This window comes from Chelonia mydas, chromosome 15 (assembly GCF_015237465.2).
Source record: "Chelonia mydas isolate rCheMyd1 chromosome 15, rCheMyd1.pri.v2, whole genome shotgun sequence".
NCBI classification, from domain to species: domain Eukaryota; kingdom Metazoa; phylum Chordata; order Testudines; family Cheloniidae; genus Chelonia; species Chelonia mydas.
This window is the reverse complement of record NC_057856.1, coordinates 1,999,532-2,134,232: the sequence shown is the minus strand read 5'-3', so window position 1 is coordinate 2,134,232 and position 134,701 is coordinate 1,999,532. Positions and strand designations below refer to the sequence as shown.

At 49.5% G+C, this 134,701-nt stretch overlaps 2 protein-coding genes and 1 non-coding gene across 15 annotated transcripts; all 3 read right to left on the bottom strand.

Annotated features, from left to right (window-relative positions):
• Positions 1-2,791: 2,791 nt before the first annotated feature.
• On the bottom strand, positions 2,792-22,912 carry LOC102933839. The gene is given in 4 exon segments (XM_027833005.3): positions 2,792-4,097; positions 5,897-5,948; positions 5,951-6,020; positions 21,628-22,912. Coding segments are annotated over 4 exon segments (1,245 nt in total). The 5' UTR covers positions 22,480-22,912; the 3' UTR covers positions 2,792-3,826.
• Positions 22,913-55,523: 32,611 nt separating this feature from the next.
• On the bottom strand, positions 55,524-134,110 carry AP1B1 (adaptor related protein complex 1 subunit beta 1). 13 transcript variants are annotated; one of them, XM_037879067.2, is made up of 24 exons: positions 133,990-134,110; positions 113,170-113,232; positions 109,571-109,676; positions 98,881-99,016; positions 97,440-97,685; positions 97,023-97,213; positions 89,903-90,124; positions 86,376-86,496; positions 85,168-85,263; positions 81,147-81,262; positions 77,813-77,978; positions 76,323-76,421; positions 73,586-73,845; positions 72,764-72,965; positions 71,639-71,659; positions 70,936-70,965; positions 70,685-70,825; positions 69,638-69,783; positions 67,580-67,709; positions 66,651-66,735; positions 65,456-65,542; positions 58,999-59,153; positions 57,402-57,410; positions 55,524-56,071 (listed from the first exon to the last, which is right to left on the bottom strand). In XM_037879067.2, the coding sequence occupies exons 2-24, from the start codon at positions 113,204-113,206 to the stop codon at positions 55,997-55,999; spliced, it is 2,877 nt and encodes a 958-aa protein (XP_037734995.1). In that variant the 5' UTR covers positions 113,207-113,232; positions 133,990-134,110; the 3' UTR covers positions 55,524-55,996. The 13 variants fall into 13 exon arrangements, with proteins under 13 accessions (XP_037734995.1, XP_037734989.1, XP_037734992.1 ...); XM_037879061.2 differs by lacking the exon at positions 133,990-134,110 and adding an exon at positions 132,526-132,595; XM_037879064.2 differs by lacking the exon at positions 133,990-134,110 and adding an exon at positions 112,716-112,821 and having other exon boundaries at positions 113,170-113,201.
• On the bottom strand, positions 68,475-68,574 carry LOC114022145. The gene has a single exon (XR_003566364.1). It is a non-coding gene; the product is annotated as a small nucleolar RNA SNORD125 (small nucleolar RNA).
• Positions 134,111-134,701: the final 591 nt, after the last annotated feature.

The window sequence follows — 134,701 nt, the reverse complement described above, 5'->3', positions numbered from 1 at the left end:
AGGGACTGAGCTGCACAGCAGAGTCTCCGAGGGGAAGGCAGTGGAGTTGGACTTTATTTGAGTTAGGGTTGGTTTTTATTGCCTCTGGGTTTGGGGCGGGCAGGGTGGAGGGAGGGTTAGTGAACTGTATTGCACATCTTTTCGGAAGCACCTACTGGGCCTCCCAGCATTAACTGACCCTGACGTACTGTATGTTTGTTAATAACATCTGTATTTATAGATAATATATTGAGTGTCTGTGTACATATAACTACTCTGCATAGGCTGCTGCTTCCCTCGATGTCATCAGACCTAGGAACATAGAGCTGGAACTGACCATAGAAGGACTAAGGCAAATAAAAATAATGACCCAAACCCCCCTGTCCTGTCTGTCCTGGTTTGTATATTGCCAGGGTGGGGGCAGGGCACTGGAAGAACTGGCCCTAGGACAACCCTAAAGGTGTAATCTAGGCAAGCTTTGGCCATGTCCCAAATCTACCGCCCCTCCCGCCCACGAAATTGTTCTGCCATCCGTGTTGTGGGGGGAGGGGACATACTCCATCCCGAGGGAGCTGGAAGCTTTGGGGATAATCCCCCATGTCATTCCTCCATCCTCTCCAGGTGCTGTTCCAACTTCTCCTCCTCACCGGGGCTCTGTCCCTGCCAGGGGGAAGCAGCACTAGGGCTGGCTGCTTCCAGGGCTCAGAACAATGGTCTCTGCTGGCCAGAGGTGAGAACTACAACAAAAAATAAAGCGATGGAGTGGGGGGGGGTGGGATTTACTTGCTGGGATAGAGGCCAGCATCTCAGGAGGGTCCTGCCTGATGCAGGCCAATTGCCCAGCGTGTCCTATGCTGCTGCTCCTGACCCACCCCAGATTTCTGCCTCCCTGAGTCCTGCCTTGGCAGTCCTAGGTCGAGAGGAGATTTTTAAAACGTAAACTGGCAAGGGGCTGGGGGCAGTGGGCGCTGGTCAGGGGGTAGAGGTCCTTCCACCATGCTCCTGTGCTCGGAAAGGCGAGTTGTGGATGCTACTATTAAGCCCGTGATCCAACTGCTGCTCCGAGAGCTAGAGCGTGGAACAAGTCCCCTGGGGGTGGGAGGGAGACGGGGGCCAGCTAAGGTGACCCTTCTTACGTGGCCATTGGAACACAAGTTCCATGGGTCAGGTCCCCTGCTGTGCCCTCCCAGAGAGGGAAGAACAGCTGGGCCTGACTATCAGACTAGCTGCCCTCATCTTCAACAAGGTGAGGGGGAGACCTCAAGAGCCCAGCCCCAGCTGCCTGGCCCCTTCTGTAGCTGACACCCCAGGCTGGGTTTGGAACCCCCAGTTCTCCCCCCCCATTGTAAAACAAGCGCTGTTGTGTCCCAGCAGGTAGCTCACGGAGGCGTAGTTTGGGCTATTAGGAAAGCTTTCCTGGCGCTGTGCCTTGGGGGCGTGCACACCTCGAGCAGCAGTGCCGGGGTCACGGGGCAGGGTGAGCAGTGCTTGCTGCCCTGGCTGTTTTGACCATGAGAAGCTCGTTCTGCCTGTGCTAATGTTTGAAAGGGCAAGAGGCGCGAGGGAATCCTTGTACCTAACATCCTGGCTTTTGTAATGACTCCCAAACACCATGCCTCTTGCCCCTGCCTTTTCTCCCAAGGACGGGGCTTCAGCCTGTGCCCTCCCCTCCCCCCAGCCAAGCCATCCCATTTTAGGGGCATTTTCCTGATAAGCCAACTAAATTTTCCACCAGCTGGTTGTGCTATCTCCTCACCCCCTATTTTGAACCAGAGTAATCCTTAAACAGGAGTGATTAACAAACAAAAACTACAGCCACCCCCACTTCCCCCCCCCGCAATCTAATGGGGCTTCCACCTTACTCAAGTCCCAGTCTTGTCTCCTTTGTTAACCAGGGTGCACATGGGCTGTGTCCGGCACACAGCTAGTGGCTGAAGAGTATATTGCAAACCGACATCTCATTACATCCCGCAAAGCAAGGTGGGGTGCCCCGGCCCTCATTTCTGGTTTTGGAAGCCAGGCCCTGGAAATTGCGGGGAGTCAATGCCCAAGCCCCATTTGGCTCAGTGCCAGGTGTGCTACAGCAGTGAGGGAACCAGCGGGCCCCAGAACAACAGCCCTCCCCCCAACATACACCACAAGTCAAGGCGGACAAACACACCCGACTCCGGTAGCAGTTTTCCTGGGTTTGATGCTCCCCCTCTTCCCCCGAAAGTGCAGCAGTTTGGCTCCCGGGCGAGGAGCAGAGCATGAGACTAGCCCTTAGGAGGAGTGAGGGCCTGACCACAGGGGCTGGATGTCCAGCCTGGTGGAGGGAGGGGCCTGCAATGGGAATATTGGGGAGGGGGGCTGAACTCGCGAGAGTGGAGGATCTGGACCAGTTGCCCAGAATCGGGCTGGGGAGCATGATCAGGCCAAGGCTGGGAGCAGCTACTCCTAGTGAGAATGAGAGATGCTTTCCCCCGCCCCGGTCTCAGTATCTCCTGCCTATCTATGACATGCTGCCTCGCCCCAAGGCCCCATGACCCTGCACCCCCCATCCCCCGGCCAGGGTCCCCCTGGGGACCGTGTTCAGTGCAGTGTGCAGTACATTTGGTTTCACACCCCTCCCCTCCCCAACCCCTTCAGTCACCTCTGCCCTCAGCACCACCCCAAACTGAGCCGCAGGCAGCTGGAAGGCGAGTCCAGCCCCCGGCCAAAGGGAGGGTCAGTCTGCCCCGCTGTGGAAACCACTCTAGAGGCCTGTCCCCATACCCGCATCTGACATCGGGGCTGTTGTTAGCCCCTTAAAAACTACCCAGCTAGGCTGTGGGGGTGTAAACAACCAGGGTATTTATTAAAACCACCAACCGTTGGCAACGCGGGGAAGCCGAGGTGAACCAAAGGACTCGGAACCGGTGCTATACGGTGAGTAAAGGCCCGGCAGGGTGCGGTGACGGCGGGTACGTTCCCTCCCCTAGGATGGGGCCCAGGGACGAGGATGGAGGCTCCATGGACCGCGTCCCCGCCCTGCAGCTCTGGGGCCCCTCGCGATGCCAGGACAGCTCCGGCCTCGGCCAGGAAGGTGGCACCCCCAGGTGAGGAGGGACCTCGGGGTCCGGCGCTGATGGCTCTGCCTAGCAATGACTCGGGGGGGGCGAACAAGTGCGGTGCTCAGCGTACTCCTCTGAGGTGCCCGCTGTGCTCGCCCATGGCTGCAGCAGCCGGCCCACACCGCCAGACTCTGCCACTCCAAAGGGCAGCCCCTTCCCTCCGCTGTGCTGGCTGGAGGGGGGAGAAGGGCAGACGAGATGGATTCCCAGTTCTTTGGGCGTTTCAAGATGGCACACCGAAGATTTCCCCTACGCCGCCACCCTCCCCCACGCCCTGGGCCTGAACCGCTCTCTGTCAGGCCATCACCTTCGCAACCGCTCGTGCACCTGACCTGAGCTCCTTTCGGTGCTACAGCTTTAGGGTAGGGGGGTGAGCAGATCACATCCCCCCCCACTCTCTGTCCCCATCATATCTGCAACCTCAGCACCCCCCTGCACTGCCCCGCATCAGCACCATAAGCCAGCTCTGGGATTCACATTTAAATAAGGAGGACCGCAACCACGCTCAGGTCATCTCCGTTCTCATCTGCTCCGGAGCCTGCAGCATGTGCTCAGTCCCTGAGAAGCTGGGGCACAGGTGCCCAGAACGATGACACAGTGGAACCCCTGGCGCCAGGAGAGGCGAGGTGGTGGTGGGAGGGTCCCCTCTGCACACAGAGCCCATTTCAGGTGGCGATGGGTAACCAGTTCCCAACCCGCCCCACTCTACGCCCAGAGCAGAGGGAGCACCCCCTGGAGGTGGCTGGCAGCATGTCTCACATGAGGCTGCATCTGGTTGTGCGCAGCGCCCCCTGGAGGCGCACAGTGGAGTGGTGGTGTTTGCAGCCCCGGGCCAGCACGCTGCTCAGCATCTCCTTGAAGAGCAGGACAACGTGCCACTTGTACTTGGCAGAGCACTCCATGTAGCCGCACTTCCAGCTCTTCTTCACCAGCACCGAGACCGTCCGACGCGGCATGAAGCGCTGCTTCTGCTGGTCCCGCTTGTTCCCCACCACGATGATGGGGGCCTCCCGGGTGCCACCTGCCCTGTGGGAGAAAGGACCCATAGATCAGGGAGTGCTGCCTGGGGCAGGAGCAGTCTGAGAGACGCCTCATGGGGAGTGACTGACTGCCCCAAGCAAAAGCTGTGGCCAGCCCTGGCGAGGGGGAGGCGAGGACTTCCAGTAGCCAGTGTAAACTGTGCTAGGGGCCTGCCCACTCCCATCCCTAGCTGGCCTCAGCACCAGCCGTGATGTGCTGTTATTTACAGGTCTTTACACAACCGCCCTCATCTGACTCTAGCTTGTTGTCCAAACAGAGCCACCTCCCCTCCTGGAGCCAGAGTTTCTCTCCTCTTCCCTCCAGCCAGGATGGTGAACTAGGAGTATCTGCACCCCCCATAAATTGCGGGACCCACCTGTGATCCCCCAGCACCCAAAGTGAATGAGCTAATTCTGACGTCTGAGTCTCGGCCCACGGCCAGCCTGACCAAGGAGATGGATCTGCCCTGGAGCTAGATGCAGACAAGGGAGGTTTGGCCAGGTCTCCGGATGCAGAGATCAGAAGCCTCTGAGTTTAGGGCTGGTGGCGTCACCCCAGGAAGAGGATCCCCGGTGCTTATTTTGTGCCAGGGCTTCCCAGCACTTTTAATCTTAGCAGTTCATAGCCACGGCACCGCGGGGCTCCCGGCCAGCAACTGCTGTTCTCCAGCCACCCAGCTCTGAAGGCAGCAGAGCCAGGAGCACTGGCCAGTGGCAAGCGAGTGCCTTGAGGAACATCTCCTGGCAGCCAGGCTCTGCAGGCAGGGGCCGGCTCCAGAGGGCATTGCTGGCCAGTACCAGGCTCCTTTGGGAGTGCGCTGGGGCAGAGCTCAGAGCTGTGTTGCCACCTGGCCTGGGGAGCGCCCAGCTGTGCAGAGGCAGCTGGCTTGGGGAGCAGGTGTCGGCTTCCTCTGGGCTCCGGGGGTGCTCAATCCCCTGCTCTGCCCCCGTCCTTCCGGAAGCTCCCCACCCCCCCGCCTCTTCCTGCCCCTTCCCGCCCAGTTCCACCCACTCCCCCAGGTGCGCCCCATCCCTGCTCCTCTCCTCTCCAGCATGCCACAAAACAGCTGATCACAGCAGGTGCTGGGGGGGGTGGGGGCTGCCGGTGGGGGAGTTGGGCAGGGAGGGCAGCCAGGCTGCACCCCAGCTCCCGCAGTGCAGAGAACCAGGGACCAGAGCAGCTCCCACCAGCTTCCCACTGGTTTCTGGCAGGAGCCGACAGTTTGAAACGGAGGGGAGGCTTGTGGGGGGCATGCAGAATGACATGCCTCCCCCGATTGCTTGGGCACATGGGGTGGCTGGGCCCCTTCCCTGCGGGGCAGCTGAGCTGGCGAGCTGCGCCAGGCAGGGAGAGGCAGAGGACGGAGGAACAGCTGGAAGCTGTAGGGAGGGGCCGCTGCTTTCTGGGAGGGAGGGGCTGCCCGCGGGAGGCATGACTTGAGCAGTTCCAGGGTTGTGCCCCCCCAGGCAGCATGCACAGGTCATCTCTGGTTTGAATCCTCTGTGCTAAATGGAAGGCAGAAAGCTGGGAGGGGGGGGCGAGATGGGGGGGGGTGACAGATGACACGTGACTCTGCATGTCCCCCCCCATTACCTCTAGGGGTGCAGATATGCTTGCTCGCCCCGGGCGCTAAAATGAGCCCCGGTATATTTTTCATTTCAAATTAAGCACTGAGGAACTCCCGGGATCTGTGGCCCTTCCCTTTCCCCCACTCCCTCTGGGAGCTCAAATGGAGCCATGGGGGGCACCCAGCTTCCCCAGCCCCTGGCTGGCAGCTGCCTCCCCCCTTCCCACCCCACCCTCACCTGTTCTCCATGACCTGCTGCTGGATCATCTTCACGTACTCGAAGCTCTTGGGGTGCAGGTATCATACACCAGCACGTAGGCGCTGGTGTTCCTCAGCCCATGGCACTTCAGGTCCGACCACTCCTGGGGGAGGGAGAGTGCAGGCTGCTCGGGGGAGGGGGGCAGGAGAGCCATCCCATCAGCCTCCACCCCACCACTGGAGGTCCTGCCTGCAAGGCAACTGTGGGGCAGGGAGGCTTCAACAAGCGAAGGGGAGGAGACCAAGATCTCCTCAGCTCTCAGAAAGGACGGCTGAGGGTTGTGGGCAGCGTGGGAGCCCAGGATTGCTTAGACCCTCTCACCCATCAGTGTCGGGGGCTGTTGGGAAGGGGGTGGGTGTTGTTTGGAGACTGAATTGCCCAGGCCAGGGGGACGGTCCCAGGCTGAGATTCATGGGGGTGGGGCGGGGGAACCATTAGCCACTCCCTTATTGACTCATGAGAGTGGCCCAGCCCCTGCCCTGGGCTCCCCTCCCTACCCTGTCACAGCGGCACGTGCGTGCAAACCCCACACCTACCTGCATGTTTGGGACACCTGCCCAACCACTGAGCTGCTCTCAGGAGTTGCTATCAGAGCTGGCTGGAAAGGGGAAGTCCCGTTTTCTGGGAAATCCTGGGGTGTTGATGTTTCATTTCCTATTGGAACAACATGTCAACATCCCAGAAATTCCAGTGGCCACTATGCTCGGGAGCTGGGCAGCAGGGCTGGCGACCAGGCCATCCATGGAGCTGGTCAGGCCGTCCACCTATCAGCCAGCCAGCCAGGACACCTGATCAACCGACCTGCCTGCCTGGCTTCCCAAAGTTTCGATGGAATCAACACATTCCCATGGAACGTTTGTCACATCAGCTGTTTCCAGCAAACACTGTTCGGTCTGAAAAACATCACCCTGCTTTATTGTTAGATAAGAGTTTTCTGCCCTCAGGGATGTGTTCAGCCAATGAAAGTTTGTTCTGATGATGTAATGATTTTGGCTCCAGGCCTCAACTGGTATAAATCAGCATTGAATCACACCAGTTGGGGACCTGTGCACTGATTTACACCTGCTGAGTTTGCCAGAGGGGGTTGCGTCAGGGGCGCGTGGCAGGAGTTAGGATGTTCCTTTTCAGTTTGCTCATGTTGTTGGCTTTAGCTGTTAATAAAAAACCTCACTTTGTGAATCTAACTCTGCCCCCTTGAACAGGGCGGCTCCAAATGCAATCAGCAGCAGCTGAGTTCAATTGGTTTTTTTCTTGCCCAGAAACACGCCCATGTGCTTAGAGGTGGCCATGTGCAGCCACGCAAACCCCAGCCCCAGGAGCAGCAGATGGTCTAAGCTGCTCCAGTAAGAGGCACTACCAACTGTGACGTATCAGGTTCTTCAGAGAGAATATTCTCCCTGATGGTGGCGTAGAAGGTAGGAAATCAACTCAAACTCAATTAGAGGCTCCTTGAAGATCAGGGGAAGAGATGAGAAATGCACATCTACTTTCAAACCAGTGCTTTTAATCAGAAATTTCATTGGATGGATGAAGACTCAGCATGATGTTGCCTTTAATTCTTTCAACGATCATGACTAGGGCTGTCCGTGCTGCCCAGGAAAGTGTGTTATGGGGCACAGACTGCTTGGAACTCACTTGGCCTAGCTTGCCTGTCCTTCTTGACTTTGGGAAACAATTCAAGGGGCATTGCAACCATAGAAATGGATTCAGCTGGGCCCTGGAGAACATCTCCCTAAGCATGGCCCAGCCTATCACCACGGACAAAGGACGGGAAACCAGAATGCAGAACAAAACTCAGCTTCCCAAAAGAGCAGTGGGATGAGCCATGGAAAGTAGAAGTTGGGAAGTGTCATATGGGTTATCAAGTCTAACCTCCTGCACTCAGTGATGCTTCTCCTCTCTGCAGGCATTCTCAGCCTGCGGGGCATGACCCACAGAGGGTTGCAAAAGGTTGAGAGACATTGCCCTGGTGGCATTATCCTGTCTCTTCAAGAGCATTTCCCATGATGGGGTAAGGAGGAGGCTACTAAATGGGTGACCTCATGAGGAAGAGATTGACCCTTTAAATAAACCTAGAGCGAGGAAGGGAGCAAAGGACCAGCATCAAGCCAGGCAGGGTCTAGTCACTGACTGGGAAGCTGTATGCCTTGGCTCTCCAGCCCCTGCTGCCAAATGAGCCACATAGGCCTGAAGCCTGTCCCGTCGTGGTGGGAGCCCTTTCCACTTACCTCCAAGGTGAAGGGCCCTGGGACTAGCAGAGAGTAGAAGGCCCAAGTGGGGATCTCAGGCATCACTCCTGTGTAAGGGGCCTTCCACCTCTGGGTCGGTGTGGTGAGGGGTTTTGGGGGCAGCAGAATCATGGGGGGGCTCCTGCCCCTCTCCAAGCTCCCTTCATCACAAGGGGCAGCTGGCCACTGCTTACCAACATTGCTGCCCCCATGGCCCCTTGCCAAGCCAAGTTAAGCTCAGATGCCTGGACACCCGGTTTCCATCCATTCTTGATGGTCAGGCCAGTCTCTGCCTTCTAAGGAAATACGCAAGAGTGGGGGCATACAGGCCCTATTCTCCCAGCTGTCAAATGGCCCCCAATGCCTGAAAACGGTGACAATGACAGTGACAATGAAAGGAAACGTGAGTCCTCATTTGAGTTCGGCGTGTGCGACGAAGCCTGCAGGGAGAGGCCTGAGCCCCTTCCGAGTCCGACCCTCCTCTTCCCAGACAGCTCCCCGCAGAAGGCACAGAGCAGATGGCTGATACATACACATCTCTGGTTTGCAGCTAATTCAGGCTTTTGCTTCCCACAGGTGCCTAATGCCAGGGTAACCGTCTGTTCCCTGAAACCCGGTAATAACTTTCTCTGGGCATAGCTGGAATTGTGAGGCTGCATCTAGAAGTGACCTGAAGTCAAGTGACCTGCCCCAGCTCCCATTTCATCAGCCTGCTCTCTTCTTGCTGCCCCGGCAAGCAGCCCAACCCCGGTCCCTTCAGCACCTCCCCTGGCTTCTGTGGAAGGACAATGCTGCCTGTTGCATTTTCTTAACCCAAGAGTCTCTGAATACGTTACAGACTAGGCCCAGGAATCACAACAGCCACTACTGAAATGCAGCTGCTTGGTGGGTGGATCATGACAGCTGGTTAATTAACACAGCACTATCACAACCAGTTTAGGACAGGAAGTGTAGAAGAATCCTGTATCCAATGAAACTGCAGGTGGCTTTCAGAGAGGCAGAGTGTAGACAGCCCAGGACGTCAGGATTAACAGGCCAGCTCCTAGAGAAAGAACTAGGGGATCTGTAGTGACCACAAGCAGCCAGGGGCTCAGTTTTACATCTCATCCATCTGTAGCTTCCACAGCAGCCCCTGTGCCCAGCTGGTTCCAGACCAGCTCAGAGGTGAAAGCGCCATCTACTGACGCACCAGCACCACTGTGAGGTCTCCCATTCAGGTACTGAACAGACACAGCTTGGCTTTGGAGTTCAGACAGGTATATGCTGGCCCTTGCACCCAGCTGGGCATAACCCACCTCCCATCCTGCACCCTCAGAGGAAGCTATGCAAGGCAAACTCCAGCTTGCTTTTGTGCATTGACATTCACTGCAGCAAATACCTGGAGAAAACACGTATATATTTTAATAAACTTGGTGGTAAAGCAAATCCCTCTACCATACGCCATGGTGTTTCTATTTGTGGAGAAGCCTTTTTAGTGAAGGATCAGACAAGGACTCAAATTTTGCTGAAAGGAGTTATAATAATAAAGCAGCTCCTCAGGGAATGGGGAAAGCCTCCTGTTAATCAGAGCCATGAAACATGCTCCAGCCCCGGTGGGAGCAGGAAAATACCCTCCTATGCCCCAGATGCAAAGAAGAGAGTTATTTTCCCTGCATGTCCATAATGAAGCAATAATCCTGCTGAGGGGGGCTAGCAATGAGAATGGAGCTGGAATGGTTTGTTCATCTCACAGGCACCTGGAAGACAGAATGATAGCCCCATGCAGACCATTTTAGTGCATTGTTTTTCCCCACCAGGGCCTGGTAATAAGTAAGGCCTTTATGTCTATTAACGTGGTGGCTCCCCTTCCCTCATTCCTGCTGACCAGCCCTTCATTCCCCCCCAACTCTGCTCTGGCTCTGCGGCTGGTGCCCAGCAGTGGGTTTTTCTAGCCTACTTACTCACTAGGCATGATGGATTCTCACACTGATTTCCAATTTTAAAACAAACAACACCACCACTAAAACTCACAGCCAAAGGGGAGGTCCCCTCTCCCTACCACTGGTTTGGGAGGGGTCAAAGCAGCTGCCGAGCCAGGGAAGCCTGACTGAGATGTACAGTCAGTCGAGACTCTGGGTCAGTTAAGGGGTTTCTTATGATCATAGAATCATGGAATATCAGGGTTGGAAGGGACCTTAGGAGGTCAGCTAGTCCAACCCCCTGCTCAAAGCAGGACCAATCCTCAACTAAATCATCCCAGCCAGGGCTTTGTCAAACTTGATCTTAAAAACCTCTAAGGAAGGAGATTCCACCACCTCCCTAGGTAACGCATTCCAGTGTTTCACCACCCTCCTAGTGAAAAAGTTTTTCCTAATATCCAACCTAAACCTCCCCTACTACAACTTGAGACCATTACTCCTTGCTCTGTCATCTGCTACCACAGAAAAGTCCAGATCCATCCTCTTTGGAACCCCCTTTCAGGTAGTTGAAAGCAGCTATCAAATCCCCCCTCATTCTTCTCTTCTGCAGACTAAACAATCCCAGTTCCCTCAGCCTCTCCTCATAACTCATGTGTTCCAGACCCCTAATCATTTTTGTTGCTCTCCGCTGGACGCTTTCCAATTTTTCCACATCCTTCTTGTAGTGTGGGGCCCAAAACTGGACACAGGACTCCAGATGAGGCCTCACCAATGTCGAATAGAGGGGAACGATCACGTCCCTCGATCTGCTGGCAATGCTCCTTCTTATACAGCCCAAAATGCCATTGGCCTTCTTGGCAACAAGGGCACACTGTTGACTCATATCCAGTTTCTCGTCCACTGTAACCCCTAGGTCCTTTTCTGCACAACTGCTGCCTAGCCACCCAGTCCCTAGTCTGTAGCGGTGCATGGGATTCTTCCGTCCTAAGTGCAGGACTCTGCACTTGTCCTTGTTGAACCTCATCAGATTTCTTTTGGCCCAATCCTCCAATTTCTCTAGGTCCCTCTGTATCCTATCCCTACCCTCCAGCATATCTACCACTCCTCCCAGTTTAGTGTCATCTGCAAACTTGCTGAGGGTGCAATTCACACCATCCTCCAGATCGTTTATGAAGATATTGAACAAAACCAGTCTCAAGACCAACCCTTGGGGCACTCCGCTTGACACCGGCTGCCAACTAGACATGGAGCCATTGATCACTACCTGTTGAGCCCGATGATCTAGCCAGTTTCTATCCACCTTATAATCCATTCATCGAGCCCATACTTTAACTTGCTGGCAAGAATACTGTGGGAGACCGTATCAAAAGCTTTGCTAAAGTCAAGGAATAACACGTCCACTGCTTTCCCCTCATCCACAGAGCCAGTTATCTCATCATAGAAGGCAATTAGGTTAGTCAGGCATGACTTGCCCTTGGTGAATCCATGCTGATTGTTCCTGATCACTTTCCTCTCCTCTAAGTGCTTCAAAATTGATTCCTTGAGGACCTGCTCCATGATTTTTCCGGGGACTGCGGTGAGGCTGACTGGCCTGTAGTTCAGCAGATCCTCCTCCTTCCCTTTTTTAAAGATGGGCACTACATTAGCCTTTTTCCAGTCATCCGGGACCTTCCCCGATCGCCATGAGTTTTCAAAGATAATGGCCAATGGCTCTGCAATCACATCCGCCAACTCCTTTAGCACCTTTGGATGCAGCGCATCCGGCCCCATGGACTTGTGCTCGTCCAGCTTTTCTAAATAGTCCCGAACCACTTCTTTCTCCACAGAGGGCTGGTCACCTCCTCCCCAGGCTGTGCTGCCCAATGCAGTGGTCTGGGAGCTGACTTTGTTCATGAAGACAGAGGCAAAAAAAGGGTTGAGTATGTTATACCAATAAAATAAAAACCAGCAGGATCTTATTAAAGGGAAAAAGGCAAAATACCACATTTATTGTGAATACAGAAAGAATCATAGTAAGCAGTTAGTTATAGCTATAACATTCCATTCAATCTCATATTTATTCACACATTCATTCATACAAACACACACACACAGGTTCTGCAAAGTTGTTATCATAGTTACCAGCCTTAGAGTTGCTCATGCCAAGCCACTGGCCAGGTGGCCTGGACATGAGGAGGGAGCAGGGCCTTGTCAGATGCTCATCTGATGCTCCTGGAAGTTGGTTTGCAGAATCAGACCCCCAAAGTTCTCACTTTTTAGAGTCTATTTTTATAGGAATTTCTTCCTATGCCAGTCTATGGGAATTGCTTCATCATGCTGTTGCTGAATCAATCAGCAGATGGCACATTCCTGACGGCTCCAAGATGTTATCTTGTTCTTTGGTTCTCCCATTCTTGAGGCTGTTGGGTGGATTCCAGTCTGCCCTCCGGGGGTCCTCTGGTTATTTCCACTTGACGCCTTCTTCAGCCGATGGACACTGGATTCTTAGGCTGGCACCTCCCTGATCATTCAGTTATTATCCACACCAAGCATCCATCCACATACATCCTCTATCTCTATTTTAATCACAATTGTTAATACAACAAAATGGCGGGGAGTCTCTGGGTGCTGTTTCTGTTGTTAGAGTATTGCTTTGAGTCTCTGTGAATTGCTTTGAGAACAGACTCTGTCTTAGAATGTACTAACACAATTAGCAGCTTGCAAGTTTCACACACAGAGGGAGAGAAACAGTACCAAAAACCAAGAGACCTCTTAATTAGTAATACCCTGGAATTTAAACTATGGGAAATCAAACTCATTTGTGATTTTAATACAGAACTTCTTTAATATGATCCAACAAGTACATTAGCTTTTTCCACATCCTCTATCACTGGGTTGTCTCCCTCATTCAGTAAGGGGCCCACATTTTCCTTGACTTTCTTCTTGTTGCTAACATATCTGTAGAAACCCTTCTTGTTACTCTTAACATCTCTTGCTAGCTGCAACTCCAAGTGTGATTTGGCCTTCCTGATTTCACTCCTGCATCCCCGAGCAATATTTTTATCCTCCTCCCTGGTCATTTGTGCAATCTTCCACTTCTTGTAAGCTTCTTTTTTGTGTTTAAGATCAGCAAGGATTTCACTGTTGAGCCAAGCTGGTCTCCTGCCATATTTACTATTCTTTCTACACATCAGGATGGTTTGTCCCTGTAACCTCAATAGGATTCTTTAAAATACAGCCAGCTCTCCTGGACTCCTTTCCCGCTCATGTTATTCTCCCAGGGGATCCTGCCCATCAGTTCCCTGAGGGAGTCAAAGTCTGCTTTTCTGAAGTCCAGGGTCCGTATTCTGCTGCTCTCCTTTCCTTCCTGTGTCAGGATCCTGAATTCGACCATCTCATGGTCACTGCCTCCCAGGTTCCCATCCACTTTTGCTTCCCCTACTAATTCTTCCTGGTTTGTGAGCAGCAGGTCAAGAAGAGCTCTGCCCCTAGTTGGTTCCTCCAGCACTTGCACCAGGAAATTGTCTCCTACCCTTTCCAAAAACTTCCTGGATTGTCTGTGCACCACTGTATTGCTCTCCCAGCAGATATCAGGGTGATTGAAGTCCCCCATGTGAACCAGGACCGTGATCTAGTAACTTCTGTTAGTTGCCTAAAGAAAGCCTCGTCCACCTCATCCCCTTGGTCTGGTGGTCTGTAGCAGACTCCCACCACGACATCACCCTTGTTGCTCATACTTCTAAACTTAATCCAGAGACTCTCAGGTTTTTCTGCAGTTTCATACCAGAGCTCTGAGCAGTCATACTGCTCCCTTACATACAATGCAACTTCCCCACCTTTTCTGCCCTGCCTGTCCTTCCTGAACAGTTTGTATCCATCCATGACAGTACTCCAGTCATGTGAGTTATCCCACCAAGTCTCTGTTACTCCAATCACATCATAATTCCTTGACTGTGCCAGGACTTCCAGTTCTCCCTGTTTTTTTCCCAGGCTTCTTGCATTTATGTATAGGCACTTAATATAACTCGCTGATCATCCTGCTTTCTCAGTATGAGGCAGGAGTCCTCCCCTCTTGAGCTCTCCTGCTCATGCTTCCTCCTGGTATCCCACTTCCCCACTTACCTCAGGGCTTTGGTCTCCTTCCCCCGGTGAACCTAGTTTAAAGCCCTCCTCACTAGGTTAGCCAGCCTGCTTGCGAAGATGCTCTTCCCTCTCTTTGTTAGGTGGAGACCGTCTCAGCCTAGCAATCCTTCTTCTTGGAACACCATCCCATGGTCAAAGAATCCAAAGCCTTCTCTCCGACACCACCTGCGTAGCCATTCGTTGACTTCCACGATTCGACGGTCTCTACCTGGGCCTTTTCCTTCCACAGGGAGGATGGACGAGACCACCACTTGTGCTTCAAACTCCTTTATCTTTCTTCCCAGAGCCACGTAGTCTGCAGGGATCCATCAAGGTCATTCTTGACAGGATCACTGGTGCCCACATGAAGAAGCAGGAAGGGGTAGCGATCCGAGGGCTTGATGAGTCTTGGCAGTCTCTCCACCACATCGTGAATCCTAGCTCCTGGCAAGCAGTACACTTCTTGGCTTTCCCAGTCAGGATGGCAGATGCTGACTCAGTCCCCCTGAGGAGGGAGTCCCTGACCACCACTACCCTCCTCCTTCTCCTGGGAGTGGTGGTCGTGGAACCCCATCCCTAGGACAGTGCATCTCATGCCTTCCAATCGGTGGAGTCTTCTTCTGCTCCTTTCCCTCAGATGTATCATCTAGTCCACTCTCTGCATTAGTACCTGATCATTTCCATTAGAAGGATTTATGTGCTGGTGAAATTCACCCTTGGAGGCTGGCGGCCTGTGTGCAAGTACACCGTGGGTGCAGCACCCGTGCAGGTACACAGGGCCTGAGCCAAAGTCAGCTGACATCAACAGGAAGACTCGCCTGGACTTCAGTGGGCTTTATTTGAGACTCATGCTTCCATCAATATTCCTCAACCTTGACCCAGTAGGTCCCCAGTACCTTCAAGGCTAGCTCAGGGACTTCGGCCTCCAAGGGTTGAGAACAAGCAGAAGAAATATTAGCCTCAAAGGCAAGGTAGTCTCAGAAGGTGACAAGCCACTGAAAGCAGGGCCTTAGGTTAAGTCTGCCCTGCAGCTGGGGATGTGATTAGCAGCTTGTGTCTGACATACGCATGCTAGCTGTACTCGAGCTTGCTAGAAAGAGAAGTGAGGAGAGCACGATGCAGGCTTCAGTATGGGTGGCACAAGCCAATACACAGCAGGGGTCAGGCAGCCTTGTGCAGCTGTGCTAGCATCCTTACCTCTCTTTTAGTGAACTAACTAGATGGAAGCCAGGGTGGGACCATCTACATAAGCTGCAAAGCAGATTTTTTATTATTATTATTTTAGAAATGCTCATAGAATTTCCAGCACTTATGTTCATGCCCAGGCAGAGCTGTTTGAATGTTTGCCCATTGTTCTGTTTGGATAAAGTAGCAGATCTGGGGATGAGTAAAACGCCCCACTGAAGTCTGATGACTGAAATGGTTTGAAAACATTTAGAATGATGTGGGACATAGTGATGTATGACATTGTCTTCGGTAACGATCTATTGCCTTGTTAAAGCTGGTAAGCACGCACTATAAAATCCTGTCCTCGGTAAGACTCTTTCTGGGACCCACATATCAGAAGCCTACAGGTTTCTGCAGAAATCAAGAAGTATTTACATTTGCAGCACCAGGGTGCAGGGGCATATTTATGTGTACGTATGCGAATGCACACAAGTTTGTCTGTAAAAACAACGAGGAGTCCTTGTGGCACCTTAGAGACTAACAAATTTATCTGGGCATAAGCTTTCGTGGGCTAAAACCCACTTCATCAGATGCATGGAGTGGAAAATACAGTAGAGAGGTATAAATACACCGCACATGAAAAGATGGGAGTTGCCTTACCAAGTGGGGGGTCAGCGCTAACGAGCCAATTCAATTAAAGTGGAAGTGGGCTATTCTCAACAGTTGACAAGAAGGGTGAATACCAAGGAAGGAAAAATCACTTTTGTAGTGCTAATAAGGCCAGTGTAATCAAGGTGGCCCATTTCAAACAGCTGACAAGCAGGTGTGATTATCAGCAGAGGGAAATTAGTTTTTGTAGTGACCCATCCACTTCCAGTCTTTATTCAGGCCTAATTTGACAGTGTCCAGTTGTGTGTGCCTTTGCATGTGTAGAGGTGTGTTGTTTGTGTGCACAGGTGTATTCTCTGGAGATTTTCAAAAGCACAAATGGGAACTGAACACATAGCTGACCTTTGTGCTTTTGAAAAATCTGTTCTTGTGTGTGTGTGTTGTGCAGTTGTGTTTTCACCTCTACCCAAGTGCTTACTTCACAGGGCTGTTGATTTAAAACATTCTTTATGATTCAAAACTTAACAACAAACTCTGCAGTGGACCCAGGAGAGGAGATAAATCTGCCAGAACCCATACTCCCTGAAAAAAGAAAAGGAGTACTTGTGGCACCTTAGAGACTAACCAGTTTATTTGAGCATGAGCTTTCGTGAGCTACAGCTCACTTCATCGGAAACTGGTTAGTCTCTAAGGTGCCACAAGTACTCCTTTTCTTTTTACGAATACAGACTAACACGGCTGTTACTCTGAAACCTGTCATACTCCCTGAAAGCCCTTTGGTCTGGAGTTTGTTTTCTCTCCCTGGATCCCATTCTCTAAAAGACCTCAAGGTTTGACCCCTCGGTGCTGCAGAGTCATCCATGAGCAGATCAAAGGGCTGCAGTCAGAGAGTCAGAAACAATACTGCATCTATGAGGAAATGAATTTCCCCCGCACCTCTCTGACGAAAACATTAACACCAAGGCCTAGATTGGGCCAAATAAACCATTACATTATTGAACCATCAGTCAAGACATAAGACTTGGTGGACTAAAATCAAGCATGTGGCATAGAATCACAGAAATGTCGGGCTGGAAGGGACCTCAAGAAGTCATCAAGTGCAGCCCCTGTAAACCGAGCCCATCCCTGACAGGTGTTTGTCCAGCCTGTTCTTAAACCTTCCATGTTGGGGATTCCACACCCTCCCTTGGAAGCCCATTCCAGAGCTTAGCTACCCTTAGGCTTAGAAAGTTTTCCTGATAGTGTCCTAATATCTAATCTAAATCTCCCTTGCTGCATATTAAGCCCGTTACTTCTTGTGCTATCTTCAGTGGACATGGAGAATGATTGATCACCCTCCTCTTTGTAACAGCCCTTCCATGTCTGAGGACTTATCAGGTCCCCCTCAGTCGTCTGTTCTCAAGACTAAACAGGCCCAGGGTTTTAACCTTTCCTCACAGCTCAGGTTTTCTAAACCTTTTGTCATTTTTGTTGCTCTCCTCTGGACTCTCTCCAATTTGTCCATGTCTTTCCTAAAGTGTGATGCCCAGAACTGGACATAGTACTCCAGCTGAGGCCTCACCAGTGCCAAGGAGAGCAGGACAATTACTTCCTGGGTTTTACATATGACATTCCTGTAAATACAGCCCAGAATGATATTAGCGTTTTTCCCAACTGCATCACACTGGGGACTTATATTCATTTTCTGATCCAGTCGAACCCCCAGATCCTTCTCAGCAGTACTGCTGCGTAGCCAGTTTTTCCCCATTTTGTCATTGTGCATGTGATTCTTCCTTCCTAAGTGAAGCAGTTTGCACTTGTCTTTATTGAACTTCGTCTTGTTGATTTCAGACCGGTACTCTAATTTGTCAAGGTCGTTTTGAATTCTAATCCTGACCTCCAAAGTGCTCGCAACCCCTCCCAGTTTAGTGTCATCCACAAATTTTATAAGCTTCCTCTCCACTGTCCAAGTCATTAATGAAGATATTGAATCATACCAGACCCAGGACTGCCCCTCTGGGACCCCACCAGATACACCCTCCCAGTTCGACAGTGAACCATTGATAACTACTCTAAGATCTTTCAACCAGTTTTGCACTCTCCTTATAGTAATTTCATCTAGATCACATTTCCCTCATTTGCTTATGAGAAAGTTATGTGGGACTGTGTCAGAAGCATTACTAAAATCATGATCTAGCACGTCTACTGCTTTCCCTCTTTCCACCAGGCCAGTAACCCTGCCAAGAAGGGAATTAGGTTGGTTTGGTATGATTGTTCTTGACAAATCCATGCTGGCTATTCTTTATAACCTGTTATCCTCTAGGTGCTTAAATTGATTGTTTCATAATCTGTTCCAGTGGTTTTCCAGGTATTGAAGTTAGGCTGACTGGTCTATAATTTCCCAGGTTTTCTTTGTTCCCCTTTTTAAAGATAGGTGCTAGGTTTGTCCTTCTCCCCTCCCCTGGTACCGCACCCGTCCTCCATGAGCTCTCTTCCATAATTGCTAAAGGTTCTGTGAATGCTCCAGCTAGTTCCTTAAGCAGCCCAGGATGAATCATGTTGTTAGCCTGCAAAGCAGAGCACGCTGGCTTTTGGGAGTGGATCTTTTAAAGCAGCTGTAAAGAGCGCCTGTAATCTACCATTATTTCAGGCACCAGTCACTGGCCCTTTGAATATTTCAACACGTCGAGGTCATTCTTACAAAGGGATGATGTACCTGGCTAGTACTTTTCTGCATTCTCTTGGCTCTCCCTGCAATTAGGCAGGCGGGGCACCGACTTGATGGCTTAGGGACTAGAGACAGGCTTTTTATGATTAAATGGTTTTGTCCCTTGGAAAATGCTGATCTGTTAAAAAGTGTAACTTTCCACAGGAACGTATCAGTTTTGATGAAACATTCATCTGGAAGGTTTTTCAGGTCCAGGATGGAATGTCTGGTCAAAACCAGAGACAGATCCACTCCAGACGAGCCAGTTGGTTAGACACTCACGTGTTCCTCCTCCAAGCCAGGCTGTAGAGTCTGTCTCTTTCTTTCTTTCAGGCCCAATGAATATTTACGTATTTTACCAAGTGGAACAGCTCCAACAGCAGACACTGAGAGATACCCACTCCACAACAGCCAAACCCCCAGTGGTTCTGGCATTTATGTGGGATGCAAGAGACCCAGGTTCAAGTCGTCTCAGGACCCATATGTAAATCAGTGGTAGAGATCACCCTGGAATCGAGGGATTGCCAATCGATCATCATTAAGAGACCCAGGTTCAAGTCCATGCTCTGATGTGAAATGGACATTTTTGAAATCTCAAAAAAATGTCATGGGCTAGGAAAACTGTCCTCTATTAGTAAGTGGAGCAGACAGAGAGAAAGAGCACACCCCTTAGCATGGCAGATTGTCTTCCTGGCTGTGTCTGGAAGCCCTTCATCTTTGAAAGAGAGAACAAGAGTGCCAGAAGCTTATCACAGGGGCTGTTTTGGACTTTAAGACCAGAAGGTTAGTTTTGCTCTGCTTGTGTGTTTATGAGCTCAAGACACTTTGCTTAAAAGAAAAGTGGTTTGCCCCAGAAAATCTCCCTGCTTTGGCACCATTACTGCCTGTCACCCCAGGGGTGGCTGCTTTTCAGTGAGTGCTGTTTGTAAAACAGAGATGAAACCTGATGTCTAATCTCTAAAGGGCTGATACTGCAACCCTCCCTGTTGAGCAGTGCCTTCCTCCATGAGTAAACCCATCCATTTGGATCAACTGCTTGTGATGCAGGTACTGCTTAATATGAGGAAGGGCAACATAGCTGATCCCTGAAGTACATTATTACCTACACGTGGCCAGCTAACTAGTGAGATGGTTAGTCAGTCAATTTGTTGAGTGTTTCAGGAGGATAACTTTGTCTGAATGGGCAGGCAAGGCAAGGGGAAGGATTTTCAAGCCGGCCTGAAGGTAGTGATGAATGTGGGGCCAATTACACGTACTTATTGCCATAGTCTTGGAGGCCTACAAGATCATGCCTACTGGGATGGGCAGTTACACAAGCAGCTGTGACTAGTTATTCTGGAAACCTTCAGAGCTTTTTAATGGGCAGCTCCGTCCTATAATCTCTATGGCTCCTGGATTGATATGAAGGTGGTTATGGAGCCATGCAGTAGTTGCTCTGGTAGCTGTGCACCAAAAGGATGATTATTCAGGTGTGACTGCCTCTCCATGAAACACTTGTCATCATGTTCAGAAAGCTTGTCAAGGTGAGGAGTGCAGTGACCTTTTGATACTTGAGTAGGGGTTGGTTCCTATGTGTTTTGACCTCCCTGTTTCATATCTATTCACTGAGATCCAAATGGTCCTTAGGTTGCAGAGTAATTTGCCTTCTTTTTTCTGCAAGATCAGACATGGTGTGGCCAATATAGTTCTACAGATCAATAGACTAGCCAATGTTATCCTATAGATCAATTTGTCCAGGGGGATTTTGACACCTGAACCCTGTGCGGTTCTTTACTCTGCTAATTCTGTCTTCAAAACCATTTTAGCCGTGAATCTGAATGAATGCAGTCAACAAAGTTGTGTTTTATGATTTCACTCATCTAGTTTTTCTCATCCAGAATGGGCCTTGAACACATTTGTATTTGAAAATTGGATCAAGGTGTCTGGTTGCTTGTTCTGTGCACTCAGATTGCTGATATGAGCCTCACTGTCCTCTTAAAAGGTGTGCTGGACTGTGGAGTGTGTGTGTAGGGGCAAATGACTTTACATGCTGCCCAGAATGTGTGCTGAACCCTTAGGATGTGATTTTTCAAAGCAAGATGAGTTGTAAAGTGAGTAAATTTAGCAAAGGGTTAATGATAGGAACAGTAATACATGTGACTTTGCAGCTTGTATGCATGTGTGTGTGTGTAGGTGAATGCTTGCATGTGTGTACACACCATTTGGTACAGGAATTTGATATGGCAAACATTCAGCACATCCCTGTTTGGCATGCGAATTTAGGATTTGTTCATTCATACCCAAAACAACCACCTTTCCCTACTGTTTGGAACCAAACACATAGTGAACTTCATATTAAAACAGTAATGTCAATAATCTCCATGGATGACAGCATTTCCCATGAACCCACATGGACTGCAGTTCTCCTTTAGTCTCTGAAGCTGAAGTAGGGTGGAACAAAGTACTGTCCAGGACCACTCCACTTAAGGATTGATTACAAGGTCATCAGGACAAATAGGAAGTGTAAGGGAGAAAGAATTTGGTTGAATGGTATGAATTACACGGAGAAGAGTGACTTTAAATAGATGAAAAGAAAGGTGATGTGAGAGGCTGTGGTCCCTGGCTTAGTGTGCTAGTGTCCAGCCTGAGAAGAACATTTACTTACAATGTGTGTGCCGCAGAACATACACGGGTGGGTCTAGATGGAGAGGGCAAAGGGCATCCCCAATTCCACCAGCCTCCCTTGCTCTCCGGGCCACCCCCAACCTACTCTTCCCTTTTAGCTACACAAGAAGTGATGGAAACCCTGTTGCTCCAGACACTTGAAACTAGACTGGACAAAGCACTTGAAACATGCTTCAGGAAACCCGTGCACCAGACCATGGGAGGGATGGGCCAGATGGGACCTAGCAGAGCGAGTCCATCTCTAATATCTGCCTATGGCTCCAACAACGCCCGCCGCGGGCCTGGGCAGAGCTCAGCCGCGCGGAGTCCCAGTCCCAGCCGCGCACGCCGCCTGGCTGGGCGGGAGAGGGCCCCTACCTGAGAGCTGTCTGCTGGGAAGGCAGCGAAGCAGGGGACGTCCATGATCTTCATGTCCTACATGTCTCCGTTGTAGATGAGCGACGGTCTGTAGATGTCCCGGGGCCCCGCGGGGCGGCATGTGTCTGTGAAGTCGTTGTACACGAACTGGCGGATGATGGCGGTTTCCCCACCCTTGGGGCTCCAAGAACAGCCACTTTCAAGTCTCCACCATGATCGAGGTGCAGTACCTCGGGCAGCGCCCTCGCCCCGACCAGGGAGCCAGGTGAGGCTGCCGGGGGTAGGGGTTAGATCCGGCCCAGGGACACTTTCCCGCAGGCTGCCGCCGGAGTTCGAGCCCAGCGCCCGAGCCCAGCGCCCGAGCCCAGCCGGCCGCTCCTCCGACGTGTCTCCGCAGAGTTCAGTGCCCAGGGCGGATCCGCCAGGCCCCTCCCGGCCGAGGGGCTCACCAGGGCCGGGCTGGAACGGCCGGCGGCGCTGCTCGGCCCGCCACGAAGGGCGAATCTGGGTAACTCTCGCCCCTCGCCGGCTGCAGCGAGTGGCCCAGAGGGTCCCGACACAGAGCCAGGAGGGGACGGGGAACCTCCGCTCAGTGTCACCGCAGATCCCACGGCGGGAGCAGTGATCTCCACCTCTCCCGGCAGCTCCCCACCGCGCCCGCGGGGGCCCTGCTCGCCGCAGGCTGGCAGACCGGAATCCCCCCCAGGAAAACAGCAACCCCCCGTAAAATGGTCCCACGACGCCCGGGAGCCGCTGGGGCATGCGTCCGGCGCGGGAGGCCCCCAGCCCTCGGGCCGGCAGTTTTGCAGTTCCTGCCCCAACGGTGCAAGGCGATCCTGGCGCTCTCTGCATGGCCCTGCCGCTCCTGCTGGTCGGAAGTTTGCTCAGGGCATGTGCCCACCGGCTCCCCCCTTTAGAGGAGCATCAGCTCAGCCAGGGAAGGCCCAGCTCGCCCAAGGCCGGGCCGACCCCCGGAGACGCGGACGCCGGACAAGGATGTCACCAAACCAAGCGCGTTACACCCGCGTCCTCCTGAGCGCTCGGCCCCTCCAGCGCCGCGGGCTCCTCCGCTCCCCGGAGCGCCCCGGCAGCGAGCTCCGACCCCTCCGCCTGCAGCCCCCTGGCCAAAGCAGCCCCGCTCAGCCCGCCTCCTTCCTGGGCTCGGCAGCGCAGCTCCGCGGGCCCGCGGCTCGCTCCCTCCCAGCGCTGCTGCCCGGATCGGGGCATGCTGCGGAACACGGCCGCCTGCTGCTCGCCAGCCCGAGTCCAAACGCGCAAGGGGCTGGGGCCGGGAGCACGTTCCCGGCGAGGGGGAAGGGATCCGGCTGGGAAAGCTGGGGGCTGGCACAGCGGGGGGAAGCACCAGGTGAATGGTGATGCAAAACTCTGCTGGAGCGACTCCAAACCCAGCCCCACTGGCGCCTTCTCCGCCCCACAGCGCCTTTGCCCCGAGATCCAAGCAGACTGATGGAGAGAGGGAAACTTGCAAAAAGCCCAGGCTGGGTTGATAAGCCCGGGGGACTGGGACAGCAATATGACACCCCCGCCCCCCCAGCAATTGTAGACCCTCGCAGCGTGGGCAGGGCAGGGACCTGGCAACAGGGCGCTTGGCAAAGCAATAGGCCAGGAGGAGGAAGCTGATAAAATTATGTTACTAGCATCACTGGTCTCCCCTTCTCTCTCAATCACCATGGCAGAGAAACCCCTTACATACCCAGGTGAACCCAGCCCCTGTGTCTTGTCAGAGCGGAGAAGACAAGGTTACATTTTTCAGAGAGGGCTACCTACCCGTTGGAGCCCCCATCCTGCCACCACCCATGCTTACCTGGGTGCACCTGAGTAGACCCCTTAGGCTCAAGGTGAGGCTGCGGGCAGGCCAGCTGCTAGCTCATGCCGAAGCCCCTAGGCCTCACTGAGAATGCAGAGCTGGCAGGCTACCCTGGGTGCTGGCATTGTTAAAAGAGATGGTAAGTTGGCAAGAATGTATTTACACTTGATGAAAAGCTTGGCGTGATCTCACTTTATACCATGGGCTACAGCCCTTCTAAGACATAGAATAGAATCTCAGGGTTGGTCATCTAGTCCAACCCCCTGCTCAAAGCAGGACCAATCCCCCATTTCCCCCCCCATCCCTAAATGGCCCCCTCAACGATTGAACTCACAACCCTGGGTGTAACAGGCCAATGCTCAAACCACTGAGCTACCCCTCCCCCTCTGGGGAGTGTTTGCATCAGAAACAGCTGCAGTTGTGTAACTCACCAACCACGAAAGCAGCATTAATTAATGTAAAGTACTCAGCCAGCGCACAGGAGGCCCATTGAAACCAAATGAGCCCTTGTGAAACCTCAAAGGACAAAGCCCCACACTCATGAAGAGGAGGCTGGGGGAACAAGTGTTGCACCCGGGGGAACTCTGGGGGAAGGGAATAGAAAGGCTTGATAGGAAAGAACTTGACTTGGGGTAAGTGATAGCGAGTAACCCGACTTGTGATTTTTGGTGCAAGGCGCCATCTATCAGCAAGGCAGGCTCGTCTGGGTGGCAAGGCTGCCCACAGTACCCCGGGGGACTGTCTGTGTCTCCATAGCGAGGCTGGTGGTGCTTAAGGAGGTCATACTGGATACTTGGCTGGTGAAATCTAAGGGCTCGTCTACACTTGCAGCGGTAGAGCGCTTGGGGTTAAACCAGCCTTCGGAGAGCACGCTCGGGAAAGTGCTCCAGTCTGTCCACACAGAGCTGAAAGGGCCCTAGTGTGGCCACAGTTACAGCTGCATTGGGAGCGGTGTATTATGGGCAGCTATCCCAGCATTCAAGTGGCTGTAACATGCTTTTCAAATGGGAGGTGGGGTGGGGGTGGAGTGTGTTGTGCAGTGGTTTCCCCAGGAATTGAAATGGGGGGGGGGGGGTGTCCAAATAGTAAAAACTGAAAAATGTTTTATGACTTTTATTAGATTTAACTCATGTTTTAAAATCATCACATAAATTAAAGTTGGCTACTCAAGCCTTCTATGAAGCACTACGTCAACATCCTTCTTGGTTTCTTGTTATAATTTTGTTAATGAACTCTGTTAATGAACTTCTTGAATGCAATGCATTCATCTTCGGTGGCTTCTCATGTGTCCAGCACTTCCATTCCTTCAACTGATATGCTCATTAGTTCATTCCCATGATCAGGCAGAAGGCGACTTCTTTCAGAACACAACATTCTAGTCAATGATGAAACAGAACGCTCGACTGTAGCCGTTGTGACTGGGAGGAGCAAGAGATGAATTCCTACTTCTTTCATCCCAGGAAACAGAACACAAAGATCAGGTCGAGCCACTAGTGATGATAAAAAAAGTTGAAGTCAAATCTTCATTCATTCGTCGTGTGATATTCCACTCTGTGTTCAAATTCTCTATTCGGTCCTGAGCACATGGCAGCCCCATTGCTGGTCGTGCCTCACTCCACTCCACTGTCAGCGTTTTACAGGACAGGGATCTGTAAAAGCTGCGTAGAGGTTGAGTAGAATCTAGAAGTCGCTGTTGTAGATTTTTAAGAGTCAAGTCTGTGTACTTTTTCAGTTGTCTTAAACATTTCTTGTCCTCTTCACTTAAGGATTCAATATAAATGCCTTCATTAGTCAACTTCTGGACTGAAGTCTTTGCTTCTTCCAGTACTTTTCCAATGGATAGCTCTCTGATCCAAATGTAGCTTCTATTGCTGGACAAAGATCTACTACTGTTGTAGCAGACGCCTGGATGGCATTGTTTAATGACCCAAGTGGTTTCAACAGTAGACTTAAGAGAGAGAGAATGGCAATAGTCTTCTCTGAACGTAGTAGCAAAAATAATCCACCAGCCTCACTACTTAGATCCATCCCATCTTGGTAAAAAGAAAAGGAGGACTTGTGGCACCTTAGAGACTAACCAATTTATTTGAGCATGAGCTTTCGTGAGCTTTTTGCGAATACAGACTAACACGGCTGTTACTCTGAAACCCATCTTGGTAGATACTTTCCAAAGCCAGTAATAACAGCTGGAGTAAGTTTAAGACAACAGCCAAGGATCGCTCATGAGAAAGCCAGTGGGTTTTCCCAGGTTGGACTCATTTGAACTTCAGTCCCAGTGTATCTTCTATATTTTCCAAGATATTCAGTCTTTTTGGACTCTTGCTGAAAAAAGAATATAATGAAGACATTCAATTTATAGCTTTTTAAATGTCTTTTGAAGATTCTGCAACTCATACTAGTGCTAGTTGGAATAGATGGCCTCTGCAGTGTGTATAGGAGAGATTAGGGTTACACTTTTCTCTGAGCAAAGCTTGTACTCCACCATGTCTTCCAGAGAAGTCTGCCGCTCCATCAAATGCATAAGCAGCCACCTGTTTGGGGTCCAATTAACAAGCATTTAACTCCTGTAAGATGTGGGTTGTCATTTTGCAGCCAATGCGTCTTCTATAACTTGAACATCTAGAAATGCATCTACTGGCCTACCCCTGTGTGAGGATGTGATGCAGCAGGGAGAGGGGAATGTTGACCTGGGAATGTGCCCTGGGGATGGGAGACCTGAGAGCCTGTAACCTGAGCCAGGAGGGGGCGGGGGAGGTGACACCTCTGCTCAGGAATGTGAACAGAGGCTGCAGGAGAGAGCCTGCTGGGGGTGGGGGGGGTGGGTTAATTTTGAGTTTGGGGCTGGGTGGAACCCCAAGGGCTGGGGTCTAAGCTCCCTGCTCCCCCAGAAGGATTGGCTGAGGGGTCCTGGTTGTACCCACAAGCTCTGTTTTGGACTGTGTTCCTGTTGTCCAATAAACCTTCTGTTTTACTGGCTGGCTGAGAGTCTCAGTGAATCCCAGGAAGAGGGGTGCAGGGCCTGGACTTCCCCACACTCCGTGACACCCTGACGTCAAAGTACACAATGATGTAATACTTGATGCCCATTTGCATCGGTGCATTCATCAGCCATGTATGCAAATTTTTTGAATGTGGTGAGGGAGTTCTTCACTTTTTCAACTGTTGAGTTTTTCACTGTTACACCACATGTGTCTAGCCAGTCAGTTGAGTTTCTTGCAGAAAGAAAGATCGTGAGCATTTGCTGGTCTTGTTCGGAACCAGTGTTCAACTTCAGGATGAACAAGTGACCATGCACTTAACATTGGCCTCCAGTTTGCAGTGTGCGGTATCTCTTGCCTAAATAGAAAGTAGGATGCCACAGCCATGTTTGTTCACATGAACTGTGTTGTGTCTCCAGCATTCTTAACAGCCTCATTAAGTACTTCTAAAATTGGCTTTGAAAGGGGGCTTATGAGGCTTTCTGCATGTTGATGCAGTCCAGAGGCCTGGTGTTTTGCTGCCTTTTCACGTAGTTTGTCAGCATTGGCTTTGCTGATCGGTCTGACAAGCCCAGCTCCTCCACTTTTACCAATTATAGCACTGGGAAGCTTTCCTTCTTTGTAAGCTTTTTTGCAAGAGGTGCACCAGTAGCCATCTTTTGTAACTTCAATAAATGGGAACACTTTGACCAACAAACATTGGGAACTGCCTTTAGGTTTTGGAGACACTGTTTCTTCAGTAGGTAGCTGTATTTGTGCTTCAGGCTGGTTGGATGTAGATACGCCACTTGACCCGTCAGATGACATGTTGATATGTTCTTGGTTCTTGACGTGTTCTTCACCTTGGTTAGTTTTTGAGGCCTTTGAGTGGAAAAATTGTTGTATTGTTTTTTGTCTTTTCATTTTCACTTTGACCTGCAACATATAAGAGAGATATGAATAAACTAAATGTTTTGTTACGATAATGCAAATTTAACATAAGGATAACGCAAGTTACACCAAAACACATAACAGGTCTAGATTTCTAAAAAAAAAATATAAATAAAAAAATGTATTTAATTTAAATTGACTTTTGAAAAGTAAGCCATCATGGGATAAGAGGGAAGGTTCTCTCATGGATCAGTAACTGGTTAAAAGATGGGAAACAAAGGGTAGGAATAAATCATCAGTTTTCAGAATGGAGAGAGGTAAATAGTGGTATCCCTGAGTGGTCGGTACTGGGCCCAGTCTTATTCAACATATTCATAAATGATCTGGAAAAAGGGGTAAATAGTGAGGTGGAAAAATTTGCAGATGATACAAAACTATTCAAGATAGTTAAGTCCCAGGCCGACTGCAAAGAGCTACAAAAGGATCTCACAAAACTGGGTGACTGGGCAACAAAATGGCAGATGAAATTCAATGTTGATAAATGTGAAGTAATGGATATTGGAAAACATAATCCCAACTATACATACAAAATGATGGAGTCTGAATTAGCTGTTACCACTCAAGAAAGATCTTGGAGTCATTGTGGATAGTTCTCTGAAATCATTCACTCAATGTGCAGCGGCAGTCAAAAAAGCCAACAGAATGTTGGGAATCATTAAGACAGGGATAGATAATAAGACAGAAAATATCATATTGCCTCTGTGTAAATCCATGGGACGGTCACATCTTGAATACTGCATGCAGATCTGCTCACCCCATCCCAAAAAAGATATACTGGAATTGGAAAAGGTTCAGAAAAGGGCAAAAAATTGGTTAGGGGTATGAAACAGGAGGAGAGAGCAAAATGACTGGGAATTTTCATCTTAGAATCATAGAATATCAGGGTTGGAAGGGACCTCAGGAGGTCATCTAGTCTAACCCCCTGCTCAAAGCAGGACCAATCCCCAATTAAATCATCCCAGCCAGGGCTTTGTCAAGCTTGACCTTAAAAACTTCTAAGGAAGGAGATTCTACCACCTCCCTAGGTAACGCATTCCAGTGTTTCACCACCCTCCTAGTGAAAAAGTTTTTCCTAATATCCAACCTAAACCTCCCCCACTGCAACTTGAGACCATTACTCCTTGTCCTGTCCTCTTCTACCACTGAGAATAGTCTAGAACCATCCTCTCTGGAACCACCTCTCAGGTAGTTGAAAGCAGCTATCAAATCCCCCCTCATTCTTCTCTTCTGCAGACTAAACAATCCCAGTTCCCTCAGCCTCTCCTCATAAGTCATGTGTTCCAGTCCCCTAATCATTTTTGTTGCCCTTCGCTGGACTCTCTCCAATTTCTCCACATCCTTCTTGTAGTGTGGGGCCCAAAACTGGACACAGTACTCCAGATGAGGCCACACCAATGTCGAATAGAGGGGAATGACCACGTCCCTCGATCTGCTCGTTTAGAAAAGAGATGACTAAGGGGGGATATGATAGAGGTCTATAAAATCATGACTGGTGTGAAGAAAGTGAATAAGGACATGTTATTTAATCCTTCACATAACACAAGAACTAGCAGTCACCCAATGAAATTAATCGGCAGCAGATTTTAAAAAACAAAAGGAAGTCTTTCTTCACACAACACAAAGTCAACCTGTGGAACTCTTTGCCAGGGGATGCTGTGAAGACCAAAACTATAACAGGATTAAAAAAACGAGATAAATTCCTGGAGAATAGGTCCATCAGTGGCTATTAGCCAGGATGGGGAGGGATGCAACACCATGCTCTGAGTGTTCCTAACCTGTTTGCCAGAAGCTGGGAATGGGCAACAGGGGATGGATCACTTGATTCCCTGTTCTGTTCATTTCTTCTGGGGCATCTGGCCTTGACCACTGTCGGAAGACAGGATACTGGGCTGGATGGACCATTGGTCTGACCCAGTATGGCCATTCTTATATAAAAATTAATTATAATAAAAATGTTTAGTACAGAAACTCCCCAACATAATGACCTCTCGAGATAGCAACGATGTGAGATAACCTTGGCAAATAATGCATTTTAAAAATCTTGGCCTATTAGGAAACATTTATGTAAGTTTCTATTCCCAGTCACAAATCTAGCATTCTGGAGCAAAGTCACTAAAATATAGTCCAACAAACAAATGTTTATTTAACATGCCCCTCACTTTTCCCTCCACTGCACCCCACTCACCAGTGTTGTCCTTGGTCAGTGGAGATTCAGAGTTCAGAGGTGCTTTCACATGAGTTCAGGTCCCAGGTGAGGGCAAGAAGGCACCTTGCCTCGTTCCTCCAGCTGCTCACTGTTCGCTCTGGCCACTGTTCGTTGTGCCACCGTTCACTCCACCACTCTGTTGTCAATGGCCCTGTGCCGTCACCTTCTGCTGCCACCGTGACCTCTGCGAGTTGGTCTCTTGAGGTTCCACCAGCTCTCAGTGATTTCAGCCGAGCTCTCAGTGGGGGAACCTCACAGCTAGGGCAGGCTGGGCTGTGTCTTCCACAGAAACACTGTCCCACAGCAGGACTAAGCCCTTAGACCTGATCATCAGTGATTTCAGCTGCAGTGGTCACTTAACAGAACAAAAGACTATCTATGGAGCCTGATCAGCTCTGTCGTTAAACAGTGGAGAGGGGCAGGTCCCCACCCTCTCTCGATGCCCTCAATCAGCACAGGCTACGTACAGTTCTCCTGCCCTTTACTCAAACAACAAACAACAACATTTCATTCCGCCCCCCCCCCCCCCATTCAAGTGATTTGCAACCCAACCCCAGCTAAAAATCTGTCACTTGGGCAACACAGCTCTGATTGCTGGTTACCTAGATAATTAGGTGTGAATGTAAACACAATCTGGTCCTGAAGCCTTTCCCCCCAGCCCCAGCTCATCACTAGCTGTCAGGGAGAGCTCATTTAGACTTTGCTTACAAATCATCATTTGAAAGCATTAGGTTGGCCAACATCAGCGAAATGAAGGCACTGACATGGTCATAAACAACGGCTGTACAAGGAAGCTAGTCCATGTTCGTACTTTTCAAATCTATGATACTTTTTCAGATACACACTTTAAAAGCATATACAGTGTATTTAAATTTCAATTCAAAATGTCCAAACAGTCACTGAATTAGCATGTAACTAGTTCACAAAACTGGGGGGGGGGGGGGTGTTGGAGAAATTTGGTAGGGAAATCACTGGCGTTGTGTGTATGTGGGGGGAGACAGAGTGGGTTGTCTTGTAAGTCTTGTCTTGTAAGTTCAGACCCTACCCGCCCCCCCGCTCACTCAAAGCAAACATTTGCAGTTTGTTTTCTTCTCGGACCAGATAAGCAGCTGGCACTCCAAAACGGAGCTTCGAAAGGGCCACGTCCGCGTCAGTTAATGGGATTATGGGACATTTCTGGAGGTCAATCAGAGTGCAGTAACTCTAGGAGGCTCTATTGTGGTATAAAGTGCAAGTGTAGCCAAGCCCTTAGTTCACACAGCTGGTTTGGGCTCTGGTTCTTAACAGTCTGCCCTAAGGTGACAAGTTTCAGAGTAGCAGCCGTGTTAGTCTGTATCCGCAAAAAGAACAGGAGTACTTGTGGCACCTTAGAGACTAACCAATTTATCTGAGCATAAGCTTTTGCAGGCTACAGCTCACTTCATCGGATTGTTAGTCTCTAGGTGCCACAAGTACTCCTTTTCTTTTTGCCCTAAGGTGGTGAGCCTCTCCAGACCGCGTGACAGTGAGCTGAGCAGGGGGGTGGGGGGGGGAGTGGTGGCAGAGTCAAGTTCTAGTTAGGCACCTCCCTACACAGGACAGGCCTGATCAGCCGAAGTGCTGAGCACCCAGCAGTGCCCAAGGCCTTCAGGTGCGGGCTGTTTAGGACCTTTGAAAATCAGGCCATTTATTTAGGGGCTTAACTAGAGATTGAGGAATGTGACTTTAAGCTCCCCGGTCTGAAATTTTTGAGTAGGGCCCCTATCCACACGCGCTCACAAACTATAGGCCTGGTGTTGCAAACACTTGCTTAACTTCATGCAGCTGAAGTAGTCAATGGACATTAGTGAGGCTATTGCTGTGTGGAAACCGCAGCAGGCTCACAGCCTAGAGAGGACAAACTGCACGGAGACACCTACAACAAGGCCCAGGCATTAAAAAACTAGATCAGACCTCAGTGGAAACAGTGGCTTTTGAAGCTATAGTTGAAAGAAGAGCCCTGTTTAAGAAACATCCATGTTTGAGAAAACTGAACTGTTTAGATTATTTTGAGAGCTTCATTAGAATGATCAGCTAATATTCTGCAGTTTGCAACAGCTGTTCCATTAAAACACGACAGATCCCAACACAGCGTACGCTTAAGTGGTGTAAATGCAATTTGTTAAGAGTGCTCATTAGCTTCAGACTCCGCCGTATGAAGTGATTATGGGGGCTATAAGAAGAAATGACAGTCTTTCAGTGAAAATCCCACCCTCCGCATCAAGCCCGCACAGGAGCCTAGGTAGTGGTTTAAGATAATCCCATTTTAACTAAATGAATAAAAAACGGTTCCTCACCTTCTCGTAACTGTTGTTCTTCGAGATGTGTTGCTCACGTCCATTCCAATTGGGCGCGTCCACGCCGTGTCCGCAGCCATCAGAAAGTTTTCCCCTAGTAGCACCCGTCAGGTCGGCTGTGAAGTCCCCTGCAGTGGCGCCTTCATGGCGCTCAACCCTGCCGACCCGGCACCTCCTCCGTTCCTTCTCAGTCTGGCGGGCCGGGTCGCATAAGTGCGGGCAGCCATGTGACCAAGGAAACTCAGGCATCCCCTTGCTGCAGTGGTCAGGTATTGCTGGAGGCCGTGAAGGACGTCTGTGATGGCTTGGAAGCGGGGCTCTGGCAAGAGTGCTCTTGCCCGTACCGAGTCTAACACCGCCCTGATGAATTCTATTCTTTGGGTTGGTTCCAAAGTCGACTTCCCCAAGTTGAGGAGGAGACCCAGTCACTCGAATGTGGATCTGACTCATCGGATTTGAGACTCCACCTGCCCCCTGGTGTGGCCCCTGAGGTAGGGGTATATCTGCACATGCCTCCGACGCAGGAAAGCGACCACAACCGACATGCACTTGGTGAACGCTCGGGAGGCTGCTGAGAGGCCGAATGGAAGCACAGTGAATCGGTAACGCTTGTGGTGGACCACGAAGTGTAGGTATTGCCAGGGTGCAGGTGCAATTGCCATATGGAAGTACACATCTCAAGTCGAGGGTGGCGTACCAGTCTCCCGAATTCAGGGAGGGAATAATGGTGCCCAGGGAGACCATGAGGAACTTCAACTTTAGCATGAACTTGTTTGAGTCCTTGCAGATCTAATATGTGTCTGAGACCCCCCACCCCCTTGGACTTGGGGATTAGGAAGTATTGGGAGTAGAATCCCTTGCCCCTGAGGAACCTCCTCCACTGCTCTCATGGCGAGGCGTGCCTGCACCTCCTGGATAAGGAGTTGCTTGTGAGAAGGGTCCCTGAAGGAGGAGGGGGAAATGGGCGTGGGAGGGAGGGTTGAAGGAGAACTGGAGAGAATATCCCACTTCCACTGTACAGAGAACCCAGCGGTCTGAAGTTATTTGGGACCAAGCACGGTAGAAGTGGGACTGACTATTCAAAAAACATGGGGAAGGATTCGGAAATGAGGATGGTGAGCCGTCCTCAGGCGCCCCTTCAAAAGGCTTCCTTGGAAAACTGACAATGGTTTAGTTGGGCCCTGGCCCTGCCTGGCACGGGGTTTGAAGGCTTTCGTCTGCCGTTCCTGCCCCTTCTCCTATAAAAGTCCAGCCTCGGCCGAGGAGGATAGGCGCCCTACTGCTGCAGCTTGAAATGTTTGCGTTGGGTTGCCAGGGAGCACGTTCCCAAGGGTTTCATGAGAGTCCTGGAGTCCTTTAGGCTGTGCAGCCGGGAGTCAGTCTGCTCTGCAAACAGGCCTGCCCCATCAAAAGGCAGATCCTGCATGGTCTGTTGAACCTTGGGCAGGAGTCCCGAGACCTGCAGCCATGAGCTATGCCTCATGGCGATACCAGGTGCACGCCGCCAAGTCCGCAGCGTCCAGTGAGGCCTGTAAAGAGGTCTGTGCCACCTCCTTGCCCTCCTCCACTATAGCTCCAAACTCCTCCCTGGACTCAGTTGGCACCAGCTCCTTAAACTTGAGCATCGAGTTCCAGGAGTTGAAGCTATATCTACTCAGAATTGCTTGCTGGTTGGCAATCCTGAGTTGCAACCCCACTATAGAATATACTTTGCACCCAAATAAATCCAGGCACTTGGCGTCTCTGGACTTAGGTGCTGGGTCTTGTTCTCCCTGTCTCTCCTTCTCATTTACTGTAGCCACCACCACCGAGCAAGGCTGAGGGTGTGTGAAGAGATATTTGTACCCCTTAGATGGGACAAAATACTTCCTCTCCATACCCTTTGCAGTGGGAGGGATGGAGGCTGGGGTCTGCCAAATGGTCTTAGCATTGGCCTGTATGGTCTCGAGGGGTAGAGCCACCCTCAGTGGATCTTCCAGGGCCAGGATGTCAACCACTGGGTCCTCCAACTCCACCACCTCAGCCTGAAAGCCCGTATTCGCGCCAACCTGCGAAGGAGGTCCTGGGGGGCATGGCTGTCAATGAGGGTAGTCCCGAGATGGAGGTGCCTGCATCTGCCTTATCCAGGGAGGAATATGAGGAAGCTAATGGGGGAACAGGGTCCTCCTGTCCCACCTCACCGACTGGGCCAGCCACACTTGGATCAGGCTCAGGAACTAGGGCTGGTTCCAGGGGCGGTAGTGCGACCGGTACCTCCTCCACACCCTAGTGGTGGGGTGACTGGCAGAAGCCTCCAGCACCCGCGGTTCAGAGGTCACTGACTAGGAACCTTTAGATTGGGTGCCCTGGGCCTGGTGGTAAGTCCACGGGGTCGAAAATGGCCACTGAACAGGCCAAGGCCCTGCCCCCGCCTCAGGCCTTCTATGGCCCGACCGGTGCCGGCCCCGCTCCGAGTATCTAGACCCAGTCCCCGAGTCCGAAGACAGGGACCGAGACCACGATGGCCAGGGCAGTGCCGAGCAGAGCTGGACCGCTGAGCAGCGTCGTGATGCTGGGGAGCGGTGCTGCGATCTGGTGCGGTGCCAGGTCACTGACTGGTGCCAGGAGCAGGACCTGCATCGCGAGTGGGAGCGCTGGCGCGGCCTGGAGCGTGCCACGAGTTCCACTGGTGCCAGGGCTCCACCAGCGGTGCCAAGGAACAGCATCACCAGTGGCCTCGAGACAGTGCCGCACGGCTTGGCGCGAAGGGGGCTGACCTTGGCGCTGTCATGGCAGTGAGGTCCCTCGCGGTCTCAAAAGTGTCCGGGGTGGATGGCAATTCCATCTCCTCGCTGACCTGGCCTGGGAAGTCCAACGGCACCGGACTCGGCGGTCCCCCTTGCGGGGCTGAAGTCGACAATGCCATCTCCGAAGCCTTCGACACTGGGTGTTGTTCCCTGGGATGCACCCCGTTGACTGGCTCCGAAGGGGTGGGTCTCTGAGCCGGAGATCCACTCCTCCCCTGCTTCTGGTCCTGCTTTTGCGCCGGGGACTAGGACCGGTGCCGGGTCGATTCTGCCGGTTTTGGTCCCAGGGAGCGGTGGTGCCGTGGGTCTCTCCCAGAGTGTCTTTCAGCGGGGCCACTTCTACCACGGCCGCCGGGGCGCTGCCACCCGGGAACTCAGTGCCGGGTCTTGCCGTGCCGATGTAGGCTGCGGTCTGAGTGCCGCCTCCATAAGGAGGTGCTTGAGGTGAAAGTCTCACTCCTGTTTTGTTTTGGGGTTAACCCCTTTACAAATCCTGCACTTGTCTGCTAGGTGTGCTTCCCCCAGACACTTTAAACAAGCATCGTGGGGGTTGCCCATTGGCATGGGCTTGTTGCAGATTTGAACCCCTGGGACTTGCGCATGTAAGCCCCCCAAGGAGAATGTAGTCGGGGTGGAGGGTGTGATGAAGTGGGACTGTTCTTAATGTTTCCTCTGAATAGTGTGGGGGTGCCTCAGTTTCCCTATGCAGTTCTTAAGTATCTAGGGGGTGGGGTAAGGGTGTATGATCATTGCAGAGCCCTAGAGGGCAGGTGTGTGCAGGAGTCTGGACACAGACAATGGCCGACACCCTGTTTCCTGGCAACTGATAGCTCTCACCTTGCAGGGGGGAAGGGCCAGGCCAAAGGGTTGGAGAACAAAGGAATCTGGTGACCTCCTGGCCCGGGAAAGGGACAAAGCCCAGGGGAGGAGGGGCTGGAGGGAGTTTCAGTTTGGGGCTAGCTAGGACATGGAGTGAAGTGTAGACGTGGTTGTCTGGCTCACTGCCCCCCAAAATGGACCCAGCTGAGGGGTCCTGTTCTCTGCACCTACAAGCTCTGTTTTAGACCATGTTCCTGTCGTCTAATAAACCTTCTGTTTCCCCGGCTGGCTGAGAGTCACGTCTGATTGCGGAGTTGGGGTGCAGGACCCTCTGGCTTCCCCAGGAGCCCCGCCTGAGCGGACTCGCTGTGGGAAGTGCATGGAGGGGCAGAGGATGCTGAATGCTCCGAGGACAGACCCAGGAAGGTGGAAGCTGTGTGAGCTGTGTGTCCTGCAGACAGGCTGCTCCCAGAGAGGAGACTGCCCCAGAGTCCTGACTGGCTTCATGGGGAACAGTTCCAGAGCATCACCCGGGGACCCTGTGAGAGAGGGTAACCCCCCATTCCAACAGCTAACTATTAACTCTAGTAACTAAGAATTAACTAAAAACTACAAAGTACAGTCGAAATGCTAGGGAAACGTGGAGAGCTTGTGGAGCAAGACACCACAGGTCCAACGACCATCGCTGGCGGTGAGAAGGAATTGAGGCGGCGCCGGGTCGGCAGGGTCACACATTGAGCATCATGAAGGCGCCACTCCAGGGGGCTCCGCAGCTGACCCGATGGGTGCGGCTAGGGGAAAATTTTCCGACGACTGGGCATGCAGCGCACACACACCTAATTCAGGTTTCAGAGTAGCAGCCGTGTTAGTCTGTATTCGCAAAAAGAAAAGGAGGACTTGTGGCACCTTAGAGACTAACCAATTTATTTGAGCATGAGCTTTCGTGAGCTACAGCATCCGATGAAGTGAGCTGTAGCTCACGAAAGCTCATGCTCAAATAAATTGGTTAGTCTCTAAGGTGCCACTAGTACTCCTTTTCTTTTTACACACCTAATTGGAATCGGTATGAGCAAGCACTCGAAGAACTTCTTTTCTCCCAGTTGCTATTAAGGAAAGGAGTTATCAACTCCCTCTCCACTCCTCCTCAGACCCTGATTCCCACAGTGTGAAATCTGGTTGGGGAGGGAATCACTAGAGGAGAGAAAGGAGGGCCTTCGGCTTCAGGCCCTTGACTAGGATTCAAAAGAGCAGGGTTCAGTTCCCACTTCTGCCCAGAGTTGTCTTGTATGACCTTGAGCAAGTCACTTAGGCCCCCTTTCAGAGAGATAGTGAAGGGTGTGTGAAACCGAGGGGATAATGTGATCATGCACATGCTCACAGCTCGGCATGTGCGTAGGGAGCTTCCTGAATAGGAGCCTTGATTTCTGTGAAGGGTCAGTTACATTTATCAGGTGCTAGGGCACTGTTTGGAGAAAGGGAAACCTGTACAGAGGATAAAAGGCTGCACCTTAATCAAAACCAGACACAGACTAGAGGCACATCACATTAGTAAGATTTTGGGTGAATGTTTAAATGAGGAGCTGGGGGAGTGTGACAGGTGCTGAGGAGCACACAAGTCAGACACTTGTTAAAGATGTTGATAATACAATAGTAACTCTGTATCCAGTAAAAGGTAGGATGCAAAACACAACTGATGTAGAGCAGAGACTGGAAAAGAACAGAGAGGAAGCTCCTCTTTGGTGTGCCAGGTGTCAGACTAAGGAGTTAAATAGACAGTTCCACTCATATAGGCTCCTGGCCACAATAAATACTGTAAATGTCTATATAAAAATGAGACACTTAAAAGCAAAAACTTGATGTGCTAAAATGTCTCACTGGCCAGGGGCCTTACTATGACAGGCATTACAAAAACATGGTGGAATTACAAAAATTAGTGGAAGAATGATGCCTGGCTCGAGCTATCCAAGACAGATCGATGGAAGAAGTGGGGAGCAGCACTACCGAAAGGATTCCATAGGGTCTAGAGCTAAAATGGAATTCCAAGAGCAAGTAGCTAACAGGAGATACTGTAAGTATATCTGAGAGAGGAAACCTGCAAAAGAATCAGTGGTCTGTTCGATCAACAGGGCTTAAAGGGAGCAAATGGAAGACAAAGACACTGCTGAGAAGCTATGATTTGTTTGCATCGGTCTTCACCCCCCGATAAAGCTGGGGAGATTCCTAACCTGGACTTACTCTTTTCTGGTAATAAATACGAGTTACACTCAGAGAATGAGGGGTCAGAAAAAGGAGGGCTGGAACAGATTGACACATTAAAAAGCACTACGTTTGCTGGACCATCCAAGACTTCTGAAAGAGCTCAACTATGAAGAGTCTGAGCTGCTAGCAAAAACATAAGATCCCTCATTAAAAGCAGCTCTTGGAGCAGAGGATCGGAGGGTAGCAAATGCTATCCTTCTGTTTAAAAAAGGTTCTAGGGGTGATCTTGGAATTACAGACTAGTAAGCACAGACCATAGATCTGAGCTAATGTGGCAATTCCTACCTGGCTGTTTTTCACTTTCCTGTCCCTATTGTCTTGCTTTTCTCTACTGACTGCACAGGGCCTGTCACCCTCTGAGCATGTCTGCTTCATGCTGGAGCTGAGATTCCCTGCTTGAGGAGATGCACTCGAACTAGCTGTGAGCGAGCCAGTGCGCTAGTGGCTGGCCCCCCAGGTATGATCAAACCCAAGGCATGTGCATGGGGCAGCTAGTCCCGACCGTTGCCCTGGCTGCACTATCTGTAAGGGGCTAGCTCAGTTGGAGCTGCTGTGAGTATGTCTCCTGGAGCTGGGGATTACACGTGCAGCTGGAAGTGTCGACACACCTTATGGTTCTGTCCAGCATTCAGCACAACAGAGCTCTGATCTAAGTTGGATCCTTTAGCAGCCATCTAGCACTTATGAAGCCCCCTGATTTCTCAAATACAGGGATCCATCCCTGGTGTAAAAATGCAATGAACAGAGATGAAGGTTTTACAGGGAAATACAGAGGTGCACTGGAGGGCTGAAGGAATGAACTCTGGTTTCAGATACACGCTACGGACCACTAAGGGAAGGGCTGCAGTGATGACATGAATGGAGATGTGTTAGGGGGTTTCTAACACAGCAGGGTCTCACCAAGCTTACAAGAAGTGGAAGATTGGACAAATGACCAGGGAGGAGTATAAAAACATTGCTCGGGCATGCAGGAGTGAAATCAGGAAGGCCAAATCACACCTGGAGTGGATGTGTTATTCCTTGACTTTAGCAAAGCTTTTGACACTGTCTCCCACAGTATTCTTGTCAGCAAGTTAAAGTAGTATGGGCTGGATGAAGGGACTATAGTATAAGGTGGATAGAAAGCTGGCTAGATCACCGGGCTCAACAGGTAGTGATCAATGGCTCCATGTCTAGTTGGCAGCCGGTATCTAGCGGAGTGCCCCAAGGGTCAGTCCTGGGGCTGGTTTTGTTCAATATCTTCATTAATGATCTGGAGGATGGTGTAGATTGCACCCTCAGCAACTTTGCAGATGACACTAAACTGGGAGGAGAGGTAGATAGGCTGGAGGGTAGGATATAGAGACCCCTAGACAAATTAGAGGATTGGGGCAAAAGAAATCTGATGAGGTTCAACAAGGACAAGTGTAGAGTCCTGCACTTAGGATGGAAGAATCCCATGCACCGCTACACACTAGGGACCGAGTGGCTAGGGCAGCAGTTGTGCAGAAAAGGACCTAGGGGTTACAGTGGACGAGAAGCTGGATATGAGTCAACAGTGTGCCCTTGTTGCCAAGAAGGCTAACGGCATTTTGGGCTGTATAAGTAGGGGCATTGCCAGCAGATCGAGGGACGTGATCGTTCCCATCTATTCGACATTGGTGAGGCCTCATCTGGAGTACTGTGTCCAGTTTTGGGCCCCACACTACAAGAAGGATGTGAAAAAATTGGAAAGCATCCAGCGGAGGGCAACAAAAATTATTAGGGGGCTGGAACACATGAGTTATGAGGAGAGGCTGAGGGAACTGGGGATGTTTAGTCTGCGGAAGAGAAGAATGAGGGGGGGATTTGATAGCTGCTTTCAACTACCTGAAAGGGGGTTCCAAAGAGGATGGCACTAGACTGTTCTCAGTGGCAGCAGATGACAGAACAAGGAGTAATGGTCTCAAGTTGCAGTGGGGGAGGTTTAGGTTGGATATCAGGAAACACTTTCACTAGGAGGGTGGAGAAGCACTGGAATGCGTTACCTAGGGAGGTGGTGGAATCTCCTTCCTTCGAGGTTTTTAAGGTCAGGCTTGACAAAGCCCTGGCTGGGATGATGTAGTTAGGGATGGGTCCTGCTTTGAGCAGGGGGTGGGACTACGTGACCTCCTGAGGTTTCTTCCAACCTGGATATTCTATGGTTTTTCTTGAGCTACTTGTGGTGTTTTCTGGCAAACTAAGTTAGGCAGCAGTTCTCCAAGGCAGGAGACGCACGGACCAAGGGACAGCGATTTAACATTCTGCTGAGTGGGTCTAGTATCTAGGGGAACGTTTTCGGAAGTGTGATTTAGGAGCCTAAGGCCAGCTCTACAGTACAAACTTTTGCTGGCATAGCTGTGTTGTGCAGAACCCTCTCCTCCCCTTGCTGACATAGCTGGGCTGGAAAACCCTCCACATAGAGGCAGCGTACACCAGCCAAAGAATGGCTGCTTGCAGTGTGAGCGGCACCGTAGGTAGGGGCCTTGCCAGGAGAGCCTTGGTAGTGTAGACTAGCCAGATTTACACTTGTATTTAGGCACTCAGTGGGGACCTACAAAAATGCCCAGCTACATCTTGAAGTGCCTAAAGACTTTTGCCAAGCTGATTGTAAGTCACCTTTGTAAATGGGACTTGATTGCTTTTGTAAAATGTTAGCCAAGGACTTGGTCCCTTTCACCTCATGTACTGAGAACTCACCTGGATTTGGATGCACAAGGACTGCAGAATTAGCTCCCTGGACAATAGTCTTCATATCCTCTCTGCCGACAGCTGCTAAGAAGGAATGCAATCCATCTCCGATTGCCCGTGGGTAGATACTGCGCAGGATTGTACCTTCTTTGGAATCCATGAGCCACCACTGTGACCTCCGCAGTCAGTTTAGATGGGGATAAGGCCCCGTGACAGGATTTAATGACCTCACATAAGTGTGCTCAAACTCTGGTACTAGAGTATTTATGGCTTATTTATCCACTGGAGACTGCCGTTGTGCCCTTTTCTACAGCTGGTCAGTTAGTTTTAAATTACCTGGCTAGGCCAGGCTTCTAAATCCTGCACTACCTAGGAGCTGGAATCATTCCCCCACTGCTTGCACTTTGGTTGTTTGGTCTCAGGAGGGCTCTGTCTCTCATCATCCCTTTTTGTGAGAATGGCTGGTGGGTTAAGATGAGCTGAAACTGTAATCACAGCTGAGCATCGCCTGCTATTTCAGAGTGAATGGCTTGTATGATTCTGTTTGTGTTGCATTGACACTAAGATGATGACTGCACGCGCGAGAGAGCTCTCCCATGAGGCTAACACAATCAGAAAGATCTGAAATAAGCAGTGAGAAATCCTGCCACACAATCGACTAAAGCCATTTTAAAGAGCCATCCCTCCACACACAGGGAAATGGGGTAGGCAGGCTCACTCACTGCGCAGCCTTCACAGAGGAGACAAAGACAGTGTGGTCCAGAAGGAAGGTAACTAGCTTGGGAATCAGATTTGGGCTCAATTCCTGCCTCTGAGCTATCGGGTGACCTTGGGAAAGTCGACGTGACATGGTTCCTGGCGAGTATAATGAGGCTGCCGGCTCCTACATTGTCCTTTGCGAGACAGATCTCTTGATGAGAAGTACCCCCTAGGAATCATCTCTATTGACACCACCAGTGGGGCTGGAGAGTATTGGAGCAGGTCATCTTTTTGCCTTAGGAGAAAAGCAGCCATGGAACAGCTGACATTATAGCACATGAGAACACCACAGACAAAGCTTTGAATGTGCACTTTAAATGCATGAATATTTCACGTGCCCCTCTCTGCGGGAACCATTTGCGGCAGAGTGTGTAGAAAACTCTCTGGGGAGAAGAATTAAGCAGCATATTTAGTGGCTCTCTTTTGGTGAATCTTTAAAGAGCTGCAGCTCTCCCTCTTGCCAGCATGCAGGCAGTACTAACCCAGCCGCACACAGCACCAAAAGCAGCGTTTGTGGACTGCAGCAAGCTGCCAGAAGGCCCAGGGAAGGGGAATTTAATCTTCCCAGCTGGGCTCTAGGAACCACTCAAATATCAATCATATAAAATAGAGAACTAAACCACTCCATGGCCTTTACCTATCCTTTATTGAAAGACCCATGGGTCTTTACACTACAAAGGGATGGAGTGGGTCAAGGGAAGCAAACCAGAGTTGTCTGCAAAAAAAACAGTGATTCGTGGATCACTTCAAAATTAAAAAACCTCTGAATATTTAATTATTCTCCCCCTCCCCCCCCATCTGTTATCACCCGGGAATGCAGGTGGCAATTATCACACGGGAATGCACGTGGCTTTATTCCTGAATAGCAAGGGCTTTCCTACAGCCTGCTCTTGGAATTAGGACAGGACTCTGAAAGCTAAGAGCTTCCACCAAGAACAGAGAGGGATGTAAATGAAACCCCTTCATTCAAATGCACTTCTCAGGAATAATCAACTGTGCTTGTTTCATGCACAGAGGCTCTCCAAGCAGCACTGCGCGAGATTGTTCCACGCAAAGGAAGCCCCTGCCAAAGGTTGTCTGTCAGACAGCAGGTCTGTGTTGTTGCAAAGCTGCATGGCTGGGAACAGCAGCCCGAAGAGAAACGCCTCACCTGCAGAAAGTAAGGAGGCTGGAGAACTAGCTTGCGGTTATTTGGGGGCCGGAGTGAAATGAGTGTACAGGGGGTGCCAGGTTAGCTCCTGCTGGACAGGTGTCCACAGAATGATCGACACTAAAGGCCCAGTTCTGCAAATCCTTCACATGAGGGTCTTGAAGGATGCCAGGGCTAGGGGAAAGCAGGCTCCAGCCAACTCTCTTGCTCTTGGGATCAAATGAGGACATTGTCTGCATGTCCCCAATTCCAGACACGGATGCAGCTGCCCCAATGCAAACCCATAGTGCAGTGAGGGGAAGACATGAATGGCAGCAGTGAATCTTAACTGGGTTTCAAGCAGGAAACACACCCTCTACTTTCTGCATCAGCTTTGCCTATTTCCATGAGGCGTTTGTACTGATGCAGCTATGAGCAGTAACATGATTAGATCCTCAGTGTAGCCAATGTCTAACTGGGACCTGAGAGCTTTACATTAATCTACTGTGTCTGAGTAAGGCCAATATGATGCTGCATGTTCCTGTCTGCCACCTTGAGAAATCCAAGAAGCAGGAACATCAGTGAGCTGGAGAACTTGCCTGAGGAATGCATCCGTCATGCCACGTGCCACTTCCCTCCTCTTGCCACAGATCTGAGCGGCTTGATCCCAGCCTGAACTGTATGTTTCAGTTCTGCATACAAGGAAGGCGCCATGGCTGGGAGGCCATAAGCTCAATAACAAAAGCCATTCATGTTTGACAACTAGAGGCCTGTGAGTATTCTCAAGAGCAGGAGGGGGAAGGGATAAATAGGAGGAGAGCCATAGGGTGACAGTAGAGGGAGCTGGATGAAGCTCAGATATCATGAGGATAAGCTTGATATGAAAACCTGGACGGAGACAGATCAGGCCAGGTCTTGAGATGGAGCGTACCTTGGTATCGCTCCACTGAAGTCAATGGAGCTCTGCTGCTTTTAGCAACGAGAGATCTGGCGCAGCGTTTGCAATAACTGAGGAAGAGGGTAGGTTTTACTGCTTATAACCAAGGCCTGTGGACTCCACCATTTCATAACCCGGGAACCTGCCATAAAATCCACCTTTTCCTGCAGAGCTGCGCTCCAGAATCTAAATTTTCATTTCAAAATAACTTTCTAGCCCTTATGATTGCAGAGGAAACATTTTGAAACTGAACAGAGTGGTTTGATGCAGCGGCAGCTGTCAGAGGCTGCAGAGAGCCTGAAACAGCTCTGCAGGGGATGTGAATGGCTCCATTCATGTCAATGAGTCATTGACTCAAACGTAATGATGCAAGTTCCAGCATCAAATTTTTAAAAGTATTTTACTGCTGATCATGAGCTTATGAGCTTAGTCCAGTTCCAAACCGTCTCCCACACCTTCCTGGACTTTAAGGGCTCCAGTTGTCCTCCAGCCAATGGCCAAGACCTCCTGGCTTTTCCCTGGCAACATCTCCAATACAGCTCTACATTTTCAATGCCCAATGGATTTAGGGGCAAATTAATTGTATTTAAGATCAACCTGAATGAGAAGAGCTGCTGTCAGGACCATGTCATTCATTTTTATACTTAATTTAAACAGGAACTATTCAAAAAATGACAGAAGCTGCTGCAAATATTTCTTGTCTGTCACACCAGAGTCACAAAATGTAGGTCAGGTTGGCTTCAGAATACACGGTGGGCCCTTGGCTAGAACAGATGTAGCAGAACTCTTCTAGCGCAATACCACCTACCCTCTTATCTAGCATTTCACCAGGAGATCTCAACACTCTTTACAATGGAAGTCAGTGTCATTATCTCCCCTTTACAGATGGAGAAACTGTGACTGAAGGGACTTGCCCAAGGTGAGTGGCCAAACTGGGACTAGATCCCGGGGCGCGAGGCCCAGTCCAGTTTATTCACTAGATCACACTATTGCCGTTAACAAAAACGGACACTGTCCTATGGAATTGTATAGGCTGGTTCAAAACCCAGCAGTGGAAGGCTAGTGGTAAGGTGATCGAGCCAAAGGGAAGTCTTTTTATGGACTTCACGGAGCTTTGGGAATCATGTCCAAATGCTGTGCGTGGTTTTGGTTTTTACAGTCATTTCTATCTATAGGTAGTTTTTTCCATGGTAAATTCTACAGTATTTCTCCATAAGGAGATGCAGACATGTTCAAGAAGGATTGGTAGATTTGCAGAGTACTGGAACAGATGGTGGAAATCTATAGCATATGACAGCAGAAAGTGGAGGAGGAAGCATGCTATAAACAAGTTGGTCAGTGGAGTGTATTTCTGGAATAAAGTATCAGAAAATAAACTGAAGGGGGAAAAAAAAGCTGGGGGGGAGGAATTAAAAGTTTGAATCATAGAATATCGGGGTGGGAAGGAACCTCAGGAGGTCATCTAGTCCAACCCCCTGCTCAAAGCAGGACCAACCACAACTAAATCATCCCAGACAGGGCTTTGTCAAGCCTGACCTTGAAAACCTTTAAGGAAGGAGATTCCACCACCTCCCTAGATAACGCAGTGCTTCACCACTCTCCTAGTGAAAATTTTTTTCCTAATATCCAACTTAAATCTCCCCCACTGCAACTTGAGACCATTACTCCTCGTTCTCTCATCTGCTACCACTGAGAACAGCCTAGATCCATCCTCTTTGAAACCCCCTTTCAGGCACTTGAAAGCAGCTATCAAATCCCCCCTCATTCTTCTCTTCTGCAGATTAAATAATCCCAGGTCCCTCAGCTTCTCCTCATAAATCATGTGTTCCAGTCCCCGAATCATTTTTGTTGCCCTTCGCTGGACTCTTTCCAATTTTTCCACATCCTTCTTGTAGTGTGGGGCTCAAAACTGGACACAGTACTCCAGATGAGGCCTTACCAATGTCGAATAGAGGGGAACGATCACGTCCCTCGATCTGCTGGCAATGCCCCTACTTATACACCCCAAAATGCCATTAGCCTTCTTGGCAACAAGGGCACACTGTTGACTCATATCCAGTTTCTCATCCACTGTAACCCCTAGGTCCTTTTCTGCACAACTGCTGCCGAGCCATTCGGTCCCTAGTCTGTAGCAGTGCATGGGATTCTTCTGTCCTAAGTGCAGGACTCTGCACTTGACCTTGTTGAACCTCATCAGATTTCTTTTGGCCCAATCCTCTAATTTGTCTAGGTCCCTCTGTATCCTATACCTACCCTCCAGCGTATCTACCACTCCTCCCAGTTTAGTGTCATCTGCAAACTTGCTGAGGGTGCAATCCACACCATCCTGCAGATCATTAATGAAGATATTGAACAAAACCGGCCCCAGGACCGATCCTTGAGGCACTCCACTTGATACTAGCTGCCAACTACACATGGAGCCATTGATTGCTACCCTTTGAGCTCGATGATCTAGCCAGCTTTCTATCCACCTTATAGTCCATTCATCCAGCCCATACTTCTTTAACTTGCTGGCAAGAATACTGTGGGAGACCGAATCAAAAGCTTTGCTAAAGTCAAGGAATAATGCAGTCTATTGTGAGGACTCGACCCCCAGACAGCTTAAAGAAAACGCAGGGTCCAAGTTGCAAGCCAGGTCAGCCAGAAATGAATTCTTCACTAGAGAGAGACTGTCACAGTCCAAATGCTTATAAATAGCCAGCCCCAAAATCTACCCCCTCCTGCCCAAGCTTCCCTAAGAGTGACATGCCCCACCATGCAGCTCAGCCCTCCTCAAAGCTCTAGAAGGAGGATGGGCTTTGGTGCCCTTTTGAGCAGGTTGTGGATGGAGAGCCCTGTCAGGCCTAGTGCGAGTGGATTCCACTGTCGCACTCTGTCCCCCCTCTACCAGTGGCTAGGTAGATGGGCGACTGCAGCCTTAGCGGTGTCTAAGATCTGGACGTCCTAGATTCAATCCGTACTGCAGACAACCCACCAAGAGGCGCAACATAACTCCAGCAACCCCCACTTTGCTGCCTACCCTGAGGTCACACTCAGAAAGCGGGTGTGTGATCCTTTACATCTTTTACCATCAGTGGTGGCCCTACTTGCTTTGCTTTTGCAATTTCTCTGCCCCTGGCACTGAGGGGAAAAAAAAAAAAATATTGGCAGGGGCTGTGAAGGACTTTTAACCAGAGTTGTAACTACTGAAGATAATTCGCATGGACATGGATAGTGAGCGTCTAGCTCCTGCTCACACAGCGTATAGCACATAGATGGGTAACAATACTGCTTCAATAGCAACTTCCACCGGAGAATCCCAAAACACCCTTCCAACACCCTCAAGGATCTTTCAGAGACAGAGGTAAAAGAAAGGTGATGGGACTTGCCTGTGATCATGCGCCCAGTCAGAGGCAGAGCCCCGGAGTTGCAACTTGCAGTTTTCTGTATGAGCCACTCAACCATGAAAGATGGCACCTAAGTGCAGAGAGCCCAACACAGAGGGAAAACAGTATCCCACTGGGCACACACAAAACTGGATTGAAGGGGGAAAAAAATCTCTCACACAGGGCCTAATTAGACTGTGGACTTCATTCCCTTAAGATGTTACTGAGGCAAAGAATTTAGCAAGATTTAAAGAGGAATTCATAGAACCATAGAATAACAGAGTTGGAAGGGACCTCTGGAGGCCATCTAGTCCAACCCCCTGCCCAGAGCAGGACCAATCCCAACTAAATCATACAGCCAGGGCTTTGTCAAGCCTGACCTTAAAAACTTCTAAGGAAGGAGATTCCACCACCTTCTTAGGTAACCCATTCCAGTGTTTCACCACCCTCCTAGTGAAAAAGTTTTTCCTAATATCCAACCTAAACCTCCCCCACTGCAACTTGAGACCATTACTCCTTGTCCTGTCATCTGCTATCACTGAGAATAGTCTAGATCCATCCTCTTTGGATCCACCTTTCAGGTAGTTAAAAGCAGCTATCAAATCCCCCCTCATTCTTCTCTTCCGTAGAATGAACAATCCTAGTTCCCTCAGCCTCTCCTCATAAGTCATGTGTTCCAGTCCCCGAATCATTTTTGTTGCCCTTCGCTGGACTCTCTCCAATTTCTCCACATCCTTCTTGTAGCGTGGGGCCAAAAACTGGACACAGTACTCCAGATGAGGCCTCACCAATGTCGAATAGAGGGGAATGAGCACGTCCCTCAATCTGCTGGCAATGCCCCTACTTATACATCCCAAAATGCCGGTAGCCTTCTTGGCAACAAGGGCACACTGTTGACTCATATCCAGCTTCTCGTCCACTGTAACCCCTAGGTCCTTTTCTGCACAACTGCTGCCTAGCCATTCGGTCCCTAGTCTGTAGCGGTGCATGGGAGTCTTCCTTCCTAAGTGCAGGACTCTGCACTTGTCCTTGTTGAACCTCATCAGATTTCTTTTGGCCCAATCCTCTAATTTGTCTAGGTCCCTCCATATCCTATCGCTACCCTCCAGCGTATCTACCACTCCTCCCAGTTTAGTGTCATCCGCAAACTTGCTGAGGGTGCAATCCACGCCATCCTCCAGATCATTAATGAAGATATTGAACAAAACCGGCCCCAGGACTGACCCTTGGGGCACTCCGCTAGATACCGGCTGCCAACTAGACATGGAGCCATTGATCACTACCCGTTGAGCCCGACAAGCTAGCCAACTTTCTACCCACCTTGTAGTGCATCCATCCAGCCCATACTACTTTAACTTGCTGACAAGAATACTGTGGGAGACCGTGTCAAAAGCTTTGGACATATACACTGGGTAGAACAGCCCGAGATAGAGTAAAATGTAAGAAGTTTTAGAATATTAACCTTGTTGCTTAGTGGCTTAACCTGATCTCTAACTGCACTGGCAGGCAGATTTCCCCACACCTTTCTCCATAGCGTCTAGTGCCAGCCAGTGTCAGAGACAGGATATTGGACCAGATGGGCCATGAATCTGATCCAGTACAGCACTTCCTGCATTCCTAAGGGAAGTTACAGTCAGGCGAACCGTCCTCTGGGTGCGAAAGGAGAGCAGTGCTGCCATCCAGCCCCACAGTGCACCCGGAGACGCAATCACAGCCACTGGAATTTAATTAGAGCTTTTCATAAGCAGGATGGAGAGCAGCCAGCTGGAGTTTGACAAACAAAATTAGAGATTTCCATCTCACAGCCCAGTTAGCATCCCACACCACCACCACCACCGGTGAGTCACGCCTTCAAGTAGAGCATGACCAGGGCAGCCTCACCCCCTTCAGGCACATCGTGAAGCAATCAGCTAAACTGGGGATGCTGACCCTCGAGAATATCTGCAGCAGCCCTGGCTTCTGAGCATCCCCCAAGGGAAGGGGAATTCTCAGAATATGCTTCCTGTGCTCCAGCCACTGCCCTCCCTCCCCCCAGCATTTTAAAAGGGCACAAACACCATTTTCAATGTAGCCAACTTCAAATCTGGTTTGATCTATTTCTAGTCCCATGCTAAAAAAATAAAATCAATTGGGCAGTAACAGAAAGGAGTCTTTTTAACCCCCAAATCCCAAGAGATCTGGGTTCTATTCCTAGCTCTGCCACTGACTCATTGGCTGACCTCCTTTGTGCCTCAGTTTCCCCATCTATAAAATTAGAGGGCAATGCAAGCCCTGCTTAGTGAGGAGAGGGGTTTCCAAGATATGACTGACATAACTCTGCATCAAGAGGGTGTGTCTCCGCCATGAGCTAAGAAGCCAGCGTCACCAAGACGAACACCACTTATAAGTTACTTCAATTACTCAGCAGAAGGGATCAACAGACAAGAGCCATAGCACACTGAAACAGAGGACAGTGGTAGGTAGCACTTTGCTTTAGGGCTAAGAGCCTTTGATGGGCTTAATGGGGAGGATACTGCTCCTCTTCTGCAACAGACGGAGGGTGAGGATGGCTGTGAATAGAAAGAGAAGGTGTCATCTGGGACTGCTGGGACCTTCATGCCTTTGGATGAAGGGGACAGGGCTCCCAGCACAGAGAAAGTTGCCTGCAGGATAAAAGGCTCAGCAAGAGTGATTTACAAGTCAGCCTAGGGACACGTCACTCCTCATGCTCCAAGCCAGGATCAATTATTTGTATTCTAGGAGCATCTGGAGGTCCCAGCTGAGATAAGGTGCTGCGTAGACAATCCCTGCCCTGAGGGCTTTATAGTCTAAACAGACATGACAAAGGGAAAATCACCACCCCCCTTTTACAGATGAGGAACTGAGGGACAGAGATTCAGGCCCCAGGCCAGCGCCTTACCCACCAGACCAACCTTTCCTCTCCAAGCAGCCAACAGCAGCAGGTCACGCTGAAATGTGTGCAGTGCTCCACAGACAGCTGCCACAGCAAGTCCTAAATCAAAAAGGGCTCCCTCGAAGCACAGAACTGGCTAGTCCCCTCCGCCTCCCTTCCCTCTACAGAGCTGCCCCCTACAGCCTGCCCCCATCCCCCCTGCTTTGATTCAGACACATTTAGGCTCTAATCTGATGGAACACAAGTTAGCTCATGCAGAGACTTGGAACTCTATACAGCCTTTCAGAGTAACAGCCGTGTTAGTCTGTATTCGCAAAAAGAAAAGGAAGAAAAAGAGGACTTGTGGAACCTTAGAGACTAACCAATTTATTTGAGCATAAGCTTTCGTGAGCTACAGCTCACTTCTTCTATACTTTCCACAGTATGCATCCGATGATGTTTTTATACACACAAAGCATGAAAAAATGGGTGTTTACCACTACAAAAGGTTTTCTCTCCCCGCACCCCACTCTCCTGTTGATAATAGCTTATCTAAAGTGATCGCTCTCCTTACAATGTGTATGATAATCAAGGTGGGCCATTTCCAGCACAAATCCAGGGTTTAACAAGAACCTCGGGGGGGGGGGGGGTATGAAAAAACAAGGGGAAATAGGCTTGAATAGAGACTGGGAGTAGCTAAGTCATTATGCAAGGTAACCTAAGTTAATTGTATCCAATTTGCAAATGAATTCCAATTCAACAGTCTCTCGCTGGAGTCTGGTTTTGAAGTTTTTTTTGTTGTAATATCACAACTTTCATGTCTGTAATCACGTGACCAGAGAGATTGAAGTGTTCTCCGACTGGTTTTTGAATGTTATAATTCTTGAAGTCTGATTTGTGTCCATTTATTCTTTTGCATAGAGACTGTCCAGTCTGGCCAATGTACATGGCAGAGGGGCATTGCTGGCACATGATGGCATATATCACATTGGTGGATGTGCAAGTGAACGAGCCTCTGAAAAGCAAACCAGCTCCTGGTTCCCATCCTGCCCATGACACTGGGCCTGCTACAGCCATGGCAGGGAGCACTTGCAGCCACCTTTCTACTCCCCTCTTCCTCCCCAGCAGCCAGTTACAAGGGCAGGGGCATTTTGAATCCTTCTGGGCACAACTACCTCACAGCTATCTGGGCACACTATCCCTCACGGACCCGAGGGATAAAGCTCCTGAGTGGGTTTTTTTACATACCTGTTGCCTGGATTGAATTATACAGCGATCCAATGCCAAGGAGTTATTAGGCTAAGAACAGCTGTCACCGGGATAAATGATCACCAAGCGCTCAGCCACAAGTGGCTGTGCTGGTTTAAATTCCATCTGTTTAGTTAAACCAGTGCAACTTTTTGTGCAGGCCCTTTCTCACAGCCGTCTAGAACGGCTTCTCTCCGCTTCACCGGTACCTGCACGTTTACTGATACTAGCTAAGCGGATATAAACCGGGTATAAGCCGTACAAAAACCCCATTACCCTGTCAGTTTAACCGGGCCAACCATGTGTTCAGACTGGGTCTGAGTAAACTAATCGTGCCGATTGGATAGGAGATACAAGGTCAGCAGGCAAACACCCACAACAAACACCATGGCATACTTTCTGCCCCCTGAGCCAACCCCCCCCCCCCCCCCCCCCCCCCCCAGTTCTTCAGTCTCCCTGGCAAAACGGCTAATGCCTCCTTTTAATTTAATTGGTGTTATCAATGGATTACATGGGGTGAAGGCAGCTGGGCATGGGAGGAGCTGTGAAAGCAGCAGGCCAGGGAGAAGGGATTTGTCCAACTCCATTATGGTTACGAAGAAATAGGCAGTCAGTGCACAGATTGGAGAGCAGTGACCTGCGGGACAGACAGTGCCAGCTCCAGCCCAAGTACAGCCCCACTGGCTGCAGAGACCAGCAGAATGCATTCATCTTTGCCCGCTGGCAAAGGAAGGGATTGATGAGCCATTAAGCCTCAGCCAGTGCAGCAAACAGAATAAGCCAACAGGTGTTTCGATAGTTTCACCCTGATAGGAGGCAGTGGCCGGTCTAATAGAGCAGAGGACTAGGAAGGGACTTGCTGTGTGATCGCTGTAAGTCACTTCACCCCCGTGTCTCTATTCCAGTGTTGGATGTGCTATGTTCGAGGGGGCAGAGGAAGTGAAAGCAGCACTAACCACCTTTGGGAAACTCTTGTGTTATTAGGATGAAGGGTGCTGTAAGTGCCAGCTATTATAAAAGGCCTGTCCTTCGGCTCCCACACAGGCTAGATGATCAGAGGGCCAGGAGCAGGTTGAACTTTCACACTGGGATCTGAGCAGCATACTTTTGAACTCCGTGTTCTTCAAATGATGGCTACAACGACCACAAAACTAGTGTACTAAATCAAATCCCCTCTTGTCCTGCTTGTGTGGCTAAAGGGGAAGCCAAAGCGTTATGACACAGCAGAAGAGACGTGTCCCATGGCCAGTGACAAACTCCTCTGCTCGGCAGATTCAGTACAGAATGAAATCTTCAGCAACAATCTTGTTGTAACATCCGAGGCAGAGGCCACTGGCCCATTAACACACAATCCTGACCTAAGTCTACTCCACTCAACCGTTTTACAGCTTCTTGTTCCTTCCAGGGATGTAAACAGCGCAAGGAAGTTTAAGAGACCTCAGCAATCCCCAGCTAATAGCTCAGCTAAGCAGCACACTCCAGCTCCACGGCAGAGCTCTCTTACAAGGCATTACAGCCTTGGCTCTCTATTCCACAGGGTTTATCGGCAGCTGATGCTCAGTCTACCAATGCTGAGAGTAAATGACTGTTGCAGACCTTTCCTTATCCACTCTTAAAATACACTGGGACAGGAGACTGCTTATCTGTTGGTAGGCCCATATTAAAATATTGAAGGTAAAATCCTGGCCCCACTGAGGTGAATGGGAAAACTCCCAATTGATTTCAATGAGGCATGGATTTTACCCTTAGCATTTACATATTCTACACACAGCAGTGAGGGATAGGGAGAGAAAGTGGGCAGGACTATGGGGGTCCAGACCTTCTGCCCATTACCTCCAACCCAACCACATGGCTCCAGGTGGTCCAAAGAAGTCCGTATCTGTATACAAGCTTTTACTCCCCTGGAGACACAGCAGAGGCTGGGAAAGGGATTCCACTTCAACTTGAGTTGAGAACAGGAGTAAATGCAGTACATACCTGAGACTAGGGCAGGAGGAATGGAACAGCTTTCCCCAGCTTACTCTCTCCTCTACTCCCATTTCTGAGCTCCCTCTTGTGTTCAGAAGGGTGTGTTGCATCGGCTCCTGCTCTATTCAGTGAAGGGGAGATTATTGCTGTCTCTACTCCTCCACAGGCTTTCAAGCAGAAGGAAGTTCAAAGACAGACTGAAAAGCAATGGTAGCAGGTGTCCAAGGCTGCAGTAATGGAAAGGGGGTTGGATTTTCAGGTCAGTGGCTGACACAGCGAGAGAGAGAGGATGGCATGGATACCAATGACCGCCTGAGCTGACGGCCATATGGGCGACACCAGCTGTGGCTAGCCAGTGCGGAGTGGTGATCGGCTAGTCTTCAGACGGTTCAGATACATCACACACCCTGTGATCTCTGCTCTGAGCGGAGAGTGCTGATCCAGTTTTAATAGCTCCTGCTGGCCAATGTCTTAGGCTGGCCCAGACACCGCACTGAGGCTATGTCTACACTAATGCAGTAAGCCAGCCTAAGTTACGCTATTCCAGCTACATGAACATAGCTGGAGCTGATGTAACTAGGTCGACTTACTGCGGTGTCTACACCACGCTGGGTCAATGGGAGACACTCTCCAGTCGACTTACCTTACTCTTCTCGTTCGGGGTGGAGTACCGGAGTTGACCGGAGAGTGATCTGGGGTCGATTTGGCGGGAGACCCGCCAAATCGACCCCTGGTGCATCGATCCAGCTGTAGTGTAGACATAGCCTGAGGAAGCTCAAGCTGCTGGAATCCTTGGCTGCCACTTAGTAACAAACAACCCTTTTGGGGTCCTGCAGGGGGGAAATGCACCTGTATAAACCTCTGCTGGAAGGGTCAGAACCCTGCTCTGATTTCTCAATAGGACAGTTCCTCCCCTGCAGGCCACATGGCTGATCAGCAGCAATAAACTCAGGGGAAAGGGCTGAACTGATGCCAGAGGTGGAAGAAGTGTGTGTGAGTAGCAAGGCAATTTAGCAACCAAGCAATCAGAGACAGCAGAGACCAGCATAGAAAGAGCATCTCTCACTCGGAGCCATCTATTTCCCTGACCCTGTCCTCTACAGAGAGCAGATTGATGGGAATATGTCACCTTTATTCAATGTTACTTCTTTTAAAAGACACACACACACACACACACACACACTATTTACTGTAGGGATCTGAAAACTCGCACCAAACACTTCTATTTAAGGGCGGTCAATTGCTTTTATTATTTCTGGAGGGGGAAAAACATTAGTGTCACTGATTTCCAAAGGCAGCATCCCCTTCCCCTCCCTCCCCACTACATCAGCAACAAATAGGAAAAGCCTTAAATGCTCAGCAGAAAAACAGCCGGGCCCCACGTCTGCTGGGATTGCTGTAGCTGATGAGCACAGGAGAGTTACACGAGCCCTAAGGGCACAAAAATGCAGATGCCACCCACTCCCCTGACCCACCAAAACCTATACTGAGAACAGCGATGGGGAGGGAGTTTGTTCGGATGGCTGATCACATCTGCTGTTGCGGTTAAGGAATCGGAACGGCACACAGACAGGAGGGGGAGCCTCACAGAGACAGCAACAGAAGCCTGATGTGTCCCAGGGCAGTTAGCAAACCAGTCATAAACATGACGAAACTCCTTCCTGGAAAGCTCAATTCAAGGACCAGCATTCCATGGTGATGGGAGGATTATAATGAATATTAGTTTGGTACATCCCTTATTAGTCTTCAGAGCCATCTCCTACGGACTCACTGTGGCCCTAATACTAACAGTGTGTATTTTGTCCTTCCTTGTGTTAATTCTGAGCATGCATTATGTCCCCCAGAAATGGTAACGGCCCTCTTCACAGCAGTTGTGGGTACAGGTTGTGACTTCCAGTGGTACCTAGCCCCCTAGGTTCTTTGACTACCCCAACCAGACTGAGGAAATACATGCTGAACGGGGGGTTGCAGCGCAAGAAAAGGGCTATTCTGTTCCAAGACACAGATTACTCCTGTTAAACCCCTACAGCCTAGGAAGCGATCAAGCCCTCTGCTTAAGGGAACCTCAGTGTTTGGGGGTAAACTCAAACTAGCCTTTTAAAGGAGCAGATGATACCTACCAAGTTCTCTCTGTTTCAGGGTATAAGAGCACCAGGTCTGGAACAGCACTATCCCTTATGGAACCTGAGGGCTTGCAGAGGGAAAGGAATGAAGCTTGTATCCGCAGAACAAAGAAAAGCAAGTTCCTTGGTCCGTTAAATTTCAAAGGGGGAAGGAGAGGTCTAAATGAAGATTTGCCGCCTTGAAAAAATACTCAAGGCAACGATTCATCATTAGCAAGCTGCTTTTGAAGCTGTCTACTCTGCAGACACAAAGCTTTCGGCAAGTTACAAAAAACTCGATCTGCGGAGGCAAAGAGCCCCAAATCATTTCCTACTCCTGTTACACCTCCCCCTGCCCCCAAATTCCCACAATCCCCCCCAGGCTGAGAACTTGTGCCAAGCTTCAGCAAAGAGTCCCTTTTTATTGTCCACTCCTAGAAATAAGGGAGGCTCAGAGGCACATTAAACACAGATCAGCACAAGTGATGCTTCTGGATTTTTCCCAAGCAGGACTGGAAGCAAATCCACCCCAAATAACAGGTCACCATGGAAGGAGGAGGATGAAGCAGTGCTTCAGCATAGCTATCCCATCAGAAGAGGGGTTATTAGCAATGAATTCTTCACCAGACAATACATGCGTTCAAATGCAAGAGACTTATCACCACTGACTTCCCAGGGCTGGGCTTGGCGACATAGCACAAGCCATATTTAAGCACCAAAGTGTCAATTCATTTATTTGTCTGGGAAGGTCGGGGAGATGGATTTGAAGATAGTAATGAGAGTCAGTGGGCACTGCCTTCCCACCCAGATTCTCACGCACGCTCTTAATTTCAGTAAGAGTACAAGGGCAAAAAACAGGGCTCTTAAAGGGGCAACGTCAGCAAAGAGGACACTGCATTACTTCACATGAAAAAATTCTCCACTGATGCATTGAATTGCAACAAGATCCCTCCCCCTGCCCCCCCCCTTCCCACCCCATCCCCAGAGAGCTGAAGATGGAATGCTAGGCACTGCCGCTCACACCATTTTCAGCGTCAGGGGACGCCAGTTTGAAGTTTCCAGAGTATCTTGATCTTGCATTTGTTCCTTCCAAGGTCAAGAAGAAACATGCCCACAGGTTCTGGTCCCCATTTCCTCATCTGGGATGCGGGGGGAGAGAGAGGAGGAGGAGGTGGGTGCCTCAGTTCTTCAGAATGGTTTCATATGCTTGGTAAACATACTGGGATACCTCAGGCGCTCGGCACTTCAGAGACAGCTGCACGGAAAGAGGGAAACACAACTCAATGGCAGCTTACTCAGCACTGCAAGGGAGGCACTCACCTTCTACTCGCCAGCTGTTAGTAACTGGAGCACTGGATCGGAACCTCTAGCAAAGGTTTTGGGGTGGGTGAAGAGAAGCATGACCTCGTGGAATGGTCATCCAAAGCCTTTGAAGAAAGCCTCGAAAGCTTTCGGTGCCATGGATGTGCAGCAAAGCCAAGCCTCCGATGCCCTGCCACTCAACCGGGCCTTGGGTTCCATGGGCCAAACTTCACCTCCATCCCACACAGACCAGCCGTCTCCCCTTGTTGTTGTAAAACTGACTTCAGAGATACTGAGTCATGAGACTAAGGTTAGAGACAAAGTTATTTAGGCTAAAGAAGTTGATTCCCACATTTTTTATCACCACCCGCTTGCTTCCCTTTCCGATCTGGGTCCCGTCCATCCATTCCCTCACCCAGCATCATTCCCCAGGGCAGGTTGAGAGGCAGAGTCCCTTGCAAGCTATATGCATGTGATCTACAGGCACAAAAGCTGTAGGGAGCACAAATGAGCTAGAGACAGTCACTCACGCATGCATGCACACTCCCTACCTCTGCCTGTTCGGGGCTTTGAATTGTCTGTTAACACATTATTCACCTGGGCAGGAACCTGAAGTGTTAGGTCTCATCTTTAATTGAAACTAATGCCTTGAAGTTACTTACCAGATAAGATTTAAATGTACACAGTTCTCTTTGGTTTGAGCTCAATTAGTCCCTAACACCAGAAATGAACAGGAAAGGAGAAATCCGGAACACGACTGGCAAGGTCCACTTGGGGGCTGGACACACGGTGCAGTCATTAGGGCAAAGTTTTTCAGAAGTCACTAGTGATTTTGGGTACATCCATTTTGGGGTATTTGTCTGGAGACAACGTAAAATGGGCCTGTTGTTCAGAGGGTGGGTGCTTGGCACTTAAGATGCAGGCCCCTTTAAGGCTACTCAAGTTAAGCATCCAAAATGGCTAGTCACTTTTGAAAGTCTGGGCCAAGCCATGCTTTGCTAGCATTTTCCAGAAGGGTGTGGGGGTACGTGTGTGGGGCATTTCATGTTCTCAGAGCTGTGGTTCTCGCTTCCCCCAGGCCCCTTCCCAAACTCTCCTTCTGTGGTTGGATCGACCATGCATCAGCGGCCGCAGGCCATCCCATGCTACTCAGTGTGTGCCGGAGGCAGCAACAGCACGAGGGAAAGAAATGAAATGAGGCGGACAGGGGAGGGAACAGCAGGGGTGAAATGATGAGGGCAGCTGTATACAGCGAAAAAAGGGGGGAAAAATACTCTGCTAACCTCCAAATCCTGCAACATCAGGAGCAGGCCAGCGGTGGGCATGCAGCAACAAAACATACAGAGAAATGTGAACCCAGATGCAAACGGAGAGCTCATCAGAATACAACAGAACAAAAACACTGCCAGGGGAACCTCTGCAGCCAGTTTCAGCTGGGGCTGGCTGAAACAGCTCAGGAAACCACATTCTGATGACTGAGCACTCATGTCTCAGACAAGGTACATGCAGGGCTAAATTGCAATCATCAGCGTTCGGGTTTATTCTTTGCAGCTGCTGTTGTCTGGCTCTCTCTATTGTCCAGGATGCATGCTCAAGGGAATTTTTTTTTTTTTTTTTTTTTTTAAGGAATCGGTCTGAATTTAAAGGAACACTATGAAAATAAGCATTTTCTTTACTTGTGTTAGGTTTCAGAGTAACAGCCGTGTTAGTCTGTATTCGCAAAAAGAAAAGGAGTACTTGTGGCACCTTAGAGACTAACCAATTTATTTGAGCATAAGCTGTCATGAGCTACATCCGATGAAGTGAGCTGTAGCTCATGAAAGCTTATGCTCAAATAAATTGGTTAGTCTCTAAGGTGCCACAAGTCCTCCTTTTCTTTTTACTTGTGTTAGTTACTAACACAGTAAAAATGATTTAATCTAATACGTTTCCCCAGCGTTTATCCTGTGTCCCTATAAACTGTCGAACAACTCAGCTGGTGCAGTCAGTGAAGGGTTCCGCTATATATACTTATAGCCAGAAATCAAAGAGTTAACACAATAAAAAGGGGAACAGAAAACTTCCAAGCCTGCAGCTCACTCCAGTCCTATAGGCCCAAGTAGGAGTCTTGTCTTCCTGAAGACATTCTCCCACCAGCCAGCTCACAGCCCATTCCAAAGAGCAGCCCTGTACAAGGGCCAGGAAAAGCTGAGCTCAGGTTAACTCCTTGCTTATCAGGAGGTGGCTCATGAGGAGGGATAACTTAGTGGTTTGAGCATTGGCCTGCTAAACCCAGGGTTGTGAGTTCAATCCTTGAGGGGGCCGTTTAGGGATCTAGGGCAAAAATTGGGGATTGGTCCTGCTTTGAGCAGGGGGTTGGACGAGATGACCGCCTGAGGACAGTTCCAACCCTGAGATTCTATGATTCTATGAAGTGCCACTGCAGATCACCCATCTTAACAACAAGACAGACTGGCCAATGACACCACCCATACTAACACAAGGCTGCTGTGTTTGGGGCTCCCAACAACACAGAGGAATGTTTACTGAAGGAGAAAGTTTGCCCCGATTCAGATTTCCAAGCAGAGGAGGTGGGGGGACAAGCCTGGTGTCTTGAGGGGTACTAGTAGTGCTGCCAACAGTCCCTAATTACAAGGGACATCCCTAATTTCTTCACCTCTGACCAACAAGATGGGGAGTTGCTGAGTGATGCATAAAGTGGTATGAAATAACCCTGGCCAGTGGAGGTGAATCCTGCTTAGTGTTGTTATTAATACTAATAATATTGGGAGGTGGGGCGGGGCAGGAGTGCTAAGAGAACAGTCCCTTATTTTTGAAATACAATTTTGGCAACCCCACGTGCTAGCCTATTTTGGAACAAGAGGGAGGAGCTGGTCTTACCGCGAAACTGGGACTGCCGGGTTGGATTCGTAGCTCTGCCAGGACCCAGATCCCATTGGTCAGTTTGAGAGACTGGTACAGCATGTCTTGGCCCTCTACGTTCCTCTTGGCAACGGTGAAGATGTTGCTGCCTTGAAGCTTGCTGCTAACAGCATCTGTGTGGACAGACAGACAGACACAGCTGAGCTGCTATGGATAGGAGCACTGGAAGTACTATGTCAACTGGATATCACCATGCAGTGTGCTGCAGAAATCAGCTGTTTCTGGTTAGAAGGCCTGGAACATACACAACTTGCTTAAAAGAGGTTTGAGATCCCAGATCAGTAAGAGTCTGTGTGAAGTCTTTGAATTTAAAGCCAAGTATGTGACAAGCTGTTCCTCTTGTTTACCTGCCAAAACCCAAATTCAAGGTTCTGTTTCTCTTAGCACATGGCACTAAGCTACAAAAACAGCTGCTCTGCTCCCCCTGGCTTGTAAGCCAGCCTTCTCCCCACCATATTTGTGACTCATAGGCAAATATACTGTCCAAGCAAATCCACAGCACTACTACATACATAAAAATATCCTCTGTATCATTCACCGCAGACTTATGGTGGAAGAAGCAGAGACTTCACCAGCAGTTCCTTAACAGACTCCTGCTAAAGATGAGCTCCCCTTGAAGCCAGCATCCTTATGCTATATAGTGACTCTTAAAGGGAGGAGCTGGGCCTAGCTTAGCTGGGCCTCCCACAGACAGGGTCAATTCACTATTTCCTAGCACCCTGACAAGGGCTCCATTTAAACACCACCTGGGGTTTGTGGCTTTTGTGACAGAGGCATGAGTCCCTAGGCGAATGCAAGGGCAGCTCATTTCAGGTAACCATTACTGAGCGGCAGTAGTATTTGCTCACTTCTGTCCCAAGCTGGATTGCAATAAACAGCTCAGAGGTGAAATAAAACAGTTACTCACTTGCTCCTAACTGTTCTTCGAGATGTGCTGTTCACGTCCAGTCCACATTAGGTGTGCACGCACTGCGTGCACGAGCGTCGGAAACTTTCCCTTAGGAGCTCCCGTTGGGCCGGCAGGGGCCCCCTGAGTGGTGCCACTGCACCGTGCATATATACCCCCGCCGGCCCAACCCCCTCCAGTTCCTTCTTGCCGGCGACTCCGACAGAGGGATAGGAGGGTGGGTGGTGGAATGGACGTGAACACCACATCTCGAAGAACAGTTACGAGAAAGTAAGTAACCGTTTTTAATTCTTCAAGTGCTTGTTCACGTCCCATTCCACATTAGGTGAATCACAAGCTTACCTCTAGAGGAGGGGAGGAGTCACAGAACAACTGCTCGGAGGACCGCTCTGCCAACTGCCGCGTCCTCTCTGGCCTGCTGGTTGACTGTGTAGTGGGTCGTGAAGGTGTGCACCGAGGACCAGGTGGCTGCTCTGCAGATCTCCTGGATCAGGACCTGTGCCAGGAATGCCGTGGAAGTTGCCTGCGCCCTGGTCGAGTGGGCTGTGACGGCCGGGGCCGGAACACCTGCGAGCTCATAGCACACCCGGATGCAGCTTGTAATCCGAGACAAAGTCCGCTGCGCCGACACTGGGAGGCCTTTTAACGTCTCGGCCACAGCCACAAACAGCTGCACGGATTTGCGAAAGGGCTTGGTGCGCTCCAAATAGAACGCCAGCGCTTGACGCACGTCCAGGGTGTGCAAGCTGCAGTGACTCCTGTCCGTATGGGGTTTTGGGAAGAACAACGGCAGACAAATGTCCTGGCCCAAATGGAATTGGAAGACCACCTTAGGGAGGAACTTGGGGTGCGGCCGGAGCTGCACCTTGTTCTTGTGAATACTGTATACGGTGGCTCAGAGGCGAGGGCCCTCAGTTCAGACACCCTTCTGGCCGAGGTAACGGCAACCAGAAATGCCGCTTTCCAGGAAAGGTCCAGGAGGGAACAGGAAGCGAGGGGCTTGAAAGGGGGTCCCATGAATTTAGAGAGGACCAGGTTAAGGTTCCATGGAGGGACTGGTGGGCGGGAGTATGGGAACACCCTCTCCAACCCTTTAAGGAAGCGTCCCACCATTGGGTGGGAAAACACTGAGTCCCCCGAGAACCCCGGATGGAAGGCGGAGATCGCCGCCAGGTGCACTCTGAGTGAGGACGGGGCTAGCCCTTGCTGCTTGAGGTGCAGGAGGTTCTCCAGGATGGCCTGCACCAGGGCCTGGCACGGCCGCACCTGTCGGGGTTCACACCAAGATGAGAACGTTCTCCACTTGGCCATATAGGCCGTCCTGGTAGAGGGCTTTCTACTGCCAAGCAGAATCTGCTGCACGGGAAGGGAGCGCTGGCTCTCCAGGGTGTTTAGCTACAGAGCCTCCACGCAGTCAGGTGCAGTGACTGTAGGTTGGGATGGAGAAGCTGCCCGCCGTCCTGTGTAACGAGGTCCCGGTGTAGGGGTAGGACTACTGGGGCCTCCGCCGACAGCTCTAAGAGCGACGTGTACCAGTGCTGGCGGGCCCAGGCTGGGGTGATGAGGATCACCGCCGCCCTGTCCCTGCGCACCTTGAGTAGGACCTTGTGCACCAAGGGGAGTAGGGGAAAGGCATACATCAAGCCCCCTCTCCACGAGATCGCAAATGCGTCCGGGAGCGAGCCCAGGCTGTGACCCTGGAACGAGCAGAACCACGGGCACTGGGTGTTGGCCCTGATGGCAAACAGGTCTACCCGGGGAAACCCCCTCCTGCAGAAAAGCGAAAGCACAACGTCCACCCTGAGCATCCACTCGTGCATGCGGTACGACCTGCTGAGGGAGTCCGCCAGCTCATTTCGTACCCCTGGGAGATAGGATGCCTCTAGGTGAATTGCATGGGCCATGCAAAGGTCCCAGAGGAGGAGAGCCTCGTGACAGAGTGGTGAGGAACGAGCCCCACCATGTTTGTTTATATAAAACATGGCAGGAGTGTTGTCTGTCAGAACTGTCATGCTGTGACCACTCAGAGTGGTGTAAAAGGTCTGGCAGGCGAGACGAACCGCCCTGAGCTCCTTCACATTGATATGGAGCAACCGCTCTGCTCCAGACCACAACCCCTGTGTCATGAGGTCCCCCAGATGAGCCCCCAATCCGTGGTCTGATGTGTCAGTCACCAGCATCAGGTCCGGTTGTGGGGCGGCAAAGGGGATGCCTTCACAAACCACAGGCTTGGACTGCCACCACAGCAGGGAGTCCAGCACGTCCCTTGGGGCTGTCACTACCAAGTCCAGGGGGGCCCTGCCTGGGCGGTACACCCAAGTGAGCCACGCCTGCAGAGTCTTGAGTCTCAGTCTGGCCTGCCTGACCACGTGCGTGCATGCTGCCATATGGCCCAGCAGCCACAGGCAGCACCTGGCCGTTGTCGCTGGAAACTGGCGCAGGGAGGTGACCGCTTGCTGGATAGCCCAGAATCGGGACACCGGAAGGCTTGCCCTGGCCTGCACCACGTCCAGGACCGCCCCTCTGACTTCCACTCTGTGTGGGGACGAGCGTGGACTTGGGGACATTGACCAGGAGCCCCAGCTCGTGGAACAACCTCAGGGCCACCTCCACATGGCCCCGCACTTCCGCCTCAGATCGGCCCACCAGGAGCCAGTCGTCAAGGTACGGGTACACCCGGATTCTCTGCCTCGGTAAGAAGGCCGCCACCACCACCATGCACTTCGTGAACACCCTTGGGGCCGCAGCTAGACCGAACGGGAAACTGCAAAGTGGTAATGTTCTCGGCCCATGGCGAGCGTAGGAAACGCCAACGTGCTGCGTGGACGGCGATACAAAAGTATGAGTCCTTCATGTCGAGGGCAGCATACCAGTCTTCCGGATCCAGGGAAGGGATGATGGTGCCCAGAGAGACCATGCAGAACTGGGCCTTGACAAGGAAATTGTTGTGCCCGCGCAGGTCTAGGATGGGGCGAAGGCCCCCTTTGGCCTTGGGGATGAGGAAGTACCGGGAGTAGAACCCCTTCCCCCTTAGGCTGTGCGGCACGGCCTCTACCGCCCCCATCTTTAGCGCCGAGTGGACTTCCTTCTCTAGAGTGAGGGGGTCCCTGAAGAGGGACAGGGAAGAGGGGTGGGAGGGAGGCGAGTACCCGTTCCGCACCATACATAAGACCCAACGGTCTGACGTAATGGTGGACCACACACGGGAGAAACAGGACAGGCAGTTCAGGAAACAAAGGGACGGATCCAGTGACTGGTCTGGTACGCTGTCCTCAAGCGCACCTTCAAAAGCCTAGCTTAGCGCCCGGCTGGGGTTTGTGCTGGCCTTGGTTCTGGCCTGGCGCATTATTGTTACGCCGTCGCCTCTTATCCCTGCCTCGCCTATGGTAAGGCTCATGCCTACGGCAAGGCTGGTACTGGCGTTGAGCGGGAGGCTGCAGCTTAAAGGGCTTCCTCTGGGTCGCCGGGGTGTGCATACCCAGCAACTTAAGCGTAGCTCGCGAGTTCTTGAGGCTGTGCAGCCTCACGTCTGTCTGGTCCGAGAAGAGCCTGGACCCTTCGAAGGGGAGGTCCTGGAGTGTATTCTGGACCTTGGGCAGCAGGCCTGACTCCTGGAGCCACGCCGAGCGCCTCATGACCACCCCGACGCGATTGTCCTAGCCGCCTCGTCTGCCAAATCCAGGGAGGCCTGGAGAGAGGTCTTGGCTACTGCCTTGTCCTCGTCCACCAGGGCCGTGAACTCCTGTTGGGAACCTTGTGGGAGGCTGTCCTTAAACTTCCCCACCGCCGCCCAGGATTTGAAATTGTGCCTGTTGAGGATGGCCTGCTGGTTCGCAATCCTCAACTGAAGGCCCCCCAACGAGTACACCTTTCTACCAAAAAGGTCCAGGCGTTTCTCCTCCTTGGCCTCAGGGGCCGGGGCCTGCTGTCCATGGCACTCCCTTTCGTTCACCGCCGAGACCACCAGGGAGCATGGACTCGGGTGACAGAACAGGAACTCATAGCCCTTAGATGGGGCAAAGTATTTACGCTCCACACCTTTGGCCGTTGAAGGCCAGGGTCTGCCATATAATCTTATAGTTAGACTGAATGGTCTTAATGAGCAGAAGCGCTATTCTGGATGGACCTTCGGGGCTCAAAATGTCCACCATGGGGTTCTCCTGCTCAACCGTCTCCTTGGCCTGCAACCCCAAGTTTTGGGCGACCCTGCGCAGCAATTCCTGGTGGGCTCGATGGTCTATCGGCGGAGGGCCGGACACCTCTGTACCCGCCACAGCCTCATTGGGGGAAGACGAGGAAGTTAGCTGCTGCTCGACCCCCTCTGGTTGGTCCTCCTGCTCCCCTTCTTCCATGGGAGGGGCCTCCGGCTCAGGCCAGGGTGGGAGTCCCTTTTCCTGGGCCCGGTGCCGGTCTCTCCGGTTTATGCTGGGGGGATGCTGGAGGCCTGGATACTATAGTCTCTGGCACCGTCTGGCATTGATGCGGGGACCGGGAACGCTGCACTGAGTAACTTGCCCTGGATGGGGCCCCTTGGCACTCCTGATAGGCCCAGGGGGTCCAGAAGGGCCAACGGCCTAGTGGCCCCCATTGGGGTTGCCAGCTCCCCTGAGGGTCCTGCTGTCCGGGGCCCGGTGCAGGTAGCTATAGTGGTGCGCGCACACCGATGGACGTGAACAAGCAATCGAAGCAGGAGCTCTGTATCTTGTTACCAAGTCTCTCAGCCACTCAGCCTCCTCTACCTTTTGTTTCTTAAAGGTCAGTACATTGTGCTGCACTGGGACAAGCAGCTGGGACAAACGGATTTGGTCTGCATTGGTTTTCCACCCTCTTGATTCCTGCTGTCTCAAACCTGACATCTGACCCCAGGCAGAAAACAAGGACTAACAATCCCAGCCAGTCAAGGCAGCCACAGTTGCTTGGAAACAAGAGGAGAAGGAGGTGTGGGAGGAACTGAAATTAGACGAGAATTGCTCTCTGATTACACAGCAGGAGTTTATCTGATCCAGAACTCTTCACAGCCCTACGGAGCAATTAATGGGCTCTGCTTTGGCAAGGGAAGGCCATTCAGGCACTAATGGGTCGCTGCAGAAAGAGAACCTCACCGGGCAGCAGGGAGGAACTAAGATGGCAGGGACATGTTTGCCCACAACCTCTCTGCAGGAAGGGGCAGCACTGGAGCATTCAATGAGCACCCTGGTTTGACAGGGCTCCATAGGTGCATTACAAAACAGCGATCTACTCCACTGACTCTTATCAAGTCAAGCCACCTCTGCTTGGCAGTACCTGCTGTCACGCCAGAGGAAATCAGAGCCAGAGCGTCGGGAGTATTGGTGCTGCCTTTGAAAAGTATTGCTTTTGGCGCTGTAGATGTGGATTATTCCAGCCAAGAGGCTTCTACAGCCCGCAGACACCAGGCACGGCCCGCAGGCACCAGGCACGGCCCAAACCAACTCACCACTAAAACGAGTTTGGGCCCCGTTTTGAAAGAGCTGAACTACAGGAACTCACCTGCACTGAGAGGACAATCTTTGATGTGGAACTGGGCTTCGTTCTCATTTGGAATGTCCTTCCAGGTGGCCAGGAACATCTGCCGCTCTGGAGGAGGAGACACAAGTAGGTACACAGCGTGAACCCTGGGAGATTAGCCACCTCACTTGTACATCAACTCCAGACAAACAACTCTGCCCAAGCCCATTAAAGAAGGGCTCCCCTCCTTCCCACAGACACCCACAGGGAGCAGCCTCCAGCAATCTGTGGAAGGTGGTCAGCATCAGTACTTTATTCCCTTAGGACTTGTCTACATGGGGACACTTGGAAAATTAATCCAGATTAACTAAAGGTGTGAATTGAAAGTGGATTAGCTAAACTGCGTTAAACCCCTGTGTGGGCACCCATTCAGAATAAAGTGGCTTTAATTAAACTACACGAAGTGAACTACCAAAGCATAGTCCAGCCCTGTTTAAAGTATTTAATTAGAAGAAGAAAAATAGCAATGGATACAAGAAAAACATGACTGTATGATCAAGGCTTTGAACAATGGGGGCAGAACTGTACTGAAAAACAGCTAAATTTAGCACTGTTCTACTACAGACTTGCTGCAAAATTAAGCATGGTGGTAGTGTCTTGTGTAGACAGGTGTGCGTGCGCACACGTGTATATTTTTCATATATACGCACGCTAGCAAAAGTCGCATTCTAGAGGACTCCTAGAAGGGTCAGAATCAGATGAAAGTGGGGCTTGGCTCTAGTTATGCTCAGTAACGGTCTCCAGTCCTTTCCCAAGCCCTGCTGTGGAAAGCGGTGGAAGAGAAAAGCAGTGAGGACTAACAGCTTGATAAGGAGCAATTCAGCCCTCACTCCAGGCTTACTAAGGCAGAGGTTAACCTGGCTTTGATGCCTCCCATCCTGTTCATCAGAGCTCAGCCCTGCGGTGTGACATTCCCAGATTCATTCTCATTTCTCTTAAAAGGAGTTCCAAGAGTCATGAACTACAGGGCTAGAAGTACCACACTGTAAGGATTCCATCTGAATAGGACACAGCATCGTCCAAGGACCAACGGTGGAATTGCATCTATACAGGCAACATTTCTGAACTGCCTATGGGAGTTCTTACACTACCTCCCCTCTTCCATTTACTCACTCACCCACACCCTGGCTGGCTCTCTCTGCCACCAATTCCAGGCTAGAGAATCCCATCAACTCACCCATCTTCCCATCTTCCACGAAGAGGATGTGCAGCGGGTACAAGGTGCTGAAGTAGAACACATCAATGTTGTTCTTCACGGCAACCTGGTACCAAGGGGACGGAGGGTGTTAGCTTTTCTTCCTGATCTAGCCCAGGAAGGCAGCTCACAGGTGAAACCCGACACGACATGTACTGATGTATCTGATGCAAGGCACAGGGTCTAGTGGAGTCAGCACAGGGCTGGGAATCAAGAACTCCTGAGTTCCAATCCCAGCCTTTAATCTCCTAGGCAAAGAGTTAAACTGGCCGCATGGTGCTCACAGTGGCTAAGTACTGCCAGCATTATGTAACTGAAGAGCAGAACAGTGATAAAACGAGAACAGCAGCCAGTCCCGAACCTACAATCTTACGCTCCCCTGTAATTATCCTCCTCTTAGACCCCGTTCCCACTCACTAGCTGGAGCAGAAAGACCAGTTGCGTCTCCTTCCTCAAGCCAAGCATGGGTACTGAGCTAGCACTCTGTGAAGCTGGGAGAGTGTATTCAGTGGCATCTCTTGGCCTAGCCATATGCTGAAAAGGGCTCCCTGTTCTGTAAGCAGAGAAACCAGGCCTGAGTCAGAGCTCGACACTGGACCAGAACGAGGTTTCCCTTTTCCCGGAGAAAGGGAGAAGGCATCAGGGAAATATTGCATCTCTCCATGTCCCATCTCAATATTCTGTCATTACCCATTTCACCTCAGCTTCCTTTCCTGCTCCCCCAACTAAACTCCATCTGTAGAGTCCAGCTCCCTCAGAGGACTGGCCAGTCCCTACATGCACAGCTGCTGGTACGAGTTTCAGATTCTCCACTGTGGCTCTCCTTGCCCTTCCCATCCTCACTGTGCCATTTAGACTGGTCCACTAACGACACTTGTGTGCTTTCAGCTGCCTCCTCCATACAGCCTCACCTGGAGGTTGTTGAGAGGATCCATCTTCATGACAGAGCCAACTGTGTTCAGAGGGAGGGAGATCTCCACAGTCTGGTTGGGAGCAAGAGGGGCGTGGATCTGAAGAGGAGCAGCTGGCGCCAGGCCGAAGCTGTGGGGACACCCAAAGAGAGTAGGTGGGTTAGTGGAAAGAGAAAGGGAGCTGCTAGGATTTCTGTTGCTTGTTGTAAGTTTCCTGCCAGGTGGTGGGAGGATGCTAATGGCAGCACGTGTCAAATCTCCTTCCCTGGATGGTGGACACACCAACTTGTAAGTATTTCCACCTTGCTGATCTGGCAGTGTGGCAGATTGGCCTGCGCAATTCCAGCCTGTGATGTGCTCAGGGACACTAAACCACACCGATAGTCTGTCTGCTCCCACTCCGCAACTCCTTCCTCTCTCTGCCTATGCTGGGCACTCACGTGGCATCATTACCTCTCACACACACTTCATTCAAATCCTCCTCCCAAACTATGGAGCAGCACGTTCAACAGCCACACACCAGATCATCCACAGTCAAAGCAGAGCATGGCATGTCTGACCATCACAGGTTGTTGATTCAAACCCGTTACATCTCAGCCATGGTGGGTACGGGGTACTGGCAAGTATCCAAGCCCGGAGACCCTGCATCTTTATTTCTAGGCAACCTATTGCTGGGTCTCAAATGGCCTCAGAATCTTACATTTTGGGTCTTTATGATGCTAGTAGGGACAACTCCACAGCCCTCAGCCACCCCTGTGAGCTGGGGCTGGAGTGCCTTTCGCTCCTTTGAACACACAGGGAGCGCTATTCAGCTTAGCGGGAAGAGACACGGTTAACGAGGAAGACCCGTTACCAGCAACGGGGGTGGAGGCCTCATTCAATCTCCGTTCTTAACTGAGGATCAGCCTCTTCAGTCAACTTCTTAGAGGCTCAGGTTTACTCATCACCATGGGCACTCAGGGAGAGAAGGATCATCACGGGAGGCTGTTCCTACCTTGATGGGACTACAGGACGCCCTATCTGCCCTGGCTTTATGTGGCCACCGCTGCCCTCTGGCTCCACAGCCATGTCCTTTTACTGCTTGTCCAGCCTGACCTTCTGCTGAGCATCAAGATGCCTCTGAGGGTTAGCTTCCCTCGAGGGTTGGACTCCCCCAGGCTGTAAGGCAAGAGGAGCAGGGATGGCCCTAGAATGACTGAAGGGAAAACTCAGGCTCTGCTTCCCAGAGGTTGGTGGACACGTGGTCACTGGTTTTCCTTTAGGGCCTGTCTAAAGGAACACTTTGTTCGTAACAAGCTGGGGCGTAGATCTACTCTGCCCTAGCCTACCGTGCTCTTAAGTGTCCACATGGACCCTGCTGCAGCACACTAAAAGTCCCATTTTTCGTTTTGATCTGCTCCCACTTCAAAGCGGAGTAGATCAGAGCTCACCTCAGACCTACTCCACTTTGAAACGTGAGTACACACCAGAGTGAACAACGGAGCCGTTAGTGCGCAGCAGCAGGCTAGTGCAGGGCAGATTTACACCCCCCACTCGCAGCAAATTATGTGTGTGTCTAGACAGGCCCACAGTAATTTTAGCGCTATCACTGCCCTTTGCCCTTTCCCTACACACATCCACCATTGCCTCCTACCCCAAGAGGACAGGTTGTAAAGTCACAGGTGCTGGTCAGCAGGAGATATGCTGTGTGCAGTGCACATGGCCCTTTCTCCCACGACAGCATCCAGGGCACACACCAGCACTTCTCTTGCCAGAGCTCGCCTAAGGTCTTTTCTGAGCCTAGATCTCATGAGCATATGGTTGGTTCAGCAACACCGATCTTCCAGAACTAGCAACAGACCCACCTGCCAGGCCAGGGGCTTATAGGTTATGCCACCGCCAAGTTCAATCAACTGTGCTCCCAAATGAATGGGCCAACAGGAGCTCTGGAGACAGCTCACCCCTTGCTTCCAACCATATCCCACACTGCCAAAGACGGCATCCCTCCCCAAGCTGAGCAGACTCCTGAGATCACCTGATGCATAGTGTGCTGCACTAGTAGCCCAGCAAGTATTTTACCTGTTACGGTTGAACTGGATGGCAAAGTCAGACATGACCTGCAAGGCCTTGTTAGTTAGTAAGAGATCCATGGAGATGGCGCCCACCTGGCGGCTGAATGTGCCAGAAATCTCCAGGCCCTTGGCCTTCATGGCTGGGAGCCAGACCTACATTATATGAAGACAGAAGAAGATGATTTTGACCTGATCTGAAACACAAGGTGAACTGGCTATCATAGAGGAGCCAAACTGGACTTAGGAGTCCAGGTCTCAACAGCAGGAGCTCCTGACAGCACAGAGTCAGACAATCTACCTGTAGCAGTAAAATGTTAGACTTACAGGTAGGAAGTTAGGGATTTTAAAATCAAGATTCCCTGGCTCTCCTCCAGCTCACGAAGGCAGGGAACATACCAGACATGCACGTGACCTCACTCTGAAGGAACAGGCGCTTTCTAGCCCACGGGGATGTAGGCCCTTTTCGTCACATCTTCCCAGTACATTGACTGGCTCTTGGAAGGAGTCATTAATGTGGGCCAGGGTGTGAATCCCTGCAAGGGACTGCAGGTGAGAACACAGGCAAGCTCACTAGTGCTGCCTCTATGCACAGACAGGCTCAGGTTTCTAGGGACGCAGGTTTCTCTGGGATCAGCCCTCATTCTCTCCTTCACTCTGAGGCCTAACAAGTGGCAGCCCCTCCTCAAAGGAGGGGTCTCCAGACCATCCCACCACCAGCAGTCCTAGGGTGGGGAGGCGCCCTGTTAATAGACTTACCCACCTGGAAACAGAGGATATCTAAGACACATTAAACGTATGTGTCACCCTTGAAAATCCTCCATGTGTCACTAGGCAGGACACGACGCTCCACAATTTCACCTGAGGATTTACACTTCACCACCTTCCTGGGGCATCCCCAAATTCTACCAGCTTGGGGAAGCTTAAAGCTTGCCCATGGATCCCCGCCCCATGTTGATCTTTAACAGCAGCAGTCCATACAACCTGGCAATGTTAGAGCCCAGATAGCTAGAGCCAGAGCCTTGGGTGGGAGGTCAGTACAGGCAGGGCCACTCACAGTTTTGGGTGCCACATGGGATCCTGACAGTGTGCCCACTCCACCGGCCAGATCAAAGAGGTCTCCCAAGCCACTACTGGGGGGTGGCCCGAGGTTTGCAGGCATCACCGTGCTGGGAGCTGTAAAGCCAGTACCACTCATCTGTATGAAGCAAGGAAGCCAGTTACTCTGGGTGCCATGAAAGAAATGAGAGAACAAAAAGGAAGGTGCAAAATGCGACAGACTGGTAAACATGGAAGATGCACACTCACTGCAGGACTGCCTCCTACATCGCTTCTCAGCTGCAAAGAGACAAGAAACAGGAACATCACTGAGAGCAGTGGCAGGTGAATAAAAAGCAGGCCAGATGGGGGATCTCCAACACACACACAGCCATGACCCATTTTACCAACGGCTCTTTAAAAAGCACTGGACAAAGGGTGGGGTCAGGAACTGTTCCAAGACTGCTTAGCAGGCCCTGTGGCTTCGAGGCATTAGGACGCATCTGTTATTTCACTGTGCTTCAGATCTGCTCTTTTTCCCCCAACATCTAACAAGCTAAGCATCATACACATCAACCGAGAGCAGACACAAGGACGGAGACAGCCTGAGAGACTGATAGTTTAGAAGAGATGGGGAGTTCACAGACACTACTTATAGAACAAAGTTTCTCTCTCCTCTGCTGTCTTGGAGGTGGGGTACTGGGGGCTGGCGCAGGTTCCCAGTGGGAGCCCCAAAGGGTCTAAGGTGGTTGGATACAATTTGAGTGGGACAGCACTATATGAAACATGGGTCTGATGGCCTTGCACCAAACTGATGGCATTTCTTCACACCCCACTCTAGGCACTAGTAGGTTCACAAACTCCAGCTGTTCCTTCTATGCTACAGTGACAGGGAGCAGGGATGGGTGAGGGGAGCACACGGGAGGTTGGCTAGGTATATTCCAGAGAGCTAGTAAAAAGGGCTGATCCATACCCCTTCAGACTCGTCCCCCATCTCCAAGCAGAAGCAGGCAAGGTGAAGAGAAGAGCCAGCCACATGCACAGAGACACAAGCCAGGAGAGAAGAGAGACAAACAGGGAGACAAGAGAAGGGGAGGGAGGGAAGGAACAGCAATTAGTCCAACTTCATTGCCACTCAGTACATCCGACTGGCATTAGTATTCAGAGGGCCACAAACGCTGGAGTCAACAGGTGCCCAGAGAGCCCCTACCCCAGGACACAAACAGAGGCAGGGAGGTGCCATGTTAGCTGGTGCTTTTTAGCTTTGGAACCCACATCTTGGATGACACCACAGGTTCCTGCCAGCTTAGAGCACCTACGAGCAGAGCCCTCCTCTGGTTTGTCTACACGGATACCCTACTTTGCTGACACCAGCCCAGGAACCTGGGCAAACAGTTCTGACTTGTTACTTGGGCCAGATCTATACCCCTTTCCAGGGCCCCTAGCAGACCACCAGTTATTTCTCTGGTTACTGATTTTTCAGCTCACAAACAGGCTATTACAGACCTTCTGGGACCTTCCTCCCACGTTAGGGAGGGACGACCATGGCACCTGATTGCTAGTGACAGAACGAAGAGGTGAGCAGCCCTTACGCCAGACCAGTAACAGGCCTATAGCTCAGAGGAAACTCTGGAATCCAGCCGCCTTTCATGCCAAGCCAGCATTCCATTTTGACATCAGCCTGGCTCTCCAACAACTCCCAAGCCTCTCGTGCTGGGTGCCCTGCCAACATACTGACTGCCTAGGTCAGCGATTTCCAGCCTTGCTGGGAAAGTGTGCCCGTAATGGGAAGCCAGACCATGCTGTGTCCACTGCTTCCCATTAAGTTGTGCGTGCTCGAAGTCCAAATCCCAGCCTCAAGATGGTAAGAGCCTAGGCTAGAGCACATACAACTGGAATGGAAGGTATGTACTACGTGGGCCTGGATTCACCATTAAGGTTATGATGGGAGCCTAGTGCACCATTAGCAGGATGCTCCATAGTGGTCTAGGTTATTAACACAGCCAGACAACAGATGAGCACAGCTGTCAGTGAGGGACATACCTGGATTCACAACCAACGCACTATTAGAAATCAAGCATGCAGACCCATGACCTACCAAGCTGTCCAAGCCACCTCCAAGAAGATCCACAGCCCCCATCTGCACAGAGGATGTAGCAACAGGAGGTCCGCTCACTGGGGGGCCCAGGTCAAGGTTCAGAAGGTCACCAAGGAGGTCACCCTGAGTTGGGATGACAGCTGGTTGTTCTGAAGGTGGGGCTCCTGATGGGGCTGCGTCAGGGCTCTCTGCACTTTCACTCCTGCAGAGGGAGTTAGAGAAGGTGAAACGTGTGACACCATAGGGAGATCTGGGTGACCTAACAGGCATCGGTCCTCACTGTAGAAGGAATATATTTCATTCCAACGGGCCAGGGCAAGGAATATTGAGAGACATTCTCTCCAGCCAGAGCCAACCCAAGCCAGAGGGCCAATATTTCAGCATTATTACACCGATCAGAGAGAGACTTGTCTTCCACTCGCAAGTGTACCCTGAACACTGGATCTAAAGGGAGCCACTTACTTCAATCTATGCTGACTTACTACTGCAGGGGGAATCTCTCCCCAGTGGAGAGACATAAGCCATGCACCAGAAGCCAACACCAGACAGCACCTCAAAGATCTTCAGTTCAATGCCCAGATCATCAGTGGCCTCTGCAGACCCTGCAAGGGGCTCATGTACTGCTGATAACATGGAGGGGTAACTTGGCCCCATGGCGAAGCCCACCATTGGTGGGGGGGGACTGAGTGTGGCTCAGCACTGCTCAGCCTGCTTGAACAAGTGCTGGCAGTTTCCAGGCAGAGCCTGCAGGGGTCAGATACAGTCAACAGAAGGAACAGAAAGAGGTGGCTAGCTGCAGCTAGAGAGACGTCAGGTACTCACGACCCTGTCCGCGGCGGCAAGCTCTTGTGCACAATGCCTCTGCTCCCCTCCACGAAGGCACTGGGAGGCTTATGATAGACAGAGGCCAGCGTGCCAATGTAACAGATCAGCTCATCCAGCAGGGTCGGCTCAATCAGATCCGTCTCCTCGGAGATGAGGGGCTTCTCTGCCAGCACCACTTCCTTGGCAGCTACAGGATCAGTGGAGAGCAGACGCCAGTAGATGTAGCCACGGTCCCGCAGGTCCGGATTATCAGAGTCCTTTGGGAAATGCAGCAGTTAGAACAATTCATGGGCTGGCTGAATCGAGCCGGGGAAGAGGATACAGACTACTACTCACTGGCCTAGGAAGCAGCATTAATAATATCCCCCCAGGGCAGAGGCCAACTGCCCCGACATAAATCCTGCTGCAGGCATTTGGTCAGGGAATGGGGGCAGAATAGAAAATATAATCAACTCTGCTGTGCCTGCCAGTTGTACACATGCTGCAGGGTGTAAGCGTTTTGGTGCGTGTTCTTTAGTCGGGAAACGACATGGGATAGAGAAAGACAGGCAGCTCTCCTCCCTGTTCTTAAGAAGTCTGGTCGCAAGCAGTTTTGTGGTAAGGCTGCAGCAGAGAGCAAAATGGGCTCAAGAGGAGATCAAAACTGGGAATTACTGGAAAGCTTTGAAAGGTTTAACTAGTGACGTATTTAGCACAAATTATAATCTCCGAAGAATTTAATTGCATGTAGAGAGGTTTCTAAGCTATCCCCATCATACACGTAAAACTTGCCAAGAAAACCCTCCGTCTGTTTCCATAAAGCCCTTCCAACTAACATGATTAGGGCCCTACCAAATTCACAGCCATGAAAAACACGGCACAGACCGTGAAATCTGGTCTTTTGTGTGCTTTTACCTTGTACTATACAGATTTCATGGGGGAGGCCAGCATTTCGCAAATTGGAGGTCCTGACCCAAAAGGGAGTTGCAGGGGGTGTCACCAGTTTATTTTAGGGGGAGTCACGGTATTGCCACCCTTACTTCTGCACTGCCTTCAGGACTGGGTGGCCAGAGAGCAGAGGCTGTTGGCTGGGCACCCACCTCTGGCGGCAATGCACTGCCAGTAGCTGCACAGAAGGAAGGGTGGCAATCCCAGACCAGGCAACCCTTACTTCTGCGTTGCTGCCTTCAGAGCTGGAGGTCGGAGAGCGGTGGATGCTGACCGAGGGCCCAGCTCTGCAGGCAGCAGAGCAGAAGGAAGGGTGGCAATCCCAGACCAGGCCATCTTTCCTTCTGCCCTGCTGCTGGTGGTGGGCTCTGCCTTCAGAGCGGGGCTCCCGGCCAGCAGCCGCCGCTCCCCAGCTCTGGAGGCAGGGCCGCTGCCAGCAGCAGCACAGCAGGAAGGGTGGCAGCACCGCAACCCCCCCACAATAACCTTGTGCCTCCCCACAACTCCTTTTTGGGTCCGGAGCCCTGCAATTACAACGTTAGGAAGTGTCAGATTTAAATAACTGAAATCGTGAAATTTATGGTTTTTAAAATCATATGACTGTGAAATTGACCAAAATGGACTCTGAATTTGGTAGGGCCCTAAACATGGATCCATGTTTAAACATTTCTACTGCAGTAGCACCTAAAGGCAACAATCAGACTCTAACGCCTAGCACAGTGGGGTCCAAGCGCACAGTAAGTGACAGTCTACGCTGGCAAGCATGCGGCGAGGGACTGAGCGAGCGTCCCCCTCTGGGAGTCAGCGCACTTTACTGCTGCCCCTGGATAGTTGCTGAACATTTCATAGCAGTTATCACACCAGCCTTCCCTTTAATTCCACTGATTCCCTGTGAAGGACAAGCCCTGGCTCTGCCTCTCCTGCTGGAAGGAGCACTTCATCCTCTGAAAAATGAAGAGGCTCAACGAGGTGAAAAGGCAAACGTGTGCTGCTCACACTAGCTCTCCTCCAGTAACCCTACCATGATTCAGAACAATGCTCTAGTCTCGGTCTCTCAGAATGTCATTGAGCGTGAAGCTCCTATTGGGGCAGTCTGATCAAAGGGTTTACAGCGTCAGAGCCGACACCAATAGGCTCAACTCAATGAGAAAATAAGGGATTGATGTTTTCTTTGTGGGGGTGTAGAACAGAAGAGGGGTCCTTGGAGGGCAAAAACAACAAATATTAAGGTGCAATTAAGATTATTATTACGGTGCAATATTAAGATTCATTGTGGTAGCACCACCCCATGTAAATTCATTACCGCTACCTCACAGCCATACCCAGTGGTTCTTCAGTACCATCCAATCATCCACCCCCCTCAAAGGCCAAGACCTACTGCTGGAGGGATTTTATGGTCCAGGCAGCCCTGGGAAGTAGGACTCTAATTGGCAGCCTAGAGATCTCCCACTATACTGGCACCAGGACAAGTTTGATCAAATGTAGCTGTGTGGTAATCACACAGTTGTTCCATTGCTTTCAAGAGTCCAGAGACCTGTCAGCAGACCTGCTCTCTAGAATAATCTGTACTATCATCATCTGGTTCTGGAGCATAGGTAAATGGCTGGGGATTCCCTCTACCTAGTCATCCCACTATTTGCCCCTCTCTATTCTGTAGCAGGATAGCCCAGGCTGTTCCCCATTCTGACACAGCAAGCCCCACAATCTCCATAAATGTGAGTCCAAAAGCAGTGCTGGCTTTAGAGGTGGTGGGCAAACCCCAGAAAGCGAAGTGCCCCTTTCTCATGGTCAAGAGCTTGTTACACACCTGAGTAGCCAGGCTCAGCACCTGCTGCACCAGCTCCTGGGTCTCAGTGGGCTTCTTTAGGAAGAGCTTCACAATGGCAGTCAGCAGCTGCAGCTGGACCTGCACAGTGCAGGCAAGAGAGAGTTAGGAAGCAGGCAGACCATAGGTGGCACGTGCACATCTAAATGCCAAGTACATGCACCCCACGAGCAAATGCAGCTCCCATCATGCACGGATACAAGCCTGCACCAGTTGAAAACTCTAACGCAGGGTCATCAGCCAACAGACCAACAAGACTGTCATAGGCCAGATAGGCAGCCTCCTTAACCACTCACTCCTATTTAAACCTGCTAAGGCTCACAATGTCAGAGGGTTCAATCACAGGTTATTAGGTTCAATGGGAGAACGACTGGGGTGAAATTCTAGAATCAGCGTATGCAGGAGGTCAAGTTGGATGAGCTGAACTGTCTCTCCTGGCTTTAAAAAAGAAAACCTATGAGTCACACCCACATGAGGATGGTCAATTTCCCTCTTCCCCTTGATCTAAATGTTATGGTACATAAAGTTTATTTGGATATTTTATGTTTATTTATAAGCTTTTCTCCAGGCCCCTTCCCCATGTCAGTTTCAGAGCATTCTATAAACATGAACAGGCTTATCCCGCCTTTTGAGAGTGTTGTGGGGAAGTATTACCCCCATTTTACAAACGGGAAACTGAGGCACAGGGGGACTAAGTGATTTACCCAAGGTCACACAGGAAGTCAGTGGCAGGAACAGAATCTACATCTCCCAGGCCCAGTTTATTGTCTTAATCCCAAAACAATCCTAGGGTTAGGGCAGCCTCACAAGCTCACTCCCTGCCTCCTCTAGGCTAGGGGCAGAACCTAGAGCTACACCCAGTGTTTCAATGGTTTTGCCTTGACCTTAGTTTACCACAGCAGAAGTGAACGTGGGCATGTCCTGATCTGAGAACTGACTGAGATCCTGTCGCCTGGGGACAAGGTGCAGGAGCCGTGCTCTCAAGAGCATCCCGTGGGGTGAAAGCGTTTAGGGAAATGAAAAAGTAATTACACTGCTCAGCTCAACCGCCCAGCACAGCACACAAGCTAAAAATACATCTTTGCTTACTGGGTAAGTCTCCTGTAAATGAGCAGCACAGACATTCACACAGGGACCCCGCACAGAACTCTGGAGGCAGTTTACAAGTTAATGGATAACTGAAACACCGCACAGTCTCAGGTGACACAGGCATAGCTCTGGAGATCAGAGTCCTCAGTTCATCCAGAGAACAGGAACAGCATGAGCGGCAGCAAGGAAAGCTTCCCCCATGCTGGCCCTGCAAACCTCATCTTGGGGGCATAGATCTTTGGGGAAAGGATAGCTCAAGATCCAGGTCCCTTTGTAAAGGTTAAGCAGTGACCTAGAGAGAAGCTCTGTGACCCATGATCAGTACTTCGAGGCATCCTTCCCCCCAGCCCTGTCCGTCTGACTTTCCAGCTCCATCCCATCACCTGGGTGCTCTCGTCATGGAAGCCCTCCAGAAAGCTCTCCAGTAGCTCATCCGCGTTGTCAATTCGCTCAGCGTATTCTCCCACAATCCAAATCATGGCAGCCCGGGCCTCAGGCTCATCGAGGGAGTCCAGATTCTCACACAGGGTGGCAATCACGCTCTCGTACCTTCACAACAGTGTAGACAGAGTTAAGCAGCTCATGGGGAACCAGACAAATCCAACCATCCCTGGAGGAGTTTCTTTGTGGTGCGTGAACTGGCATGTTGTGCACAATGGTGGTAAGTAGTGAGGTGACGTCATATACCCCCCACCCCCTGAAAGGCTACTCTCAAGTTCAGGGCCGTTTTCCAGTAGAGATGAGATTACGGGAAGTCTGAGCTACAGTGAATGAATGCCCCAGAGCATGATCTTATCTTGATAAGAGTTAAGATTGTTCCTTCTAGCATGACTGTAACACACCCTGCATCTACACACAGTGTCTCAGAGCATGCAGTCGGAGTCTTCCCACTAGATTCAGCGCAACAGAGACTCAGTCAGGTCTAGGGATTTATTTGGGGGTGGGGGAAGAGGAGAGTTACTACAGGCCCTTGCTGCTGGGTTTTAGATCCTTGAAGCTACTGGTGAGTGAATGAAAAAGAAAGGAAGGGAGGTTGGGACCATGGAGAAGGGGATGGTGGAGTGTGAACAGGAGAGGTTGTGAGGAGAGTCAGATATTGAGAAAGCAACATTTTTGCTTTAGATCAACTGAAACCAAAGAATACAGGAAGCCCTTTGTAGGACTCACATTAGCCCATCAGAAGGGAGGTTCCCTTAGCTCAGCTCCCCTTGTCTCCCTTTGTTTGACTGTATTCGGAGATGGTACAGTCAAACAAAAGCCAGGAGATTCCAAGGGCTCCAACACGTGCATTCTCCTGCAAATGCTTCTCCAGCTCTTGGCTCCTACCGCTGCCTTTGGGGAGTCTCTGCTATGCTTTGTTCAGAGACAGCATCTAGAGACAGACCCTTCATTATTAGCAGCAGTCTGTGCCCATTGCTCTTGCCTTTGACAAAATCAGAAATTGTATAGTGCGAGTCTGCAGCGTGCACGAGGGCTGGGTCTACTTCAGCCACATCATCGCCTTTTCAGAGAGTATAGGCCTGGATCCTCTAGCCTCTCTATATAATTAAGTCATAAGCAACTCATCCTGGTCACCCTCTGCTATCTTCTCCAGCTCAGTGGCAGCTGTGACATTACGGCCCAAATTCTTCACAGAAATATTATATGAATATGGCATAACTAAGATATGTTTTGTGAAAGATGGGTTGGAAACCTATCATGAGAAAGGTTATGATTTACTGAATGTGATTAACTGAATGTGATTATCCAATTTGTATGCATGTATCATTTCTGTATCTGGAATTAGAAATATTGACTAAGTAGTAATTACAACCATGTTTTCACCTGGGGAGTGCCCAGACAGTATGCAAACAGCCTGGATGGACTATTAGGAAGGACAATAAGGCTTCGAAGATACTAATCTCCCTCCTTCCTGAGAAGTTTCCTGGGATGCTGCTTTGACACTGCAGGGTCATGTGATCATGTCACCTGGTACAGGATATCATCTTAAATTGCTGGTATTTTTCCACAGGATGGGAAACAAAGGATTCCTGCCATATGCAAATCCTATTTAAGGCTGGGGAGTGAGTTAATCTGGGCTCTTCTCCACTGTCTCCCCGCACAAGAAGGAAGACTGCTGAAAACACCTGAAGAAACAAGGGAACTAAGCTGGGGGAGGCAGGGGCTGAGCCCAGGCGAGAAAGGGCAGCCTGTGAAAGGAATCCCTGGAGATTTAAGCTGCAAGCGGTGCAGTTTACCTTCAAGAAACTCTGCAACCTGCTTGAAACAACATTTAGGGTGAGAAATTATTCTTTGTAGCCACTATTCCTTAGTCTATTAAGCTTAGCTTGCATGTTTTGTTTTATTTGCTCAGTAATCTGCTTTGATCTGTTTGCTATCCCCTATAATCACTTTAAATTTACCTTTTGTAGTTAAACTTGTTTTTTGTCTATTCCAAAATCCAGTTTGTATAATTCATGACTGGGGGAAGAGGGGCAAAGAGCTGTGCATATCTTCCTCCACATTGAGGGAGGGGGAGAATTTTATGAGCTTATGCTGTATAAATCTCTATACCGTACAAGACAATATAATTTTGGGTTTACAATCCAGAGGGGGTGTGCACCAAAGTGTCCCCCGTCCTCCCACAGAGAGCTGATTGTAGACTGTGTGTGATTCTACAGCTGGAAGGGGGCTTCCGTGTCCCTACCTGTGTGTGTGCTGGAAGGGGGCTTCCGAGCCGGTCACAGCAGCACAGAATAAGGGGAACCCAGGCTGGTGGGACAGGCGGGCTCAGTGGGACCCCAGCACATCAGGTGGCACCCCGAATGGGGGGAGGGGGAGTGTCCAACCCATCACAGCAGCCTTTAGCTGACAATTACTGCCAGAGATGCCATTATTTCCTGTTTGTGACAGTCCCCTCCCTGCTATGCCGAGATACAAGAAGGAAGGGGACTTCAGCACATTACAATGCAACCAGGAGCCTAGCTCTCCCTCCTGCCAAGGGCCCTTCACTAAAGACGCTGCTCATTCGAGAATCCTGTCTCATTCAGCCCTACTGTTCTCTCCATCTATGGGTGTTGTCACATACTAGCATCAGAGAAGCTGAGTCATGAGGAGAGAGGTTAGAGCCAGTTGAATATGCTAATGCATGGATCCAAAAAAATCACTTTAAACTTCTTGCCCGGTTATCTGATCTCTCTTCTGGGGCTTCATCCCATCTTTGGATCTTGAGGCTCAGAGCTGTGGCTGGCTTTCCTGTACCCCAACTTTATTCTCACAAAAGACACCACCCCTGTTTCATGTACAGTCCAGCTCAGGCCAGGGATTCAGGCACAAAGACTGTCAGCCTCACAGATAACTGACAGCCATCCATGTCTTAGTGTGTTGCAAATCCCAGACTTCATGCGGCCTCCCTCACATCACTGGGAATAACTGTATGGCTGGCACACAAGGGGTTTGCATTGGCTCCAATTTCACAAAGGACTTAAGCACGTGCTTAAGTCACATGGAAGTCAATGGAACTTGAGCATGCGCTTAGCTGCTTTCCTAAATAGGGTCTTAAAAAAGGGGGCAGGTGCAGAAAGATTTCCCCAGAACACGACCTCCTTTCTATCAGGCCCTTGAAAGGCTTGCTAGACTGAGCAGCAAAGCAAGCTAGCAAGCCTGGCCCCGTGAGCAGTTGCTCAGGCTCACTGGAGCAGCACTCAGAGGAGCGGTCAGCAGGTGGTGCTCACGTACTTGTTCGGGTACTTGCGGAAGATGTCCTTGATAACCACAATGGCTTCTTGCACCACATAGTTGACTTTGGTCTGGATGAGGTCGAGCAGCGTGCTGACGCAGCGCTCCGCTGATTGCTGTTCAGAGAAGAGAGGGACATGATCGATCAGCAGCAAAGGAGAACAGAGAACTGACAGCCCCACCAGGGAGTCCCACTGCGTTTGGTGCGTCCCTGGAGATGGAGTGAGAGTGGTACCAGCAGCAAGGCAGAACTTCTGGGCACAGAAAGCAGAGGCACTTGTGTCCCCTCCGACAGTTCCTGTACACACTAGAGGGATGCAACCTCACCTTGTTTCAGCGGAGCTCTTCACACATACCAGGAGCTCCTTGTAGCCTCCATCCACTCTACAAGCTCACTGGAGGTCACCCTCTCATCCCCCTCTCTTGCAAAAACTCCCTGCAACTCCCCCCACCACGCTCCCGACAGCCAGGGGCTCTTATGCTCCCCATTTCCTCCTCCTTCCACACACCAGAGGCTGTGTGCTCTCTTAATTACCCTTTTCCCCCATACCATTGCCCCCCATTCACTCCCTCGGCAGGGATTCCGTGTGCCCCCATTTCTCCCCTACACTCATACCAGGGGTCAGCACTGTTCCTCCCATGCCAGGGTCTCTGCTCCCCGCATTTCTCCTCACTTCCAAGTTTCCACTTTTCCCCTCCCACACGGTCCTCATTTCTCCCTCCCCAATTCTCCACTCCAGGTCTCTGCTTCCCTCCCCATACTTCTGTGACACTCAGTACTCCCATATTCACCAGAATGATATAATTATGAGGCAACTGTGATATAATTGTGATGTATCTTATATAAAATATGTCATGTGAGGCATCAATGGAAAAAGTTATGGTTTGCTCAATAGGTTTATCCCATTTGTATGCACGTATCATTTTTGTATCTGAAGTAATGAATATTGACTATGCATCTGTATTTCAAAGGTGCTTGCTCCTGGATAACTCCCACAAGTTACTTTACATCTAGTTTAACCAGCACATTGTAAACAGACTATTCAAGGTAATGGCTTATCAACAAAAACAATGGGCCATGCATAAATGCTGGAATTAAGGGTGTTGGGAGTACTACCACACCCCCTGGCTTGAAGTGGTTTCCATTATATAAAGGGTTTACAGTTTGGTTCAATAGCTCTCAGCACCCTCACTATAAACACCATGGCCCCTTTGATCGACAAACAACTATAAAAATTGTTCCAGCACCCCCTGAGGCCATCGGGAAAGCTTATCCTCATCTGATGGACTTTCCTGTGGACACTTCAATGAGTATATGAGTAATGGCTGCTATGACTAATCGAAGCATACAAGGGCACGTGACTAGATCATGTGATATTGGACTCCATCTTGTGCCTGTACTTTTCCATTAACTGTGCTGGGGATTTTGCTTGGAACAAAGAAGGTCCCTCCACATGGAAGAAGCTATAAAAGGGGGAAGTGACACCACCACTGGGCCTTACTCCCCCTACAACTCAACACCTGGAAACACCTTAGAAACAAAAACTGAACTGGGGAAGGTGGTCCCAGGTGGACAAGTAGGAATCCCAGCCTGTGTATGAAAGATCTGTAAACTGCCTGTGCCATCAGGGTGAGACACTGCTTGATTCAAATACTGTCTAGTGTATAGAACTTAGATTGTGATTTTGTTTATTTCTTAGGTCACCAACTTTGATCTGTATGCTATTACTTATAATCACTTAAAATCTCTCTGTAGTTAATAAATCTGTTTTATACTTTTTACCTAAAATAGTGTGTTTGAAGTGCAAAAGAAAATCTGCTCACTAACAGGAGCTGGTGCATTGTCCTCTCCACACTGAGGGAGGGAGGGGGGACTGGGTAATAAACTTACTCTGGTCAGGGCAAGATGGTACAGCTCTGGGGTCATAGGCTGGGGGCTGAAGCCTCTCTATTGTTGAGTGACTGGCAAAGGCATTAATGTAACTGCAGCTGGGTGTGTCCCTGCCTGTGTAAATGCTTGTGTGAGTGTCCGAGTGGGAGAGGTCTGCAACTTGTCACAGTATCACAGTGAATAAGGCAGCCCAGTCTGGTGTGACAGAAGGCTCAGCGCTACCCAAGTTCCGGGTTGCACTCCAGGGAAGTCTGTCAACTTCCCAGACTCCCTTGCCACCATTTTCTTGCAGATCCTTGCTCCCCATGCCCCCATCACTAAGTCCATACCCACCCCTTTAAGTCCCTGTTCTGTTAAAAATCCAAAATTTCAAGGAGCATTCTAGGGAAATTGATCAGATACAGGGTTCCAAAGTTATCACATGACAGATACATGTCTACAAGTTAAGTGTAGGGCCTTGCTTTGCTACGGCAGTGACTCCAGCCACATTAGGTAGAGCACTATACTAATGACACAAACAAGCAGAGCGTGTCCCAATCATTAGCAAACAAACTCAGTTTAACAGTTGCCCTCTCTATGAGAAAGAACCCACTTGGGTTCTAGCCCATGAAAGCTTATGCCCAAATAAATGTGTTCGTCTCTAAGGTGCCACAAGGACTCCTCGTTGTTTTTGCTGATACAGACTAATGCGGCTGCCCCTCTGAAACCTATGGGGAAAGAGAATATTAATCTTTTCTTCATCTCACTTTTAACACAAAATTTAAGCCTGAGCCACATGACATGTTGCCTATATGTGGCACTTCTTAATAAATGATGTAATTGTTCATTTCTCACATTTCTATGCCAGCAGAGGCTTCCTGTCCTGACTACCACAATGGCCATGGAAGACTCTGAAGCCTGCCAGATGTCTATGTTAAAGGCAAAGGCTGGGAGTCTATAATTTTATTAACATTGTTCATCTGAGATCACTGAGAGAAGAGTCAACCACAAGGGGAAAAAGTTCAACAGCCGAGCCAAATACTGCACATGGTAAGAAGCCCCAGTTCAGAAGAGGATCTCGCAGCCGCAGAATGATTGGATTTGTGTAACGAGAGCTCCAGCCTGGGCTTACTAGGTTCTCACTCAGATTCACACACTCACGGTGGATTTGAGTGAAGGAAGGCCAAGCTAGCTCCAGGTATGCCTTGTTTAACAGTTTATTTCCAACATGGCTGGGTTGCTATTGCCAAGCTATTTCTCTAATTTGCTTTAGAGTATTTGGCATTAATACACATAATTTAACATCTGTCAAATAAAATTCATCCTGAATTTGTCTATAAATAGGTGGCTTGGAGACAACACAAAGCCATGGGGAAGCATCCGGAATTTCAGGAAGGTTCGATAGTCCTTTCCTCCAAATTACTCCTGAGTGGGAACAAAGGCCTCCGACACACCCAAGCGAAGGCTTAGCTTAATCCCAAGTCTCCTACAGTCTCTCAACAAGTCAAACTGTTAATCACTTGCTTCACTGACGAAGCTTATCAATACATATTTCCCTGTCCAGTCTGTCACAAGCAATAGCCATCTTAGCTCTGGGTCAAAAGGCCCAAGGATGCAGTAGTACCAGAGCACAAGCCTTGACAATTGAGACTACTGCATGGATGGATTAAATAAATTCCATGCCCCTCTCTAGAAGTACTGATGGAAATATACCTCCCGGAACAACTGCAGCCCCACCTCTCTCGAGCTCGCAAAAGCAAAAGCAAAGATTCTCCTAGATCTTGTTCCTCGAGGCTGTAAGTGCTTAGCACTTTGAGCAGAGGAGAGAAGAAGAGGGGACGTATGGAATCAAGCATGGGACGATTAATTCAATCCAAATGTGAAGTTACACCTTTTTGCACCCTACTTCTGAATCTGGCCTCCTGCAGTTAGGACACAATTAAACACAGTACATGAGGAACAGCTGATGCATGAGGGCACATCTAGAGGAACTATGTCTGAAGATCACCCTTCCCCTCTCCCCCAGAAGGTGTAGCTTTGATTTGTTACACAGCTCAGGCTTGAATTTCTTTAAACTAAACCCAGCCCCAGCTTTCCCCACAGGAGAGAGGCTTCTCCTTGTCATGCTGGCCAACACATCCTGCCACTCACCTCAACCTTGATGGCACAGCGGCCGATGGCTCGGACTGCCTTCCTCACAAAGTCCACATCCACTTCTGTCGCATACTCCTTCAGCTCCGCAAGCACCTGCCAGGGAGGGCAGAAAGGTGAGCCCTGTCCCACCAGGCAGGAGTCACCGGAGCAGATGCCCCTGCCCTTTGGCAGTAGGGGGCCAGGATCCCTCAAAAGGGATGTGATAATGGGCTGCTAAACAGCCAGAGGCTCAGGCTGACAAAACATTCTTGACAGCATCGTGGTCTGCTGGCTTCAGAGGGCACAGTTTGCCAATGTTCTGAAGAGCTACACACCCTTAGTATCTCATTAGCCACAATATTCATAAGCCGAGACTAAGTAAAACCCTCGCAGAATGCTAACCAGATATGGCTGCTTGACAAGGCTCCCCCTTGGTATTTAATGCTGGCTGAAAGCAAGGAAGCTTGCAGTGCTACTCTTAGGTAACGAGGAGGCACGGAGGTAAGGAAGCACATGCTACTGAGGTGTGCGTGTGCATAGGCAGGGCACAGGCGTGAAGCAGAAATTTCCAGCTCTCCCACTGTAATAGTGAAGGTACAGTGCTGATGCTGGTATGGCAGGGGACGTGAGAGACAAAGGGGATTGGGATCGTGGATCCTTCTAGAACTTGCTTAGCTCTCTCAGCAGGCATCGGTCTGCAGAGAATGCTGGAGGGCAGCAATGCTAGAGAACTCAGCCCCCGCCCCTGAAACTGGTGCTGGAAAAACGGACTTTTACCAGGCGGACAGTCCAGCCCTCCTTGGGACGAAGACAGGGCTCTGCCCTTAGTCCAGCCCACTTTAAATATCGCCAGCCCTGGGGTTTCTATCACTGCCCTTGGGAGAAGAGTCCCCAGTCTAGGGCCAAGAGCCAAAGGCTGAACTCAGAAGGGGAGTTGTTCCATTGGCTTCAGTGGGCTTTGGTTCAGACCCTACCAGAGCTCTCCACTATGAAATTCCCACTCCCACGAGTAACATTGTCAACTCCTTGGTTTAGTGTCACACAATCATCACCCCCTTCCCCCATTTCACCAGCCAGACTAGGTTTTCTAGTCACAGTTTATACCTTTCAGGAACTTGCAGATTGTTACACCAGACCAAAGGGTGACCATGGGGAACAACCTTCCCACAGCCTGCTCCATCCAGCAGGCACAAAGTGGGCTGGATCACCTGGGGAGGAGGGCTGACCTGAGCAATGTTGGCCTGGGAAGCCAGACGGATCATGATGTCCAGTTTCTCCAGTTTTACGTAGATGGGGTCGTTGTACTTCACAAAAAACACTTTCATCTCATGCTTCAGGATTTCAGGCCTGGAGGGGGAGACAGGCAGTGTTAAATGGCACTCTAACTCTTTACATTTTATCATGTGAACCAGCAAAGAGCCATTTTAAAATCCAGTGCTGATCCCCCCAGCCCCATGTGCTGAGGATGTCCAACATGCACCTGTGTCAACATAACTGCTTCCCAAACCTCAGAGCCTCGTGGTGAGGTTGGGAGTGACTCGATGGTTTTAGCCGCACGCTGCTCCTCTTCACCATTCCCTCAACCTTCCAAGTCTGAAGGAGCACACCCAGCTTGGATGGGAACATGGGATTTGCTAGGTCAGGTCATTCATCTTTCAGGTCCAATATCCTGCTTCTGGCAGTGGCAGTACCTGAATCTTTTGAGATAAGTGACCCCCGCAATTCTCCCTTCTAATGCAGCTAGCTGCATTGTACAATGCTGTACATGTGGGAGGGAGGCAGAAAGAGAGAAATATGCTCTGACCCCTGCAATCATCTGATATCCTGAAACATAAAACTGATTCCCTTTTGAGTTAGCTAGAAGCGTTGGTCGCATGCTGTAGCTGGTGCGTAGAGAGGGCTGAAGAACTGACCAAGACCTTGTGATAGAGGATCTTAACCACAGATGGCAGCACAATAAAGCTTCCTGAAAGCCTTGAGTAGCACAGTGCCCACCACAAGGAGAGTCCGATCTAGCTGGCCACTAGGCTCCATCTCGGTATCAGTGCTCAAGAACAGTACTGAGCAGGGCATCGCAATTGGGGGGAAAAACAGCTACAAGTTTGGAGATAATTTATACAATCCTCCCCTCCTTCCCCAACGCACACTTTTCTCGAGGACAACAGGGTTATTTCTGCAGCAGCAACTGCTTCTGGGGTTTGCACAAGGCAACATGGAAGGGCTGAGGATAGAAAACTCTTGGGGACTTGTATGGCCACCATTACCATAGCATCTGAGCTCAATCAATCTTTAGGCCTTGTCTACATTAGAGTTTTGTAGACAAAAGTTAAGCCAACATACAGCAACCGCTTTAATTAAACCGCTGTTGCATGTCCACACTATACTCCTTGTGTTGGCAGAGCACATCCACACTAGCAGCTCTTGCATCGACAGAGCAGTGCACTGTGGGTAGCTGTTCCACTAACTGGCTGCACAGTGCTTTGGGAAAGGTTTGCAATGCCTCATGGAGTAGGTACAGCATTACATGATGCAGATTTCTGAACCCATCATTCCATGGGCATCCTACTAGATTGCCTTGCCAGCTGCTTTTCAACGGACGTGTGTGGTGGGGAAGTGTGTGTGACAGGGAGCGTGTGTGTATGTGGGGGGAGAGACAGAGTACATGTGTGTTGTGGGAGCGTGAGTGTGTCAGCATGCTGTCTCTTAGTTCAGACAGCAGCCGGAACCAACCAATCCTGAGGCAGGGGGAGGGGGACACCCACCCTCACATCAGCCCCCGCCTCCTTCCCTGGCTCAACACAGCTCTGCAGTCTCTCTCTTCTTATCCCTGAGCTGCAGCAGCCTCCTCCACCTGCCGCTGTGTTCCTAGTGCTGGGGAGAGCAGGATGGTTCTGAGATTCCCTCCCAGTTCTCCTACATCCTCCTCAGCCCACAGACCAAGGTAGCAAAGGCTCTCCGGCCTGGACTGTTTTGCTGCTGGAAGCTGCATGCTCAGCATATGGGCTCTCCATGCTGAGGAATGTCAAAGCTTCCTGGACCTTTGAAAGGGGAGGGGTGCATGCCTGCAGGGCAGCAAAGTTCAGATCAGTGAGCAGGACAGTCATGGTGGGCATTGTGGGATACTGGGGGAGGCCAGTTACGGCGACACAACGAACAGCAGCATCTACACTGATGCTTTCCCGCTTTAACTTTGCTGCAAAAAGCTCTATGCCTCTCACTGACGTGGTTTTATTTTGTTGGCACCGACCCCTGGCAGCTCCCATTGCCCCGGAACGGGGAACCGCAGCCAAAGGGAGCTTCAGGGGATGTACCCACAAGGAAGGGCAGCACACAGAGCCCTCTGCTCCCCGTCCCCCAGGGGCCGCAGGGACGTGGTGCCGGCTGCTTCTGGGAGTGGCGCAGGGCCAGGACAGGCAGGGAGCCTGCCTTGGCAGCAGCTTGCGCCGCTGTCACCCCGGAGCGGCTCCAGGTAAGCAGCACTGGGCCAGAGTCCAAAGCCCTTCTGCACCCCAACTCCCTGCCCTGAGCTCCCTGCTCACTCCGCACCCCTGCCCTGAGCCCCCTCCCACACCCAACCCCCTGCCCCGCATGCAATTTCCCCATCCAGATGTGGCCCTCGAGCCAAAAAGTTTGCGCTCCCCTGCACTAGACCATCAGTCCTCTCCAAACTGAGAACGGGACTGGTTTTTAGATTAACAACCTATTAGCTGACCCACCTTTCTCAGTTCTATTTGCTCTCCACTTCCAGAAGAAGCTTCTAATTTCAACATGCAATAATGGCTAGGAAAGAAATGTAAACATCTGATCTGGACTCTCCCTTAACCACTGGTGGACAGAACTCACCATCTAGTTATGGTTTACAGTGGCTGGTTAGTCTTGTAGAGCTTGTAAGGAAGACGCTGTCTACATACCTGTAGCCTGTAACGCCCCATTGGACATAGGCAGATTTTAGAAGTTGCATGAAGCAGGAAAGGGCGCTTTCAGATATTCCTTTATTTGAAAAGGAACAGCTACGTTTTAAAGAGCGACACAAAAATGATTTTTCCCTAAGTCAATAGACATTTGATAACTGAAAAAGAATTTGACAGTTGTATCATGTACAGCATAAAGCATGAGAAGGCAACCAACAGTACACACTTCACTTGGAGAGTGACGCTTGTATCTAAAGATATATCTACACTGCAATCACAGGGTGTCATTAGAGCTGGTTCAGACCTAGCTTTGACCTGGCTAGTTCAGATACCACTGCAGGGAAGCCATGACAGCGTGTGCTTCGGTGGCTTCCCTGCTCCAGGCCCTGAAATAGCTCAGTCAGAGCTTGGCTCTGCCCCGTGAGCTGCAATGGCATCCTGTGATGGCAGTGTAGACAAACCCTTAGTTTCTAGTCCATTTCATTTCTTGATTCACAGCGTCTCTGGGATTCCAGCACTGCCGAGGAAAGAGGCAGGATTCTACCGGGATTTAAAGCAAGCCCATGCCAGCGATTGTCATCACTGACGTTCTGAAAGCTCAAGCTGTACATCTGTAACTGGACTATCACAACGGGGGCTGGGCCACGTATATTGCGTTCTGCTGTGTAGCTTACAAAGTAATTTATATTCAGGGCATTCGATTCCTGGGTGGTTAAGGCCCCACTGCTGAGGTCTGAGCAGGGAGAAGGGTTTGTCTGAGGCCAGCCAGGCCTGGCACAGAAGAGGAGCTGACTGTGCCTCCCTACCCTGCCTCCCTGCAGCATTAGACGGCTGCATCTCACCTCTTCTGCACAATGAGGTTGATGTTGCGGAGAGCCACGTACTGCAGCTCAGGCTCCGCCGAGAGCAGCGTGACCAGAGGAGGAGCCAACTTCTTCAGCAGGGTGCCATAATAATCCAGGTCCTTTGACAGCATCTCCATGAACTTCATCAGCACTTTCACTGCTGACAGGACCACAGCAGAGTTGGCATGGGACAGCCGGGGCGTCACCCGTTCACAGATGCTGGGAGGGGTGCGGGGAGAAGGGAGAACAAAAAAAGCAAATACAAAGCCACTGGATAGAAAAGAGTTTTAACCCTTAAGACAAAACTTTGCAAGTACCACCAAGGTTACAAGCCTGTGCCAGTATTTGGTTCACATTAGGGACTACTTTCAACCATTTCTTTCATGCTTTGCTGCCCTGAAAGTAATCTGGGCTCACAGTACTGCTGGAGGGGCAAACCCAACAATGGATCAGAGATAGGGTCCTAAACTTGAGCCCTCACTGCCAGTGCTGGTGAACTAACTCAGCCAGTAAAGAAAAGTATCTCATGCCACTTCTGAGCCATCACCTCGAGGTGACCTAGAAGCCAACACACTCAGGAAGAAGCAGAGTCTAGGTCTCCTTGATTGAACAGAACAGCATAACAGTGGACTCTCAGATAAAGAACAGGAAGAGATATGCCCCAGGGAACTAGTGATACTTACTCCTTGCACTGGCCAGGGTATAAAAACCAGGGTTCTGCAGGGAGACCTGGCACTGGAGGGATGTGGTCTATATGGTCTACTCATTTAAAGAAGCGTATAGGTCCCATATAGCTCAAGAAACTAAGAACATAAGAATGGCCGTACTGGGTCAGACCAAAGGTACATCCAGCACAATATCCTGTCTACCGACAGTGGCCAATGCCAGGTGCCCCAGAGGGAGTGAACTTAACAGGTAATGATCTAGTGATCTCTCTCCTGCCATCCATCTCCACCCTCTGACAAACAGAGGCTAGGGACACCATTCCTTACCCATCCTGGCTAATAGCTATTAATGGACTTAACCTCCATGAACTTATCCAGTTCTCTTTTAAACCCTGTTATAGTCCTAGCCTTCACAACCTCCTCAGGCAAGGAGTTCCACAGGTTGACTGTGCGCTGAGTAAAGAAGAACTTCCTTTTATTTGTTTTAAACCTGCTACCCATTAATTTCATTTGGTGGCCCCTAGTTCTTATATTATGGGAACAAGTAAATAACTTTTCCTTATTCACTTTCTCCACACCACTCATGATTTTATAGACCTCTATCATATCCCCTCTTTTCCAAGTTGAAAAGTCCTAGCCTCTTTAATCTCTCCTCATATGGGACCCGTTCCAAACCCCTCATCATTTTAGTTGCCCTTTTCTGAACCTTTTCTAACGCCAGTGTGTCTTTTTTGAGATGAGGGGACCACATTTGTACGAAGTATTCAAGATGTGGGCATACCATGGATTTATAGAAAGGCAATAAGATACTCTCCGTCTTATTCTCTATCCCTTTTTTTAATGATTCCTAACATCCAGTTTGCTTTTTTGACTGCCGCTGCACACTGCGTGGATGTCTACCCCTTCCTGCTTCTCCACGTGGGCACCAATGATACTGCCAAGAATGACCTTGAGCGGATCACTGCGGACTATGTGGCTCTGGGAAGAAGGATAAAGGAGTTTGAGGCACAAGTGGTGTTCTCGTCCATCCTCCCCGTGGAAGGAAAAGGCCTGGGTAGGGACCGTCGAATCGTGGAAGTCAATGAATGGCTACGCAGGTGGTGTCGGAGAGAAGGCTTTGGATTCTTTGACCATGGGATGGTGTTCCATGAAGAAGGAGTGCTGGGCAGAGACGGGCTCCACCTTACGAAGAGAGGTAAGAGCATCTTTGCCAGCAGGCTGGCTAACCTAGTGAGGAGGGCTTTAAACTAGGTTCACCGGGGGAAGGAGACCAAAGCCCTGAGGTAAGTGGGAAAGCGGGATACCGGGAGGAAGCACAGGCAGGAATGTCTGTGAGGGGAGGGCTCCTGTCTCATACTGGGAATGAGGGGCGATCAACAGGTTATCTCAAGTGCTTATATACGAATGCACAAAGCCTTGGAAACAAGCAGGGAGAACTGGAGGTCCTGGTGATGTCAAGGAACTATGACGTGATCGGAATAACAGAGACTTGGTGGGATAACTCACATGACTGGAGTACTGTCATGGATGGTTATAAACTGTTCAGGAAGGACAGGCAGGGCAGAAAAGGTGGGGGAGTAGCACTGTATGTAAGGGAGCAGTATGACTGCTCAGAGCTCCGGTACGAAACTGTAGAAAAACCTGAGTGTCTCTGGATTAAGTTTAGAAGTGTGTGCAACAAGAGTGATGTAGTGGTGGGAGTCTGCTATAGACCACCGGACCAGGGGGATGAGGTGGATGAGGCTTTCTTCTGGCAACTCGCAGAAGCTACTAGATCGCACGCCCTGGTTCTCATGGATGACTTTAATTTTCCTGATATCTGCTGGGAGAGCAATACAGCGGTGCATAGACAATCCAGGAAGTTTTTGGAAAGCGTAGGGGACAATTTCCTGGGGCAAGTGCTAGAGGAGCCCACTAGGGGGGGCGCTTTTCTTGACCTGCTGCTCACAAACCGGGTAGAATTAGTGGGGGAAGCAAAAGTGGATGGGAATCTGGGAGGCAGTGACCATGAGTTGGTTGAGTTCAGGATCCTGACGCAGGGAAGAAAGGTAAGCAGCAGGATACGGACCCTGGACTTCAGGAAAGCAGACTTCGACTCCCTCAGGGAGCGGATGGGTAGGATCCCCTGGGGGACTAACATGAAGGGGAAAGGAGTCCAGGAGAGCTGGCTGTATTTCAAGGAATCCCTGTTGAGGTTACAGGGACAAACCATCCCGATGAGTCGAAAGAATAGTAAATATGGCACGCGACCAGCTTGGCTTAATGATGAAATCCTAGCGGATCTTAAACATAAAAAAGAAGCTTACAAGAAGTGGAAGGTTGGACATATGACCAGGGAAGAGTATAAAAATATTGCTCGGGCATGTAGGAATGATATCAGGAGGGCCAAATCGCACCTGGAGCTGCAGCTAGCAAGAGATGTCAAGAGTAACAAGAAGGGTTTCTTCAGGTATGTTGGCAACAAGAAGAAAGCCAAGGAAAGTGTGGGCCCCTTACTGAATGAGAGAGGCAACCTAGTGACAGAGGATGTGGAAAAAGCTAATGTACTCAATGCTTTTTTTGCCTCTGTCTTCACTAACAAGGTCAGCTCCCAGACTGCTGCGCTGGGCATCACAAAATGGGGAAGAGATGGCCAGCCCTCTGTGGAGATAGAGGTGGTTATGGACTATTTAGAAAAGCTGGACGTGCACAAGTCCATGGGGCCGGACGAGTTGCATCCGAGAGTACTGAAGGAATTGGCGGCTGTGATTGCAGAGCCATTGGCCATTATCTTTGAAAACTCGTGGCGAACGGGGGAAGTCCCAGATGACTGGAAAAAGGCTAATGTAGTGCCAATCTTTAAAAAAGGGAAGAAGGAGGATCCTGGGAACTACAGGCCAGTCAGCCTCACCTCAGTCCCTGGAAAAATCATGGAGCAGGTCCTCAAAGAATCAATCCTGAAGCACTTGCATGAGAGGAAAGTGATCAGGAACAGCCAGCATGGATTCACCAAGGGAAGGTCATGCCTGACTAATCTAATCGCCTTTTATGATGAGATTACTGGTTCTGTGGATGAAGGGAAAGCAGTGGATGTATTGTTTCTTGACTTTAGCAAAGCTTTTGATATGGTCTCCCACAGTATTCTTGTCAGCAAGTTAAGGAAGTATGGGCTGGATGAATGCACTATAAGGTGGGTAGAAAGTTGGCTAGATTGTCGGGCTCAACGGGTAGTGATCAATGGCTCCATGTCTAGTTGGCAGCCGGTGTCAAGTGGAGTGCCCCAGGGGTCGGTTCTGGGGCCGATTTTGTTCAATATCTTCATAAATGATCTGGAGGATGGTGTGGATTGCACTCTCAGAAAATTTGCGGATGATACTAAACTGGGAGGAGTGGTAGATACGCTGGAGGGGAGGGATAGGATACAGAAGGACCTAGACAAATTGGAGGATTGGGCCAAAAGAAATCTGATGAGGTTCAATAAGGATAAGTGCAGGGTCCTGCACTTAGGACGGAAGAATCCAATGCACCGCTACAGACTAGGGACCGAATGGCTCGGCAGCAGTTCTGCGGAAAAGGACCTAGGGGTGACAGTGGACGAGAAGCTGGATATGAGTCAGCAGTGTGCCCTTGTTGCCAAAAAGGCCAATGGCATTTTGGGATGTATAAGTAGGGGCATAGCGAGCAGATCGAGGGACGTGATCGTTCCCCTCTATTCGACACTGGTGAGGCCTCATCTGGAGTACTGTGTCCAGTTTTGGGCCCCACACTACAAGAAGGATGTGGATAAATTGGAGAGAGTCCAGCGAAGGGCAACAAAAATGATTAGGGGTCTAGAACACATGACTTATGAGGAGAGGCTGAGGGAACTGGGGATGTTTAGTCTACAGAAGAGAAGAATGAGGGGGGATTTGATAGCTGCTTTCAACTACCTGAAAGGGGGTTCCAAAGAGGATGGCTCTAGACTGTTCTCAATGGTAGCAGATGACAGAACGAGGAGTAATGGTGTCAAGTTGCAGTGGGGGAGGTTTAGATTGGATATTAGGAAAAACTTTTTCACTAAGAGGGTGGTGAAACACTGGAATGCGTTACCTAGGGAGGTGGTAGAATCTCCTTCCTTCGAGGTTTTTAAGGTCAGGCTTGACAAAGCCCTGGCTGGGATGATTTAACTGGGACTTGGTCCTGCTTCGAGCAGGGGGTTGGACTAAATGACCTTCTGAGGTCCCTTCCAACCCTGATATTCTATGATTCTTCAGAGAACTATCCATGATGACTCCAAGATCTTTCTCCTGATTACTTGTAGCTAAATTAGCCCCCATCATATTGTATGTGTAAGTGGGGTTATTTTTTCCAATGTGCATTACTTTACAGTTATCCACATTAAATTTCATTTGCCATTTTGTTGCCCAATCACTTAGTTTTGTGAGATCTTTTTGAAGTTCCTCACAGTCTGCTTTGGTCTTAACTATCTTGAGCAGTTTAATATCGTCTGCTAACTTTACCACCTCACTGTTTACCGCTTTCTCCAGATCATTTATGAATAAGTTGAATAGGACTGGTCCTAGGACTAACCCTTGGGGAACACCACTAGTTACCCCTCTCCATTCTGAAAATTTACCATTTATTCCTACCCTTTGTTCCCTGTCTTTTAACCAGTTCTCAATCCATGAAAGGATCTTCCCTCTTATCCCACGACAACTTAATTTATGTAAGAGCCTTTGGTGAGGGACCTTGTCAAAGGCTTTCTGGAAATTGAAGTACACTATGTCCACTGGATCCCCCTTGTCCACATGTTTGTTGACCCCCTCAAAGAACTCTAATAGATCAGTAAGACATGATCTCCCTTTTCAGAAACCATGTTGACTTTTGCACAACAATTTATGTTCTTCTATGTGTCTGACAATTTTATTCTTTACTATTGTTTCAACTAATTTACCCGGTACTGACGTTAGACTTACCGGTCTAATTGCCAGGATCACCTCTACAGCCCTTCTTAAACATTGGCATTAGCTATCATTACATTAGCTATCTTCCAGTCATTGGGTACAGTAGCTGATTTAAAGCACAGGTTACAAACCAACCATAGTTAATAGTTCCGCAATTTCACATTTGAGTTCTTTCAGAACTCTTGGGTGAATGCCATCTGGTCCCGGTGACTTGTTACTGTTAAGTTCCTCAATTAATTCCAAAACCACCTCTCGTGACACTTCAATCTGCTACAATTCCTCAGATTTGTCACCTACAACATTTTGTTATTACCTTTTGAGTTGTTGGCTACCTGTTCTTCAAACTCCTTTTTGGCTTTTCTTATTACATTTTTACATTTAAATTTGGCAGTGTTTATGCTCCTTTCTATTTACCTCACTAGGATCTGACTTCCACTTTTTAAAAGATACCTTTTTATTTCTCACTGCTTCTTCTACATGGTTGTTAAGCCACGGTGGCTCTTTTTTAGTTCTTTTACTGTGTTTTTTAATTTGGGGTATACATTTAAGGTAAGCCTCTATTATGGTGTCTTTGAAAGTGTCCATGCAGCTTGCAGGGATTTCACTCTAGTCACTAAAAAGAAAAGGAGTACTTGTGGCACCTTAGAGACTAACAAATTTATTTGAGCATAAGCTTTTGTGAGCTACAGCTCACTTCATCGGATGCATTCAGTGGAAAATACAGTGGGGAGATTTATATACATAGAGAACATGAAACAATGGGTGTTACCATACACGCTGTAACCAGAGTGATCATTTAAAGTGAGCTATTACCAGCAGGAGAGCGGGGTGGGGGTGGGGGACACCTTTTGTAGTGATAATCTAGGTGGGCCATTTCCAGCAGTTGACAAGAACATTTGAGGAACAGTGGGGGGGGGGGGGGGGGGAGATAAACATGGGGAAATAGTTTTACTTTGTGTAATGACCCATCCACTCCCAGTCTCTATTCAAGCCTAAGATAATTGTATCCAGTTTGCAAATTAATTCCAATTCAGCAGTCTCTCGCTGGAGTCTGTTTTTGATGTTTTTTTGTTGAAGAATTGCCACTTTTAGGTCTGTAACTGAATGACCAGAGAGATTGAAGTGAAGTGTTCTCCCACTGGTTTTTGAATGTTATAATTCTTGACGTCTGATTTGTGTCCATTTATTCTCTTACATAGAGACTGTCCAGTTTGGCCAATGTACATGGCAGAGGGGCATATTCTTTTACGTAGAGACTCTAGTCACTGTACCTTTTAAATTTCTGTTTAACCTCCTCATTTTTGCATCGTTCCCCTTTCTGAAATTAAATGCCCCAGTGTTGGGCTGTGAGGCGTTCTTCCCACCACAGGGATGTTAAATATGCTAAGTCATTAGCCAATCAGCCTGATTTCTGGATCCCTAATGTCCAGATGCCCCAGCAACTCAACAGCAGGATCCACAGACCTTCCACCCGGCCCCACCTCCGGGCCTCCCAACAGCGGGATCCACAGCTTCCCCCGACCTCCTCACCTCTGTGCCTCCCGGTCATCCTTGGGCATGTAGTTAGCCAGACAGTCCAGGATGAAGATCTGGCCCCACTCAGTGCACTCATTCAGGGCCGTCAGCAGCTTGTTAATAGATTGAGGGTTCAGGTCCAGCAGGTTACTGCTTGGGTGAGACTCTGCTATTTCCGAAAGGGCTGCTACTGCATTAGCCACCACCTGAGAGAGGACAGGCAGGCAATTAACATCCATTTTGCAAGTCTAACACCTTCCCATTCATAGTCACATACATGCAAGGAGGCAGTATTGCCCAGGAGATAGCAGATGGGGACCTGGGTGTCAGGAAATCTCGGTTCTATTTCTGGCTCTATCTAGGTTCTATTTCTGGAGGAGAAGAGAGAAAGACAGCATAGAGCAGTGAATGAAAGCCGAAAAGAACAATCACCATAGGGTTGGAATCCGAGATGAGGTCCTTCAGTGTGTCCAGGAAACCTTGGTCCTCCACAAGCTGAGCATTGATGTCATGAAGCTTTGCAACACAGACGGCTGCTGTCTTGCGCACATAGGGGTCCTCATCCTTCAGACACTTCCTCAGGGGCTCACAGAGATACTCCGTTATCTTATCCACCCGGATACAGCCCATTGTCCGCACAGCCAGAGCCCGGATCAGAGGGTTGGGATCCTCACAGTCCTATGGGGTTAAAAAGGGAAGTTAGATTCCAGTCACTTCTTTGGGCCACAATTTTCAGGCTTGGGGGCTGAAGCTCTTAGTACATATTTAGGAACCAAATGAAAGTGATCTGAATTCCAGTGGTGCCATGCATTGAGTGCTAAGATCAGGTCACTCATTTAGGCGCCTCAATATGGATTTAGGACTTCAGGAACATGAGTTTGACAGCCTGGGCCACATTGCAGATATTAACCCCTTAATGCTAGCTGTCTGGATGTTGACATCATTTCTCATTTAGATACCTATTAGGTATCACCTGAATGCCAACTCTGCCAAGTGCTTACATTCCTTCTGCAAAAGCCATCAAGTGTAACCTTTTTCTTCACCTGTAAGTCACCCCTACGCAAAGGGTATTCGGCTTCCAGCATGAACTAGAACTAGCAAATCCAAAACCATTTAAAATTCTGCTTTGACAGCATCTTTGCTCCCAACACATTCTCATTCTGCAGCCGCAGACTCCTACAGCAAGAACATGAAGACCTTCTCAGCTGCAGCCATCCTTACTGGTGAACTCTGCTGATGGTCCAGGACAGACATTAGCCATGGGAGGCTCGTGGAGGGGACAGAACTTCCTCTATGAGAGGATAACAGAAGTACAACTGCCATGGAAGTATTTCTTCTGAGCTAAAATAAAGGCCAAGTTTAGTTTCTTCATCCAGTGCTCAAGCCCCAGGGAATCACAGCTGATTTACCCAAGACCAGAGGGGTAAGGCTGAGAAAGTCAACCTGCGCCCACTTCTTTGGAGCTGGTTAAGTGGCAATTTAGTCTGCAGGCTTCCCACGCCCGATACTAGTTTCCCATCAAATGCAGTGTGTAGGAATGATGTGAGGGGAACACTCAATGAACATGGAGACTGAATTCTCACTCATAGGGAGATCCTGCCAGGTCAGGATTAAGTTCTTAGGTGGAGTGGTGAAAAGGGAAGCCCAGGACTGAAGGAATATGGTGCACAAGTAAAGGTGGACTGGGTGATGGGTGTCCTGTTTCCTCCTCCCCTAGAAGAGCAATTCTAAGCTCATTGAGGAGGAGGAGGAGTAGAAATTCAGTCAGGGTCTTTGCTGAATGATTTAGGTTCTGGATACACATGGCAAACCAAGCTTGAGCCCTCCACGACGCGGGTGTACATTGCCACCGTAAGCAGCACTCCCATCTCACCTTTACAAAGGTGTTGACAGCCATAATGGCCATGTCTGGCTGGCTCTTGGCATAATTCATCAGGTACAGGTAGACCAGCTTCTTCAGCTCTAGGTTATCGGTCTGCATACAGTTCACCACATCTGGGAAGAGTGCACTGAAACACAGAGTGCCAGCATAAACTATCCCACTGCGACTCAGACAGGGGAAGGAGAGAGTTAGCTGGGGCATGTTCAACTTTCATTTCTATAATCAGAGGCATGCATGTACCCAGTCACATATCACCTCCTCTGGCCCTCCCAGCTGCCACAGTATTTCCAAAACCTTTTCTGTACCTAAGTGTGAGACTCCATTGATTTCTCTGAAGGAGCTATTCCAACATCTGGATTTCTTCATGGATCTCCACAAACATAAGCTCAACAAAGCAGTCCCTAACAGATAAAGTTTGGGGTCATCTTCCGCACCCCCGAATGCTCTACCCTGGAATTTTGGTTGCAAAGTTGGTTCTCCAATTACTTGAAAGCTGATCCAGTCTTAATAGACCTTCACTAAATTAAAAAGAAAAGGAGTACTTGTGGCACCTTAGAGAGACTAACCAATTTATTTGAGCATAAGCTTTCGTGAGCTACAGCTCAATTCATCGGATGCATACTGTGGAAAGTGTAGAAGATCTTTTTATACACACAAAGCATGAAAAAATAACTCCCCCCACCCCACTCTCCTGTTGGTAATAGCTTATCTAAAGTGACCACTCTCCTTACAATGTGTATGATAATCAAGGTGGGCCATTTCCAGCACAAATCCGGGGTTTAACAAGAACGTCATTATGCAAGGTAACCTATTTCCCCTTGTTTTTTCCTCCCCCCCTCCCCCCCCAACGTTCTTGTTAAACCCCGGATTTGTGCTGGAAATGGCCCACCTTGATTATCATACACATTGTAAGGAGAGTGGTCACTTTAGATAAGCTATTACCAACAGGAGAGTGGGGTGGGGGGAGTTATTTTTTCGTGCTTTGTGTGTATAAAAAGATCTTCTACACTTTCCACAGTATGCATCCGATGAATTGAGCTGTAGCTCACGAAAGCTTATGCTCAAATAAATTGGTTAGTCTCTAAGGTGCCACAAGTACTCCTTTTCTTTTTGCGAATACAGACTAACATGGCTGTTACTCTGAACACTAAATTAAAGAAACCTACATCAATTTTATGTAAGATAGCCAAGGAAATCTCCCTCAGATCATCTTCAGACAGCTACACAGCTCTGTAGCACAAACAGAAGAGAGCGGATATCAAATACATACTTTGTCCTCTATTTAAAGCCACACTCCTTGTTCGACCTCTGTGCTTTTTCTACTAGGCTCCAGGCTAACTGCTTAGCAGCTATTCCCTTTAAAGACTTGTTCATTGCCAGTCTCCCTTTTTCAAGTATTTGTTGTTTCATTCTGGGACTTTGTCCTCACTTTTATATTCAGTAGCCATTTCCCCTTCTTTTACCCCCCTTCCCCTAAAAATTTGTTTGATGTTCTGAAATAAAAGAAATCCAGAAAACCATTTATCAGTGACTTCAGCAATTAGAATCAGTCTACACTATGAAACTGACCAGGTTAAATCTGCGTTGTGGACTATGGCCTGGTCTACAGTACGCAGTTATTTCGGAATTAGCTGAGTTAATTCAAAGTAAAACTGATTCCGTCTACACGACCAAACTGGTTTTTTCGATGTAAAGGGCTCTTTAATCCGATTTTTGTACTCCATCTCGGCAAGTGGAATAGCGCTAAAATCAAGATCGCAGTTTCGGGTTAAAGGTACTGTGGACGCAATTCGACGTTATTGGCCTCCGGGAGCTATCCCAGAACGCTCCCTTGCGACCGCTCTGGACAACACTCAACTCCGATGCACTAGCCAGGTAGGCAGTAAAAGCCCCGGGAATTTAATTTCCTGTTTGGTCACCATCAGCACAGTCCACCATCACAGGCGACCATGCAGAGTCCATCATTGCAAGAGACCACTCAGTCCCGGATCTGCAGACTAGCTCCAGCATGGTCCGAAAGGGAGGTACTGGATCTCATTACATGCTGGGGAGATGAATCTGTTATGGCAGAACTACGTTCCAAAAAAAAAAAAAAAAAAAGAAATGCAAATACTTACACTAAAGTCTCCAGGGCCATGACGGAAAGAGCCTACTCCAAGGACACAGAACAGTGTTGTACAAAAATCAAGGAGCTCAGGCAAGCGTACCAAAAAGCCAGGGAGGCGAACGGGAGCTCTGGGTCACAGCCCCATACATGCCGCTTCTACCATGAGCTGCATGCAATTATGGGGGGTGACGCCACCACTACCCCACCACTGTCCGTGGACACCTGCAAGGGGGGAGTTGCACGGAGCGAGGAGGACGAGTTATTGGAGGACGAAGAGGAGAAGGAGGACGACAACAGTGCACAGGCGGCAAGTGGGGAATCTGTTTTCCCCCCTAGCCAGGAACTAGTCTTAACGCTGGAGTCAACAGCCTTCCCCACTCCCAAGGCTGGCTCCCGGACCATGAGCCTGGAGAAGGCACTTCTGGTGAGTGAGAGCCTGATCGGAGCCACGCGGTGGGGGAGTGGGGGGAAACCCAGCCACGCTGGGCTGTTGGTGTTTAGTTTAAAGAGCTCATCCCTGCTCAGAGCCTCATCGCAGCCATGTGGTGGGTGCGGGGGCAGGGGGTGTTGTATGAAGCGATCATCCCAGAGAGTCTGCAGGCCCTCCTTTTATATGGCAAATCCACCAGGCTTTGCTTGCTATGGGAAAGGGGACCCGGCAGTTTGAAAACATTGAAATGAATGCGGAAGAAGCAGAACCCCGCATGCCCCTAAGGCTTACCATGGCTGCCTGCAAGCTGAATTCTGTTGCCCGGCCGCATGTGGGGGCTTACACCAAAGTGGCAGGCACTTCAGTATAAGAGGCAAGATGCGACCTTGTACAGAAAGAACATGTGCTGTGTACTGTGAATTGCCTGTTTCACTGAGAAAGAGTGTCCCCTTTGCTCTCTAAAATGTATCTTTTAAAATATGACCCTCCCTTTTTCTCCTCCCACAGGTGCAAATGTTTCAACGCGGCCCCTATCTACTCCATCCCAGAGGCTGGTCCAGATTAGAAGGCGGAAAAAATGAACTCAGGACGACACGTTCACCGAGCTCATGAAAGTCCTCTCGCACTGATAGGGCCCAGCTGAATGCATGGAGGCAAACAACTGCGGAGTCCCGTAAAGCGTTACACGAACACGAAGAGAGGAGGGACGTGTGCAATGAGAGCAGGCAGGATGCTGTGGTCAAGCTCATGGGGGAGCAAACTGACATGCTCCACTGTATGGTGGATCTAATGCGGGAAAGGCAGCAAGACCACAGACCGCCACTGCAGCCCCTGTATAACCGCCCTCCCTCCTCCCCAAGTTCCATAGCCTCCTCACCCAGGTGCCCAAGAACACGGGCGGGGAGGCTACGGGGACCCACACACTCAACCCCAGAGGGCTGCACAAGCAGCAGAAAGCTGGCATATCCGAAATTTTGATTTGGTTTCTGGACTTGTTCTTCCCTCCTCCTCCAATTACGCCCCCCCCCCCAGTCTACCTTCTGATTTCTCTCAATGTGTTGTGCAACAAATAATAAAGAATGGTTTTTAAGCAATTGTGACTTTATTTCCTTTCATATATACATATAGAGAGCGGGTAACTTCAAGAGAAAAACTGTCACACCGTACCCTGGCCAGTCATGAAACTGGCTTTCAAAGCTTCTCTGATGCGCAGCACGCACTGCTGCGCTCTTCTAATCGCCCTGTTGTCTGGCTGTGCGAAATTGGTCGCCAAGTGAGTTGTTTCAACCTCCCACCCCGCCGTAAACATCTCCCCCTTACTCTCACAGATATTGTGGAGCACACAACAAGCAGCAATTACAATTGGAATATTAGTTATGCTGAGATATAACCGAGTCAGTAAACTGCGCCAGCGCGCTTTCAAATGTCCAAAAGCGCATTCTGCACTTGCTCAGCCTATAGTTGAACTGCTCCTTACTACTGTCCAGGGAGCCTGTGTATGGCTTCAGGAGCCATGGCATTAAGGGGTAGGCTGGGTCCCCAAGGATAACTATAAGCATTTCAACATCCCCAACAGTAATTTTCTGGTCTGGGAAGTAAGTCCCTTCCTGCAGCTGTTCGCATCTTCCAGAACTCTGGTCTGTTTGATCATGCACCTTTCCCGGCCATCCCACGTTGAGGTCGGTGAGACATCCCTTGTGATCCACCAGTGCTTGCAGCACCACGGAAAAGTACCCCTTTCAGTTTATGTGCTGGCCGCCCCGCTGTTCCGGGGCCAAGAGAGGGATATGCGTTCCGTCTATCGCCCCGCTGCAGTTAGGGAACCCCAGCGCATTAAAACCATTCACAATGATCTGCACATTTCCCAAAGTCACTACCCTTGATAGCAGCTGGTTAATGACTGCATTGGCTACTTGCATCACAGCAGCCCCCACAGTAGATTTGCCCACTCCAAACTGATTCCTGACTGACTAGGCGTTGCAAGCTTCCACAGGGCTGTGGCCACTTACTTCTCAACTGTGAGGGCTGCTCTCGTTTTGGTGTCTTTGCGCTTCAGGGCAGGGGACAGCAAGTCAAAGTTCCATGAAAGTGGCCCTACGCATACGAGAGTTTCACAGCCACTGGGAATCATCCCATACCTGCAACACTGTGCTGTCCCACCAGTCTGTGCTTGTTTCCCGGGCCCAGAATCGGCGTTCCACGGCATGAACCTGTCCCAACGCCACCATGATCTCCCAATCGCCACATGCTGTGCTTCTAGGAATGTCTGTGTCCATGTCCTCATCAGTAGAGTAATCGCGCTGTCATCGCTTCCTCGCCCGGTTTTGCAGGTACTGCACACACTGCTGGATAATGCGTGAGGTATTTACAATGGTCAAAACTGCAGCAGAGATCTGAGTGGGCTCCATGCTTGCCACGCTATGGCGCCTGCACGGGTAATCCTGGAAAATGGGCGCAAAACATAGAAGAGCAGAGTGGCAGCAGAAGAGGTGCTGTTCGGTTCACGATAGCCGAAAAAAGGCGGGAAATGGATGTCTTCTGTAACTTTCACGGAGGCGGGAGCCCAGGACAGACATGTGGAGAAGCTCGGTAGCATGGCAAGAGCGGGAGAGCAGAGTTGGCAGCAGAAGCTGTGCTGCTCGGTTCACAATGGCCGAGCAGAGTGGGCAGTGGAAGCGGTCAATGAGGAAGAGAAAGAGTAGATACTTATAGGAATTACATAGAAAGACGAGAGAAAATGTGAGGTGGATTCATAGTATCAGGAGAGAAGCAGTGCACCGTACTGCACCATCTGCTGAAAGCAGTATGGCGTCTGCACGCCAAAGGCGCGAAACAATTGTCTGCTGTAGCTTTCACGGAGGGAGGAGCGACTGACGACACACCCAGGAACACCTGCGAGAATGTTTCTGCCCCATCATGCACTGGGAGCTTAATCCAGAATTCCACTGGGCGGCGGGGACTGTGGGATAGCTACCCACAGTGCACCGCTCTGACATTCAATGGTAGCCTCGGTACTGTGGACACACACCACCGAATTCACGCGCTTTAGTGGGGACACACAAGACCGAATGTATAAAATCACTTCCAAAAATTCAAATAGAATAATTTTGAAATAATTTTGTACTGTAGACATACCCTTAGTCACATACAGTTTTTAAAAGAACCATGGTTAAGTGCGGAGACTTGCTTTTCCTCCACCTGCAGCCATGTTGAGCACCCATGCTTCAACACAGCCAATTTCACAGTGAAGAGTAAATTCTTTTAAGAGCTAAACTCTGTGCTGAGCAAAAGTACCTGCACCACAAGTAATCATCCAATGGCTGTTCAGCCATGACAGGACGCTCAGTCAGAAAGATTGTGTAGCCACAGCTTTCCACGGTGTTGAAGGGAAACTTCATTGCATCAAAGACAGAACAGAAAAAGCGAGACAGCAGACACTTCCCTTTACACAGTACCCTTCTTATCAGGAAGACAGCTTCACAAGGACAGCACGGAATTCCAGAGCTGTAACAGTTCCCTAGCAGAGTGCAGCTAGAAAAGAAGTCTATTTTTCTAAGTCTCTGATCCTAGTGAATGAGTTAAAATATTCTAGAGCTGCAGTATGCAAGGTAAGTTGTATGGAGTAATAGCCCTGTGTAAGAGCCCATTGACAGCATCAGAGCTGGATGAATGGACACAAGCTCAGCTTTTGCTATTGCTGTAGCAGAGCCCAGATCCACTTGATTGTTAAGTGAGTCTTCCCTTGCAACGATGTTACATCTAAAAAAGCTTGTTAGGCCACCAAGTCTACAGCAGAATGAGGCTAGAACAATTCAGGATTGAATCTGGGCAGAGTTTAGAAAAAAAAAAGACTCAGACACCTAACTCTCTCAAAAACTTGTCTACTTGGCCAGTTCTCTCATTGTTTTAGCTAACATGCATATCCCAGCAAATCCATTGAATGCATTGCCCTGGAGATGGGGGTTCCATGCCCACCACTCCCAAGAGGAGGAGACGGGTGGTGGTGGTCGGGGACTCCCTCCTAAGGGAGACGGAGTCATCTATCTGCCGACCAGACCGGGAGACTCGAGAAGTGTGCTGCTTGCCTGGAGCTAGAATCCAGGATGTGACGGACTGTTTGCTGAGACTGATCAAGACCTCGGACCTCTACCCCTTCCTCCTTCTCCATATGGGCACCAATGATACTGCCAAGAATGACCTTGAGCGGATCACTGCAGACTACGTAGCTCTGGGAAGAAGGATAAAGGAGTTTGAGGCACAAGTCATGTTCTCATTCATCCTCCCGGTTGAAGGAAAAGGCCCAGGTAGGGACCGTTAAATTGTGGAGGTGAACGCACGGTTACACACGTGGCATCGGAGAGAGCACTTTGGATTTTTCGACCATGAGAGGTTGTTCCGTGAAGAAGGATTGCTAGGAATAGATGTAAGAGCATCTTCAAAGTGGATGGAAAGCTGGCTAGATTGTTGGGCTCAATGGGTAGTGATCAACGGCTCAATGTCTAGTTGGCAGCTGGTATCAAGCAGAGTGCTCCAGGGGTCGGTCCTGGGGCTGGTTTTGTTCAACATCTTTATTAACGATCTGGATGATGGGGTTAATTGCAGAGTGATCTAGACACATTGGAGGATTGGGACAAAAGAAATCTGATGAGGTTCAACAAGGACAAGTGCAGAGTTCTGCACTTACGAAGGAAGAATCCCATGCACCGCTACCAGCTGGGAATCGACTGGCTAAGCAGCAGTTCTTCAGAAAAGGACCTGGGGATTACAGTGGACGAGAAGCTGGATATGAGTCAGCAGTGTGCCCTTGTTGCCAAGAAGGCCAATGGCACATTGGGCTGTATTAGCTGCATTGCCAGAAGATCGAGGGAAGTGATTATTCCCCTCTATTCGGCACTGGTGAGGCCACACCTGGAGTACTGCGTCCAGTTTTGGTCCCCCCACTACAGAAGGGGTGTGGACAACTTGGAAAAAGTCTGGCAGAGGGCAATGAAAATGATTAGGGGGCTGGGGCATATGACCTACGAGGAGAGGCTGAGGGAACTGGGCTTGTTTAGTCTGCAGAAGAGAAGAGCGAGGGGGGATTTGATAGCAGCCTTCAGTTACCTGAAAGGGGGTTCCAAAAAGAGGCTGGAGCTCGGCTGTTCCCAGTGGTGGCAGATGACAAAACAAGCAGCAAAATGGTCTCAAGTTGCAGTGGGGGAGGTCTAGGTTGGATATTAGGAAACACTATTTCATTAGGAGGGTGGTGAAGCACTGGAATGGGTTACTTAGAGAGGTGGTGGCATCTTCATCCTTAGAGATTTTTAAGGCCCGGCTTGACAAAGCCCTGGCTGGGATGATTTATTTGGGGTTGGTCCTGCTTTGAGCAGGGGATGGACTAGATGACCCCCTGAGGTCTCTTCCAACCCTGATCTTCTATGATTCTAATAACAATACGATGCAATATGCGGGGGTGGGTGCAGGGGTGAAAGTAAGTTAGAGGACTTATCGGTACGCAGGAGTCCTGAGCAGAGTGCATGGCCTTAACCAGAAGAGGCATGGCCTTAAATCCCCGGGCCCTTTAAATCTTGATTTAAAGGGCCAGGGCTCCAGCTGCAGTAGTGGTGGCTGGGAGCCCGGGGCCCTTTAAATCACCCCCAAGCTACCAGCTGCAGAAGAGGCTGGGAGCCCCGGGGCTCGGGGGGCAATTTAAAGGGCCCACGCTCCAGCTGCCGCTACCACAGTGGAGCCCCGGGCCTTTTAAATCACTGAGGAACCCTGGGGGCTCCCGGCTGCCACCGCTACCCCAGGGCTCTGGCAGAGCTTTAAAGGGCCTGGGGCTCCGCTGTGATAGCAGCTGCCGGAGCCTCGAGCCTTTTAAATCCCCGCCTGAGCCCTGCTGCCCGAGCCCTGGATTTAAAGGGCCCCAGGGCTCCAGCCACCGCTACCGCCCCAGCCCTTTAAATCCACCCCAGAGCCCCACTGCCGCTACCCCAGGGCTTCTTCAGCAGGGCTCCGGTGGGGATTTAAAGGGCCGGGGCGGTAGGAGTGACTGGAGCTCCGGGGCCCTTTAAATCCCCGCTGCAGCCCCGCCGCCACTACTCCAGGGCTTTAAATTGCCGTCCGGGAAAGCCGATCCCGGTACGGCGCACCGGCTCTTACTGGTACGCCGTACCAGGGCATAGCAGCTTACTTTCACCTCTGGGTGGGTGTTACATCAAGGATCAGTTAAGGGGGAACACACGCATATGGAACATAGCAGTGATTAGTTACGTGCCAGACAGTAAATATTTACTGTGTTTAAAGCCTTTCTTAAATCGCGGTCATGCTCTCCATTGATGGGAATGGACTCTGAAGCTACCATTGTCCTGATACTTCCCAGCCATTTGATGAGGCGCAACAAAGCTGTTAGAAAGCAGAACCCTTCACGAGCATGGGAAAAGGATCTTCAAAGTGCTCAAACGTTAAATATTTTTCTTCAGTTTACTTAATCTCTATTAACACTTGATGAAGTTCCAGAATCTATGACTTTGAGGCTCCCAGCCTTCCCCTGAACTCAAATGGATTCTGCTTGAAACCCTACTCTGCATTTGTGTGTCAAGAAGGTTGCTTCCCTTCCGAGGAATCAGTCATTACTTATCTCATACCTCACAGAAACTTCACTCTGTTTAGATGTACAGATCAGACCTGGCTACAGACACCTGCTCCCTATGCGCCTCACCTTACCTCACACAGACACATCCTTTGCCCCCTTTCTGTATTTTGTGCCTTCTATCATTGTGCTCCCATGCCAGGAACCCTCCATCCAATCCTTACAGATCCACCCTCCTCACTCTCCTAGACTGTCCTCCTGGGTCTTGCACTGACCTATCTTGTTTTACTTTGTGAGCTCTTCATGGCACAGAACAGGTCTATGGGAAGTGCCATGTAAACTAATGGTGCTTGGAGCCCTGACCTGTGTCCTGACCCCTGGGTTCTAGTCATAGCTCTGCCACTGACTCAGTGTGCAAGACTAGACAAGTCACTTAAACATTCTGTGCCTGTTTCCCACATCTGTAAAATGGGAACAGAGTTTTAGCCACCTTTGTAAAGCAGATTTAACAATGAAGGGTGCTAGGTGGTTGTACAGTTACTAGCTAAAGGTAGAAGTTGATTTATCTCAATCTTGAATACATCCTTTTTAAAAGGTGCATATGGATGTGTGAGAGACCAGGGTCACCACTCCGAATAGAGGAAGGGGCAGAAGCACCATTTGGGATACTGCCTGCGTAGGGAGGCAGGCCATATTTCTTCAACACAACTACCTGATGGGGTAAAAGGGAGAGTAAAATATTAAGTTGAGCTCTTCCGTTTTCTTCTTGGATCATCATAACAAGATCTATGAAACAAAGATATCTGTCCTCTGCCAAAAGGGGCTTGTTTGCTTCCCCCGCCACCCAACAGGTGAAATTTAAGAAAGCAGCAATAATTCCAATAAACTAATCTGGAAACTAGCCCAGTCCTCCTTTAGCTAGACTACTACTAAAAACAAGTTTCAGAGTAGCAGCCATGTTAGTCTGTATCTGCAAAAAGAAAAGGAGGACTTGTGGCACCTTAGAGACTAACACATTTATTTGAGCATAAGCTTTCGTGAGCTACAGCTCAGAATGCATCCGATGAAGTGAGCTGTAGCTCACGAAAGCTTATGCTCAAATAAATTTGTTAGTCTCTAAGGTGCCACAAGTCCTCCTTTTCTCTTTACTAAAAAGAAGTCAAGCTTGCCAGCTGACAGGCTACTTGACCCGAATATAACATTCATCTTTCAGAGCAGAGGCTGCAGTGACAGGCAAACTCTCACCCAGCTCTCACACAAGACAAAAGGGTAGCTGACATGCAGACCAACCCACAGAGCCAAAAGGAGCCTTCTGTCATGGAAATGGCTTCTGTCAAGAAGCCACAGGCTCCATTATGCAACATTTGGTCTCGATCCAAGGAGCTTTGTTGTTGGGACCTGTAGTTTACATGGGCTGATATAATCTACTAGTTTAACACGCATTAGCTGCAGCTCTCTGGTTCTGGGCACACTGCCAGTGCATCCCTGCAGCTGGGTATAGTTTGGGCACTCCCAATCCTACAGCAATAGATGGCACCCCAAAAGCATCTCCACCCTGTGCATGGCAGCGCACCTGACATCTTTGCCAACGGTCATGGATGCGATCACCTTCTTCACTGCCTCTTTCTTCTTCTCCTTCTTGTCGCTGTTCAACTCTGCCTTCAACTCAAAGATCTCCCCTGGAGAAGATGGCGAAAGAAATTCAGGAGTTAACATTCCCTGCCCTGGACAGATTGGGGCAAGCAGCAGGTTTTGGTAGAAAGGTACAGTCAGCTGCTTAGATGAATGCTCCATTTCAATTACCCACAGGAATTAAAAGCAATTGCTTGCCTGTTTCTATTAAATGAAGGCAAATAGCTCTCTTCGACCCAGGCTGGCAAGGGAGCCCAGTCAGTAGAGTAACATCTCAAGATGCCACATTAGGTAATGGTCTTAGCCAGGAACACATCCACAGCCAAGCTACTCTCTCCCATCAGGTACTCTACACCGCCTGGGCCAACAAGAGTTTACAATAACTTGTCAGAAAGCAGACGGGCCCACTGGAGTGGGAACACAATGCACTAACCAGCTCATGGGATGAGAGTTTAAGGTTTGGGCTCGATAGCTGCCCCAGGCTGGGACTGCCTCAGAATCTGTGCGCTCAGAGAGAGCACAGCTTGCGTTTGCCGGTTCCCTACTGGCTAGCTCAGAATCAGCGTCAATGTGGTCCAAAAGGAGAGGCACCTAGCTGGAAGCAAAATCAACACAAAGGAGGAAGGAGTAGAGGGGGGGGGAAATATAACAAGATCCTGTTGCAGTTGAAGCGAGACAAATTCAGACTGGAAACAAGGTACACATTTTTAACAGAGAGGGTAATCAACCCTGGAACAATTTAATAAAGGTTGTGGTGGATTCTCTATCACTGGCAATTTTTAAATCAAGATTAGACTTTTGTTTTTAAAGATATGCTTAACCAGGAATTATTGTGGCGCTGTTCTCTGGCCTGCATTATACAGGAGGTGAGACTAGATTATCACAATGATCCTTTCTGGCCTTCCAATCTATGAATCAGGCCTGGCACTTCTTCTACAAAGAGAGGATCTGCAAGGGGGAACTTGGCAATAGCCAATGGGTAGCTCTTCACTGACCTTCACCTTCAGCTCACTGAAATACACAACACACAGTAACTCTTTGGTCAGTATTGTTTCATGTATGCAGAAATGGGAACTGCCAGCACTTTCAGAAGGGAATTGAAAAGGTGTTGAAATTTCACTGTGGCTTCTACAAATCTGTGTGTTTCTTTAGCACCAACTATCTAGGGATCTCAAAGCACATTAGGGAATTAAGCATCAACATCTTTGTGCAAGAGATATTATCCCAGTTATTCAGAAAGGGAAACAGAGGTGAGCAGATAAAATCTAACTGCACTATGGCTACAAACCAGGCAAGGCATGAAAAATCCATTCACCAGTGGAAAGAATCTATGAACAGATGAGGGCTGGTAGGGGAAAGCACTATGCCATCAATTACTGCAGAATTCAAGTTCTCATTATAATAAAAACATTTCTAGGGATCATGTTAAGAACACCTTCTGAACCTGACCTGTCACAGCACTGGCTGCCCGAGTCTGTCTGGTAGACATAGCACTGTGGTGTGTATCCCAGAATCTCTCATATCCCAGCAACTATAGGAGGCTGGACTTTCTAACAAGGTGTTATCCCCGAGTGTCAATGCCCATCCAACCTTTCCTCAGCTGAATTAGGTCATAGAATCAGAGAATATCAGGTTTGGAAGGGACCTCAGGAGGTCATCTAGTCCAACCCCCTGCTCAAAGCAGGACTAATCCCCAATTTTTGCCCCAGATCCCTAAATGGCCCCCTCAAGGATTGAGCTCACAATCCTGGGTTTAGCAGGCCAATGCTCAAACCACTGAGCTATCCCTCCCCCACAATTACTTCTTGTCTGGTAAGTTCTGCAAAGCTTGAACCCACTCTTCCTGAGTCAGCTCTAAGTCATAATTATGGCTAAGGCTTTTCTCCAGCAGCAGAATCACCCCCACATGATCAGAGCACGCCAGTCCTACACAGACACCAAGCACATTCTGAGAACACAGTCCCCAGACTAAGGCAGGAGATGGTTGCCAATGGTTTGCTGGGTGCCAGCTCACACTCTCCTCCACAGTTTTGAAGGAGTGGAGTTTCCGAGGCAACATGCTCAGTTCTTGCATGGATAAGTGCAGTGGTCTGACTAAGGTTGCTAGACCATTCATTTCTGATTAGCTGTCCATCTCTCAGAGCCACACACTGGTGCTAGCTGACAGGTGGCAAAAGTAGCAAGGATACAAGTCTATATTTTCCCACTCATCCAACCCAGCCTGACAGCACCATGTGCTCTGGGTCCTGTGGTATCTCTGCCAGCTCATTCTTCAGCAAAGAGTAACACGTTATGCCAAACTCTATATGATGGAAAGTGGGGACAGGGATTGGATTAGGCGTGTGGAAGAGGGCTCCAGTGGGGTGTGATCTAGAAAATTCATTGTGGCCCACAGTCCATTGACAAAATTCAGAGTCAGAGGACACGGACACACCATTGTCCCCACACCTCCACCGTCACCAAATGGTGCAGTCATATGCACTAGATACGAATGTGTATGCACAGCAAGAGAAAGAATATGCTGTTGTCACAGCAATGATATGACAGAGTAGAGGGCTGTTTTGTTGCTATCAATGTTTTGTTGGGATCACAGCTAACCTCCCAAGCCCTTTTTTTAACTCAACTTTCCCACCTTTCACTGACAAGGGGTAACTACAGCCTCTGGTGGAGGGGACTGAACAGCAAGACACTATGACTCCACTCATTTACATTATTTCCTTGGTTTGGCAGATACTTAAATTTAGCACCCCGAGAGCCACCTGCACTGCTGCTTCAGTGGTTAGTGAAGGTTTCAGGCCTCTTGGGATTTTCCACCAAACCATTTTAACAAGTGCATTAAAGAAACAGGCCATCTGCAAGGGCCAGTCTGACAGCTGCACTGATGGGTGTTACTAAGCTGCAAAAGCTGATAAAACAGTTAAAAGGCTTGTCTTGGTTCACTGCCAGGCCAATGAGTCTGAGTGACAAACTGTTTTTGCCACCCAGCAGCCTGGGAGCTAGAATATTATCTGGAATCCGTCAGGGGTTTGGAAGCCTGAATGATGGATAGGTTTCTCTGCAACTAATGAGCAAGTTACCAACCCCACCTGCATGCACAGTGCTCCTTCGCCTGTTCACAAAATGGAGATCCTGCAGCTCTCGCTCAAAGGATGGGAGAGAACTGCACATGCGCCAGTCATCGAGCTTAGCACACTGCATGCAAGCAGGAACAGAGTTATTAAAAGCTTTTAACCATTAACCAGTTTCTTTCCCCCATTTCATACTACACAGTTCCTGTTACTAAACATTCCTTCTGTGTCTAAATCTTCAGCTGTCTTTAGGATGGCAAAGAATGCTAAAGTGGGGTGTGGGCAATTGCTAATTATCAGGATTTTGGAGGTTCCCCAATTTGGGCACAGAGTCAGACCCACCCCTCATTGTGGAAGTGATCAGGACTTGTGCTAACAAGCCCATGCAGAGGCATCCTCCTTGGGAATAGCTGAGAGGGCAAGGAGAGATGTTGGGAAGCATGGGTAAAGCAGCCCGCGCATTCACCGTTACCTTTCTTTGTGGTGGTGAAGTACTTGGAGTCTGTCATTTTGGTCCCTGGTTTGTAGTGCGTCTCTGAGGAGAGAGAGAGAGAGAGACACACACACACAAAATGCTGACACTTGGATAACCCCCTTGCTTTTCTGCTGAAGCAGCAACAGCAGAGGAAGCACTGGGAGGGAAAAAACAAGAAGGGGAAAGAAACTCTGCTCTCCCTCAGGAAAAGCAACGAGGACTTGCACACGCACGGACAGGGAGACACACACGGCAGGGTGCCTAGGTACTCCTAACCCTCAGAGGAGGGCCAGTGAGGTAGGTCGCAGTGTATTCCCCCCACCAGCCAAAAGGGCAGTGAAGGAAAGCTAGTGTGTCATTATCCCAGCTGGCCCATTTCGGTGGCTCTCCAGCTGGACTGGACGGTAATCACTGCTGCTACCCTGGTTCAAATCTGATGTACCTCAATAGTGACCAAGCCTCAATACCAGCTTGCAGTTCTGCAGTGACTGGGCAGTGGTGATGGGGAGATGTCCACCACACAGTCCATCCCAACTGGTATTAACTGGCTCTCTTATCAAAAGCCTCAACAGAGGACTGGACTGAAGAGATTCAACTCCCCCTCTCATCTCTAACATGATGATCCCCTCCCCCCAGTTGAGCGTGAGGGCACATCAGTGGGGCATTGTGGAGGGAAGTTTGTACTGCCTTTGCTGTGTTTCTTCTGTGAACAAACAAGCATTTCTGCATCCAGTGCTGCCATGTCAGCACTTTTCATGAACAAAACACAACCTGGGGCTCTTAGACAAACTGCTGCATTGCAAAGCTTTATGGGGCACATTAGCCAAACCAGTCTCGGAGTAGCACGTGAAGGGGGGAGCAGCAGTTTTGCTGGGGACTAACCAAAAGTAGCTTGACTAGAGCAATATTAACTTCATTCCAGGAAGAAAGTTTTATTCCAGTGAAGACGCACACTGAGCCCTTCTCCTACCCCACATAGGAAGTGGTTCTCAGAAGAGAGGAGGAACAAGGCAAAACTGATGATGAAACTAGTCCCAAGGAAGCCTCCCTCTAGGGTAAATGTAAGGGAATAATTGCAGCTCAGAACATAGAGTACGGAAGTGAAGACTTCCACTATGTATTCACAAGACATGGTCCTTTTCCATGTCACCAACACTAGGCACCAATTCTCAAGCACTGTTCCTTTAAGTTCAAACATGTAGTACTTCCAAGTGCTTTAGGCCATATTATATAATCCCTAGCAGCTGAGGTAAGCTTTACAGTCTGGCACTCTGCAGGAGTCCAATATCTATGCAGTGGATGGCCTTTTTAGAAGGTTGGTTGGGAAGTTCCAGATTTGTGTCTTTTTCTGAGGTATTTTACTAACGCTTCAATTGAGAGTTAACCATGTACCCTTTGATCCCACTGAGGGTTACCAAAAGAAACTACAGCATTTGCTCAAGAAACTCCCTGAAAAAGCACAAGAACAAATCCGCATAGACACACCCCTGGAACCCAGACCTGGGATATTCTATCCACTACCCAAGATCCATAAACCTGGAAATCCTGGGCGCCCCATCCTCTCAGGCATTGGCACCCTGACAGCAGGATTGTCTGGCTATGTAGACTCCCTCCTCAGGCCCTACGCTACCAGCACTCCCAGCTATCTTCGAGACACCACTGACTTCCTGAGGAAACTACAATCCATCGGTGATCTTCCTGAAAACACCATCCTGGCCACTATGGATGTAGACGCCGTCTACACCGACATTCCACACAAAGATGGACTACAAGCTGTCAAGAACACTATCCCCGATAATGTCACGGCAAACCTGGTGGCTGAACTTTGTGAAGTAGTTATGGGTGAGGACACGTCACATCTGGGGACAACGTATACCTTCAAACCAGCGGCACTGCCATGGGTACCCGCATGGCCCCACAGCATGCCAACATTTTTATGGCTGACTTAGAACAACGCTTCCTCAGCTCTCGTCCCCTAATGCCCCTACTCTACCTTGCGCTACATTGATGACATCATCATCTGGACCCATGGAAAAGAAGCCCTTGAGTAATTCAACCATGATTTCAACAATTTCCATCCCATCAACCTCAGCCTGGACTAGTCCACACAAGAGATCCACTTCCTGGACACAACAGTGCTAATAAGCGATGGTCACATAAACACCACCCTATACCGGAAACCTACTGACCGCTGTGCCTACCTACATACCTCCAGCTTTCATCCAGACCACACCACATGATCCATTGTCTACAGCCAAGCTCTACGATACAACCGCATTTGCTCCAACCCCTCAGACAGAGACAAACACCTACAAGATCTCTATCAAGCGCTCTTACAACTACAATACCCACCTGCTGAAGTGAAGAAACAGATGGACAGAGCCAGAAGAGTACCCAGAAGTTACCTACTACAGGACAGGCCCAACAAAGAAAATAACAGAATGCCACTAGCCATCACCTTCAGCCCCCAACTAAAACCCCTCCAACGCATCATCAAGGATCTACAACCTATCCTGAAGGACGACTCATCACTCTCACAGATCTTGGGAGACAGGCCAGTCCTTGCTTACAGACAGCCCCCCAACCTGAAGCAAATACTCACCAGCAACCACACACCACACAACAGAACCACTAACCCAGGAACCTATCCTTGCAACAAAGCCCGTTGCCAACTGTGTCCACATATCTATTCAGGGACACCATCATAGGGCCTAATCACATCAGCCACACTATTAGAGGTATTTTTTCATGCTGTGTGTGTATAGAAAAAGATCTTCTACACTTTCCACAGTATGCATCCGATGAAGTGAGCTGTAGCTCACAAAAGCTTATGCTCAAACAAATTGGTTAGTCTCTAAGGTGCCACAAGTACTCCTTTTCTTTTTGCGAATACAGACTAACACGGCTGTTACTCTGAAACCTATCAGAGGCTCGTTCACCTGCACATCTACCAATGTGATATATGCCGTCATGTGCCAGCAATGCCCCTCTGCCATGTACACTGGCCAAACTGGACAGTCTCTGCATAAAAGACTAAATGGACACAAATCAGATGTCAAGAATTATAACATTCAAAAACCAGTTGGAGAACACTTCAATCTCTTTGGTCACTCGATTATAGACCTAAAAGTTGCAATTCTTCAACAAAAAAACTTCAAAAACAGACTCCAACGAGAGACTGCTGAATTGGAATTAATTTGCAAACTGGATACAATTATCTTAGGCTTGAATAAAGACTGGGAGTGGATGGGTCATTACACAAAGTATAACTATTTCCCCATGTTTATTCCCCCGCTCTTCCCCCCCCCCCCCGCCCCGTTCCTCACACGTTCTTGTCAACTGCTGGAAATGGCCTACCTTGATCATCACTACAAAAGGGTTTTGTTTTTTTCTCCTTTCCTGCTGGTAATAGCTCACCTTACCTGATCACTCTCGTTACAGTGTGTATGGTAACACCCACTGTTTCATGTTCTCTGTGTATATAAATCTCCCCACTGTATTTTCCACTGCATGCATCTGATGAAGTGAGCTGTAGCTCACAAAAGCTTATGCTCAAATAAATTTCAGAGTAGCAGCCGTGTTAGTCTGTATTCGCAAAAAGAAAAGGAGTACTTGTGGCACCTTAAAGACTAACAAAGAGCTCATTCTTAATCTTGTTAGTCTCTAAGGTGCCACAAGTCCTCCTTTTCTTTTTGCGAATACAGACTAACACGGCTGCTACTCTGAAACCATGTAACATGGACATTCAGGAGTCCCTCAATATACTAGATAAGCAGAACTTCTCTTGGATTTAATCAGTGTCTTCTTCTGCAGAAAGAAAAGGAGTACTTGTGGCACCTTAGAGACTAACATGAAGTGAGCTGTAGCTCACGAAAGCTTATGCTCAAATAAATTGGTTAGTCTCTAAGGTGCCGAAGTCCTCCTTTTCTTTTTGCGGATACAGACTAACCCAGCTGCTACTCTGAGACCTGTTCTTCTGCAGAGTTACTCAGTAACTGAGGACAGAATGTCAACCTCACCAATGAATTGCACTTAGCTTCCAGATTATGCTGCAGCATCTTATTGCAGATACCCTGTTCCTTGCAGCATGACAATAGGGAGGATTTGCTGCAATGCCTCTGTCAGCATAAGACTACACTGCTCTTATCACACGAGTCTTACATTATCATCCTTGCTTCAAAATAAGCTGTAGAGCAACATAACTGCTTTCTGGAGACCTTTTTGTCCCTTCCTGGGAAGCAGCTGGTACAATCCCATGTTGGAGACGAGATGGAACACTGGTCTGACCCTGTAAGAAACACAGGAATTGCCAGACACTCCATTAAAGAGCCACAGGCATAGGGACTGTGCGTAGTACAAGGGATCAGACACACAAAAGGAGGAGGAATTTTGCCACAACTATGGCTAAGTGGTCCAGGTCAGAGGTATCATGCACTAACAGCCAGGATACCGAAACAGAACAGAGTCGCCAAGAATGATTCCTAGTGTCTAGGGCAAGAATATTTGGCTAGTAGAGGGGTGGCCAACCTGACCCTGAGGAGGAGCGAGAATTTACCAATGTACATTACCAAAGAGCCACAGTAATATGTCAGCAGCCCCACATCAGCTTCTCCCACCTGCCCCGCTTCCAGTGCCTCCTGCCCACCGGCAGCCGTGCCAATTAGCGCCTCCCCCTCCCTCCCCACACCTGCTTCGAGGAGTGTAGGAGGCTGGGGGGGGCAGGGACAGAGGGCATGGCAGGCTCAGGGGAGGGTGCAGAAAGGGGTGGAGCGGGGGCAGGGCCTGTGGCTGAGCACCCCCCGGCACATGGGAAAGTTGGCGCCTGTAGCTTCAGCCCCAGAGTCGGTGCCTAGACAAGGAGCCGCAGATTAACTTCTGACGAGCCGCATGTGGCTCTGGAGCCACAGGTTGGCCACCCCGGGCTAGTACCTGGGGCTGTCATGTCACTAGCTAAAGCAGCTAGCTCCCTCCTGCTTCCTGCTCTCCCAGCTCTCAGATATTGCACTGCATGCTTTCATATCCAACCTTTAATCTGATCTCAAATGGAGAGCAAACCACCATTTTAAGATCCATTGTATCCTTATGGACCCCTTGAACTCCAAGGTGCCAACACTGGGATTTTATGAATAGTTTATTCAATAAGGTTCAAGTGTGAAGAGGAGTTAGCTGGATGGGGGAGTCTCAAACCATATCTCCTAATGTTTTCTTTTTCACTTGAACCTTGGCAGAGGCAAAGAGGGGCAGAAATACTGAAAGGGAAGGAGAGTGCAAGATCCTGAAACAGGCTGTTTTCAGAGCAAGCATGAACAGATTGGAATCAGATGCTGTGATCTTGCTTTTGGCTTCCCAGCTCCAGGCTGGAGACTAGATTGGTTTTACCACAGCATGGGATACCAGACCCTTTACACAGACTCCAAACTCCGTAAGTAGTGGATAGAAATGTAAAACCATTAGCTCAGCATCTGGCAGTGGTTGGGAAAACAAACAGGATGCGGGTCCGTATCAAAGGATTCTGTGGCTGTACCTCCAGTCCTGTAAACTATATCATGGGAAGAGGGGAGGGACCCTGGTAACAAGGCATTCGGGGGAGCAATCAGGAAAGATTTTGAAGAGAACATAACCAAAGTTTATATAACCTTAATGAAAGTAAACTCCACAAGACTCTCATTGGGCATGGTCCGAAGCTAGGAGCAGGCAATGAGTGTGGGGAAATTTCTTAGCGCAGAGGGCAGTGTGTAGAATGTGTTCACCAAGGCAGTGGAGAAGATTCACTATGTTAACTGAAAAAAGAAAAGGAGGACTTGTGGCACCTTAGAGACTAACAAATTTATTTGAGCATAAGCTCTCGTGAGCTACAGCTCACTTCATCGGATGCATGGAATAGGATGTTATATAGGATATGTTATATAGAAATCCTATATATAGAAATATGTTATATAGGATGTTTTCATCAGCAGATCTCAGAGTGTTTTACAGTCTAACGTATTTATCCTCACACACCCCTGTGAGATAGGGAAGTATCTTTATTTTACAAAACTTAGGCACATAGAGGCTAAGTGATTTGCCCAAGACCACACAGGAAGTCTGGATGGAGCAGGGAATTGAACCTGGGTCTTCAAAGCCCTAGTGCTCTAACTTTTGGCCATTCTTCCTAAGATTGCTATGTTCCCCCATCACTCCTACCCAGATTGAGGAAACAAGCAGCCAAGGGAGAGATTTTTGGGGTAAAGGAATTCCAATCTACCAAAAACACTGTGAAGAAGTCTTGGCAATTGGCAGATGTCTTTAGAAAATTCAGGTGTTGATCAAATATTGAGCGAGAGCGAACGCACGAGAGCGAGCGCACACATGTGCGCTGAGGAAACAGATAGCATTGATACCAGAATCCTGACCATTCTATGTGTGCAACCTCTCTTGCTTGGCTTTGTTCTAGCTACATATCATGACCCATTCTTCCTCCTCTTCTGCCACTTCCAAAAGAGGAAGTCACGTCAGGTCTTTTGGCCACTTCTCGGGACGCATGCTCTGGGTTCTTCAGTTACACTTCTTTTCTTAGACCCACTACACACAGGGCCTTCAGATGGCAACAAAGTGACACCGAACCCTAAAGCAACTAATTTTTGTGGACCTACAGTCTTTTCTTTCCCAAAAACCTTTAGAAGGTTTTAAGACTCTCAACTCAGCGAGGGAAAAGTGTTTGAAGCGAAGAAGCCAAGCATCAAAACTGACAGCACAACTTTGACCTAAGAATCGGTACAGACTATTTGAACTCGCTAAAATATGAAGTCAGGAATCCCGGGAGTCAATGCACCACACCAAGTTTAACGATGCAGGTAAGCCAGTCCCGAGAAGCTAGAGGTTCCTTCTACCCATTACTGGCTGCCCAGATGCAAATTAAAAGTCCTTTCCTATGACAGCAATTGATAAGTCCAGCGCCCTGTTAAAACAGTTTCTTTAATAAACAGGCTGTAATGTCACAAGCTGCAAGAACTCCTCCTGAACCGGATCCCCAGTGGTGGCAACAGCCGCAGTAGGTAACTCAATGCTCTGTTAAATGCTCTGGGATACCCAGAGTATGAGCAATGCTAAACAGAAACCACAAGTGGGGGGTGGGAACCACGTGATGGTTGCAGCACAAACCACAAGCTCTGGTTTCACTCTATACACTCTGCTGAATAAATGGCTCTAACCTAAATAGCCAGTCCTTTAACAGAGCTTATGGTGGACCATGTCGAGATTTTAATGATTATAGTGCTGACCTTCCAGAGAAGGAGTGGAAAGGAGTTGGAGAAAAGTGAGCATCTAAGGACAGTCAAGACGGTGTTTAGTCTCCATCCAAATACAATTATCAGACTGCTTGTAAAGCGGCTTTCCTAGCACACTAGACACAACAAGCAAAAAATTGAAAGTGGAATCCTGGTTCTGCCACTGACCTGCGGCAAGTCACGTTAAAGTTCTGTGCCTCAGTTTCCCTTGCAATCCTTTGATTTATCTACATAGACCGTAAACATTTTGGGGAAAGAACTGTCCAGTACTATGTCGTGCGACATCCAAGCTGCTACCACAATACAGATAATATGGCCTACTAGGCCTCACTGACGTCTGTGCCTTTAAAGACAAATTAAAGGGCAGGCACCAAAGGAAAAGCCAACACCCCATAAATATGTAGCGTCTATCTAAGTGTATCTAAAGCACTACAGTACCAATCAGCCAGAGGCCAAGCCAGGCAAACCCTCAGATCAAGGAACAGCTGCACTAGATCCTGCAGTTATGAAAGTCTTTGGATGGGAGGGAAATAAATTACACCCGCTTGGCCACATCTGACAAGCATCTGCCAAGCCATCTGAATCCTAGAAGGTAACCAGGGTAAAAACCCAGCTTCAGCAGAAAGCAAGCTTCTAGTACTCAAATTCCACTAGCAGACAGTGGGATTGTGCCAATTTTCTGCCGTCACTAATTCTTTAGTACTGTTATCTGTCACAGAGTAAACACACAGGGTATTTAATCTTCCAAACTAGTGCTCTGCTGTTGGATCCTATAGGCAATTTTCCAGCTCATGTCTCCGCTGCCGGACTGAAGGCAGTCACTGAGTGCAATGTTCCAGTGGCACGTGGAGAAGACCACAACAGCACTCAGAAAGCTGACAATAAGCCAAATTTATGCCTGGAGAAGCTTAGCCGAGGTCAATGGGTCTATACAAGGGACAAGTCCAACTCTGTTTTCCGCATGATCATGAGAAGTCTCATTCCTTGCCCAGACGCTAATTTTTCCATTGAGTGGTGGAGGTAGAGATGACAAAGTCCTTTCAGTAAGTATCAAGCTCCCCAAATCAACCACCTACTATACCCCCACCTCTGGGAAGCTGTTGAGAAGTAGGTGGCCTGACCCTTCAGAAAAGCAGCACTGGGAGTGGGGAAAGAAGTCCTTGACCTTCTGAGCTCTGCTAAGAGCAACTCTCCGCAGTAGCCTCTTCTCCCACCACCCGAAGACACCTGCAGTGAGGTGAGAACGTGTGTGAAGGTAGGTTTCAGAGTAGCAGCCGTGTTAGTCTGTATTTGCAAAAAGAAAAGGAGGACTTGTGGCACCTTAGAGACTAACCAATTTATTTGAGCATAAGCTTTCGTGAGCTACAGCTCACTTCATACAGTCCACTTTATGCATCCGATGAAGTGAGCTGTAGCTCACGAAAGCTTATGCTCAAATAAATTGGTTAGTCTCTAAGGTGCCACAAGTCCTCCTTTTCTTTTTGTGTGACGGTAGTATGCTAATACAGCAAGGGAAAGGAGGCAAGGGCAGCTACCAGCTCCAGGGAAAGAGCCTGAGTCCCTTTGGTCTTAGAATGGTCCATTCTGGCCTTAGAATCTCTGACTCTCAGAGCGGCTGGAAACAGCTGATCACTTATTACTCTCTGAAAGCAAAGCAAATAGCTCTCAAGTCTCTCGTTCCTCAGGGATAACGAGCACAGACTTACATTTGCTGCATAACATATGTGCCTCTAAATGAGCAACATGTGGAGGACTTAACAAATGCTCTCACCCAGGATAAGCATGAAGCTTACCCAGGCAAGAGTCATCCATTTTCTGCAGAATCTAAGCTTCCTTCTTTAAAAAAATTCTAGCTCATGTGGTCACAAAGAAAGCCTTCAAAACGTCAACTACAGTCACTAATTCAACATTGTCCTTAGGTCTGCCAGACATACAATACCAGTGTCTTCCAGGCTGCTCAGAGCTTTGCCCAGCTGCAGCAAAGTACCTAGACTCTGGTCAGTTTTCACTTCGGCTATTTGGGAACCCTAGAGAGAGCAAGGAAACTGATTAGGCCTCAACTGGAGTCTTGTGTCCAGTTCTGGGCACCACATTTCAGGAAAGATGTGGACAAATTGGACAAAGTCCAGAGAAGAGCAACAAAAATGATTAAAGGTCTAATTAATTGGGTTTGTTTAGTCTGGAAAAGAGAAGACTGAGAGGGGACATGGTAACAGTTATCAAGTACATAAAAGGCCATTACAAGGAGGAGGGAGAAAAATTATTGGTCTTAATCTGAGGATAGGACAAGAAGCAATGAGCTTAAATTGCAGCAAGGGAAGTTAAGGTTGGACATTAGGAAAAAACTTCCTGTCAGGGTGGTTAAGCACTAAAATAAATTGCCAGGGGAGGTTGTGGAATCTCCATCCTTGGAGACTTTTAAGAGCAGGTTAGACAAACACATAAGAACGGCCATTCTGGGTCAGACCAAAGGTCCATCTAGCCCAATATCTTGTCTTTCAACAGTGGCCAATGCCAGGTGCCCCACAGGGAATGAACAGAACAGGTAATCATCAAGTGATCCATTCCCAGTTTCTGGCAAACAGGGGTTAGGGACACCATCCCTGCCTATCCTGGCTAATAGCCATTGATGGACCTACCTTCCATGAATTTATCTAGTTCCTTTTTGAACCCTGTTATAGCCTTGGCCTTCACAACCTCCTCTGGCAAAGAGTTCCACAGGTTGATTATGCGTTGTGTGAAAAAAAGACTTCATTTGTTTTAAACCTGCTGCCTACTAATTTCATTTGGTGACCCCTAGATCATGAGTTATGAATAGTAAATAACACTTCCTTATTTACTTTCTCTACACCACTCGTGATCTTATAGACCTCAATCATATCCCCCTCCCCCCCTTTTCCAACCTGAAAAGTCCCAGTCTTATTAATCTCGCCTCATACAGAAGCCATTCCATATCCCTAATAATTTTTGTTGCCCTTTTCTGAACCTTTTCCAATTCCAGTAAATCTTTTTTGAGATGGGGCAACCACATCTGCACACAGTATTCAAGATATGGGCGTACAATGGATTTATATAGAGGCAGTATGATATTTTCTGTCTTATTATCTATCCCTTTCTTAATGATTCCAAACATTCTGTTCCCTTTTTTGACTGCAGCCGTGCATTGAGTGGATGTTTTCAGAGAACTATCCACGACTTCAAGATCTTTCTTGAGTGGTAAGAGCTAATTTAGACCCCATCATTTTATATGTATAGTTGGGATTATGTTTTCCAATTGTGCATTACTTTGCATTTATCAACACTGAATTTCATCCGTCGTTTTGTTGCCCAGTCACCCAGTTTTGAGAGATCCTTTTTTAGCTCTTCAATGTCTGCATGGGATTTAACTATCTTGAGTAGTTTTGTATCATCTGCAAATTTTGCCACCTCACTGTTTTTTCCAGATCGTTTATGAATATATTGAACAGGACTGGTCCCAGTACAGACATCTGACAGGGATGGTCTAGATCAGTGGTTCTTAACCTTTACTGCAGCTTGCACCCCTCTGGTTCTCAAAATATGTTCTCGAACCCCTTATCAAAAATTGAGGTAGGTCAGTTCTTTAAACCTAGATATTTTGTTTGTATATTACAGTAATTGTTAAAAAATGTATAATGTTAATAAACACACAGGTTTGATGAAACAAAGTAGTTGTGCTTACATGCCTGTGCTTAATGTGTGTTTTCCATGATTTACCTTCTAAAAAAATCTGGCATGTCTCGCACCCCCAGAAAGGGCGTCTCGCACCCCCAGGTGGGGCGTGCACCCCAGGTTAAGAACCACTGGTCTAGATGATACTTAGTCCTGCCATGAGTGCAGGGGACTGGACTAGATGACCTCTCGAGGTCCCTTCCAGTCCTACGATTCTATGAAAAATAAAGTCAATTCCACCCTGTGGCTGCTTGTGAAAGCAAGGAGCAGCAGCAGCAATGGCATCTCAAAAATAGATGGGGTAGGGAGAACAAAGCCTAGTAAAGCCCCCGTCCCTCTGGAGCGCCCAAGAAGCCAGAGATGCTAATTCTCTTTTCCAGCTGCCAGCCCAGATTGGGGTGACACTATAAATTTTCCAGATACCTGCTAATCGCAGAACACCACAAGAGACCACTCCTGTAATGAGAGTCAAGGGACAGGACAGGCACCTTCCCCAACAGCTGGGGGCAAGGAGGCAGCAGGCTTCTACTTTGGGAATTTCCCTGAACAGTGGAGTTTCCACATTTTCCCTATCAGTCTTGGGCTCACAAACTAAGTTCTTTGGCTACTAACATTTTGAAACCTTTTAAGCGGTTGCGTGTGTGGAGATGTATGAGAGTGGGTGGGACAGAGAGATTGTTGGATGCATTTAGAAAAGAAGCGGGAAACAAAAAATGGAGGAAAAATACAGGAGGAGAGGTAAAGAGTAGACTGCAGCAGGAAGAAGGAAATGGACACTGAAGACAACCCAGAAGAGAGACACAAGTATCTGTTCTAGGAAAAGAAAAACTAAGAAAAAGCAGAGGGAAGCCAGGAATGAGAAGAGGGATCCAGAGCTGTAATATGTTACGTTTTTAAACCAGAAAGTTGTTGCACTGCACCCCATATTCTTCACTGTGATACTATTATGCTATGATGATGACACAGTTAGGATGTATTTTATGCAAGTCATGTGAGATGTCCTTGGAAAGGTTATGATTTGCTGAATATGATTATCCTATTTATATGCACGTATCATTTTTGTATCTGAAGTAATAAATATTGACTATGTACCTGTATTTCAAATGTAGTTACACCTAGGTAACACCCACTAGACAAGATGCTTTCTGTCTAGATCGCTGGGTGGGGAAGGGCCTATTCAGGGCAATGAGCCATTAGGAACAAACAACAGGCCTTAGGAGAAGCTTATCTCCTACCTGGAAGGCTTCCTGAGAAGGCTACAGACAGCCTCTGAGTAATGGCTGCTATAACTCTACAAAGACATGTAATGTGACCACACGTCTCTAGATTCCATCCTGGGATGCCAGTGTTTTTCCACAGACCAGTCTGGGAACCAAGCTTCGAAACAAAGGGTTCCCGCCATATGCAAAAGCTATACAAGGCAGGGAGTGATACCATCTGGTGTTCTTCGCTCCCCACACACAAAGACTCCTGGAAACACCTGAGGAAGGAAGACTGAACTGGTGGATGTGCTGGACCCAGGCTAAAGGGATTTTTAGCCTGTGAGTGGAACACCTGGGGAGTCCAAGCTGTAAGCAAGTGCAACTTGCCCCTTAAGAATCTGCAGCCTGCTTGTATCACCTCTTTGGGTATGAATAGCAAATTCTCACCCTATCTATTTAGTATATTAAGCTTAGTTTGCATTTTTTATTTGCTTTGATTTGTTTGCTATCACTTCTACTCACTTAAAATCTCTCCTTTGTAGTTAATAAACTTTTTTTAGCTTTATCTAAACTAGTGTGTGGGAATCATAACTCAGGGGCAAAAGGCTGTTGCATATTCCTCTCCACATTGAGGGAGGGGGACGAATTTTATGCTGTTCAGTTCCCTATGCAGCAGAAGAGGGTATATAACTTTGGGTTTATACTCCAGAGGGGGTGTGCACCTGAGGAACTGGGAGTAGCCTTCCCATGCAGGGACTGGTCACAGAGCCTGCTTTTGACTGCAGCTGGTGGAAGTGCAGGCTGGAGGGCTCTGCAGCTTGTCACAGCGGTACAGCGTGAGTGGGAGCCCAGGCTGGTGGGACAGGAGGCTCAGGGGTACCTCAGTTCTAGGCGGCACCCTGGGAATACCCGGTCACACTGACAAATTACAGTTACATTCAATGCACAACTCCGAGTTCAAGGGAGTGAGGAAACATGGCAGCACAGGTTTCATACTATTCGTATTAGTCCTCTAAAAAGTGTCTAAAAATCAGTTAAATCCTTCAAGTCCTGGACACAGGAGCATGTAATGCTGCTTGGAAAAGAAAGCAGCACTGCAGTGATTTCAGGGCGCACTGCCCCTGCTAAGCATTGTAACCTGTGTGCATTAGGCACAGGATCACAGAGATGATAAACGACCTAGCTGGTTACGACATTACGAGAGCGAGCCTCACTGTGTTTATTAATATTTTAGTAATTCTTAAGAGTTTAGTTTTGAAATATACTTAGGGAATGTGACTCCCAGCGAGCTTGGAATGCAAGTTTATTGGCTTATCATAACAGTGTATTGAAATCTGGCAGTACTGGACCATGCTTTGGAACTGGTCTCATGAGAGACTGCATGCCTTGAAATGGAAGGGGAGAGAAGCAAATGCATGGGGATATACAGTTTCCTCTAACAACAAGGAATCTGGGTGCTGGGCACCAATTATCAGTGTCTAAAGCAAAGGGGAATGCTGAGCATGAGCCTGTAGGAAAGCAGGATAGGGAGATGCACAGCAATGAGGGCCTCATTTAACAAATCCAATAACGAGTCCAAAATGAAGGAAGCTGACAGTACAGGGTCATTACAAGAAAAGGTGAGACAAGCATCACCTCTCTCCTCCCCTTCAGTCTGCTCACAAGGGGCTGTAAGCCAGGACCAGCAGCGCTACTTCATGAGCATAAAGGATGATTACATAGTAAAACCCTTTGCCTTGTGGAAAACGTACAAAGCTTAAGAGCCATAATTACAGAATACAAAGCCAGAGTCTAAGAAAATCCACATACTAATTAAAAGTTGAGAAGGGATCTCAAAGCCTTCACAGCTTCAGTTTTAACTCAAGGGACCCCCAAAACACTAATCAATATCAATCCAGCAAAAAAGCTAGATCTTGGACTACAGGAAAAAAGTCAACTCTTTTAGGAGGGATGAAAGAGTTCGTGGACATGTGTACACTACACCATATTTCTATTATACTATCCCAAGAAATCCCAGATCCTTCCCAGGACAGACAAAGAAACAAACAAGAGTAGCTATGCAAAAGCTTTTAGGGGAGATCAGCGCAGCTAAGCAGAGAAAGAGAAGGGCTGGGGGGGGCGGGAGAGGAGATTATCTTATGGTTAGAGAGAGTCACAGTGCACAGCCAGCAGCCTCACCCACACACATGGGAATGGAAGAGAGAGGATACACCAAATAACCCAAACTAGGCCTAGCACATTGTATTAGAGCAATGGTTCCCAAACTTGTTCTGAAATAAGTTTGGGAACCACTGTATTAGAGAACAACATGCACCCTCAACAGAACTACATCTAACCCATCAGCCAGCTAGAGAGAACCTAACGCTCCACATCACCTTCAGCAACTGGCAAAAAGTCAAAACCATTGGGCATAAGCTCTAAAATAACTACAACATCTCTATACAGAAAGGCTGGCATAATTCCAGGCAGGGCTTGAAGACTATCGTAAGCCTGTCTTTCACATGAGCTGTGAACCTGAAGTCCTGAACACCTGTGGCCATTTCAGATCCTATGGCACTTTCCACAAAGCCAGCTTGTTCATCCTGTTATTTTGGTCAAATTTCAATTTTAGGTAATTGGTTCTGCCTTTCTGGTGTTCCTCTGTACTTCAGTTGGATACAGAATTTTCCTCTTCCTATCCCATGCTGCTGTGTAGTGCTGCAGGGTACTGTTGCACCACCACGGTCATCCACCCCAGACATGGCTGCATTTCCATGGCAGTAGAAGCAATTCCTCTGTATGTACAGTCTGATCTGAGAGGTGCTGTGCCCCTGTAGCTTCCAGCAAAGTTAATGGAGGTTGCTGGAGCTCAACACCTTTCAGAATTGGGCTCATTGTTTGTAAAGCACTTTAAGGTAAGAGGCACTGTAAGATGATATAATGAAGTAAAAACAAAATTTAAAAACCCTTTCATATCAGGGCTTAACTATGGACCTGACTGAGAACAGTGGAGCACTCCTTAACTTCACTAGTTACAGAGCTGAACAGACTGTTTCACGCAGGATACTGAGAGACTTTCAGCATAAGGAAATGCCCATAACTGTGGCTGCATATTGTTTTGCTACTACTGCTACATCTCAGAGGACTGCAATGGCAAGAGAAAAGCCATTTTTTAAAAGAAATAAGACGCGGCTGTAAAACCGCAGAAAGTAGCAAGTGCAGCGGCTGAAAGTATTGTTAACTCAGGGCATGCCTACACTACACACTTAAGTCGATCAGTGTTAGGTCAACCTACAGCCAACCGCAATAATTACTTCTCGCCTCCCTGCTCACAGCTGGGAGCAAGGGGCAGCCACCTGGACTTCTTGGCTCCCTGAATGGGGAGCCTCCGGGCAGCAGCCAGGCTCTAGCTGCCCAGCTCTCTTGTCAATTTCATGGCTCCAGTATGGAGGCTGAAATTGACGAGACAGCCAATAGGGAATGTAAGTACAGTAGAACCACAGAGTTACGAACCCAGAATGGAGGTTGTTCGTAACTCTGAACAAAATATTATGGTTGGTCTTTCAAAAGTTTACAACTGAACAGTGACTTAATACTGCTTTGAAACTTTACTACGCAGAAGAAAAATGCTGCTTTCCCTTAATTTTTTTAGTAGGTTACTTTTAACAGTACTGTATTTGATTGTTCCCCCCATCTCTGCTGCTGCCTGATTGCATACTTACAGTTCCAAATGAGGTGTGTGGTTGATCGGTCATTTTATAATTCTGGGGTTCTACTGTAATGCAGTGTCTGCACAGACACTGTCACCCTAACTAAACCAGCAAGAGCTATGCCCCTCCTGGAGGTGGAGTTATGTCGATGCAGTAGTGCACTTACACCGGCGGGACAAAGCTGTAGTGTGTACACTGACATAATTAGGTTGACATAAGCTGCCTTTAGGTTGACCTACTGTTTAGTGTAGACCAGGCCTCAGTTTCTAAACTAACTAAATTTTGAGTTGGCAGTGTTCCTTTAGTGTTGGCTATGAAATATTTAGGATACAGAATTTCTTGGATTGACTAGGTTTTGATCCAATAGATTTTATTAATAAAGAACACAATATCCCTTGCACCTAATGCTTGGATCTGTCAATAAAGGCACATTTGATTCCATGTTAGACAGGATACCCACACTGAAAAAGAAAAATCCTTTTTCATAGCCAACTTCTTGAATATACCATTTGAAAACAAAAGGAAAACAGATTAGCTATAAGAAATGGAGGGGGGAAATGGAGTGGAAATTCTAGCACAATGAGGCAATAAGCCATGAAAATAAAGTAAATGTGTACATGGATATAAATTAATTTATGGACTATAATATCCACCAGCAATTGCATAAATGAAACCAGAAATACTTGCCCAAATGCTTCGCTATATCCAGATCTAGGGGATTGCCTAGAAATTCCATAACTCTGAACCCAGATCCCTAAGCTCTAATGATGTGCTGAGATCGCTCATGCTCTCTTAAGGCCTGGCTACACTAGCCGCTTTTATACACTCACACTCTTTCACCAGTGAGGTAACTGTGATTGAGTATAGTTAGTACATGGAAGGCTTCTGGCACTTTTAATCACTGTTGTCTGGAACTGCTCTGATCAAGGTTAGATGATACAGTGGTCAAAACACCAGCCAGTCTACACTAGCGCTAACATTGCTCCCACCAGAGGGGCTGCACTGGTAGGAGCAATTGGAAGAATTTTAAAGAGTAAATGTAGAGACAGCCTCAGAGGGAGATAGACACTCGCAGCACTCTTTGTTAGTGCCATAACTAGAACACTCATCTTCAACCTCTGGATAGCAAACAGACGTTTCAGCCTAGCTGAAAACCCACATCACAACAGAATGTTTTGGTCACACTAAGGCAGCATTTCCAATAGTTTATGCAACCTCCTTTTTAACTACAAAGCCATACTCCAGATGGACAGTTGACAGCCAGCAACACACAAAGCTTGTACTCACTGGAGATGGATAGATAGGCTTGGAAGGATTAGATTATTAGTAAGTGCTGATTTCACCCTGTACACACTCACAAACCAACAACAAAATATTTCTATTAATAAACTTACATATAGGAAAAGTAAGAAAAATACTGCCTGAGAACTCAGTCTCAATCCAGTGATTTAGACTTTTAAATTAGGCTTCTTGCAAATGAATAGTAAAAACAGGTATGATTTGTTGATTTTAGAATATTTACAATGTCCACAATGTGCTTTAACTGTTTACAAACTTCAACTTTTTGAATCTTAACATGTCATTAAATAATTGCCTGACCCCCTGCCATAATTTCCCACAACTGTGAGAATTTAAATAAATAAATGCTTAAAAATAAACATTGATATAATCTGTTGAAATGATAAACAAATAAAAAAATCAAATTCTGCCAATCCTGCTGACAGAAATGAGCAGATGCACACATCAACACCTCCAAAACAAGATGTTTTATATGTTGAGAAGATGAGAAGAAGGAAGAACACCAGTTTCCTTAAATTTCACCCATATAGGATTACTTTTCCCTGAGAAAATTAAGCATGGGAATAAGGTTTGGAAGAGAACGGCTCCTGCAGTATTGTTATCTACTGCACAATGATAATGACGGTTCCACAAAGCCTGAAGTCTATGTCTATAACCTGGAGTCAGAAGCAGCGAAAAAATCCACATTATATATAAAATAATTCAATATGTAACTTACTGCTGAGTCAAGTTACATCTGTTTTATTTTGGATTGACAAATAAGGTTCATATTGCACAAAATATTGTCCTACTCTAACTGCGAGGTTGCACTGTAATACTTTGGTGTAGGTGGGACAAAGAGCATGAGGCCTCTTCAAGAGCCACTTTGCAATACACTTACCCACACTACTCCAGAGCACATTCAACCGCTTAAAACAATTAATCCAATTTAAAATTAAGGTATTTGGAAGGCACTGCCTTCCAATGTTATTATGTTTTTAGTTTAGATAGTTACAATCGGGTTAAAAATGCTGGCATCTGATAGATCACTAACCTCCACGTTGAGTGGAAAGAGATTTAAATTGACTGTCAGTCTACGCTGACAAGTTATATCAGCAAAGCTACATTGGTCAGGAGTGTGAAAAAACCTACAACCGACCACCATAGCTATACCAATCAGTGTAGACAAAGCTATGAAGAGGGGTTCCATTGACAATGCCAGCTTCATTCAGGGGGGTGCGTGTGTGTGTGTTCCTATACCTACAGAAAAACCCCTTTTGTTAGTACGGTTGTGTCTACACTACAGGGCTATGTCAGCATTGTCTCCATGGTGTGGACATACCCATAGCCACTCCAACACAGCAACCAGTCAGAAAAAATGCATTCCCGCAGCACCTGCTCCTAGCCTAACTAAGCTCCATGCGGAATGGAAGCATGAATGTTAATGCCACCATAAAATGAACAATTCATGTCATCGGCTTCATTCAATGGCGAAGTGGCACACCTCTGTTGCTGCAATAGAGACTCAGCTCTTATGCAGGAAGCAAAGGTGTCAGCTGATTCTAAACACCCACATAAAGCTGGATCCTTACAAAAACCTCAAGGATTTGTTCATTATCAGAGGGAAAAGAGTCAGTACAAAAGGAGTGTCTGAAGGCTAAGAGTAGACCCATGTGTCCATCCAGGCCTTTTTACTGTGCTCATATCAGAGCACCTATGCAAATGTGAATTTAAACCATTTTGTGAAAATACCAAGTGCCGACTTATTTACTTAAAAGATTAGTTTCTGCATCTTCAGAATGTCACTTTCCACAAAATTGAAGCATCAAGATATTTAGGAGATCAGTTTGCAAAAATCATCTTCTAGCTTGAAGTTTCACATGCAAGTACCATGCCAATTTGGGCTTGTGGAGAGAAGAGGTGGGAGTAACAGAACAAGACCGTCCCACTGGTTACACACACACACACAGGAGCAGAATGGGAGGTGGCACATGCATTCTACAGTGTAAGTGAAGAGAGGCCATTTATTAAATGGAAATATCACTGAATTTTGAATGATTTCCTTCACAGGCCACAGATGTGTATTAAATATGCAGCAGGCCTTGATTACTTGTCAGCGAGAAACTGCTTTGTGTTTCTTATTTAAGGGAAAAGACAAGTCTTAAACAGAAGCTACTTTGCTGGTTAACTGAACCATATTTATAAACAAGGCAGCTAAACCCAACTCACCCCGCTGGCAAGATCCCCTGTGGTCAGTTTTCCCAGGGCAGGGACCATTCAGAAACAACATAGGACACCAGAAAAAAATCAACAGGTGTTTAAAACCACAGATGAGAGCCCTGGCTCCAGTGCCTCTTTGGGGCTGGGGACCCCAGCCGACAAGCCCACTGGACGTGGAAACCCTGGAGCCCAGTCACCTAGCCCAGCAAGAGCAGGCCTGAGCCCGCACAGAGCTCCTCGGCTCAGCTGGGCCCTCCTAAAGCAAATCCACCTGGGCCAGGGGAGTGGGCAGGAGCAGGGCGGGGCGGCTGTAAGGCCCAGGACGGTTGCAAGGCCCAGGACGGTTGCAGCACTCGGGCTGGGGGACTGTGGGGGCAGAGCAGGGCAGGTGCCAGGCGGTGGCAGCGCTGGGGTGGGGGGGAGAGAGACTGGGGCTGGGGGAGAGCCCTGCAGGCTGGAGGAGAAGGGGGAGGCGCAGGGCCAAGGAGCAGAGCAGGGCAATGCGGGTGCCAGGCCGGGGGGGGGGGGGGTCACAGCGCTGGGGGGAGCGCAGGGCTGAGGGATCACAGCGCTGGGGGGGAACCCAGCAGGCCGGCGGGGGGGGGCAGTGCAGAAGCCGGGCCGGGGGGGTCAGTACGGAAACCGGGCAGGGGGGGTCACAGCACTAGGAGGGGGGGCGGGGGACACAGCAGGCCGGCAGGGGGGCAGTACGGAAGCCGGGCCGGGGAGGGGGTCACAGCGCTCGAGGGGGGCGAGGGACCCAGCAGGGGGGGCAGTATGGAAGCCGGGCGGGGGGGGGGGGGTCACAGGGCAGGGGGGACCCAGCAGGGCTGAGGGGCAGAGCAGGGCAATGCGGGGCCGGGGGGGGTCACAGCGCTGGGGGGGCAGGGGACGCAGCAGGTCGGCGGGGGGGCAGTACGGAAGCCGGGCCGGGGGGGGGTCACGGGACGCAGCAGGTCGGCGGGGGGGGCAGTACGGAAGCCGGGCCGGGCCGGGGGGGGGGGTCACACGGCAGGGGGGACCCGGCAGAGCAGGGCAATGCGGGGCCGGGGGGGGTCACAGCGCTGGGGGGGCAGGGGACGCAGCAGGCCGGCGGGGGGGCAGTACGGAAGCCGGGCCGGGGGGGGGGGTCACGGGACGCAGCAGGCCGGCGGGGGGGCAGTACGGAAGCCGGGCCGGGGGGGGGTCACGGGACGCAGCAGGTCGGCGGGGGGGCAGTACGGAAGCCGGGCCGGGGGGGGGTCACACGGCAGGGGGGACCCAGCAGGGCTGAGGGGCAGAGCAGGGCAATGCGGGGCCGGGGGGGGTCACAGCGCTGGGGGGGCAGGGGACGCAGCAGGTCGGCGGGGGGGCAGTACGGAAGCCGGGCCGGGGGGGGGGGTCACACGGTAGGGCTGAGGGGCAGAGCAGGGCAATGGCGGGCGGGCGGGCCGGCCGGGGGGGGGGGCACTGGGACCCCAGCTCGCTCCCTACCAGTCGCGGGTCTGTTCTCGGGCTCCGACCGCTTCCTCCGCGCGGCCCGCGCCTCGGTCTCTGCAGCTGCCGCCGGCCCAGCGGAAGTGAGCTGGGGGGGAGCGCTTCCGGGGCGCGGGCGGGGCGCGGGGGCGGGGCCGTGGGGGGGGCGGGGCCGTGGGGGGGGCGGGGGAGAGGCGCAGCAGGAGGGGGCCGGAGGAAGCCGAGGCGATCGGGGTTGGCGGGGCCCTCGGGAGCTTCCAGTCCCCCCCGCCCCCCCCCCCCCGCAGGACCAACCCCCAGGACGTCATCCCAGCCGGGGCTTGTCAAGCCGGGCCTCAAACACCTCCGGGGGAGCAGGTTCCGCCCCCCCAGGGAACCCCTGCCAGGGCTTCTCCCCCTCCTGGTACCCAGCCTCAGCCGCCCCCACGGCAGCCTGAGACCCTTGCTCCTCCTTCCTTCGTCAGCCCCACTGAGAACAGCCCAGATCCGTCCTCTGTGGAACCCCCTTCGGGTAGTTGAAAGCAGCTATCAAATCCCCCCTCAGTCTTCTCTTCCGCAGACTAAACAATCCCAGTTCCCTCAGCCTCTCCCCATAAGTCATGTGTTCCAGCCCCCTAATAATTTTCGTTGCCCTTCGCTGGACTCTTTCCAATTTCTCCACATCCTTCTTGTAGTGTGGGGCCCAAAACTGAACACAGTACTCCAGATGAGGCCTCCCCAGTGTCGAATA

Excerpts from the sequence above, each read along its gene's own strand:
- AP1B1 (XM_037879061.2), bottom strand. The coding sequence starts at position 132,586 with ATGTTGTTTCTGAATGGTCCCTGCCCTGGGAAAACTGACCACAGGGGA. Across the intron at positions 97,214-97,439 it reads TCTCGGATTCCAACCCTATG|GTGGTGGCTAATGCAGTAGC; the intron begins GTGATTGTTCTT and ends GTCCTCTCTCAG. Across the intron at positions 65,543-66,650 it reads CGTGGAAGATGGGAAGATGG|AGCGGCAGATGTTCCTGGCC; the intron begins GTGAGTTGATGG and ends CTCCTCCTCCAG.